Genomic DNA, 144179 nt, shown 5'->3' with positions numbered 1-144179 from the left:
AATGTCTTGGGTATTTTGTTGTAGTGACAGAAAGCTGGTTAACACAGGAGGAAGGTCCTGGCTTTCCACACTTGCACATTTTTATGGCCCTAACAATCCTAACAATGGATCCTGTCCATCTATTCCCATGATATCCCTTAGGTAGGCTTCAGAAAGAGATATATACAGTTGGTTATCACAAGCTGATTCTGACCTGGATGCTTATAAACACTTATGAACCAATTACACCCACCACTATCACTTAAGCAATGTGTTCAGGGTACCATGGAGATAAGGATTTAGGAAGTTAGGCTGGAGCCCTCAGTTCCAGGTGTTTGCACGCTTAAGCCAAGGAGATGATTTTTCTGTGTCCATGACTGCTCAGTGTCCTTGAGAGCCCTGTATCCACAATCTACAGAGGTACATAGGATAGGACGAGAACACGTGGACAAAACTCAAAACTCTCGGTGTTTTAAAATTGAAACCAATCTCCTTGCTAAGGCCCATGAGATCAGACACTTCTTTCTTCCCAAGCATATGCTCTACCTGGTCAAAAATGTAAACTCCCAAAGAGTTTAAACTGGCTTTCTGACTGTAGGATTTGCAAGTTTGAGAAATTAAAGACACAAGAGCTAGCTATAGGCAAGGCCTGGATGCTCTCTGAGATGAAGCACCTCTGACCCCAACTGGCTGTTGAAGTACACTGCATCTCTAGATGGCCAAGTCTCAGTGTGTAACCTGAAGGGCTGGATCTCGCCTGTGCACACCTTGACTTGGTTTTGTTATTGTTGATGATGATGATGTTATTGCTGCTGTTACTGTTGTTGTTGTTGTTGTTATTGTTGCTGTTGTTTTGTTGCGCTGCTGCTGCTGCTGTTATTGTTGCTGCTATTGTTGTACTTCTTAGGGTGGCAGACAATTCTACTGCACAATACAGAATTGATCCAAGAGAAAGTTTGAAGGTTCTACATGTGTGCTTGGTTTTCCATTTCTCACTCTCTGGTCCTTTTGCTGCCAAAACACTAGATTCTCCTTCTCTGTTTAAGTCCTTCCTGAAGATTTCAGTGCTGGACATGAAATTTTGCCCACCCAGTTATTGGTCAGAAGGGCCCTGGAGGGATCCAGAACTATATAGGCTGTTGTTGGATCTTGGTTGCCAACATAACTAAATGGGGTTCAGGGGGAAGCTCTTTTGTTGAACACACCACACACTTTAGTTGCAAGAATTCAATCTCAAACTTATCAGGAAATTCTCTTCCTGCTGGCTAGTTTTCATGGTGCTGGAGGCTGTTGGGAAGTAGGCTCAGGAAGAGAAAACAGTGGTCTTACCCACACGCTATGTGGTGTTACCCATATAACAACCTGCCAGTGCGTTGTGCCCACTGAGACGTAGCAGTTGTAGTGGTAACCAATCACGTTCTGATTGGATTTGAGACCTATTTCACTGGAGGGACTTCATATCTGGCACTGTAAACTGAGTTAAAAACTACGACTAGAGAGATCTAGCTAGTCCCAGTTCTAGACGAGGGACTTAATGGTGTTTCCGGAAATGGTAATGTGTCAGGCTGCCTTCTCACTATTTATATTCACACTCATAGATTGTGCTGCTCTCAAGCTAGGTCAGAGAAGTTTCTTTTTGCCCAGATGCAAAGACTCAGATCTTGTAGAAGTGCTGTCAACAAGTGAGTGTGAGAATTCAGCAGCAGATGGTCCTTCTATATCACCTCTGCTCACTCTCATCCAAGGCTCAAGGAAGACATGACAAACGAAGGTACAGGAAGAATGTAAGAGCTGTAGAATAAGGAGGGGCACTACGTTCTGTGAAGTGCTGCGTTCCTAACATAACAGAGTTGTTGCACAGCTATTAACTCACAGCATCTCCGGCTGGCTACACAAGACCTGTACAAGATCAAGCCAGTCAAAGTCCCAGTGTGGATGGAGAGGGGATTACATGATGGATCTAACATTCCATTCCTAACATCGAAGCCACTGATAGATGATGGCTGTTGAGAGACAGAGTCACATTTGTGGGGGAAATGTAGCCAATAATAGATGGCCGGTGTCCTACTTGATGTCCCCATGCTTAGGCACTAATTGATGTTAGAGAGTTAGTCACTAGTAACATTAGTATTTATGATAAAAGACGGCATGACATTGGGAGGAGGGTGGGCTGGTGGCGCTCTGAGGTAGTTTGAGAGATGTATTGAAGAGTGGATATGGTTACAGGACATTGAATACATGTATACGTTTTTCAAAGATTTAATACTATATCTCCTTCCACCACCTATTCTGTGACACCGTCACCCAAGATACATACTTTCTTCTGATGTCCATGGCGAAACTAAACCACTAAACAGCAACCAAGGAGGCCTGGGTCAGGCACTGCCTCTCCACAGGGAGCTGAAGCTTTCAGTGAAGTCTGAGGCCACAGCGTGCTGTATGGAGTTAGGATGCTCCATCTATGGGTGTGCTCAGCATCCGACCCATTCATCCAGTCTGGTGTTTCTATGACATCTCTCACCCTGGTGTTTATGGTGCTGGTTCATCTCAGTTCTCCTGCCTCTGCCTCTCCTAAGTGCTGGGATCCCAGTCCGTGCCGCGCCAACCTCACATTTCCCATTAAGGCCTGACTGACTCCTCTTGGCTTCTTTAGGTGTCAGTTTTCAGCCACAAAACCCAGTCTCTCTTCTTAAGAACTTCTTAAGAACTCTTCACTCTTAAGCTTTCTGCTCCTGTTTCTCTGCTCAAACAAAGTGTGGGATTAGGCTCTTCCACGTGGTGAAAGATGCACTGCTTTCTTAGAGGAGTGACATTTAACCCCCAGGAGCCCCAGTGCACACACAAAAGGCCCCTGAAACTCTCCTAGTCTCCAGGGAGCACAGGTGCCCTCATCTGCATTTGAAGTAGAGAATAACATTACAAACACAGCCACCTTTGGCAGAAAAATAGAAAGCAGTTGTGAATCCCTTTGAGAGTAGAGAAAACTAAAGGAAAAAAAAAAGAGGAAGAAACAGAATTCTGACTCTGCTGGCATCTGGGGTGGTTATTTTTATGTTTAACTTGATTGGATCAAGAGAATCCTAGGTGGGTAGAGAAGCACACCCCAGTGTGTGTCTGTGATGGTGTTGCTAGACAGACATAAGGGTTCTGCTCTAGCCAGTAGATGAATCCCTTGAAGGGCTTGATTATCCAGCAGCAATACAGAGAGAGTATGAAAGGTAGGCAGGAAGTAGGGCTTACTCAAAGGAGCTAAGTCACTGAGGCTATGTCCTCTAGAGCTGTACCTGCCCTGGTCTCCTCCCTCTTCCTTTCTCCTTTCTTGTCCACAGTGAAGAAGATCTTCCGCCACCATGATATTTATCCCAAGTGCACAAGGCGAAGCAGCCACAGCCCCTGGAAACCAGGCGCTTACTTCTTTTTCATTATGTAATTAAAACTTCCTCCCTTTAAGTTGTTTAGACCACATAAAAACTCACACATATGACAGTGCTCCAAGGCTGGGTGCTGGGTGAGATGGAGAAACGCAGGACCATCCCGTGTTCACTATAATCTCTCGGCGAAAAATGCTACAAATGTCCTAGGTCTTTAAATCAATATTATTTTATCTTTCAAGTATTCCTCTGCTTGTCTTGTGGCTCCCCAACCTGGTTATATCCAAGGTATAGAAAATAAACTCTTTGTCTCAATAACTATCTATTAGCGCCAGCACACTACTTTATTTTGAGCAAAATGCTATCTAATGAGTAGCACTGAGTCAACAGCTTTATTGTTTCTTGGCACATGGCTGTGAGGTCCTCAGCCAGCGTCTAGTTAGATTTGCTATATAAAAAAATCTAAATCCTGAAGGTGAACTTTATTCCATAATGCTAGCAAGGAATGGTTAACAGGTTTCTTAAAAGCATGTTAGTGTGCCTATCATATTTAGACTATACAAGGGAGTGCAAAGATTAACAATTGTTGGGGCTGGAGAGATGGCTCAGCGGTTAAGAGCACTGACTGCTCTTCCAGAGGTCCTGAGTTCAATTCCTAGCAACCACATGGAGGCTCACAACCATCTGTAATGGGATTGGATGCCCTTTTCTGGTGCGTCTGAAGACAGCTACAGTGTACTCAAATACATTAAAAAAATATACCAAATGTCATTAAGTGTGGGCTCTGAATACAAGAAGCTGACTAGCTACTCAGGAAGAGGGGGCACAATCAAAAGCAATAAAACATCATATAATCTGTTGAATGCGAACATTAGCTGCTGAGTGCTGGGAGCTTATTTGGTTCCATCCTCTGTATCAAACGTTTTCTAAACTTTATCTGTTTAAATCCCTAGAGCATCCTTATGAGGTTGAAACTATTATTATTCTCATCGAAGGAATATGAAAATTTCAAACGACTTGTCAAAACTCTATTCTAAAGCAAAACCAGATCCTGCCCTTAAACATCAGGGGATCTGCCTTGCCAGGAAGCTCACAGCATGGGTTAGCAGACCATGCATAGAACAGGAGAATAGACCTGGCTCCTGGCTGGAGAAAAGAGAAGTCTTTGGGGGGAAAGAGAGAGTGAGAACATGTGTAGCTGACAAATGAGAACCGTAGGTCACCTGGGTTCCAAAAGTGAACCTGCTGCCTGCAAGACCCTTCCTGCAGAGGACAAGCTGGCAGATAACAGTGGTCATTAATAAAGGTGGGTTGAAGTCAGGTCACATGGTAGCTTCCCTGAAAAAGAAAGCACCCTAGGGATTGCTATCACATCATGTAAAACATAAGCTGGTTCTTTCAATAATTCCTTGTAAGAGGTTACATAGCATGAAGTTAAACTGTGGGCAAGAAGTCCCAATAATAGTAGCCAAGAAAGATTCCTGGGATCCAGCTAAACTCCAGCCCTGGGCATCTTGTGTCATAGCCTCTATTAGTAATTATCAAACACTAACATATTTTCAACTTTGGCCCTGTCATCTAAAAGCCATCTTGGGCAAATCCTGCACCCAGTCCTCTCATATGGCCTTCCTTCTCTCAAGTGAGCCCAGGAGCCAACACCACCATCACCATCATCATGCATGGCTGGGTTGCAGATGAGGACATGGAGGCTCAGGGACAGTAGGGATTGGTGCTAGGGCGTCACACAAACTAGGCATGTACTCTATCTCTGAGTCATGCTCCCAGAACCCCCCCCCCCAGAAGGTTCTCGAATATAATCAAGTCAAAGTTCAACTTGGTTGAGTTTTGGGTTTGAGATTTTGTTTTTGCTTTTTTGTTTTGTTTTTTGTTTATTTTGGTTTTTCGAGACAGGGTTTCTCTGCATAGCCCTGGCTGTCTTGACACACTCTCTGCAGACCAGGCCGGCCTTGAACTCAGAGATTCACCTGCCTCTGCCTCCTGAGTGCTGAGATTAACAGTGTGCGCCACCACTGCTGGGTAAACCCGTATCATCTTCTTCTGGTATTCAGTATTGTACTCTGCAAAAATCAGCTGGGCAGTCACATATACCAAGGTGCCAAGTGATAGCAACTCAAAAATACATGACACATGCCCAATGCTGGGGGATTCATGGCAACTGCATGGATAAACTCAGTCGAGGTGATAACCGTAACCATTTGCTGTCTCAACATTCGTAATGTGGTGAATGTGTATAAATTATCCAGGAACAGTTTTCAAGAGTAAAAAGTCAGTTCCAATGCAGTTTATATTTCACTTGCCACTATTTGAATGACAGTAACTGAACAAGGCCAGCTGCCAGCCCTTCAAAACGGACCCAACAGTGATGAGCAGTGATTTCTTTTTACCTTTTTACTGATTCTTTGTGAGTGTCACAGCATGCACTCCAGTTCTGCTCATTTCCCCATCTCCTCATATCTGCCCTTTGCCCCTGCAATCTCCCCCCCCAAAGAAACACACATATGTAACACACATGCATCCACACACACATGCAACACATATGCAACACACACGCATGCACACACACATGCACACACGCATGCACAAAATGAAAACAAAGTCTAGAATGATGATTTCTATAGTTTGCCCTGAAAATCGTCCCTTGGTCTTTGTAGGCATGGAGTGCAGAGTGATACAAGCCTGCCACCTGCTGGAGCCAAACAGAACTAACACTAGGTTCTCTGGGAATGTGTAGCACTGTGAGCAGAAAAGGGTATCTAACATTCTCCTTAAACTATAGATGTACAAACTTTAGATGTAACTGCTCACAGCCAGACCCATTCTTAATAAGTGAAGGCTGATGAAGTCAACACAGAGGAAGACTGTAGGAAAATAAGTTACGAAAGATTTGCAATCGGTAAAGCCAACGAGACTTAAGCTCAAGTCATAACTGGGACACATGTCACATTGACAGTATTACTAAGGCTCTCCAAACCTTAGATTCCTTGTTTGTGGTATGAGCCTGCATGTATGTCTAGTGACTGAAGGATTGGGATACATGGATGCATTTTTGTGGATAGGTGTGTGTGCTGGTGGTGGTGCACACCTTTAATGCCAGCACTCAAGAGGCAGAGGCAGCCGGGTGTGGTGGCGCACGCCTTTAATCCCAGCACTCGGGAGGCAGAGGCAGGTGGATTTCTGAGTTTGAGGCCAGCCTGGTCTACAAAGTGAGTTCCAGGACAGCCAGGGCTACACAGAGAAACCCTGTCTTGAAAAAACAAAAAACAAAAAAAACAAAACAAAAAAAAAGAGGCAGAGGCAGGGCAATCTCCTGAATTAAGAGGCCAGCCTGGTCTATAATACAGAATGAGTTCCAGGACTACACAGACAAACCTTGTCTCAAAAAACCAAAACCAACCATCCAACCAAAACCAAGCCAAAACCGTGCAAAGTGTTTACTGTGCTGCACAACATGAAATCACATTTAATCAAGTGTGACAGCAGTGAGCATTGTGTATGCTGGATACCTTTCAGGGACTGCTGCATTTCCTCTTCCTGACAGCCACGTGGGTCAGACATTACTACCACTGTGCTGTGGATAAGGAAATTGAGGCTCAGTACTTGAGTGTAGCAGAAACCTGGTGATTGTATGCTCGATGCTCTCCCTTCTTGTTGACTAAGCTCAACACCTAATCACCTGTCCATCCTATCACAAGTGCTGATGGCTTGCATATGTATCCTTGGCTTGGATAGAAGCAAGTGGCCTTGTGTCCAATTGTTCTTAAGGGGGTAGCCTTCTGGAGGTGGGGCAAGTTGCACACTCTCTGGAAAAGGGCCATCAGCTGATGAAAGGAGAGGCAAGGGAAGAATTTTTCTCCCTCTCATCAGATCTTCTATCTGGATGTGACTCAGGGAGCCGAGAAGCTCTAAGTCTCTGCACACACCATCAGAGACACATCCAACAGTGTATGCTTCATTAGCCTAGGCATGTCTCACTCCACCTTCACAATCAAGATTAAATACCATAAGTGTGGTACTTTCCCAGCCAAAATAATTAAGGATTATATATTCTTTAAAATCGTAACAGAAAGTGTGTGTGTGTGTGTGTGTGTGTGTGTGTGTGTGTGTGTGTGTGTGATGTACATGAACTAAAAAATCTAATTCAGACCATTGCACATTGTAGATGTTAGGTCCAAAGGAAACTCAGAATAAATATCTAACTGTAGCACTAGCAGGCCTCCAGGCTCACTCAGTACGTGTGGACCCTCTCAGCTTTTCTCATCCTGCTCCCTACCCTAAACTTCCCCAGACAGTCCATGGGGGCTTCACTTCCCTTCTCCAGCCTCTCTCTCTCTCTCTCTCTCTCTCTCTCTCTCTCTCTCTCTCTCTCTCTCTCTCTCTCTCTCTCTCTCTCTCCCTCCTTCCCTCCCTCCCTCCCTCCCTCCCTCCCTCTCCCCTCCCCCTTCTTGCCCTCCCCTTCCCCCTCTCCTCCTACCTCCTGTGAATGCAATGTGAACCAGCCAAAATTTGGTTAAGTTTTCAAGGCTAATATTTTTTTAGTTGGTTAATTTATTTTTTGAAACAGGGCTTCACTGTTTGTCCTGGAATTCCCTCTGTAGACCAGACTGGTCTTGAACTCAGAAGCCAGCCTGCCTCTGCCTCTGCCTCTGCCTCTGCCTCTGCCTCTGCCTCTGCCTCTGCCTCTGCCTCTGCCTCTGCCTCTGCCTCTGCCTCTGCCTCTGCCTCTGCCTCTGCCTCTGCCTCTGCCTCTGCCTCTGCCTCTGCCTCTGCCTCTGCCTCTGCCTCTGCCTCTGCCTCTGCCTCTGCCTCTGCCTCTGCCTCTGCCTCTGCCTCTGCCTCTGCCTCTGCCTCTGCCTCTGCCTCTGCCTCTGCCTCTGCCTCTGCCTCTGCCTCTGCCTCTGCCTCTGCCTCTGCCTCTGCCTCTGCCTCTGCCTCTGCCTCTGCCTCTGCCTCTGCCTCTGCCTCTGCCTCTGCCTCTGCCTCTGCCTCTGCCTCTGCCTCTGCCTCTGCCTCTGCCTCTGCCTCTGCCTCTGCCTCTGCCTCTGCCTCTGCCTCTGCCTCTGCCTCTGCCTCTGCCTCTGCCTCTGCCTCTGCCTCTGCCTCTGCCTCTGCCTCTGCCTCTGCCTCTGCCTCTGCCTCTCTGCCTCTGCCTCTGCCTCTGCCTCTGCCTCTGCCTCTGCCTCTTCTGCCTCTGCCTTCCCAGTGCTAGGTGTGAAGGTGTGTGCCACCACTGCCTGGCTAAGGTTAATATTTTAAATGTAATTTTTTACCCTGCTTTCATTGGTTAGAAATGCAGCCAGGCACTGCCAACCCTTCATCTCCAGTAGAGTTTACTCTGAAAGAATAGTAGCTGGCCTCTTCTTGTTTCCATTATTAAGCTGAGGCACCCCATCCCAGATGTGGGCTGAATCAACCTTAAAAGGGCATTCAGGAAAAGTTAGATTTCCTGCTCCTGCCCCCTCAAAAAAACGTTCAAGGCTACATTTGCATTAGCTGAGGCAGACTGCAGGTACCACAGCAGAACAAGATTGGAGTATTAAAAATAAATTACTCTGTACTCACAGAGTAGAACACTACAGGAACTTTTTAAAGAGGATGGAGCCCATTGTGAATTGATTGATAAGAATCCGAACACAGAGCTTGGGGAACAGTGTTCCTATCAGTCAGGGTGAGTCAGAGGCGACTTAACCACTGAACCATAATGGCTTAATGCAGCACTGAGTCTACTGTCTAGCTCATTCTTTATACGCAATATTCAATGGCAGAGGATCCCCCGCCCCTAAGCATTCAAGACCGAAGGAGGCTCTAAATTAGGACACTGCCGTGGGGACAGTTGCTTCCAGAATTGCTTGCTGGAACCATCTCAGACTACTCACCGCCATTGCCCAGAATTCTTACGAGATCTCTCTGAATAAAGGGAACCATGACATTCTGCAAGACCACAGAGGAGAAAAGCGCCTTTTATCTAATGGATGTGTCCTAAGTGAAGTAAGGGGAGGGGCTAAGTACGAGCATCCTAATTGGATACCTCACCTTCCCATCATGCCAGCGGCCCACAGTGTGCTGCATCTCCCCTTAAACCATGACCCCAATAAGACTTTCCTTCCTTGGGTTTCTTCTGTTGGATACTTTTGCACAGCAATAAAAGAAATAATTAACGCACCGAGCTTCCATGGTTAAACTTTACGTGCACACACTGGGGAACCCATGCTTCTTGATCCTCCCTAACATCAAACCTCATTAGAATTTGGTTCACTTAAGCCAGTCTCTAGCCTGGAGAAGCTATAGTTCTGCATCTACTTCCATTCCCTTTCCACATAAGCATAAGGCTAGTTTTCTATGCTGGCCTCTCAAAGACCCCATTCTCTTCACCCATTCCCTAGATCCAGCCATTGATTAGAATACAGGCTAAAGAGAGAACAGAGTAATATTTTCATAGGAACACACACACACACACACACACACACACACGCAGGATTTTGGCATTAGCATATGACAACATACTCTAAAAGACACATGATTCAGTATTCTAGAGCCTTCCATATCAGTTTCCCAAAAGACCTGCAGTTTCCCAAAAGACCTGCTCAAGCCCTACACTGGGGACAGGCTCCTTTTGTGCATTGTTACCTGAAACTCTAGTAGCAAGACACCAAGCCTACCAATACCAACTAGCACTCCCAGAGTCGGAGTCGTAGGTGTGTAACCTGCAGTTTCATTGATTCAGAAAGAGGACCCATAGGTGACACCTTCCAACAACGGTTACAAAGGATCTAGAGTAGGCAGATATGGTCACAACTCCCCTCTGCAGGAGGGACCAATGTTAATTTCCACCCAGTGTGGGAGATAGTGATGCCCCCAAATGGGAGAATTTAGACAGACATGTTATACATTCCCCAAGCCTTGTATAAGAGAAATGGGTGGATAATTCTCTGAAAGGTTGTTTCCGTTGGGATATCCATCCGTGCTTAATGGAAGATGGGTCAGTGTTTCAATGACTTCTCACACTCCCTTCTGCCTCGGACAGGAAGAGGAAGAAGAGGGAAAGAGAAGGTTTTGGGGGGGGGAACCTCTTTAAGATAAAGAAAGAAGATTCGGATCTTTCATAGTTATAAGATTCTATAATTTTGTTGTTTTACTCTTTGTGCTTCAGGAATCTGGTGTTCGAATTCCCATGAGATCAGCCATGGACTCTTCCTCTGACCCAAGGATAGATTCAAAAGCATCCATCTTCTAAGCTAACTGATCCAAGGAGTGCTGAATGAATGTGGCCTGACTCCAAATGTCGCCACAGTTGTCTCCCTGTGAGCTGGAGGCTGCCATTGCTAGATTCATTCTTTTTTTTTTTTTTTTTTTTTTTGGCACAATAATTGCATCTTATTGTGATCAGAAAACCAAACCTACAAATGACCCATATTACCCAGGACGATATTATCAACAAGTCATGTCATATCAAGTGTAAAATGGTGGTGCACTCCTTACCTGCCGCACACTAACCCCTTTTTTGGGTCTCTGGTTGCAGGTGGGTGAAGGAGTCAGCGAATGACAAATAGACAACAATATGAGAGAATGTGTTGAATCTGAGTGTCTCATACAAACGAACACCAGACTTTTTTATACAGAAGAAAAACAAGAAAAGCCAGGCGAACACAGTGACACAAAACAAAAGGAATGTATACCGCTGTTTACCACTAAGAAGGGAGCCAGGTGTAATGCTAGTCCATTGTTAAGCCCACCATCAGGGGTTCTAAGTAAATGCCTGATTACGCTGTTCCTTTGGGCCTAGTGAAGAAACCTGTCTCAGGGGGATTCCCTAACTCTTTCATGGTTAACCCACCTATCACTAGGCCATTGTGTATTCCCTTGTTTGGGTGAGACTCCGCTACTGTCCTAAGTAATCGCTCTCCAGACTAGCCCTGAGCTATTCTAGCTCCGTTCTTTGTAGTGCCTAATTAGTTTCTGTACTGGAAGTAAATTTGAATGTTACTGAATAGGTAACCTTCTCACTGAATTCCTACTGAATTCCAAGCTATTCAGCTTCAAGGATTTTCTAGGACGCTGGAACACTGGTGGAGGCTCACCTATGTTAAAATTCAATCTTTAAAGGCACTTATAATAAAACAATACTGAAAGAGAGCACACACGGTAATAACTTGGGGATAGGGTTTGGGTATACAGGCTATGAGAATGCCAAGGTTCCAGGAGGATGAGTTTCCTTGAAAGTCTTTGCCTCGCGACTGCCTCCAGGCCTTTTGACCTCAATAGGCAGACTTCACTGGAGTGGGCATAGCACTTACCTGACAATCATCTTGCATTTTTAAAAAATGACTCTCTCAAACCTTTCTTCACTGAATTAGTCCTTCACCTTTGTGCAAAATGTTCCACACTGAGACATGGTAGCTGCCCCCTGAGTACCTGAGGAAGGGCCAGGTGACATTACCCCAAAACATAAGGACTTCACTTTTCTGGACTTAAACCTAACTAATGTGAAACAGGAGATGAGAAAGAACAGAACGCCGAATCCCTCCTTTCTTCCATCCATATTTCTCCTCAAAACCCTCCGGAGAAGTCCCGTGATTCAAAGGCAGATGTACAGCACCACTTCTTTCCCTGGGGATGCTAAGGTCAGAAATGTCTCCCACAGACTCATGCATTCAAACACTTCATCTCAACCCAGCTTTGGGAAACTGTGGAACCTTTGGGATAAAAGGCATTGCTGACAGAGATAGGTTATAGGTTACACCCCAGCCCCACCAACTGTTGGTTCTATTCTCTGCTTTCTGGTCAACCAAGATGTGAAGACATGCTCCAAACACCAAGCCACCCCAGCCTGTGCACTTTCCCCGCTGAAGACTGTCCTCTGATACTGCAAGCACAATGAACTCCTCCTCCCTTAGCTGTTCTTCTGCTAGGCATTTGTCACAGTAACAGGGAAAAAGGTAAGACAGGGAGTTAGAGCCAGCATGGCACATCGTACTCTACGGGGTCACATGTTCCCAAATCCACCTCTACTTCTGTCATCCACACCATGCTGAGCGTGTCTCAAAAACCATGTCCACAGTTTACTCTGTGCTCTTCCAGAAGAGCAATGCTATGGTTGCCCCTCTGACAGCCTTTCAAAATGCCCCAATAAATAGTACTCTTCTTTCTGTGTACGACCCTAGGCTCATACTTGTTGGAGAAAAGAGAAACACTATGCACACATATGGCCAATAGCAACCTTTTAAAAAGCAAAGTTCTAAGAAATTGCCTATGATAAGAAACAATTATAGATATGGTTATTACAGCCAAGATTTGCACCTTTGTTTGTCCTGGTAGGCTTTGCCATGTGGTAGGCACCTGCTCAGATAAGACTAACAACAGTAGAGGAGGAGGAAGAATCCGTGTTCTCCTACTGGCAGTGTAAAGTCAGTTGATTCAAATATACACCAATAGCCTCCCCAAGTTCCATAGCTTGATAAGTCATCCTACTATGAGTGATAGGACCAAGAGAGGCCTGGAGTTATGGTAGCAATCTCCTTCCATGCAATATAGAGGTAGGAGAGAATTCCCATTGCATAGCTGATTTGCTCTTAGGAAACTTAATGCTAACACAAAAGTCTATGCTTCTCGGTGAATGAGAGCTGTCAAGGGCAAAATAAGCAACCCTTGAATCTAGTGAAGGGACTGTGTGTCGTCCACAAGGAAGACAACAGTGTTATAGAGCCTTCAGAATGGTTCCTGAAGTTTCTCTGTTAAATGGATGAAAGCTGGACATTTAAAACTGACCACTGCAAGGCATATGGACATCTGGGCCTTTGGATGGAACGCAGCTTCCAGAAGCCAGGTGGATTGTACCACCCTAGCAGCAAAGCGGCTTCCATCAAGAGCAACTAGAGCAGGGGCTCTCAACCTTCCTAAGGCTGCAACCCCTTAATACAGTACCTCATGTTGTGGTGAGCCCCAAACAAAATCATTTTTGTGACGACTTCATAACTTTACCTTTGCCAGTGTTATGTATCATAGTGTAAATATCTGTGTTTTTCAAAGGTCTCTGGCCACATCTGTAAAAGGGGCATTTGACCCCCAAAAGGGGATTTTGACCCAGAGGTTGAAGACCATTGATCTAGAGCCTTCCCACACACAAAATGATCCGTACAGACCTCAACAGAACCTTAAAAAGCCCAGCTGACCCCCACAGAGAAGACTCAGTGCAGCGGCCTGAAGAATTCATGGGGGAACTGGGTATCATGCGGGATGTGAACTCGTATGCCAAGACCGCACACCCAAGGCAGACCTCATCAGGGCAGAAACTGCAAAACTGGGGGCACAGAGAGTGGCAGTGGCCAGGCCACACGGGCAGCCAAGATAGGTGGGAAGGGGGCTACAGGGAAGGGGGTGCGGGCAAGTCTGCAGAGAGTAAGAAAGCAAAGAAGGCTGTGGATGTAAGGAAACGGAAGGTGCTTTTGCCGGGAAGCCGAGAACGGAAAAGAAACCATTAAAACTATGTTTTCTTTCGTAAAGATCAAATAATTTGGGGCAGCTTATTTGAATAAAGACCAAACAAAGATCCAATAAGAGGGGAAAGTGAAAGAAAAGCCTAATTCTTGGGTTTTGAACATGGATGTTCACAACTCCTGAAATCTCTCAGGATTCTGTTCTTTTCAAACATAAACTCTTTTCTCAACTGTGCATGCGGCCTTAGGTCTGCAATCTCAGTAATGAACAGAATATCCCGCTAGGGGGAGCCATGCCTTTGTTGGCTTATTTAGAGTTAATCCCTCTGGGCAGGTCAGGGACCGGCCTAAGGAACCACTCCTAGAAAGGCGGGTTCTTTTCCGTACAAGATATTCACCCCTCTAGAGCAGCCCCCCACCAGCCGCCCCCAGGTTATCCAGGGAAGGCCGGCAAAATTTTCTGAGTTCTGTAATGACTCCCTTTGTCTTTTCTGTCATTTTCTCTCAGAGGCTGGCCACAGCTACATACACTTTCAGACTCCCTAAGGTTTGGGTCTTCCCCACTCTTTCTAGTGGATGTGTGTAGGTGTTGAAAGGTATAATTGATGGTGCCCAACCTCTGCCATCTCATGACTCTCTAACATCCTCGGCTGAGACATCCTCACCAGAGGTCCCTATGATAATAATCCAGTAGTAGGTTTCAAACACCCAGCAAGGTGCAGCCTGGAGCAGAGACAGACTCTGTGTGCCTTGGTTTCTCCTTTGTATAGCCAAGGTCGCTGACTCTGCGCTTCTGAGATTTTCTGACAGACTCAGCTTATACGGTAGAGGCTTTCCATGTGATCACTGCAAATTATTTATCATTTTTGTTTCTTTGGTAGTTACCAACCTTACTTAGAATAGCATAGGTCTTTATTGGTATATTCTTTATATAACAGTAACTGACAGTATCGATGATCAGTTTATAACCTTTATCCTTGGATGTTCTGTGACAATAGACAAAATTCTTGTAAGCATTTCTCTTTTAAAATAGCCAGTACACTGGGCTTCAGAGATGGCTCAGCAGTTAAAAGCATTGCACTAGCTGCTCTGCCTGAGGACCCAGGTTCAATTCCCAGCACCTACATGGTAGCTTATAACCATCTGTAAACCCACGGTACACAGACATGCATGTTGGCAAAACACCTGCACACACAAAATAAAAATAAATGTACTACAGGGACATTGCAGAGTGACAATGGCTCTCCCAAGACTCTCCTAGCTGTGACCTGGGAGTCGGCTTTGGCATTGAAGCATGTGTGGTGCTCTCGGCCTCAACCTTGGACCCGGAAAACTGGAAAAGCCCAGGAATTTTTATGACCTCAGCCTGTAAATTTCTCAGGTCCTCTGAATATGGAACCCAACACTGTAGAACCCCTGGATGCTGACCCAGTCAGGCCCCTGTGCTTCATATCTGGAGCCTAAGGGCTCTCCCAGCCCCAGGTTCACACCATTGTGGCTGACATCACCTGCCTCTACCATGCTCTGCCTGTTGTCTCCTGCTTGTCTAGTAACTGCTGACTAGAACTGGATCAGACAAGCAAACTACTCTGTTGTACAGTGTGAAAGGCTTTCTCGGCTGGGTGTGTGCCTTTAGCACTAGGAAAACCATCAAGATTTTTCTATACAGCTTACAGATTCTTATATATACTCTTTTCCATTTAACTTCTCTATTAAATCTATCATTTATTTTCTATCTCTTCTAGACTGACATATTAGCTTGGCTGGGGAAAATACTATCTTCATTAAAAATGTAACTTCTATCATTAATTCTCAATTAATTAATCCCTTAATTTATTTGATAAACATTTATTAAATAATTACTTAAGGATAGACTAAAGTAAATAAGGAAATGTGAGTTTTATATTTTAATAATTGGTATTTTTTTCCTTTCTTTATAATGTCTTATTTGTACCTGTTTTTTCTGCTAGAATTGATACTGTTCTAATTGAAATGAATTGCCTTTAAGTATTAAAAATGCTAACTTTGTCATACTTGTGGGAATACAGTTCCAAGAACAGAGTTAATATCTTGATTTTGTGTGTTACTTTAAAATAACACACTGATGAAGCGTCACTGGCCGTGTCAGTTGAGTACTGGATTGTGTGACATGAGAATCGGCCGTAGTCAGCTGTTTCTGACCAGGGAAGGAGGGGTTTCAGTCAACTGGTGCTTTGTGCCAGAAGGTTTGGGTGCTGTTTGGGGAATGATGAGTGAACTAGACCTGGAAGAAGGCATAAATAACCAGTTACTAAGCACCCTGAGCATTTGACATCTGGTGGGTGTCCCACAAGCAGCCAGCATCTACCTTTGACCAACAGCTCAGTGGGTGATGAGCTGCAGTGCACAGTCCTAAGGCAGCATTGGATTTCCCAAGAGGAAACACGGCTTCTGGTTTGGATTTCTAGTTGTGTCTGAGCAAGTCATGTGAAGTGAGCCAGCAAGCAGCACCCTCCATGGCCTCTGCATAATATTGAATAACGTGACATTTTTTTTCTTTCAAGCTGATTTGCCATGTAGGCTCTCTCCCTGTCAAAGAGAACACGTCATAATGTTCCCCAAACATTATTACTAGCTTGATATTGAAAATCAGATCTCAGCTTATCAACCAAGTATATCCTTTATACCCCAAATACCAGATTATATTTTATGTGTTATAAGAATGTTATAGTCAATGAAGTATCCTCCCAGGCTATAGAATGTCGTTTTGTTTTCTTGCTTGCCTAATTAGGTAAAGGAAACTTTGAATCTGACATTTGAAGACGCTGAGATTCATTCAGATTCAGCTACTGAAAATCATGTCTTTGTCTCACTAAGCCTGACTGTGCTGAAATTGTCATCCTGTCTATTGAGATCTCATTTTCCCCTGTGCTGGCTGGTTTTGAATGTCAACTTGACACAGCTTGAGTCATCAGAGAGAAAGGAGCCTCAATGTCACCCTGAGAGCCAGCTGTAAGACATTTTCTCACTTAGCAATCAATGGCGGAAGTCCCAGTCCATTGTGAGTAGGCCACCCCTGGGCTGGGAGTTCTATCAGAAAGCAGGCTGAGCCAGCCATGTGAAGCAAGCCAGTTAGCAGCACCCTCCATGGCCTCTGCATCAGCTCCTGCCTCAAAGGTTCCAGCTCTTTTTGAGCTCCTGCCCTGACTTCCAGTGATGGACCGTGATCTGGAAGTGTAAGCTGAATAAACCCTTTCCTCCCCAACTTGCTTTTTGGTCATGGCGTTTTCATCACAGCAATAGAAACCCTAACTAAGACACGCCTCAATTTCTCAACTTGAAATCAGTGGTGGAATTTCCTTCCCTGAGGAAAAAAAGAAAACATGTCAGAATATGAATTCCTGAGCGCTGAGTGGCTGTACCTACATGACATGTCCCATCACTAACTTGTCTAAGTTCACCACCAGATGTAGACATCAAACCTTTCATAAACAAATAGGATCTAGTGGGCTATGGCAGTCATTAGTGTGGCTGCCATCTTGAGCAGTCAATCAAACCAGCCACTGTGCATGATGTCGACCGATCTGCACTGTGGTTTGGCTGATTTTTTTTTTTTTTTTTTTTTTTTTTTGCTGTGCTGTAAACTCCATGGGAATCTGTTAGCTGTGTTTCCAGGGAGAAGAAAATAGAGTTTTTAAAAATCTGTCTTTAAAAAAGAACTTGTGAAAATAAATAGAAAGAGTTCTCTCAGCAGGTTGAAACTGTATCCCCGGCAGCACCACCTGTGAAAGCAATCTTCTTTGTCACTCTGAAGGGGACTCTGAGTCCCCTGACATTATTACATTGTTGCTGCCACACTGATACGTGGGAGAATCTCTTCAAAGGGCTCCACAATATTCTTGGTTTTCATCCTACAGATGACATTGGGTTTTTTTTTTTTTTTTTGGTGGTTATGGCTTTAATTATTCACTCTGCGCTGGATCTGCTTGTAAAGTGAAGGGTGAGCAAGATGTCTCTTTCTTTTTTTTTTTTTTTTTTTTTTTTGTGGTTTTTCGAGACAGGGTTTCTCTGTGTAGCTCTGGCTGTCCTGGAACTCACTTTGTAGACCAAGCTGGCCTCGAACTCAGAAATCCGCCTGCCTCTGCCTCCCGAGTGCTGGGATTAAAGGCGTGCGCCACCACGCCCGGCTAAGATGTCTCTTTCTTGGCATAACTTAGAGTTCTGTGAATGTTGGGGAACTTTTTCAAGACATGCGCCTACAGAAATTCAGCAGTTAAGCGTCTCCAGGGAGGAAAGGGAGCCTGGGGCAGAGCTGGAGGGGGACGGGATAAATTGGTAACACTGAGAATAGAAGACTAGCTGACTATTCAAGACAGCTAAGGTTTATACGGTCCATACAGAACCTCCCTCTTCCAACTTTTCCACCTTCCAAGGGTCAGGTGTGGGTTCAGAAGCATTTCATTAACTCTTTATTCCCCACTGTCTTAGTTAGGGTTTTACTGCTGTGAACAGACACCATGACCAAGACAAGTCTTATAAAAATACAACATTTAATGGGGGCTGGCTTACAGGTTCAGAGGTTCAGTCCATTATCATCAAGGTGAGAGCATGGCAGTATCCAGACAGGCATGGCGCAGGAGGAGCTGAGAGTTCTATGTCTTCATCCAAAGGCTGCCAGTGGAAGACTGACTTCCAGGCAACTAGGGTGAGGATTTTATACCCACATCCTCAGTGACACACCCATTCCAACCAGGTCACACCTATTCCAACAAGGCCACACCTTCAGATGGTGCCACTCCCTGGTCCAAGGATATACAAACCATCACATTCCACTCCCTGGTCCCCATAGACTTGTTCAAAACATGAGTCTATGGGTGCCATACTTAAACATAGCATAATGCAAAATGCATTTAGTCCAACTTTCAAAGTCCTCATAGTCTATAGCAGTTGCAACAATGTTAAAAGTCCAAAGTTCAAGGTCTCTTCTGAGATTCATTCAACTTAATTAACTGTAATCCCCAAAGCAAGCCAGTAAAGAACATCTCTCCATGGCCTCTGCATCAGCTCCTGCTTTCTGACCTGCTTGAGTTCCAGTCCTGACTTCCTTTGGTGATGAACAGCAGTATGGAAGTGTAAGCCGAATAAACCCTTTTCTCCCCAACTTGCTTCTTGGTCATGATGTTTGTGCAGGAATAGAAACCCTGACTAAGACACCCACCTTCGTCTTTCTGCAGACAGAAATCCTTCCCAGACTTTTCTCCATAAGACATGTTGGTAAAGATTCAGATACCTAACCTGTTCAGGCTCTGTCAGCATCGGACTCGACTGAGAGCTTCTGTAGTCCCATAAATAGGGGACGATGGGAGTCCTGAGTGAGTTTAGGAGCAAATTAACTCATCTAGATCGAGCATTTACCATATGCAGAGCAGTATGGAGACTTGAAGACTTGAAGTCAGCTTTACAAGGCTGAATTCACTCTTATTTACATCACACTATGCTGCGTAGTAGACTATCCTGCCCCAGGTCCACTGCCCCAAGCCACTGAAACCACAAATAAGGAAAGCCTTGGGCTTTGTAGAAAATACTATCTCCCTGCCTGATTTTCATAGCCCGCACTATTACAATTAAACACCTGTGAAATAGGTCCATCAGATTGGTTGTCTGGCAGTGTCTGGCAGTAGAGCCTCCTTCCAGCAGTCAGGGAAACAAGACGAGGCTGCAATAAATCAAGAAGAGACTGGGTATTGCCAGAAGACTGCGGCTTACTTGCTTTTCTGGAGGTATGTCGAGAAAGGAGAGATGGACGGGCACAAACAGTTTTGGTTTTTATCTTGGTGTTTTTAAGGCTGAAAGATGTGAGCACAAGTTTAAGCTAAAGGGAAGTTTCTCAAGGTAGAAATGTAAATAGAATAAGTGGTAGAAATCTCAGTAGTAAGTGCATGTCAAAAATTATTATAGAAAACATCTCTCTGAGAACTTGACATACTTAATCAATTTACTTCACTCAAGAATTTTATGTATTGGGCATGGTGGTATGTGGCTGCCATTCCAGCACTCGGGGGTGGGGGGGTGGAAGCAGGAAGATCACAAGTTTGAGGCCAGTTTGCTCTACATAGGAGACCGTGTTGGGTAATGGGGTAATGGTCTCATGTCCCATCATGAGGAATTGAGTCAGGCTATACTGAGCAATAGTCCCTAGCCGTAAAGAATTGCTTGACCCCAACCACCATTACACTCAGCCTGCATAAACAATACCCAGGTATTAAAATCAACTCACCCTGCTTCCAGTCAACCACAAAAGAATAACTGCCACTTCCTATGTGCGTGTGTATATATCCATGTTCTCAGCCCCACTAAGTGGATTCAGTTTTTACCCCATGGAAAGGCTGAGGCTCCTCTCTGCTCGATAAAGCAGTTTTATCTTGTTGAGATCAAATCTGCCTGCCTCTCTGCCTCTGTTTCTTTATAGACTCCCTCCCATTCAAAACAATATATATATATTTTGTTTCATGAGAAGGCTCTATTACTATTCTGATTAAACAGATTAGGAAAGGAAGGACGAAATCACACAATGTCAAGTCCTAACATTGAAAATGGGACTCAGATAGTTCAGAACCCAGACCCTCCACAGTGGTACAAACTAGCCTCTCTGGGGAAGTATGAGTACTCTTGGGTAGAATGAGGTACACAAATAATCTGAGAGCATTGTGAGGAACAAAAGACCAACATTTCTCTTTAGCAGAAGGCAATGAAAAGAGTCCAAGGGAAATAACAGAAAAGTGCAGAGGAACAAGGGAGAGGAGCTGAGGTCACACACCTTGGATAAGGAGGCTTGAGGAGCTGAGGTCACACACCTTGGATAAGGAGGCTTGTATAGACTGGTAGCGTGACTAGTGAGGCTTGTATAAACTTATGTCCTGACCACTCCATGTTATGGTTAGGGGGTAAGGTTTTTATTGTCGATAAGAAAGGGAGAATTGCCTGAGGCATCTGCAAGAGTGCAGAGCAGAGACAATGTAGATGACTGAAAGGGCAGACTGGACCTGGCCAGGACAGAAGCAAGGGCAGAGCAAGTAAGTGAAGGAAGGGGTGGGAAGAGAAAGGATGGATGCAGAAGCAGAGGAGAGGAGGAAGGGGAGACAGAGAACTGGGGAGGGGGAAATGGAGACATCAAGAGAGGATGACAAAAACGGTGAGCTTAGCAGGGTTAAACGGAGAATAGGTAGGTGGGGAAGAGATGCCTAGGAACTGAAGAAGTTTAGGGTAAGGGAGGAAATGAGAAGACCTGGGAGAACCCTGGACTCTGAAATGTGTAACTTGTGATAGTGAGGGAGCCAGGAGGCCAGCATTTGCTCTGGTATGCTAATAGGTACCTCAGGTGGCCATCTGTCCCTTCTGACAGTGATGAAGAAAAATGTTTCCTTTCAGTAGAAACGAACCAGCTTCGTGAGTTCATAAGGAATGCTTGGCTTTAGCTTAACTGCCAGAATGTAGGGAAATGGAGTTCTCCTTGGATCTGACAAGACCATCTTAAGGTCCCTTAAGAGCAGGAGAGGAAAGCCTGTTGTTGTCAGTACAGACACTCAGAAGGGAACCTACCTCTCTACTTCCTAGAGCAGCTGGTGTCTTCCAATTACTGTACCAGCTACAATTACGTAGGCAGAGGTGTGAAGGGCCCAGAACAATTTAGCAGTAAGTGTGAGCATTTAGTTCCGCTACTTGCAGCCTGTTATGGTGTGAACTTGTGAAGAAATGGCCCCAGCTTTGTTTTGATATGTCTCTTTGATATGTGTAAACATATGTTTAAGCTAAGGAGAAGCGGGCTCTCTCTGGAGACTGGGCAGCTTTGAATCTGATGCGTAGGGAGGTTGGTAATGGCGGGGGTTGAGGGAGCACAGTTCAAAGTCAATTTTGCAATGAACTCCCAAGGTACACAGCCGTGTTTAGTGTTTTCCTAGGAGAAGTGAAAGAGCAAATCTCTGACTGGTCCTAGACTGGGTGTATTAGCCAGAGCTCTGGGCCAGCATGGACAAAAAGTAGGACTCTACTGTGGGGGTGGGGTGCTGGATCCATTTTATACACAGACCTATTAACTCAAAGTGTTCATTTAAGTTGACCCGAGGTGATGCGTGCTCATTAAATGTTTAGAAGCACTGCTTTAGCGCACAATGATCAACTTGGGGCTTTCTTATACCAAGAAGAGGCTGTGCTTTAAGTTGTTGGTGAGTAGGCAGGGACTGACACATAACCAACAACACCTTCGATGTTTCTTTGTGGCAGCTACAGTCTGTAACTACAAGACATAACACTCTACAGGATAGAGTCTAACTCTACAGAGGAAGGCTTTTGCCTCATTAGCAGCTACTTTAATCAGCAAACTTTCTTCCATTAACCTTGGCAACCTCAGAATTTACTTCCATAACTGTACAAGTATCTCTGGAGAGCTAAATTCAATTACATTCCTCTCAAGGGCTTCCTCTCAAAACTAAACAGACAAACAAACAAACAAACAAACAAACAAACAAACAATAAATAAATAAATAAATAAATAAATAAATAAATAAAGGCAAACAAAAAATATTGTTCTGGATACTGGATAGTTCAGAGCTGCAAAGAAGAGACCAAATAGGAAGTGATATTGCTGGACACAGACCTCTACAAAGTACTAACTTAATTCATGCCACAAGACTTCATTTGAATGTGACCAATCAATACTAAGCTTAAGGTAGAAGTAGGGAACCTTTGGTTCAAGTTGGAACATTTCAAAAGGCTTTTGGGGATGTTTGATAAATTCACCATCCACACAAGTATCTGAACTGCTATGGGTTGGGTTTTTATTATATTTGTTATCTGTGTCCCCACAAATCTATTAGCTTGATGAAGGAGTGGCTACAATCCAGACATAACTAAATGCAGATCCCCAAGGCTCCCGTAGGCATTCAATGATGAGACAACTGCAGTTCAGAGAGGAAGAAAAAAACAACAACAACAACAGCATCTATTTGAGATTTGAAAATAAAGCCCATAATTTTCCTGAGAAGTGGGTACTATGGGAACAGGAGTATCCACCAGCCAGTGTGGCCTCCCTTCCCCCACCTGCTTGAACCTGCTTGCTCAAGGGTGGAGTTTCCCCGCTCATTCGTTCTGCCACGCCCACTGCTGGACCCTGTTGGCTTAGCTGCTTGGAGGCACACACGTGTTCGTCCTGCTACTGGATCCCGAGTTACTTGGCGGGAAATTGGGTTCCCTCCCCCTTCCTTTATAACTGAATGTTGGAATTAAAAAGGCGGGCTTTGAACATGAAATCGTCTTAGCCCCATTCTTTCTTCCGCGTCTAGATTCCTCTCTTTTCAGCTCGAACTGCCATTCTCAGTTGAACCGTTCGTGTTGTGGACTGCGGGCAGGCCGCAACAAGCCAGTATGAGCCTAATTACATCAACATAACCTCTGCTCCACATTTCATCCAAGCATCGTAGGCTAACAAACAAACAAACAAACAAAGTCACACACTGAAGAGTTACTCACCAGCTTGGTGTGCTCCTGGAAGGAAGTGAAATCGTGGAGTCCTTAGGATATGGGGCCTGATGTAGGTCCTGAAGGGGACATTGGGATTCTGGCTCCTTCCTTTCTCTTTGTTTCCTGATCTCCATGAGATGAAATGTGTTTGTTCTGTCCCACTCTTCCCTGTCACCATAGGCCCCAAACCAAGGCACCAACTGAGCGTGGACTGAAGCCTGTGAGACAAAATAAACATGTCCTCTTGACTGTTGCTGACTTACGGCATTTTGTTTTTGTTTTTGTTTTTGTTTTTTGTTTCAGAAAGCTGACTAAGACAGTCAACATTCATTAGAAATAAACAGAAATTTCATTTCATGAACCTTAATGATGAGTTTTAAATAAAAAAAATATATTAACCAAAATATTGACCAAATGTTTGCCAAAGTGCTCGGTAGCCATTACCTTTTGTTTACATAGAGTTTAAAATTGAAAATTTTATAGTAACAATATGTACTTGTTACCATAAAATTAAATTTTAATTTATTCTTATCTGTGCCTTATAAAGTAACGTTTACCTATTAAGGAAAAACATAGTGACATATTATAAAACATATTCAAGATATCATACCGAAATATTTGCATTACTAATAGGTCCAAAGTCTTTTCATTCATTCTCAGAATTTATAGATTTTGAGATGTTTACAGAGGACAATGTTATCTGCTCATTTAAGTTGCAGCTGTATTTGTTAGAAGAGATAGATCTTTCTGGATAGTTTTATGAATAATTAACCTGACCACTGAGTTCACTTGCGTCTACTTTTAATTAACTCAACAAAGAGATGATCGACATATCCTCCTAAAACCAGAAACAAATCCACAGGGGTTTTAAATCAAATAAGTAGATTCACAAAGTTTCTTCAAAACAATGTAAGCTCTGCTTTTGTTGATTTCACCTTATAGGTGTTCTAATGGCCCCATGGAATGCCTATTTTATTTCTCACTTATAACCAAAGCACAGCTCCCAGTTGCACGTCCTCCAAGTTCAGGCACTGTCTACAATCACCCAGCACAGCTCACGTGTCCTCCACTTGAGCACACTGCTTAGAAACTCTGGTTTCATTGGAGTAAATATATAGGATTTCCTAAAACCTGTGTCAGTTTGTCTGTGGGGGTCAACCAGTCAGAATACAGTTCAAACTCACCAGAACATCTGAACCCCTCCATGTTCATCCTCTTGTTCCCATTGGAAGACTGCAAGGACATCAGAAAGTCCTCTTTGTGGATTATCCCAGTGGCCAAATGGATAATGTCACTTTGTCAATGAACAAGACCTCAATGTTGGTGTGTGTGCTGGCTGGTTTTGTGTGTCAACTTGACACAGACTGGAGTTATCACAGAGAAAGGAGCTTCAGTTGGGGAAGTGCCTCCATGAGATCCAACTGTAAGGCAATTTTTCAATTAGTGATTAAGGGGGGAGGGCCCATTGTGGGTGGTGCCAATGCTGGGCTGGTAGTCTTGGGTTCTATAAGAGAGCAAGCTGAGCAAGCCAGGGGAAGCAAGCCAGTAAGGAACATCCCTCCATGGCCTCTGCATCAGCTCCTGCTTCCTGACCTGCTTGAGTTCCAGTCCTGACTTCCTTTGGTGATGAACAGCAGTGTGGAAAGTGTAAGCTGAATAAACCCTTTCCTCCCCAACTTACTTCTCTGTCGTAATGTTTGTGCAGGAATAGAAACCCTGAGTAAGACAGTGGGAAAGGTCCTTCAGAAACATTTCATTCTTCACTAAATCCCTTCGGGTTCCCTCCTCTGTGCTGTACTAGAGAGACATGGAATAGACACAGATGACAAAGCCTGTGTGGAGGTTATTCTCTAATGGAGAAGCCATATTTGAGTTTTTGTTTGTTGTATTTTTATAGAATCTGAGGTAGCCCAGACTGATCTTGAATTTGTTATATATCCAAGAACAACCCTGAATCCCTGATTCTTCTGCTTCTATCTCCTGAGTGATAGGGTTATATGCAGAGTGTCAGCTGCTCATCCTCAGAAGCAGGTCCTAAAACAAGAACACAGATTAGACACAGCTACAGCAGTAAAACATGTGGCAACACCTAAACCTGCAACTACAGGCTTGTCTCAATACACATGGCATTGATCAGCTCAAGCAAGGTCAAACCGGTGTGAAAAGCCATAGACCAGGACAGCCGTAACTATTGTAAAGTTAGTTTGCCAACTGTAAACATATCCTATAAATTATAAACATCTGACTAAAATCTTTTGTTCATTTAAGAAAGAAAACCTGTTGATTTTAATTATCTGCTTTCAACAAACTCGTTTTGAAAGTTGGGTTGACATCATGAGTTAAGCTACAGAAGATTATACTGTTTATTTTTTCAGGTCTATTAAAGTGTAATTTGTACATTCACCCTTTGAAGTGCTGGGTTCTGTGAGCTTGACAAGGAAATGCAAGGTGTGTTCTCCTCACCACAGTCACGATGACTATTATCTACTTCTAGCACCACAAGCCCTCAGCATGCCCTGTGTAGCTCATTCCTCTCTCTGGAAGGCACTCATGAAATCTCCGGGGTTTTCTTGTTTGTTTGTTTGTTTGTTTGTTTGTTTGTTTTTGTTGTTGTTGTTGTTGTTGTTGTTGTTGTTGTCAAGAGTGCCTTAAAGAAGTGAAGTGGGAATTCCTGGTTTCTTTGGAGACTCAGTTGTGTCATGTGATGTTTTTCTGGAAAGTGTCTTCTGAGAGGATGCTTTTGCTGAAGCAGACATGTGGTGTTTTCCTGGAAGCTGCTTGGTAAAAAGGCATATGATGTTTTATACTTGAGAGGACACATGATATTTGGAAAGAGTGTAAGTACAACCCAACAGACAATGGATGACACTCTTGCACTGGTTCGCCTTGCTTTCTTCACTCCCTTGCACTGGTTCGCCTTGCTTTCTTCACTCCCTTGCATTGGTTCGCCTTGCTTTCTTCACTCCCTTGCACTGGTTCGCCTTGCTTTCTCCACTCCCTTGCACTGGTTCGCCTTGCTTTCTTTGCTGATCATTACTTATAATGACTGAATAGAGAGAAAACGACCAGATAATTTTTTGTGGTATCCTGGCTGTTTCCTGCCACTTCCAAAGACTTGTGCTGATCGGTGGAGCCTCACAGTTTCTTCTGGATGGGCCTGCTGCTACTAATTCATGTTTGGTGTTTGCTAGTGCACTGGTCTGCTGACAACAACGACTGGAATCACTCCAAAGAACTATTTCTAAACAGGTCTACAACCCCCATTTCCTGTTAACCTTTCTTTTCCCCTACCTCTGCTGGGTGGTGGGCAAGAAGGAAGTTGAAGCATTAAAGAATCACACCTAAAGTAGGTTTTGAAAAATCTAAGCCAACAAAGAAGAGATCTCAATATGTGGTGTTTTCTCTCTGGCTTCTTTAACTCAGCATCATGTACTAAAATCCATCTACTACATAAGTTGCTTGGGATCAATGAAATACGACACAGAAAGACAAATACCACCTTTCTTCCTCTCATTTGCAGGGTGTGTCTATGTATGTATGTATGTATGTATGTGGACATGTATGTATAATGTATGTGTAATTTATACACATAAATATATGTATGTGTATAAATCTGTGCATGCATGCATGTGTGTGTATGCTTGTGTGTGTATGTGAATGTTATATATGTGCCTGTGCATGCATGTGTGTGTGTGTGTGTGTGTGTGTGTGTGTGTGAGAGAGAGAGAGAGAGAGAGAGAGAGAGAGAGAGAGAGAGAGAGAAAGAGAAAGAGAAAGGAGAAAGAACCCTATCTCTGGAAAGAGGAAAGAAATCAAGAGAGAAGAGGAGGAGCAAGAGAAAGAATAAGAGTGAATATAATCAAAGTATATGATATTCATGAATTAAAGTGTTAATACAAAATATACTATATGTTATAATAAAGATACACTACAAAAAGTACAAAGCAAAATGTACCAAAACTTTAAATGCCCTTTAGAGCATATGCTGTTTTCCTACCATTAAGTGCTAAGTTGCTTACCTGTCCACTGGTTTTATCTCTCCCTCTCCCATTAGGTTGTGAATATACGCTTACCAGGAGAGGGGCTAGCCTACAAGGAGCACCAGAGAACTTTAAAAGTGATAGAAATATTCTGTATCTTGATTGCAGAAGGACATTACACCCTCACTCAAAATGAACTGGAAAATACATTTAAAAAAAAATCTAACCTTTCTAGAAGCCCAGAAAAGTGACTGAAGGATAACCATGAGTTCTCATAAGAAGTTGGTTCCCACGCAACAGATTAAAAGGCAGAGCTCCAAAAAATCCTGACGTTTGCCCAAGCCACACCTATATAACACACTCAAGCCCTCGTCTTCGGTCTGCCTGCCTGCCTCTCTTCAGAATGAGTCCCCTAAAAACAAACAGCCATACTTTAGTTTGGGTCATGATAAATGCTTTCACAGAAATCTACTAACTGGGGAAATAATATTTTGAGAGTCCTCTGCATTAATTTCTTGAAGCTGCTGTAAGAAAATTATCACAAACTTGGTGGCTTCCAACAACCAACCAAAACTTACTATTTCACAGTCTGGAAACCCAAAGTTGAAAATCAAGGTGTTGCCAGAACCCAGCTCCTCCTCTAGGTTTTCAGAGACAATGGGTTCCTAAGTTCTTCCTGCTTTGGTGGTATAAGTGACGAATGACTGGAGGTTGTGTTGTTCCATGTTCTCTCCCACCCCCTTACCTCCGCATGTTCCTCTGAACAATAGAAACCACTGAGACACATTTCCAATAGAGCTCCTTTACGTCGTTATAGCTTAACAGACTCAGTTTGCCAACAAGGTCATGTTCATGGGTTCTGGGGATTAAGGCGTGTATATCTTTTCAGGAGTCATTCTACAAACCACTGAGCCCACCCTGGTTCCATATAGCAGTGGGTCTGGAAACACTCCAGGCAACAGGCTAGAGTATCAGAAGGCTGACTTCAGCAGTTGTTCTTCTCCCAGTCCTGCTGTCCTACACCACCTAGCTCATCTGTCAACAATGTGTTGTATTTCTCCTCTGTATGCACATATGTGTGTGTTTGCTTGTGGGGTATATGTATGTGTGGGTGACCATTTCAGCATACGCATGTAGGGACCAGAGTTGACATGAGTGTCTTTCTTGATTGCTCACACTTAATATATTAAGGCACATTCTCTCCATCAGATCCAGAGCTCACTGCTAGTCTAGCCATCCAGCTTGCTCCTGAAATCCTGTCTCCACCTCCCTAGCACTGAGATGACAGTCAAACTGCCACATCCTGGACTCTAAAAATGCTAAAGCAACAACTTGATCCACTGAGTTATCTCTCCAACCTTTGCTTGTATTTTTAAATCAAATAATGCAGAGTATTTTGAAAGGAAAGAGCCCAAGTGGAAAAGGATAGTGATGAATGACATTGTTGGATAAATAGTACTGCTGAGTCATAGTAACAGTCCTGCTGAGTCATAGTAACAGTCCTGCTGAGTCATAGTAACAGTCCTGCTGAGTCATAGTAACAGTCCTGCTGAGTCATAGTAACAGTCCTGCTGAGTCATAGTAACAGTCCTGCTGAGTCATAGTAACAGTCCTGCTGAGTCATGGTTCTGTGAGGTGAATAACAGCGCTTGTGAGTGAGTGATATTACTAGTGAGTGGTAGCATTGTCATAGAGATGTGAGGCCTTTTTTTTTTAATGAAAAATAAATGACAGGCAAGTAGAAAATATATGTCAAAAAATAAAAGAGAACTGCCTACAAAAGAACACAGAACATAGACTAGATCATTCTATATCAAAACAAATGTAAAGGCTAAGAGTGTAGCTCAGTAGTTGACCACTTATCTAGTATATAATGTTTGGGTTTAATCTCTGTACCACAAAAAAAAAAGTATTAATATAGCCATACACAGAGGAAAAAAGAAAACATTTCCAGCACTTATGTCTAAAATCAAATATCTGTTAGTTAAAAAGAAAAGGGAGTTGCCATGATCAGTGATAGCCAGGTGCTATCACCCACCATCCAGGCACTTGGAGGACAGATAGGAGAATCCTGGCTTCCTGCCAGCCAACCTCGGCACCTGGACAAGGCCTGGGTGTCAGGGAGAGACTCTCTCTAGAAAAAAACAAGGAAGGTGCTCCTGAAAAGAGATTCCTGATGGTGACCTGTGACCTATACACGCTCAGGTGCACACACACATGTGCACACACATAGATATATAGCCAAAACCACAAAGAAAATGTCTTCATTTTGTCAAAACACAAACGAACTATACAGATGTCTTCCCCTAGCAATAGACAGTACCACCCACCGTATGCAAATAAGAGCAAGATTTCTCCCTCAGGTTTTTAACCGTAGAGGATGAATTTATTTGGCTGCTTCTCGAAGCAGTATGTCCGGTGACTTGTCAGGCTTCATGCAGAATGCAGTAAGGCACAGCCTTGTGAGTGCAGGCTGTTTTGATTTAGTCTGCACAGATATTTGAACCTTGACCTTCAACCTTTCACTGCCCACCCTCAAAGTCTCTCTAACAGGAGGAGATCACTGCAGGGAGTCTGAAAAAAAAAAAAAAACCCGCAGCAGCAGCAGCAGCAGTGCATAACTGCTCAGCAGGGCACGTGGACTGCAGCCTCCTGCTACAATATTTACATCCCATTCCACTGAGATAGCCCGTCTCTGCTCACATGACCCAAATGCAGTTCTCACTCCACCAAGAACAAACAGCCGGCACGCAGTCTGCGCTGGCGGCTTTGCACATGCTCCGTCTGGCCCTGTGAATCTCACTCACTCATTGAGGTTTCTATTGGTTTAAAGCGACCTTCCAGCCGCCTCAGCCGAAGCTCTGAGATCTGCAGCATTTTCCTGGCCCAGATCCAAGGCAGGCATCCCAGTGAAGGCTGTCTTATTTTAGGGTTTGGGATGTTTTGTCTGTCTGCTTGGGGGAAGGGTATATAATACTCACACGTAAGTGTTGATGGTGAATGGGATTCTGAGAGTAACACTTCCTCCCCTGCAGAAAGAGTTAGGCTTGAAGGCGACCGGCAGATCTAACACACAGTTAATTCTACAACGGGAGCTGACGCCAACGATGCTGAAGCTGACTGACGTTGGCTGCAGTGTGTGAAATGGTGTTTTCTCCTCTCCAGAGCCCTGACTGGGTTTTTTTGCCGTTCTGATGGTAAACGATGAGACAGGCTACCATGGATTTCAGCACCTCTTCTGTGTTTGATCTGCACAAAGGTAACACCATGTTTTACCACTCCAATGGCGAAGGGATTTCCAGTTTGTAAGGAGAAGAGGAAAGGTGTGTGTGTGTGTGTGTGTGTGTGTGTGTGTGAAAACAAACCTGGTAAGGACTTGATAAGCTTTTAGGAGAAGAAAAAAAAAAAAGCTCACAGGTTTTCTGTCTTGCGGATGTATTCCTAGTCCTACTCTTCGGTTTGAGACATATCAGCTACTTTAGATAGTATCATCTTTATGTCGTGTCATAAAGTATGTTAGAGAAAGCGATATCAGAATGCATACTGGGCCTCTTTCAGCCCATCAATCTCATATTTCGTCACTTCAGCCATCACGAGGCACTGTGGATTCCCCTCCAAGAGAGACCTGACCCACAGGCAGGTCCTGCTGATGCCACACCTCGTTCAAGACTGTGCAGTGATTTAATACTGTATTATTTAATTGCAATGGCAGAGTGGGTTTTTCCCCCTACCCTTCATTTGCATACAGAAAGTCATCCTTCCACGGGCCAAGTAGGCTGTGAGATTCATTCATCCTTGCCATCATCAGACTCACAGCCTGTCAGTCTGTGTGAGTGTGGCTTTGCATGTGCTGTGTACCTCCACACATGTATTTGTCATCTGTGTAATTATACCATTTTTTTTCTATGTACGATGGAGGGGAATTCCCACACTTTAAATATAGCAGACCTTTCTAGAGTCTTTTAATGAAACGTACGGCATCTGACCCACTCGCCGTGCTAGGATTCCGCAGCTTCTCAAGAGCTTGGTTAGTCTCTTTCTTTCAGCTACAGTATGAAATGGTGGCTTGCGGAAACCTCATTAGCAATAGCCATTTCTTCTTTCTTTTTCCCAATTATCGATGCTTCAAGGCAAGGTCACCTCCTCTAGATCTGGCGTCATGGCATGGGTAAATGATGTTTGCTCAATGGATTTCTCAAATAATAACATAGATTTAGATTCCTGAGGCAGATAGTGTCTTCTCCAAGTCTTGTTCAGAGAGGGGGTAAAGAGGGAGGGAGGGAGGGAGGGAGAGAGGGAGGGAGAGAGAGAGAGAGAGAGAGAGAGAGAGAGAGAGAGAGAGACCTTGAGAACATCTTGATTCACACTGAGTCTGTAGACAGGCACCACAGGAACGGGGCTTACTGTAGTTCCCCCACCACCACCGCCTCTCCTCCCTGTACGTTTTGTTCCACTGATGGCAATCAGCAGAAATAAGAGCTCTGCTTAGACTCACGCTGCCTGTGCTGGTTGGAGAGCAGTGTTGCCAAGCCGCAGAGTCACAGAGAGACACAGTGATTATTTGGGAGACTAATCTGAGGGAGCAGGGACTGACTACAGAAGAACAAGTCCTTCCAAACAAACGCGTCTGTGCCAGCCTGGCACTTCCTATCTGGAGTGGGCTTGGGAAATAACTGAAGTGCTGGTTTAGAATATTTTCTTGCAGCATCTTTTGTGGGAGCAATTCAGGGCAATTCTTCTACCTGATTCTTCCCATAATATTCTCTCTCTCTCTCTCTCTCTCTCTCTCTCTCTCTCTCTCTCTCTCTCTCTCTCTCTCTCTCTGCATCTCTCGCTCCTTTCTCTCTGATGGCAGCAGAATTCGTAGCTCTGAAAAGCAAATCAGTTCAGCTTTTCAGCCTCCACATTTTATCTGATCTCTCTGGACCTTCGTTTCCTTTGCAGTAAAATGATGGAAAAGCTGTTCACTGCAAAGATACATAATGACATTTAAGCAGTTGCCCCCTTGTTGAGGCCCGGTGTTCCAAATCATGGCTGTGGCTGTTGCTGGTGATTTTAGTACCACTTGATCATCCCCTTGACCTCTAACTTAAATGTAACCATCTCACTGAGGAGGTTCACTTGCTGTTGGTGGACGAGATTGCATACCTTCTTCAGTCAAAACCCCAGGGGGGCCTCTCAGAGTAAGTTCTGAGAGAGAGTTAACAGAAAGGATGCCCACATAGTTCTATTACCACCCCCCAAGCCTTCCCCCACTGTAAAAGCATGTCATAACTTGTAAGGCATGAGTAGACTTCAATATTATCTCATTTAGCAAACTATGGTTAAATGACTAAAAAGGTTGAGAAATTGAGCATGATTGCTTTCCAGCCTTTGACCTAAGATGAAGTGAGAGTGGCTGTTCTTACCAGTTTAATATCTGATATGACAGGGAGGTAAAATGAGAGCTTGCCTCATTCACTTGGTGCATGGGCCTGGTATTACGGTATCTCCAGGAATGGTACAGTCCGGGGGGGGGGGGAAACAGAGAGAGACAGAGACAGAGAGAGACAGAGACAGAGAGACAGACAGAGAATGAGAGAGACAGAGACAGAGACAGAGACAGAGAGAGAAATGGGCTGAGTGTGGAACTTGAGGGAAGGGATCTACTATGAATTGAAGCCAACAGCACCAGATTCGCATGTATATGTCGACAAGACACATCTTCTGGAAGCAGCTTAAATATATTTTGGAAACTTTCTCTAGGAATAAGTAGACAAATGTCTACCTCCTCCTAATAGTCTACCAAGCCTGGGAGAACCAATGACCTTACTGGGCTTGTTTACTGAATAGAGATGAGAAGTTACTCACAAGATCATCAATGACCCCCAAGCTGCCATACTACCCTAAAATCTCACCCCAGTAGAGATAACTTTTCTATCACTGTGTAGATGGAGTCCCCCTCTCGGTGAAACATCCACAGTCTGTATGTCCTAGAACCGCCCTCCCCCAACATCCCAAGGTCACATGCAGTTAAGGCAGAATTGCATACAAATGTCTAGGAGGTATGGAAGGGAGTAGACAGGATCTGAAGTGAGACTCCAGTGATCCTCTTCATGCCTTCTTTGAGAGGCAAATGAATGAATGTCCACTGTCAACAGGCTCCATTTTGAGGGTCTCCTGCAAGTAACCACAGCTGCTCTGATGGAAATGGCAGCTGTGGTGCTCAGAGGATATCGTTCTACAGCAGATACTACACGGTCCACTGGGTCCTGAACTTAGATGCAAAAGATATAAGCTGGGGGTGGGAAGTTAGCGAGCATTGAAAATAGTGATACTTGGCTTTCACCTGTGGGGTATCCAATAAAATGGGTGTGACTATGGCTCGATCCTCACCCCCCAGGATGTTTCACTATGAAGCAAGGGTTGTGAACTGCTCAGTTCATCCCCCTAACATTTCAGGTGGCATGACTTATAATATATAATATAAAATATATAATAATCTTATAATAATCACAATCCACTGGTAACTAATAGGGAGGACCCAGACCTGAGTGCTCTCTGTGCAGACAACAAAGTAAGCTTTCAATTCATCAAGTGTCTAAACATAGACCAGAACTCAGCTAGCTCATGGCTGAGAAAATGGGGGAGGGAGCGCACGCAGGACTCTAAGGAGGTAAATCTCTATGACTGTGATTTTCTACAAAGTCTTGTCTCAAGCCTCCAGAGCTGCCTGAGCCGATGGCTCTCTCTTGGCTTTGGTTTCTTCTCCCATGTGCTGGGCATGATTTTGCATATCCACAAGGTCTCTGTGGGTTTCAAGACCAGGTTATCTGACTGACCCAGACTCTAGCTTGCTTTGTAAACTCCAGAAGGAGAAAACCTGAGACTGCAGGGCTTCCCCGTTCCTGTTCCTGTGTCTTGTGCTTTCTGCTCTCACCATAGCAACAACTCTGATCCCACGTGCTCCCCCTGGCTGTCTTCCCTCTCAAAGCCCACATGCAAGAAAGCACTGTAGTAAAACTTACTACAGAACACAGAGGTTCCTGCTCAAGTCAGCGTGCTCCGTAACTGTAGATAATCTACGTTATCTACATTTTCAGCTCTGCCACAACTTGAGCAAAGTAAAGCTTTGTTCAGAGAGAAAACCAGAGACAGGGCTCTACAGCCTCCTCTGTCACAGGCACTCCCTGGGTGGGTCAGAGTGAGGAGGGTCAGGTCTACTGGAGCACTGTTAGGAAATGGAGCTAATGAGGTTGGCTGTAGCCAGTGCAGCATCCTCAGGACTGCAGGCTCCTCACAGCCCGTCTCTTGCAGAACCATTGCTGCGAGGATGAGAGGAAGGGCTGGTCTTCTGCTTGGGTTAGTACAGTTGACTAGTATCTGAGAACTACTGTCATGAAGAACCACCATGAAGTGGTGCTTAAAACAACAGAAATCTCTCTGTATGTGTTCTGAAAGATGGAAGTCTGAAATCAAGATGTTAGCGGGAGCGCACTCCTTCTAGAACTTTCAGAGAAGACTCTTTGCTTGCTTCTTCCAGTTTCAGGCTCTCGTGACCTCACTGTTTCCATGTCTGCTCCCATCTCTGTCTACCAGGCTGTATGTGCACATCTCCTCTGTGTGTGCAGTACATGGTGCAAGTCAAAAACTCCTCCTGCTCCAGACAATGCAAGAGAAACACCTTATAATCTATGACTTAATTTAGCTTTTCTTTTTTTTTAAAACAATTTTTTATTAGATATTTTCTTTATTTACATTTCAAATGCTATCCCGAAAGTCCCCTATACCCTCCCTCTGCCCTGCTCCCCAACCCACCCATTCCTGCTTCCTGGCCCTGGCATTCCCCTGTACTGGGGCAAGACCCAATCTTTGCAAAGACCAAGGGCCTCTCCTCCCAATGATGGCCGACTAGGCCATCTTCTGCTACATATGCAGCTAAAGACATGAGCTCAGGGGATACTGATTAGTTCATATTGTTGTTCCTCCTATGGGGTTTTAACCCCAGTTTTTCAAATCTAAGGCAATTGTGTGTATCTGTCTGTGTGTCTGTGTGTCTGTGTGTCATATAATGCAGTTATCATAGGTTAGATGATAGAAGTCAACTCTCAGGAATCAAATATGCTGGTTAGTTTTTTTGTTTTGCTCTTTTGTTTTTGGTTAGCCTGATACAAGCTGAGGTCATCAGGTAAGAGGAAACCTCAACTGAGAAAGTGAACTCTATCAGGTTGGCTTATAGCTGGTCTGTGGAGGAATTTTCTTATTTAGTGATGATGTGGATGGTCACCACAGGAGGCCCAGTCTACTGTGAGCAATGCCATCACTGGGCATGCAGTCTTGTATGGGAAAGTGATACACGCCTTTAATCCCAGCACTCGGGAGGCAGAGACAGGAGGATCTCTATGAGTTCAAGGCTAGCCTTGCTACAGAATGAATTCCAGGACAGCCAGGGCTACACAGAAAAATCCTGTCCTGAAAAGTGGAGGGGGAGAAAGCAGGCTGAGCAAGCCACAGAGAACAAGCCAGTAAGCACACTCCTCCATGGCCTCTGGTTCAGTTCCGACCTCAAGGTTCCCACCTGGAGCTCCTGAGCTGCCTTTCCCTTGTGGTGGAATATGGCTGTCAGATGATACAAACCTTCCTGCCTCAAGTTGCTTCTGATTATGGTGTTCAGTAGAACACTGAAAAACCCAACTAGGACATAAGGCAAAATTATTTATATATATATATATATATATATATATATATATATATATATATATGAAATGCATTCTTACTCAAGTTATATGGAAAGTTGGCGTGCAAGAGATGAGCGAGAACACCTCTTTGATGCCAACTCTGAACAGACACTATGTGTAGATAACACAGTGGTAGAACTGATGTCCCCCAAGCACTGTAGAACCAGTCTCCTGTGCTAAAGACTACACACAGACCAACTCACAAGGGATCTACTACCGGCCTCTTTCTGTTTATTCCTGTGTATCAGCGTAATTCAGAAAGCTCATGACCTAACCCAACATTACCACAAAGTTGGACAGCAAAGCTGGAATCCCAAGTCTGTTTTCCTTTAAACCCTATGTTTGTTTTTGCCGCAGTGTGTTGTTTTATTGGGCAGCTATAAAAATTTAACAAGAAAATTAAAACATCAATGAAAAAGATAAAATCAACGAGCTACTTTTCACAATCAAGTTACCCCGTGATATTTTAGATCAACACACAAACGTGCTGATTTTGACACTCAGCTTCTGGTCGAAAACGGGAACGCCACGGAGACTTAGTTGCATTATGCTGAAAAAAAAAAAAAAAACAAAAGTTCAAACTGCTGGGCCAAATCCAGGTGCCCGCAAAGGAATAAGCAAATTTGAAAGGGTCCAAGGAAGAGGGCAAGGGAAAGCAGGCAAAGGAGGGGGTGAAGAGGGGGCCTTACCTGGGTTTACCTGATGCTTTCAGGCTGAAAGACTGAATTTGAGGTTGGTTTTCTGATTGACAGCATAGGCAGAAGGAGAGCACACTGAGCCAACAATCCATGGGTTAGAATCGATTCCCTAAGGTGATACTCAGCCTTATTCATCCCTGGGTAAAGGAAGGAGAAGAGAGAAAAAGAAGGATGGAAGAATCTTTTTGCCAACGTTTTGGGCCATTTCAGACCAACCCTGGCTCCACTTCCTTCTCTGTTCAGCCCCTTTCTTCCCATCAGACAGCTCTTGGGCCAGGCTATGAGACACTGGTCCATTCCAGAAACAGTGGAGACTCACATCAATCAGTACCTCAGAAGCCTCTACCTCCAGTAACCTGAGCATTCCTCCCCGTCTACCCTTCTCAGTACCTTTTATGGAGATGAACAGAAGGGAGCACCTGACTGGCATTAGCCAAACAGCTCCCAGTCACACCTTAGAGAGGCTGGGCACACGGGGAGTGATGTAATTCTCCACTACAGGGCAGCTCTGCTGTTAGGGGCGGACTATGAGGATTGAGGAATCCCTGCTTGGGTAGCCAAGTCTCCGTGGTTTCCCACGATGTCACCAGATCCATTTCAGAAGTCTAACCCTCTACTCAAGCAGAACTGAACTGGTTCACCACACAGTTCTCCATCTTCTCTGTTTTCAAGGCCCACTACATTGAAGGACTGCATCTCTGTAGATTTCCCCCTTCCCGATGGATTTCCCTCTTTGAGGGCCACCATTTTGGCACCTTAACAAAAGAGCACATCATGGCTCAGGGTCCATGAGAAAAGTGTGGCATGTGGTTGATGTGGTTGGGCTAGACACCATCTCACAGAAAGACTGCTTCCAGAGGTTGTCACATGCCCAGTGTGCTCAGAAAGCCTTGGGGGGGGGAGGCAGGGGGGTGTTAGTGTCTGTGTACTCTGTTATGTCATGAAGGATCTGCATCTCCGATTTTCTGATCTACCTACTAAAGTCCTGAGAGTTTCACCCACAATGAACTCTCTGCTAATAGATGTGTATGTTTTCTTTATTTTTATTTTATTTTATTTTTTATTGGGTATTTATTTCATTTACATTTCCAATGCTATCCCAAAAGTCCCCCACATGCTCCCCCACCCACCCACTCCCACTTCTTGACCCTGGCATTCCCCTGTACTGAGACATATAAAGTTTGCAAGTCCAATGGGCCTCTCTTTCCACTGATGGCTAACTAGGCCATCTTCTGATACATATGCAGCTAGAGACACGAGGTCGGGAGGGGGGGTACTGGTTAGTTCATAATGTTGTTCCACCTATAGGATTGCAGATCCCTTTAGCTCCTTGGGTACTTTCTCTAGCTCCTCCATTGGGGGCCCTGTGATCCATCCAATAGCTGACTGTGAGCATCCACTTCTGTGTTTGCTAGGCCATGGCATAGTCTCATAAGAGACAGCTATATCTGGGTCCTTTCAGCAAAATCTTGCTAGTGTATGCAATGGTGTCAGCGTTTGGAAGCTGATTATGGGATAGATCCCCGGATATGGTAGTCTCTAGATGGTCCATCCTTTCGTCTCAGCACCAAACTTTGTTTCTGTAACTCCTTCCATGGGTGTTTTGTTCCCAATTCTAAGAAGGGGCAAAGTGTCCACACTTTGGTCTTCGTTCTTCTTGAGTTTCATGTGTTTAGCAAATCGTATCTTATATCTTGGGTATTCTAAGTTTCTGGGCTAATATTCACTTATCAGTGAGTACATATTGTGCGAGTTCTTTTGTGATTGTGTTACCTCACTCAAGATGATGCCCTCCAGGTCCATCCATTTGGCTATCATTCTTTTTAATAGCTGAGTAGTACTCCATTGTGTAAATGTACCACATTTTCTGTATCCATTCCTCTGTTGAGGGGCATCTGGGTTCTTTCCAGCTTCTGGCTATTATAAATAAGGCTGCTATGAACATAGTGGAGCATGTGTCCTTCTTACCGGTTGGAACATCTTCTGGATATATGCCCAGGAGAGGTATTGCGGGATGTTCCGGTAGTACTATGTCCAATTTTCTGAGGAAACGCCAGACTGATTTCCAGAGTGGTTGTACAAGCTTGCAATCCTACCAACAATGGAGGAGTGTTCCTCTTTCTCCACATCCTCGCCAGCATCTGCTGTCATCTGAATTTTTGATCTTAGCCATTCTGACTAGTGTGAGGTGGAATCTCAGGGTTGTTTTGATTTGCATTTCCCTGATGATCAAGGATGTTGAACATTTTTTCAGGTGCTTCTCATCCATTCAGTATTCCTCAGGTAAGAATTCTTTGTTTAGCTCTGGGCCCCATTTTTTAATGGGGTTATTTGACTTTCTGGAGTCCACCTTCTTGAGTTCTTTATATATATTGTATATTAGTCTCCTACGTGATTTAGGGTAGGTAAAGATCCTTTCCCAATCAGTTGGTGGCCTTTTTGTCTTATTGACTGTGTCTTTTGCCTTGCAGAAGCTTTGCAATTTTATGAGGTCCCATTTGTCCATTCTTGATCTTACAGCACAAGCCATTGCTGTTCTATTCAGGAATTTTTCCCCTGTACCCAAATTTTTCCCCTGTACCCATATCTTCGAGGCTTTTCCCTACTTTCTCCTCTATAAGTTTCAGTGTCTCTGGTTTTATGTGGAGTTCCTTAATCCACTTAGATTTGACCTTAGTACAAGGAAATAGGAATGGATCAATTCGCATTCTTCTACATGTTAACTGCCAGTTGTGCCAGCACCATTTGTTGAAAATGCTGTCTTTTTTTTCTACTGGATGGTTTTTGCTCCCTTGTCAAAGATCAAGTGACCATAGGTGTGTGGGTTCATTTCTGGGTCTTCAATTCTATTCCATTGGTCTACTTGTCTGTCACTATACCAGTACCATGCAGTTTTTATCACAATTGCTCTGTAGTACAGCTTTAGGTCAGGCATGGTGATTCCACCAGAGGTTCTTTTATCCTTGAGAAGAGTTTTTGCTATCCTAGGTTTTTTGTTATTCCAGATGAATTTGCAGATTGCTCTTTCTAATTCGTTGAAGAATTGAGTTGGAATTTTGATGGGGATTGCAATGAATCTGTAGATTGCTTTTGGCAAGATAGCCATTTTTACTATATTGATCCTGCCAATCCATGAGCATGGGAGATCTTTCCATCTTCTGAGATCTTCTTCAATTTCTTTTTTCAGAGACTTGAAGTTCTTATCATACAGATCTTTCACTTCCTTAGTTAGAGTCACGCCAAGGTATTTTATATTATTTGTGACTATTGAGAAGGGTGTTGTTTCCCTAATTTCTTTCTCAGCCTGTTTATCCTTTGTGGAGAGAAAGGCCATTGACTTGTTTGGTTTAATTTTATATCAGCTACTTCATTGAAGCTGTTTATCAGGCTTAGGAGTTCTCTGGTGGAATTTTTAGGATCACTTATATATACTGTCATATCATCTGCAAAAAGTGATATTTTGACTTCTTCCTTTCCAATTTGTATCCCCTTGATCTCCTTTTGTTGTCGAATTGCTCTGGCTAGGACTTCAAGTACAATGTTGAATAGGTAGGGAGAGAGTGGACAGCCTTGTCTAGTCCCTGATTTTAGTGGGATTGCTTCCAGCTTCTCACCATTTACTTTGATGTTGGCTACTGGTTTGCTGTAGATTGCTTTTATCATGTTTAGGTATGGACCTTGAATTCCTGATCTTTCCAAGACTTTTATCATGAATGGGTGTTGGATTTTGTCAAATGCTTTCTCCGCATCTAACGAGATGATCATGTGGTTTTTGTCTTTGAGTTTGTTTATATACTGGATTACGTTGATGGATTTTCGTATATTGAACCATCTCTGCATCCCTGGGATGAAACCTACTTGGTCAGGATGGATGATTGTTTTGATGTGTTCTTGGATTCGGTTAGCGAGAACTTTATTGAGTATTTTTGCATCGATATTCATAAGGGAAATTGGTCTGAAGTTCTCTATTTTTGTTGGGTCTTTTTGTGGTTTAGGTATCAGAGTAATTGTGGCATCATAGAATGAGTTGGGTAGAGTACCTTCTGTTTCTATTTTGTGGAATAGTTTGTGAAGAACTGGGATTAGATCTTCTTTGAAGGTCTGGTAGAACTCTGCACTAAACCCATCTGGTCCTGGGCTTTTTTTTTGGTTGGGAGATTATTAATGACTGCTTCTATTTCTTTAGGGGATATAGGACTGTTTAGATCATTAACCTGATCTTGATTTAACTCTGGTACCTGATATCTGTCTAGAAACTTGTCCATTTCATCCAGGTTCTCCAGTTTTGTTGAGTATACCTTTTGTAGAAGGATCTGATGGTGTTTTGGATGTCTTCAGGATCTGTTGTTATGTATCCTTTTTCATTTCTGATTTTGTTAATTAGGATGCTTTCCCTGTGCCCTCTAGTGAGTCTGGCTAAGGGTTTATCTATCTTGTTGATTTTCTCAAAGAACCAGCTCCTTGATTGGTTGATTCTTTAAATAGTTCTTCTTGTTTCCACTTGGTTGATTTCGCCCCTGAGTTTGATTATTTCCTGCCATCTACTCCTCTTGGGTGAATTTGCTTCCTTTCGTTCTAGAGCTTTTAGGTGTGTTGTCAAGCTGCTAATGTGTGCTCTCTCTAGTTTCTTTTTGGAGGCACTCAGAGCTATGAGTTTTCCTCTTAGAAATGCTTTCATTGTGTCCCATAAGTTTGGGTATGTTGTGGCTTCATTTTCATTAAACTCCAAAAGTCCTTAATTTCTTTCTTTATTCCTTCCTTGACCAAGGTATCATTGCGAAGAGTGTTGTTCAGTTTCCACGTAAATGTTGGCTTTCTATTATTTATTTTGTTATTGAAGATTAGCCTTAGTCCATAGTGATATGATAGGATGCATGGGACAATTTCAATATTTTTGTATCTGTTGAGGCCTGTTTTGTGACCAATTATATGGTCAATTTTGGAGAAGGTACCACCAGGTGCTGAGAAAAAAGGTATATCCTTTTGTTTTAGGATAAAATGTTCTGTAGATATCTGTTAGATGCATTTGTTTCATAACTTCTGTTAGTTTCACTGTGTTCCTGTTTAGTTTCTGTTTCTATAATCTGTCCATTGGTGAAAATGGTGTGTGGAAGTCTCCCACTATTATTGTGTGAGGTACAATGTGTACTTTGAGCTTTACTAAAGTTTCTTTAATGAATGTGGCTGCCCTTGTGTTTGGAGCATAGATATTCAGTATTGAGAGTTCCTCTTGGAATATTTTACCTTTGATGAGTATGAAGTGCCCCTCCCTGTCTTTTTTGATGACTTTGGGTTGGAAGTCAATCTTATCTGATATTAGAATGGCTACTCGAGCTTGTTTCTTCAGACCATTTGCTTGGAAAATTGTTTTCCAGCCTTTCATTCTGAGGTAGTGTCTATCTTTTCCCCTGAGATGAGTTTCCTGTAAGCAGCAAAATGTTGGGTCCTTTTTGTGTAGCCAGTCTGTTAGTCTATGTCTTTTTATTGGGGAGTTGAGTCCATTGATATTAAGAGATACTAAGAAAAAGTAATTGTTGCTTCCTATTATTTTTGTTGTTAAAGTTGGCATTCTATTCTTGTGGCTGTCTTCTTTTAGGTTTGTTGAGGTATTACCTTGCTTTTTCTAGGACGTGGTTTCCGTCCTTGTATTGGTTTTTGTTTTTTTTTTTTTTTTTTTTCTGTTATTATCCTTTGAAGGTCTGGATTTGTGGAAAGATAATGTGTGAATTTGTTTTTGTCATGGAATACTTTCGTTTCTCCATCTAAGGTAATTGAAAGTTTGGCTGGGTATAGTAGCCTGGGCTGGAATTTGTGTTCTTTTAGTGTCTGTATAACATCTGTCCAGGATCTTCTGGCTTTCATAGTCTCTGGTGAAAAATCTGGTGTAATTCTGATAGGCTTGCCTTTATATGTTACTTGACTTTTTTCCCTTACTGCTTTTAATATTCTATCTTTATTTAGTGCATTTGTTGTTCTGATTATTATGTGTCGGGAGGAATTTCTTTTCTGGTCCAGTCTATTTGGAGTTCTGTAGGCTTCTTGTATGTTCATGGGCATCTCTTTCTTTAGGTTTGGGAAGTTTTCTTCTATAATTTTGTTGAAGATATTTCCTGGCCCTTTGAGTTGAAAATCTTCATTCTCATCTACTCCTATTATCCGTAGGTTTGGTCTTCTCATTGTGTCCTGGAATTCCTGGATGTTTTGAGTTAGGATCTTTGTGCATTTTCCATTTTCTTTGATTGTTGTGCCGATGTTTTATATGGAATCTTCTGCACCTGAGAGTCTCTCTTCCATCTCTTGTATTCTGTTGGTGATGCTCACATCTATGGTTCCAGATTTCTTTCTTAGGGTTTCTATCTCCAGTGTTTCCTCACTTTGGGTTTTCTTTATTGTGTCTACTTCCCTTTTTAGGTCTTGGATGGTTTTATTCAATTCTATCACCTGTTTGGTCGTGTTTTCCTGCAATTCTTTAAGGGATTTTTGTGCTTCCTCTTTAAGGTCTTTTACTTGTTTAGCAGTGTTCTCCTGTATTTCTTTAAGTGAGTTATTAAAGTACTTCTTGATGTCCTCTACCATCATCATGAGATATGCTTTTAAATCTGGTTCTAGCTTTTTGGGTGTGTTGAGGTGCCCTGGACTGGGCAAGGTGGGAGTGCTGGGTTCTAATGATGGTGAGTGGTCTTGGTTTCTGTTAGTAAGATTCTTAAGTTTACCTTTCGCCATATGGTAATCTCTGGAGTTAGTTGTTATAGTTGTCTCTGGTTAGAGATTGTTCCTCTCCTGATTCTGTTAGCTTCTATCAGCAGACCTAGGAGACTAGCTCTCTCCTCTGAGTTTCAGTGGTCAGAGCACTCTCTGCAGGCAAGCTCTCCTCTTACAGGGAAGGTGCACAGATATCTGGCATTCGGACCTCCCTCCTGGCCGAAGATGAAGTCCCAAAACAGGACCTGTCCCAGAACCTGTGTTGCTTCGGCCTGTCACAGAAGCTGTTGGCTTCTGTAGTCCACACTCTCACCAGCACAGACTAGTCTCAGAGGGATCTGGGAACCAAGATGGCTCCCCCAGGTGCTCCTGCAAAGCCCTCCCAGGCAGGGCGGACACCTATCCTAGGGCCGGGAAGGTGCCCGGATGTCTGAAGCCCGAAAAGGGGGCTGCCTCAGAAGCTCTGTGACTCCCGCCTGTCCCAGAAGCTGTTAGCTTCTGTAGTCCACTCTCTCACCTGTGCAGACTACTTTCAGCCGAGTCCTGGAACCAAGATGTCTCCTGCCAATGCTCCGATAATTGTGTTTTATAAGTGTCCTTCATTTATCTCTGTTTGTAAAAACTGAGCCTAGCACTGGGACATTAAAGAGCTTGTCCTGGGTCATTGGTTATACTGGGGAAGGAGAAGGTGTTGTGCTCTGTGCAGGAAACATTCTATTTCTAAGTGTGCCCTCAAACATAAAATATAGGCACATAGTAAGCAAGTGCTCTGATCGTTTTTTTTTTAGCTTATTTGAAAATAACTTCGAGTGTGTGTGTGTGTGTGTGTGTGAGAGAGAGAGAGAGAGAGAGAGAGAGAGAGAGAGAGAGAGAGAGAGAGAGAATGAGACTGAGAGAGTGGCCAGTGAGCGAATGGGGAGAGAATGTTTATACCTGTGGGATGAGCATCGGGAGGCCAGAGGCCATTTTGCCTGGACTGACTTGCCATCAATCCACAGCAGTGCTCCTGTATCTTCCCCACATGGCAGATGCACACATTTCCCTATTTGACTTTTTACAGGGTTGCTGTGACTCAAACTCTGGCCCTCAACACTCACACGACAAGACGTCCTGCCCACTCTACGGTCTCCCCAGCTCCTGAACAGAGATTTTTAATTTACAGAAATATAAGACTGAAAGTCTCCACCCAAATTACATTCATATAATGTAATATTTTAGCCTGTTTTATTATTTGCTCTCTTCCTTCCATCCATGTTCCCTCCCTGCCATCCCCCACCCCGTGTGTGTGTGTGTGTGTGTGTGTGTGTGTATTCATTCAATCTATGTACCCCAGTGCTATCTATTGACCCAATTATGTCTTTTATTCTACTACCTACAACGCCAGTTAAAGAATCCAGGCTAAGTTAAAGACATTCTGTTTAAGTCTTCTGGCACGTTTTTTTGTTTTGTTTTGTTTTGTTTTGTTTTGTTTTGTTTTGTTTTGTTTTGTTTTGTTTTTTTGTATGTATGTATGTATCTGTAGACTTGTTTGGTCTATTAGGACATTGAGATCTTTGAAATTAGAGTCTTCTTCATTTGTTAAAAATTGAGTTTCTCCTTTTGTAGTTAGTCTGAATCTCCCTCATAGCTCAAATGAGAGTCTGCTTTGTTCTTGTGTGTCGGATATTTCTCTCCTTATCACAGTATTGTCCAAATCCTTTATGGTGATCATCTGGGGGGGGAGGGGTTGCAGTAGCCAATGTCAATTAATACTAACAGGGCCATTTTTTTTCCTATTTATGAAATTGGTGGCTACGTTCTTCAAAAACAAACAAACAAAAAAAACCCCAAAGCAATACAAGAATAAGTGAAGGGCAAAAGATGTAGTTTTCCCTTATCTAGTGGAAAAAAAATGTGTGTGTTGTTCATAGCTTTACCACAGCTGGTTTCCGAAGCTCCTTGGTAGCAAGATGACGCCACGGCACCCGTGAATATCAGCTGCCAAAGAGAAACAACACAGACAAGATTGCTAACCCAGATTAACTGTTACTAGAAGAGGTAGTTCCTCAGCTCAGGTAGCAGGCATGGTGACAAACTCTGCATTTTAATCATCTCATGTCTCTGAGACGAGACTCCATTTTTGGTCTGCCCAAGGTTGCAGGGCTGCCAAAGGCAACAAGATAAGAGCAAGGCAGTCATGTTAAGTCAGGAGGCTTGCTCCCAGTCTCATCTCTCCTCATGCTACCCTTTGCCCCCAGACATACCTCTTCTGTCCATCAGTGCATCCCACCAGCCCTTTCTTGACATGCAGCACTCACTAGCGGGGAGACAGCTGGAGTTCTTGACAGAGCACAGTCTTTCCTCTTGTCCGCTGCCCTTGGGCTGGGCTATAGCGAGATGAGCCAAGAAACCTGAGCTCATATTGGCAGCCCAAGTTCTTCCAGGGTGGGGTGGAACAGTCTCCATAGAAGCTGGCCTAGGGAGCAAAGAATAGCATCAGCATCTGAACAAGAGAAAGAAGGAGGGGTTCAGAGCGTGAGGCCGTACTGGCATGTGACCTGGGGAAGCCCTGTGATGGCCAGAGGCTTTGCACCCACAGACAGGGGCTTGGCTTCTATCTCAGATGCTTCTGAGCCTTCTTCTCAGTCCCTTTGTTCTGTGAGGCAACAAGTCGACACTTCTCCAAAAGATGGTTTAGAGGGCCTGGGGCAGCTGTAAACAAAGGCGCATGAAACAACTTTTCAACCTGGGTCCCTGGCAGGTTGGTTGTGGTGCCTTCAGTTTCACCACTGAGACCATGTCTTTGATCTGAGGTGTCACCACAGTGAATCAGAATGGGCAGCTACTTATTTTTAACACCTTGGCTTTTTACATCAGTGAGAGGGCCATCCAAATCCACCTGACTTGATGTTCTTATTCTGTGCTTATTTAATATTATATGAAAAAGTATCCCTAGGCTTTGGGCCATCAGCAGGTTGACCTGTTAGGGAACCACTGGGCATGAGATGGTACACAGGGATCTGATAATCATAGGAGAACTGACTTAAGGATGCTGTTTGACCTTGGGTACCATCCAAGTTTCCCAGCTTTATATTGCCCTGGCAATCAGTCCAGTTTTGACGTGGATCCTTATTATTCTAGTAATTATAGTTTTATAAGTTTGGGTATTCCATAGAAGAAATTTCCTTCAATATTGATCTGTTTTCGTTAAGTCATCCTTACCCACTCTATTGTTTCCTCTTCGTGTTTGTTTCTGTTTGGGGGGGGGGATGGTAGCACAGTCATGCCCTTTCTTCAAAAAATAATGACACTTTCAGAACTGAGAATTAACTTCCATTCTAAATAAATAACACCACACCCTTCCTCTTTACATGTGAGATTGAAGGACAGAGAGATTTCCCGTGATAGAGTGCTGGGGACTCTGTGGTCATTGAGACCACAGAAAATGCTCGTGTCCCAAGGGTACCAGATACTGTTTAATGTCTTGGCTCCCAGCTCTTCCCACTTTGCAAGCCGTGCTTGCTGAGATGAGGCTACAAAGGTGTGATACAAGGGTTGAATTAATTAATACACGCAAAGTACCGGGAACTGTGCCTGGCCCACAGTAATTGCCTAGTGAGCGCTACTGTGGGTTCTACGAGGCTTATAAAGATAGTTACGATGATCCCCTTAAGATTTTTATCAAGATTTAATGAAGTAATACATGCAAAGCCCTTGATCCCAGCCTATAGTGTTGACTTGGAAAGTGCTGGTTGACTTAGAAAGACTCTTACAAATGACTCATCTAAATTCCTTTGGGCAAGCTCTCTCCCGAGGTTCAAGCTGCCCTCTCCTCTGTAGTGGATTCATGACAGAGCACCTCTTTTCAACTGAGGCAGGGGTGCAAAAACCACAGTAGAATAAAAACTAATGTCCCTGGGCAGCTGGTAGATCTTAGATGATGCTACATACAGTTTTTCCCCCCTCATTCTAGTCCCTTTAGCCTATAATGTTGGGGGAGATTTTACTAACGCATATCCACAAATCCAAGTGTCTTCATGTCCTGCTGTTGTATTCTTTTAGTAGCAATGGAATTTATTACTGGTTTTTGTCCAGTAGAATTTAATTTGCAGTTTTGTGTTTACAAGTTTAAATGGCCAATAAATGCCTCTCTCTCCCCCTCCCCCTTCCCCCCTCTCCCTCCCCTGTGTCTCTCTCTCTCTCTCTCTCTCTTTCTCTCTCTCTTTCACACACACACACACACACACACATGAGAGAGAGAGAGAGAGAGAGAGAGAAAGAGAGAGAGAGAGACTGTGTGTATGTGTTCGGTTTAGAATAAGCTTAGAAAATTCAATTTTTGGAGAAAAAGAACATCACTCTTTTTCTATATGAATTCCTCGTCTCTTGATTATTTTAGCATCTATCTTCGCATTTTAGGGAAATCCTCTCGCACACTTTGAGGAGCTTTGTGCCCCTGCCGCTTGCTTTGCCACCTTCCCTGGTTGTGTGATCAATATCGCAGCTGTGCTTCCAACCTTGGCTTGGCTGTGAGATGTATTTTTGCTAATGTGAGTAGAGACTCTAACAGGATGATGTTCCTGAGCCACAAAGCTTGTACAATGGTGGAGGGTTGGGGATAGGCTGCCACAGGACAGAATGGAATGTGGGAATGTGGGAATGTGGTGTGTCCATCCTGAACCAAAGAAAGGTCAGCGTCCAATGGATCATATGGGGTCTTTGCATGCTGGTAAAAGGGCAATTACAGACCACAGTGGCTGGGCGGTTACAGGTCATGGGGTCTATGGGTCAGAGGGCAGAACTGGGTCTAAGAACCTTATTCAGCATTAGTTGGGTTCCTCCATTTACTACCCATGCAACTCTGGATAAACCACTTATTCTTAACCTGGGTTCCTTCGCCCACAAAATGAAAGCAATCACAGTCCCTACTTCTTAAAGTAAGAATTAAATAATCAGATGAGTAGAGTGCTTATCACAGGGCCTGGCCTATTCTGAGCATTATGCAAGGGTTTCTCATAATTGCAAATGTTACTGAGACAGCAGCTTAGCCCCTGGGTGCCCTTGCTGTGACTCAGAGGTGTCCCGTGGAAGTACTTGTGAGGGAGTTTTCACTAACACTAGCTTTGTGTTCAGATTTCTTCAGAAGTTCCCAGAAAAGTTTTAGACTCTGAAACTGTGCAAGAAACAACAACAACAAAGATTCAAGAACTCTTACTGTGAACCTTCCACGAGAGTCTGTGGAGTGTGAGCGTGGCAGCCACCGGCTGCATCTCCAAACTTGTGCATGAATCACTGCAGAGACAACAGTTCTGGGAGGTTCCTGCTTTCCACATCATGGTGCCATAGCCAGGGACATACAAGGCTCCTCCTCGAAAGTGTTGATGAGGTAGTATCCAACCAGGTAGCCATTATAAATTACTGGGGGGAAAGGAATTACCCAATAATTGACTTGTTGGGTAAAGTTGATTGCACAAAAGTAAATTTAAAAAAAATCATGTTACTCAAAATTAAATGTTTACAAATAATTTAGTGATCAAGTCCAACAAGGAAGACTTGTCTAACCATAAATGCAATATTATAAATTTTAATATAGTATGCATAGGTTTTCGAGTATATAAATACTCAAAAACCTATTCTTAAAACCAAGTGAAACCAATAGAGCCAAGTGAGAACAGAAGTGACAGAGAGGAGCCCAGAGCTGGAGCATCGCTAACTGATGAAGGGTTAGCATCCTTACTGCACAGGAAGTTCGTCTAGACCTGGCCAACTGATGCCTTGAAGTACTACGATGTGACGTCATCCTGTTAGAGTTTATACTCACGGTAGCAAAAATACATAGTTAATTCATAAATGCCCACAAAAATGAAAAACTTTTAGGAACAATAAAAGAAGTGACCATCGAAAATTATATAGTAGTGTCCTTTTGCAGCATCAGTAGTAGTTATGGAGAGTGTTGATATACGGAACCCTTGAGGCTGAGGCAACGTGAGCATCTAAATGACTAATAGTGAGTAAATGATCAAATTAGCCGTGCTAAGTTCAGCAAGTCACATTTTAGGCATACTTTAAAAGGGATGTCACGAAACCTCTTGACATAGTAACTTGCTTATAATCAGATATTATATGGGAAAGGGCAAAACCCCAAACTATTTGTATTAACATAGTTATACCTTTATAAAAAACATATTATTTCCACATTATGCTCAAAGCTGTTAGCTACTGTTTATTTCAGCATTAAAATAATTCCAGGGTCAGTGAGATGGCTCAGTGGGCAAAACCCTTCCCGCAAAAGCCAGACCATCTGAGTCTGGTCCAAGGAATCAGAATGAAGGGACAGAACCCAATCCCAAAAGTCATTCTCTGACCACCACGCCTACGCTCCCTTACTCTCCTATGCACATATCACACACACACACACACACACACACACACACACACACACACACAGAGGAGCTCAGAGAATTTCATTCTGTTTCTCAAATCCTGTCACAATCTCATCAATCCATAGAAGTAACACCATTTGAGAGAAATTTGGGATCTCTGGTACCAATCTAGTCAATGACCCTGCCCCAGTGGGTGACAGTAGTCCAGACTTCAGCCACAGACAGCAAGTCACTGCTCTAACCTCTGAAAGCCACACCAACTTCAGCAAGTAGCACCTTCCAGAACTTTCCTTCTCCTATTCCTTGCTGCATCTGTTTCAGAGCTATTGGGACCTGTTAACCCCCTGCTTACTCCTCAGGAATGTCCCTTATCTTTTGTGTTGCCACTCAGAATACCTGGAAATAGGACTTCAGTCTTTTTTATTTGGAGTTCAAGATGGAGAACAAGAAAAGAGTTCATGGTCTCAGTGGCAGGGGAAGACCGACCTAACAGATGCTTGTAACTATACACTCTGATACAGATAGATCTCCACCTCCAAGCTCATCTCCCATGAATACTCCTTCACCATCCTAGGACTTCATGCAGTGGGTAGAAATAAGTCATCTAGGAAGGGGTTGGAATGCATACAACCCCTCCACACCTATAGGTAAATAAGTAGCATTAAGACACCAACTTTTAAAATTCTGTTTATGTATTTTTACATGTGTGAGTATTTTAGCTGCATATATGTCCATGTACCACACATGTATAGGGGGCCCCTGGAGGCTGGAAAGGGCATCAAATCTCCCAGACTGAATAACAGACACTTGTGAGCTGCCATGTAGACACTGGGAATCAAGCTTGGGTCCTTTGTAAGAGCAGCCAGTACTCTGAACTACTGCATCATCTTACCATCCTCTTATGCTGTTCATCTTTTCATATGTATTTTCTTCTTACCTGGATGTCGATATTTTTAAATGAAAAAGCAAAATAATGTAAAATGACAGTTCAATTAAATCAAAATGTCCAAGAATAGGAGTCAGACATCACTTTTTTCTTTTCTTTCTTTCTCTGTTGTTTGGTTTTTGTTGCAAATTCCCAGCAGCATCCTAACGTGCAGCCAAGGTTGGAACCTAGGATGTCTTGTTTTACCAAATAGACTTCCTGAGTCACGATGGTGCATAAGCAATAATGTGCTGGATACTCAGAGGGAGAGTCAGGTTAAGAAGTGGTTTCCAATGTCAGCTTTCCAGTGTCTTGTAACTGTATGCTGAGAGCTCTGGTGTGAAGTTTGAACCAGCTTTGCTTAAGCTACGTGTCCACAGTGTGGGCTGAGGGCAGCTTACGATGCCAAGGTCATGCCTTCCAAATCTGCTTAAAGGAGGAACTACCTTCTTCCACCACTTCACTTTTTACATCTTCCCTGTAGTTGGGCTTTCCTACTTTATGAGTTCTTTTTCTCACCCTTTATCTCCACCCCCCTTTTCACCCTGATCACTAGATAGGAGACCAAGAAGGGTGCGGGGGGGGGGGGGGAGAGAGAGAGAGAGAGATCCTTGAATCTAATTTCCCTCTTCTTGTTTTTTCTTTGAGCATAACTAACAGCCAACGGCCACACCTATTGGGGCTCTAGCATTTATATACCCTCTGAAAAGTTCCCAGAATTCCAAATGTCACATAATCAGAAAACTATCTGCAGCAGACAGAACCTCTGCTGGAGCGCAAGGCAAATTGAAGTCAGATGCTGCTGGGCTTAAAATGAAAACATATTTTTATAGTATTTCTGTGTTTTGTTTTTTTAAAGAAACCAAAATTCCAGAATTGTCACTACATTTTGCCTCTTCATTTTTAAGCCATTGATTATGCTGGGGGTAGTAGGTAATTATAAACAGAGACATTTTCAATGAACTAAGTGCTTTTGGGGTCACTAGCCAGGTAGTAGGAGACCTCTCCTGCTCAGATATAATCGTAAGTTTTGATGGTAGCCACAGCTTTTCATTTCCTGTGGAAATATAAACAAATCTGCATCCCCCATTATGAAACTTTCAGTGGCTTCCATTCTTATGTTAACATATCCTTATAGTATATGCTGATTTAATTCCACAGTATTTTCTATAACCCAGTGTCTCTCAGCTTCTATTTCAATCCCGTTTATTTGCAATTTTAATTTTGGCCTCAGATCATTAACAACTGTTTGCCTGAACACATATTTTCCAGTACATCCCGACCCTCCTGTTCTTTCTATTGGAGTGGCTTTGCCTGTGATGTAGGGAAACAGCCGCTTGGCAACCCTATCACCTGTGTTAAATTGTATCTCTCTTTTTGCATAAGCCAATATTTTCATTTCTCCTTGGAGAACTTCATCTATAATTCTTGGATGCACAATGGATCCCTGGGAAGTCAGTCCACTCCTTCCCAAGATCATCCCTACTTTCCTGGAGGGTGAAGGACCATAAACTCCAGTCATTATTTTATAACACTGAGGTTGGGGAGGGGGTAGAGTAAGATGTTTATCTGTGGCCAAGTCTAGAGCGAAGCTGCCTGCAGTATCGTGCATCAATCTCCAATGCTGAATGGAGGATTTTTGGTCTGCATGTCACTCTGGCTGTAATGGCTCATATTTTTTGCTGTGGGGCCTGGAGCTAGGCCCCCAAGGCTGTTTCTGACTAGTAAGAAATTACCTCGAATATCTCTTTTGGACCTACACTCATTGGTCCAGTGGCGACCCTTGCTATATTGCCTCACATCCCTGGAAGCCTAGGCCTTGTTTCTAGTTTATATTTAGAAAATCATTGCCCTTAGAGATGCCTTATTCAGAATTTTGTTGCAAATATTTCCCACAATTAAAGCACCAGTTATTTTGAGATCCGAGACCTTTGGCAGCTTGGTCACAGTATCTTTGCAAATGATTGTATTTCCTGCAGTTGAAACCCTGGGCATTTTGATATCTGAAACCTCTGACTATAGCTTGATTAGTATGATACACATTAGAACCAACACCAGGTGTATCCCTTATACACTTGTCTATAGGCACTGCTCTCAGCTTTAATGGTCTAAAAGCTTTTTCATATTCGGTATTTGAATTTTCATATGCCAAGGACTCTATCAACATCTGTCTTGCATCAAGGTCTGATACAGTTTTGTTCATTGCTGAGACCAATGTTCGTAAAAACTTAGTGACAGCTCCTCCAGAGCCCTGTATAATCTTTGTAAACCAGGTGGACTTTTTCCCCAGGGCTCCTCAGCTTTGTCCCAAGCTCTTAAAGCCATTAAGAAACCTTGTTCTATAGCAACATCATCAAGGTGAACCTGTGCTTTTACATCCGAGTGCCCCCTTCACCCAACATCTGATCTTATTCTATATCCATTCACTTCACTCTATTTCAATGTTCAATAGTCACGGCTTCCCTACCCCCACCACATTAACCATTAAAACTGTGGACCAGTCTCTAGGACAGCTGTTACAAATACCTTCCAAGCTTGAAAAATGACTTTATTTTGAGTAGCCCAGTTATTTAGAATTTGTCTCACAGAAGGTGAATGCATCCCATGTGAAATCATGGCCTCTTTAAATGCCTTAGAGCTATCATTTCTATAGGATGTCATCCTATCTCGTCGTCACCTCATTACACCTTTAGCAAGCATATGAGGAAGTTGATGGTGATGATCTTGTAACCCCAGGTTCCTCTCACTCTAGTGACTCCGTTGCTTCTAGATTAACCCCTTCTCTCAAAATGGGCTGCATCATCAGCACATCCTCCCACTTTTTCAGCTTCTCTCTGACCCGACCAACTCCAGCACAGTTTCTTTAACCCTTTCCTTCGACAGGAAACCCCCGTTCTCTTGCCTTTCTTGCCAGGACTGAGCCTTTTTTGTTTTCTCTTCTCCTGTGAGCCTCGATCCCCAGGTACTTCCACCTCCACCGGCAACCTTTCCAGTTGCACAGACAGCCTCCAAGAGCACCCCCTTCTGTTTCCATTTCAGCCATTTTTTGTTTCTCATGCCCCTCCATTTCCACCTGCAATATTTCCACCCGCTCATCCAATCTTTCAAACATTTTTTTTTTTTTTGGAAACAAAATATATGAATAAAAAAGAAAAAAAATAACAGAAAATTTTCCTCTGGGAGCAATGTGGAGGATGTCTGGTTGCAGCTCCAATAAACTTTTTGCTTGCCTCTTGAAAAAAAGATATTGATTCCTTTGTTCCCTGTCATTTCATTCATGGCATTTGAAATGAAATCCTCTACTTTATTCTTTAACTTCAAGCCACATGTTGATGTGCTGCTTGTAACTGGTCTTTGCTACTTTGTGGATTCTTCTTTTTTCCCACACTTTATCCCCCCAGTTTCACCTTCTATCACTAGATATAAGAGAAAGGATAGAGGGGGGAGAGAGCCCTGAACCTAATTTCTTTCTTTTAGTTTCTTCTTTGAGTTTGAGTACTAACAAACCGCTACTCCCCTGAATGACCACCAACCAACAATCCCACACACACACTCCTTTATCGGGGCCCTAGCACTTAGATTCTCTCTGAAAAGTTCCCAGAATTCCAAATATCACACAATCACAGAAACTATCTGCTGCTGACAAAACCTCGCCTCTGCTAGGGCAGGAGGCAAGCACAGTCAGCTGCCAAGAGGCAGCCCCACATTGCCACATCTGATGAAGACAAAAACTGTCCTTATATTATTTCTACGGTTCTTTTTTAAAGAAACCAAAACCCCAAAATTTCACTATACTACCCCTCTTCAGTTTGCCAATTTGGAGACAATATGCTAATAAAATCAGCAAACACCTAATCAATTTATTAAACACTGCTCTTACTCATAGTCTCTGAAGTTTAGAATTATTCTTTCTTCAATAAAAACAAAAGCCATTTATCCCAAACAACTGTGCATTGATGCATAGAACCTTCTAAAGAGGTCCTATGGGGGACAATTATATACCAGGTTAGGTTCTACTCATTGCTTTTATGAAGCAAGTAAGTAGACTAAGACAAGTAGTGTAACAATTATCTCAAAGATGAAAAGCTGCTGTATTTCAATTCTTTGTGGGCAGCTTTGGTGGCTGATCATCATTGTCAATTTGATTTGGTTTTAAATTATCTAAGGGATACAATTCTGTCTATCATATGATGATAGGTGACTCAATATTTGGCTCCCCACAGATGTTAGGTAGACATGTTGAGTAGCAATCAGAAAAGGAAACGTAGAGGTCAGCAATCTACTCAACACCAATGTCTCCTGCAAAGGTATCACCAAGCTATGCTCAGTCAGAACCTACTGAGGTACAGGCTCTGGCTAGGAAGCACTAGTTCACAATGTAGCTCCATCCCTGTCTCTGGTTCTCTGAAAATCTCTTCTCTGCTTTGTGCTCACCAGAATTCAGTCTGGGCCTGCAGGAAACAATTATTAACTTGTTACCAGTATTTGAAAGCAGCTGTATGTTTACCACAGTCTGCTCCTTTTTAATTGAACCAAATCTACTTCTTTATATACTTCTTATCTTCCCAGAGTTCCACAGGATGGTAGAAGCCTGACTCTAGCACCTGCCACTTTGAGAAAATGAATCAGGTAAAGATAGTCAGATCGTTGTCCAGAAAAATGAAAGGGGAGTTGACATAATGTTTATTTATATTTAGTTTTCAGAGCTAGGCAGGCTAACGCAATCCTTTTTAAAAATTCATGTAAAATTTACACTTGCCTAATTAATGAAGGACTAATGCAATATATTAACATCAAGAGTTCAATAAGAATTGAGTGGATAAGAGAACCCATTTGCATTTGAAGATACACCCTAAACTGATCAGTAAATTCAGTTACCCCATTTTAAAGGTTCTATACATTAAAGCAAGCAAGCAAACAACAACAACAAAGCCCACATCTTTTAAAGGATCACTGACAGGGCATTCTGTGAATGCTCCTTGAGTGCATGTAGTCTCAGCACAAGGGAGACTGAGGCAGGAGGCTCACTAACAGTGCAAAGCCAGTGACTTCCTGGAAAGCCTGGACTATTTACCAAGATCTTGTGTCAAACAGAAACAAAACCATCGAAACCTTAGGCATGATGGAGTATGCCTGCAATCCAGGCATTCAGAAAAGAGGCAGAAGGATAGCTATACATTTGAGGCCTGTCTTCATAGTGAGTCTCAGGCCAGCCAGGGCTACATAACAAGCAAGCCTCTCTATTTAAAATTAAGCATTCATTTAATAAATCAACAAATAAATACCAATTTTAAAAAAAGAAAAGAAAAAAGTATTTTCTAGAGAGGCATCTTTGCTTGTTCCTGTGTGTTTAGAAAGCTCCAAACTGGCTCTAAGTTATATTTTAAAAGATTGACATTCCCCTGGCTCAGAACCCAGAGACCGTAAAGACTCATCACCAGCGGGTGGCAATGTTGTGCCATGGAGCCGTGAAGGTGCTGTGAAGGCTGGTTCCTCCTGAAAGGTGCAAAGGTCTTATCTCCTTACAAATAGTTAGAGCTTTCTAGGTAGGTTGCCCCAAGACATAATTTCGCTGCTGTCCCACAATACCTAAAATAACTGTGTGGAAAGAGAAAGGAATCTAAATTAGGAGAAGGCCCTGGAAAGTATCTCTTTAAATGATTTTACTGTCCAGTCATAATAGCCCAAGGATGTCTCAATCATCACTTCAACATCTGTCTTCCTACTGGATTATGTTCTTTTAAAAGACAGAGACTCTACACCCTTTGTGGCCAGGAGTTTGCTATCTCTAACAGATGCAGAGTCTATGGATGGCTTAGTATATTTAAATTCTCCAGAGGCAATATGTTCTAGTTAAAAGAATAATCTAAGATCTACAGATCTCTCTATAAATGCTTATAATTAATTCTAATGTCATGGGTGAGTTCTATTACCCAAGGATACTCATAATAGAATATACTAAGGGAACTCTCTCAAATCCTCTGGTTTAGATTCTAAAGGCTAAAATGCCCTTTACACTGACACAGCGGCTCCATGAAAGGGCCATGGCTTAAGCAGTGCAGGTGTTGATCTGGCCCCAAAGCAGTTGCAACAAAATGGGCTCAGTAATGAATGCAACCAGTGACTTTCCAAAGAACACCACAGCTCTAAAACTGGAACCCAGGACGACACAAAAATCTGAGGAGCTCAGGCACCCCAAACATTCGTAGTAGCCAGCTGTACATCTGAAGCCCTAATGTCCCCAGGATTAAATAGACAGTCTCTAATACAACTGGAAGCAAATTAGATTTTGGCTATGCAGAATAAGTAAAGAGATGTCAAAATTAACTACCGATCCTTGCGTTTTTTAAGTAAAGTTAATTATCTAAAATAGTTATCCAGGGTTGGTTTTTTGGTTGATTGGTTGGTTGGTTGATTTGGGGGTTTGTTAAAGATCCGATTTTCGATGAACTCAGATTTTACTAGAGTCCACACTCAGAAGTTACTGTGAGGAGGTGCTGTACAGTTTCTAAGAACACAGCATCCGTTCTGTTCCTCTCACTGCAGACTGGATACGGTTCATAGACAACACCAAAAGGTACCACTTCAGTACGGGTTTTTTTTTTCCTTCATCATTAAAATGTTCACCTTTATTTGTCTTTTTACAATAACAATATTGCCAAGAGTCACTTGCTGAGTAAACCCAAAGTTCCCTTTGAATAAACCCCAGATTTCAGCCGTGGCCTCAGGAGTAATCAATCTATCAGATGGCTTTACCAGTTGCCAACCTTTTCAGTCTGTTTATAACTCATGAAATGTTCTCTTTGTGTTAATTTTCCCACAGCAGTTTTTAGAATTTCCAAGTGTCAACTTTGGACTGTTTCTTTACTTGTATTATTGAAGTATTTATACAGCCATGACCAAGTCGTCAAAAGAGCAACTTAAAGGTGGGAAGATTTACTTTGGCTCATATAACAGAGGGTTTGGTCCATCCTGTAGGCAAGGCATGGCAGAGTGATTCACATCCCAGCAGTAAGGAAGCATCATAAAGAATCCGGGAGGGGCTGGGAACAAGAGACCCCCCCCCAAGGACCCACCCCCACCCCCACCCCAGCACGATGTCCCTAGCTAGACCCTACCTCCTAATGAAGCTCTCAAAGCAACACCTCTTACTGGATGCCGGTCCCCTAGCACATGAACCTTCTAGAGAAGCACATTATATCTAAACCAGAACAGTGATCACTGTACAAAGCTCTATCTACTTTTTGGGTAATGAAATACTAGTGTAAAGCTACTAAGCCACATCTCCCTCAACATTTATGACAAGAAAAGCTTGGCTAACTTCGATGACCATAAGCAATGTCAATTCCTTATAGAGTCTGAAAACTACAGGAGGCACAGAACATGACCAAGACATTTCATTTTTAGCCTGCTCTTCTGGTTCTTTCTGTATTCCCTACATAGAGACATATGAAATGTTTTAGAATATACAACGAATATTTCCTCCCATGGTTCTTCCTATTCCTTCATGTCCTCTCTGGCTGCAGACTGGCCTCAACATGGGGCCCTCAATCCGCAGGAGAATCAGAGTTCCGGTTCGGGTGGACAGGGAGTGACAAACAAATACAGACACAAGGGAGTGTTGTATCTGAATGTAATGTGTCAAAGTGAGCATCAGTCTTATATATTACAAAAGAAAACAAAGAAGTTAGGTGATACAACAGTCAAGGTACATTGAAGTTTTCTGACACAAAACAGAGAAAGGCATTCAAAAGACTGGCAGGAACCAGGCAATGTTTACAGTTGAGATAAGAATAACCCTGCCTAGAGTCAGCTAATGACAGGGGCCAGGTGAGGATTTCACACCCTAGTCACAATTTATGCTATTCCTCTGAGCCTTGTGAAAGCTTGCACCAGGGGGTTCTGCTCTAGCAGACCTTTTCATGAATAATGCAATACTGTAGCTCTTCCTTAAACCACAACCCACCTTCTTCCTAGGCCATGGTAAATTCTTGCATATGGGAGTAACTTGGTTGCTCTTTTAAGTGTTTGTAGGGAATCTCCATTTGTCAGAAGAACTCACCAACTTTCTTCTAATATGCAATGTAGTCTGCCACACCTGACTGTAATGAGAATTCTAAGTTTACTATTTTGAACTAGCCCTGAGAATACTAGCTCCTATCCAGCAAACTGAGATGCCTGATTACTAAATGTCAACACTGGGGCATTTCGTCTGGATGAATGACATTCTTACAAAATTCCAAGCCCAGGGTCAGCTCAAGGACTGCCTAGGACATTGGTGAAGGCCAGACAGTAGAATTCAACCTGATTTAGGTTTAGTAAAATCATTTCTTAGAGGCACCTATAATAAAACAATACTGAAAGAAAGCACACAGATCCATACACTGACTAACTCAGGGACAGGTTTGGAACATTCGTGCCAAGGTTCCAGGAGACTGAGTTTCCATGAAACTCTGCCTCTGGACTGCCTTCAAGCCTTTAGGCCTGTCACGCAGACTTCACTGGAGTGGGTGTGGCGTTCTCTCTCTCTCTCTCTCTCTCTCTCTCTCTCTCTCTCTCTCTCTCTCTCTGTGTGTGTGTGTGTGTGTGTGTGTGTGTGTGTGTGTGTGTGCGTGTGTATATTCTACTACCTTTCTGCATGCAGCTGTGCATAGGTCTTTCTGTTTAGACTTCATACACAGAGGTGAGAAGCATTTAAAACCTGCTCCCTGGAAAGAACAATAGAGATATGATGAATTCATGGTGCTAAATAGGTAGATGATAGAAGACAGACAGATACATACAGAAAGATACGTGGAGGATAAAGGGGGCATGTGTTGTTCACTTATATAGAGCTATTTGGTGATGTTAAGTGGATTTGTGACCTTTTGTTGAAAGAAACTCTTCTGCCCTCATTTTAGATCCCAAAGGATGATCAACCATTCTTTTCTCTGTAGCAGCTCCAAGGTAAGACTAGGGGTCCACACTCACCATGGTTTAGACTGAGCATTTCTACGGGGCCTCTAAGAGTCTTCTCGTTCTTCATTGCTAGTTTCCTAGCAGATCTTAAGCTAAATGAACTCGGAAGCTCATTTTGATCAGCCTTGTAGGACACCTCCTTTCCTTCTCCCTTCTTCATGTCTCACTTTGAGTTCCTTCTTAGCAAACTTCCTGGATGGTCTGCTAGCCAAGACTATCCATCTTTAACAGGATGTTTGTTTCCTTGTGGCATGACCTGGAACCTGGCTGTCAAGCTCTAGTAACTCCAATGTCTTTCTCTGTCACTCCGTCACTGTTACTTCTGACTGCGTAGGAGTCCGGGATAATTTTATTGTAGCACTGTTTACACGAGGGCCCTTTGAAACCAAGACCATTCACGATAGAAAAAGAAGAATAACGTACACAGAGATAAACTTAACCTAGAAGGCAAGGGACTTGCACACCCAAACTACAATGCGGTGCTCAAGTAAATTAAAGACGATGCCAACAAACGAGAAGACATCCAGGGTTTCCTGAACTACAAAGGCATATTTAGATGTCACTGGTTCTCAGAGAAGTACAATCTCTGACAAAAACTCAATGACATTTTTATAGACATGGGATATTTCATTCAAAAATGTCATTTGGAATCCTAATGATCTCCCAGACGTTTCAGACAGTTTTACAAAAGAAAAACAAAATTAGAGAGAGGCCTCACCTTTCCTGGTTTTATAAATTATAAAGTTACAGTAACCAAAAAGTGTGATACTGGCATGAAGGTCGTAGTCATGCAGATTAATGGAGTAGAACTGAAAGTCCAAAGATGATTCCATATATCTATGGCTAGCTAGTTTTTAAGAAGGGTGCTAGCCATGTGTGGTGGTGCACACCTTCAATCCCAGCACTCAGGAGGCAGAGGCAGGTGGATCTCTGTGAGTTTGAAGCCAGCCTGGTCTACAAAAAAAGTTCCAGAACAGCCAGTGCTACACAGAGAAACCATGTGTTGAAAAAAATAAATACAAATAAAATAAAATTAAGAAGAGTGCTAAGATCACTCAACAATGATCTTCAAAATACAGTGCTTAAGACAGTAGATAATAACAGGAAAGATTTTAAATTCTCACCTTACAGCAAGCATATCAAAGACCCAATCATAATGTGTAGAACCATAAAACTTTTAGAAAAGGGCTCAAAGAAAGAGCATTTAGCAATGGGTTTGGCAGGGACTTCCTGGACATGATGCCAAAAGCACAAGCAACAAAAGAGAAATATAGACAAATGTCTGAGAGACTCTACTAACTGCAAACAGGAAAGCCATAGAGGAGTAGCAGTTTGTGCATCCAACATCTGATATAGGCATTAATATCAATAGCGAAGTTCTTCATATGTCCCTAAAGGCCAAGATCACAAAACAATGACCTTATTACAAAGTGAAAAAAAGAATCTTAATAATCATTCTTCCAAAAATAAAGGGACAGCCAATGACATATGCAAAAGATGTTCAACATTGGCAATCATTAGGGAACTGTAATTTAAAACTATGACTAAATGCTCAGCCACTTTAACCATTCAAAGGTTGAATGGTTCAAAGGGATGGTTGTTATGAAAGATAACATCCTTTCACACACAATATGTAAGCAAGATGAGGATGTGGAAAATTAGAACCTGTGTACAGATGTGGTATAAAATGGTATAGCTGCCTTGAAAAACAGTTTCTTAGTAGGGGTTTGTAATGTTGTGATAGAAAATACCATGACCAAAATCAATGTGAAGAAATGGTTATTTTATTTTACAACTCTCAAGTTATAACCCATCACTGACAGAACTCAAGACTGAAAGAAAGACCGTAGCGGAAAACTTCTTACTATACCTTCCCCATGGTTTACTCAGCCTGCTTTCTTATTCAACATAAGACCACTCGCACAGGGATGACACCACCCACCGTGGGCTGGGACATCCGACATCAATCATAAATTAAGAAAATGCCCTATAGATTTGAGTGTAAACAAATCTTATGGAGGCATTTTTTTCAACTGAGATTCCAACTTTCCAAATGATTCTAGTTTGGGTCAAGTTGACAAAAAAAAAATCAACACAAGCAGTATAGCTGATTGTTAAAACTAAGCATAAAAACAATATAATCACATTAACCAGCAATCCTGCTTTTGAGGGTATAGCCAAAAGAGTTGAGAGCAGGCTACCAAAGCAATTTGTGTACACATATTCACTGGGGCGTTACTCATAATAGCCAAAAGGAAGAAAAGAAAAAGAAAAACCAAGTGGACACCAAGAGATGAATAGAGAAATAGATATGATTGGTTTGTATGTAGAAAAGATCACTCAACATTCAAAAGGAAAAGTGGACACATGATCCTCCATGAATGAGCCGACACTATGCTGTGTGAAATAATCTAGTCACAAAGAGACAAACAGTGTTGATTCCACACATATGGAAAACCTAGACTCAGATTCACAGACACAGAAAGTATGGTCGAGCTTTCCAGAGGCTGGGCAGGGAAAATGGGGGTTCTGATGTAATGGGTACAGAGTTCTGGACGATGAAAAGGGCTTGGAGATGGGTGGTGGTGGTTGTGCAATACTGTGAAAGCCTTAAGGCCAGAGAACTGTAAAGTTAGAATGGTTAAATGTTGTGTATGCACACTCAACTAACTAGACCACCTTCGTGACCTCATGGAATTATCTCCAGAACTAACCATCCTCCTCTCTTAAACCACTCAGGATACACAAATGAAGTTTACGACACCTCATTGTAGCCTCTCTCCTCTTACTCTTCCCAGCCTCCTCCAGCCACATTTATTTAACACACAGGGTAAATATCCCAGTGTAACCCTGACCTGTGCAGAATGGACGGGCCCTATCACTCCCTCGACGTGGTAATAATCAGTTATCAGTTAGCGTTTCCTCCTCGTGCATTAGTTCACTAATTCCTGTGGAGCCAGTATCCATCTAATACCTTATGTTCCTTGCCAATGTGCCACTGCTAAAAATTGTCCTTGCTTAGGACTCTCTGGCAAACTCACAAGAAAACTAAAGCATGTCCACAAGGTAATACAAAGCGACAAGCCATTAAATAAATAAGGGAATGAATAAGAAGGATGTCTTGGCATATGCAAATGTTCCAGGGATATTGCTGGCCTAAGGTGCTGTGATTGGGGGTTCAAGTGGTGTCAGCGTTGCCAGCTCTTCCGTTCCCCTGGCTCAGCTCTGCTTTACTCCATCTTCATTCTTCCCACCAGGCAGATGCTGACTGCAAGCTTCCCAATTCATGGGCAGTGGAACAGAGAGAGAATGTGTGTGAGAGGGAGGTGGGGAGAGGAGGGAGGAGAGCAGTGCTCTCCACAATCCCAGCTGGAGTCTATTTGCTTTTCACAGACTCTAATCGGTCCACAGCCCTGAATATGTCACCTCGGCCACAGTGATGCAAATTCTTAATAGCTCTGTTCCAGGTCACATATTCTGAATCTGGGTCAGGATAGAATAGTCCACTGAAACTGCAGTTTGCCTGGAAGTGGAGTACTGATGACCACCCCAGAGTGTTCAAAGTAAAGCTAGCATCAGGGCGAGGGGAGGTTGAGCAACAGAAAGGACAGATTCAGGCATCTTTCAATGAGTCTCATGGGTACTTGACAGGCTCAGATATATTGCATGTAATATTCAAATCCTTCTGGCAAAATATTTTTGGGATCCTAATTCTAGGAGACAGTACAGCACCACATCGTGATGAAGGTGCTGTGTGTATCAGTCACGAACGGAACATGAAAATGTTATCAAGTAGCATGCAGTTTATAAAACCCCACAGTTGAATCTGGTCTGATGGCATACACTTGTGGTCTTAGCACAGGGGGGGAAAGAGGCAGGTAGATCACTCATGAATTTGAGACCAGTCTGATCTACAACTCATGAGTTCTAGGCCATCAAGGGCTACACAGTGATGCCCTGCCTCAGATCAATAAGAAACAAACAGCTCCGTAGTCCACCTGTCACCGTTGGCAGCTTCCTGACCCAGGGCTTCTTTCCAGGGGTCACTACCAGCATCTTTGAATGTGCACGTATTACTAGAAAGTAGGTCCCTCTTTTAAGTTGGGGCCCTAGTTCCCACACCCGGAGACCCTGGGAATCATCTTAACAAAATGCCCTGAATTATGTGAAGATCTGTAACAAAATCTAAGTGATATATGGCTTCATTAGTAGCCTTCATCAACAAGAGCCCCATTTTAAATATATCCTCCAGACATGTAATACTGTCTAAATAAGCTAACATTTTTTAAGTGGAGCAGAATAAGTAGCAAGTACTAAAAAATGCTTACTAAATGCCAGGTTGCTGTTAAGCACACAGGTTTAATTTTAACACAGAGTCACTCTACCCAAGGGAGGTAGTTTCTAAGGGAGGCACTTGTCAGTGTTGTCAAGATCTCCACTTTACAGATAAGGAAACTAAGCCAGGTGAGGGTGACTGGCCCACGATACCACGCAGCTGGTTAGCACAAGCCTGGCATATACCCAAGGTATCTGACTCCAAAGTCATCAAGCCAACCGCACCCTGCCATGCAAATGAGTAGGGGAGCCTGCTTCAAAACATGGATGAGTTAGAAAGCAGTCACTCACTGTACAAAACAATGTTATTGTAAATACGCCATCTCCAGTTACAAGCTTGCGTTGGACTGGCTAGCTGGGTAAAAATCATTAATGGTTTCTCAGAAATACTGGGACAGAGGAACCAAACCCAAACTTTAGGACTCGTGCCAGCTAAAGTTCAAAGAACCAAAAGGCCAATGGTCTTAGTGTCCACCCGAGAAGAAAAACACAACTTTAAAACTGTTGAGATATTCTCTCTCTAATAGAGGGGCTTGGCACAGCCTCCCCTGAGGTGTCCCCACAAGACAGCTCGATTCTTAGCCATCTCTGTGCATTCCTGCAGTCACCTGACCACAGTCTGTTGTCATCCTTGGCAGTAAAATCTCTTGGATCAATTCTTCACAAAGGCACAGTAAACAGTTGGCTCCCTCATTCAAAGCAGTTTCATACAACCTTAGTTCTTCTAGAAATAGCATCTTTACAAACCCAGGTGTTTGAAACTGAACAGGTTTTAATGGGGGGGTGGGGGTGGAATACGCAAAATGAGGCATGAGAAGCCAATATAAATGCAGTAGATGAACACCAATGAAAAGCTATGGCTCTCCTTTCAATTGCAGAACAACAGTGATGGGCAGGTTATGAGGGGACCACATGAGAGCTAGTTCTGCCTAGGAAAAGCTCCTGGTGGGAAGGAGGCAGCTACTGCTAGATGCCAAGCAAGGGAAGGAGAGCCCCATCTTCTCCCTTCCCAGTCTTCAGTGCCTCCCTCCCATGTACAACAGCAGGATAAAGGCATCTGGAGATACAGTCAGCAAAGATCAAGGTGCAGAACATCTCTGGAGGAAAGAGAGGGAGGAGCATAATGCTTTTCCCAAAGATGGATGAACTGAGGTACTAAGAAGACAGGTCATGAGTCCATGGATGTAGTTCAGTTGGTAGAGGGCTTACCTAGAAAGCACATGCTTTCAATGCCCAACAATTGCATAAAATCAGGCATAGCAGCCAACATCTGCAAATACAAGGGATGGATGTAAGAGAATCAGCAATCCAAGATCAGCCTCAGCTATATAGAATATTCAAGGCTAACCTGGGCTACACGAGAACTTGACTCTAAACAGGAAACAAGCAAAAGAGAAGACTATAGCATGCGTTGGGTCTTGAAGAATAGATTGAAGCCCAGACACTGGCCTTCTTCCCTTGCTGGTCTCTCTAATTATGGGAAACCAGAACGCTCAAAGAGTCATAACATGTCAAAGAGTGCCTAATCCCAAGGCTCCTTGCCAACACGTGGTGGTGTTGCAAATGACCTAGAGTGGCCCACTTTTCTTCAGAAGTGTCCCTTCCAGAAAGGAGTATGTGACTAAGCTGACTCAGCCTCTGCCTGGAGTCACTGAGGAGGGAGGTTTAGTGACTCACTTGTGTGGGTGACAATCTGGTCTTGTGGTATTCTTTGAGTGAACGTACTCTACATACTAACAGAGTGTCTGGTTCACGCAGGTGATTCATCTGAAGAAGTCGACCTGGCAATGGTGTATCAGGCAGCATCGAATGGAGATGTCAACTCTCTGACTGCCGTCATTCGGGAGGATCCGTCCATCCTGGAATGTTGTGACAGTGAAGGTGAGCTGTTTGTGAGGTTTTTTGGTTTTGTTTTTGTTTTTTTTTAAACCTGGGATGAAGTGCTTTATCCTTTCAGAGATGGTCTTTTGAGATGAGCAACACTAGTGAAATTCTTTTTGACTGACCACAAGATACTACAGGCATCTTGCCTGTGGCTCTGTAGAATCCTTTGGCATTTTTCAGCATGACATTGGACACAGAACTTCAGCACCTTTTACTCATTATTCACTTATTATACTTCATATATTATTATGAAGTGGGTTGTTTCCAGTATTTTTGTAAGACTGACCAAGTATGTGTGTGTGTGTGTGTGTGTGTGTGTGTGTGTGTGTGTGTGTGTGTGTGTGTGTGTGTGTGTGTGTGAAAGCCAGAAGTCAACCTCAGGTGTCATTTCTAAGATATTATACATTTTATTTTTTGAGACAAGGTTTTTCACTGGAATTTTGAACTCACCCAGTACGTTAAGCTGCCTGAGCCCCAAGTATCTGCCTGTCTCCATTCCCTCTGGGCCAATATTACAAGTACAAAACATTATGTCTGACTTTCCTATGCGTATTCTGGGAAACCTACTCAGGGCCTCAGGATTGCACAGCAAGCACTTTGGGGACTGAGCCCTCTCTTTGACCACCAGTAGTTATAACAAGTATCTAGGAAGAGCAGAAATGGATGTTGGAGAAATGTAAGAATTTGGCCCTTGAGACCACATCATGGTTGTATTTCCACCTCTCTTCTTTCTAAATACAACTAAGAACTCTGGAGATGATGACTAAAATAACTCTGGGGACCAAGAGAAGGACCAAGTCCTTAGATCCAAGGACGGGCATGGTGGTGAGTTCTCTGGAGTGTCCTTTTGCCTTGTATATCCCAGGGTTGGGGCTGAAGGAGCTGGCAACACAGAAAAGACACGGACAGAAGAAAAGCCTCTGAAAACCTGCTTTCTATAGGCAAAATGCCAAGACTGATCACAGCTAGGAAGAGACTCTACACCTCTACATGGCTTCATAAGAGGGAGCACCTCCGTCATCTGTATGAATTCTTGCTTCAGAAGCTTAGAGGAAGAAGAGCGAAATAATCTCAAAACACACGGAGTGGGAGAGAGGAAACAAGAAAAGATGAAATTAACCGGGCGTGGTGGCACACGCCTTTAATCCCAGCACTCTGGGAGGCAGAGGCAGGCGGATTTCTGAGTTCGAGGCCAGCCTGGTCTACAAAGTGAGTTCCAGGACAGCCAGGGCTATACAGAGAAACCCTGTCTCGAAACAAAACAAAACACACACACAAAAAAAATAAAATCAAAAACAAAAGAAATAGGGGGAAAAAATCTAAAAAAAAACAAGGAACAACCTGTAGCACTGTCAAGAAAAGCTAACTGAAGGAGATGCAAATTCCTGCTCTTGGGAATACAAGGACATCACTACAGTCCCAACAGAAATGCTGCAAACAACTTCACACACGTAAATTTGACAATTTAGATGAATGGATTAATTGCTCAAAATAAAATAAACTGGGAGGAGGAGAAGAGGTTAGCTTCCCTTAGAAACTACTGTTCATCTATGCATGAAAATACCACAGTGGACACCAGCAATAAACTTAATTAATGGTTGTTAACAGTCCTGGTACAAAGCAAGTTGAATATTCCTATAAGTATTTAGAAAATTAAATTTATAATTTAAAAATTTTTAAAGAGGACTACCTTCAGGCATTGATGGTCCTGTAGAGTTCTACTATTAATTAATTAATTTATTTATTTATTTATTTATTGTTTAGGATTATTTTATGTGTTTGGATGCTTTGCCTGAATTTTGTCTGTATACCATGTGCATGCTTGGTGGCCCAGGTCAGAAGAGGGTGTCAGATCTTCTGTAACTAGAGGTCCAGATGGTTGTGAGCCAACCTCTGAGTGCTGGGAACTAAACCCAGGTCCTTTGGAAGAGCAACAAATGTTCTTAATCAGTGAGCCATCTCTCTGATCCATTTACAAAATTTTTCCAGAATAATCAGCATTATTTTCATATGATTTCTTTCAAAAAGAGAAAAGAGGAAAATACTTCTTAGCTATATTTATGAGCTAAAATTGCATTAATATCAATACTTGATAAAATCATAAACCAACTAGTTAAAGAAGAAAAATCACATCAGTTGGCACAGACACATTTCAAAGAATTCAATAAACATCTGTAATTTTAAATCTCAGAACATAGAAATGGAAAGGAGCTTTTTCTCAATGTGACAGAGAACAAAGCCAGGCGCAGTAGCATGAGCCTATAGTTCTAGCCTCTCGGGAGAATAAAGCACAAGAGGCATGAGTTCAAGTCTATGCCAGGCAATTTGGCAAGACCCCTTCTCTGATTTTCTTTTCTAAGATTATCTGCAGCATCCCTCAGTTGTTAAAGACTGAATGTCTGGGCTCTGAGATCAGGAACAGAGGAGGAGGGCCCACTCTCTGCACCTAATTTCAATGCGCTATAAACTCAGAAGGCTAGAACAGAGGCAAGAAAAGGAAGTGCACATATCCAAGAGAGCAGCAGCAATGTGTGCTTTTCCCACAACTTAGCTGTCGCTATAGACAGTCCTAAGGCATGAATTCAGAGATCACAGGTACAAGAGGAGGGCATAAACCTGATCCAAATAGAGTAGAGACAAAATGGACAGGCAATCTGGAAGAAAACATGGAAGCCTGTCCCTATGTACAGCCAGCTTGTCGGTACATACTTATTAACTATCTTGGCCCTCCCCACCAATGTCCAATGTCACCTGAACTATGCAGGGATGCTCCATGCAGATCTGAGTATTTCCTGAACTCTCCTCTCTAAACTGTTGAGCTATTTCTTGTTTTGGCTGTCATAACTTTATAATAAATATTGTCTGTTAATAAGGTAAATTTCTGTTCTTTGTTCTCTGAAGAAATTTGCATAGAAAGTACAACCTCAAGATTGATGTAAACTGCTCAGAGAGCATGGAATCTTATAAAAATAGTATGTAAAATTAATTTATTCTATTTACCAAATATCTCAGATTTACTAATTGCTTCGTTTTCTTATTTATTATGTCCATTCTTTCCCCTCTAATGGTTGTACTTTTCTTTTTTTTCAACTTTTTTTTTAAAGATTTATTTATTATTACATGTAAGTACACTGTAGCTGTCTTCAGACACACCAGAAGGGGGCATCAGATCTCATGGGTGGTTGTGAGCCACCATGTGGTTGCTGGGATTTGAACTCAGGACCTTCAGAAGAGCAGTCAGTGCTCTTAACCACTGAGCCATCTCTCCAGCTCTTTTTTCAACTTTTAATATTTATTTACTTACTTACTTTTGGTTTTTCAAGACAGGGTTTCTCTGTGTAGCCCTGACTATCCTGGAACTCACTCTGTAGACCAGCCTGGCCTTTAACTTAGGGATCTGCCTGCCTCTATTTCCCTCCGAGTGCATGCATCACCACAAGGCTTGTAAGTACTTAATAGGAAGGGCGATAGGGGTGGGGAGAAAGGAGGGAAGTGGGGAAGAATGGAAGAAGGAAGAGATGAGGGAAGATAAGGAGAAAAGGAGAAAGAAGGGAAGGGGAAGGAAGAATCTATTCTTCTAAGAATTACTTCATTGCTGCTTCAATATTAAAAAGGAGGGATGCTGGCTTGCCAGCTGCCATATTCAAGGAGAACGGCAGCCCAGAGATCCATCCATTCTCAGGATCTCTGTGGACCACAGCTGGGTTCATCCAGAGGAGAAACACAAGCTCAAGGTGGGTCTCCAGCTCAACAGAATCTAAGCACATGTCAATTCAGCAAGAGGTCGGATCCAAGCTTGGCCTCTTGGTCTGAAGGAATGTGACACTCCATGCTTGCTCCAACAGCCCCTCAAAGTTAAACAAAATGTGCCCAATCATCTTTGTTTCTGGTTTTTGTTTTTGTTTTTGTTTTTTTGGTTTCTTCAAGACAGGGTTTCTCTGTGTAGCCCTGGCTGTCCTGGAACTCACTTTGTAGACCAGGCTGGCCTTGCACTCAGAAATCTGCTTGCCTCTGCTTCCCAAGTGCTGGGATTAAAGGCGTGCACCACCACCGCTCAGCTTCTCTATTTCTATTCAGCAAGAAAGCACACTGAAAAACTAAATTACTTTGGTGGTGTTGATTCAGAAAGAGTTCAGTGAAGGGAATTCTACTGAGAATTTGTATAGCCCAACGATAGGCAATCATTGTCCAGCTTTATCACCAGTTACCTCCAAAAGTGTGCTGAACCTGGCTACCTGGGTGGACTGAGAGCTGGTTCAGGTTCCGCACCTACTTCAGCTTAGTCAGGGTGAACTTACCTGGTAGATCTGAGAGTTATTCACATCCCTGAGGCAACAATAGCCAGTTTTGCTCACCTGCCCAAAGTGCTTTCATCTACCAACTACTACAGACAACTGAGCATGCGGAGAGGGGAAAATCACAGACAACTGACGGGAGGGAGCCGATGACCGGAGGGAGCCGAAAGAATCTCTATGTAAACAGAAACCATCACCCTTGGCTCTCCTCAGCCCCCACAAAATCCAGCAGATGGATTTGTGCTACAGGAAATCAGAATGAATGAACAAACCAACGGTTTGCTCATAAATCTCGAAAGCTAAACATTTGTAAAGGCTGTTGAAATGTCTCCTTCCAGGATGCACGCCCTTGATGCACGCGGTTTCGGGACGTCAAGTGGACACAGTGAAATTGCTGCTAAAGATGGGTGCCAACATTAACACACAGGATGCATATGGCCGCACCAGTTTATGCCTGGCAACCTACCTGGTATGAATCTCTATTTGTTAATGGGGCTACAGAACAAGAGAACTGAGATGTCATGTGAATTGCACACACAGAATGGTGCCTATGGACTGATACAGTAGGTCAACAAGAATAGGATTTTAGGCTTTACTTATTATCCTTAAGGCTTGTATGGGTCGTAAGTACCTTTATTTATTTATTTCCCTGGCTGCCCTGGAACTCACGAGTTAACATACAGGTGATGTGAGATAGAAAATGTTATTTTCTATCTCAACACCAGACTTTCACTTGGGACATTTCTGGCCCTTGTTGGCATTTCTAACAAGACTGCCTTAAATAACACCCAGAGGGTGGTAACAATTTGAAGATTCAGTTAACATCTGCGGGGTGCAGTTAGGTGGAAATTAGCTGAGCGGAAGCTCCAGGCTGCAGAATGTGAGAAGTAATGAGAATTGGGAAGGGCGAGGGGATGTGGGCGTCGGAGATGTAGGCGTTGGGGACAAGGGCATCAGGGACTAGGGCACCGGGGATGTACCAGGACCACAGGGGCAATGCCAAGTGAAGAACTCACTCAGTTCATAGTGCTCACATTAGAAACTGTAATGTCATCCTTCATACTAGGGATTTCAGTTCAGCATTGCCCAACATTAAAGCAAAGCGTGGTTAAGACTCACTGAAAATCCTCTAGCCCTCTCCTCTCAGATGCACTCCATGGTCCTTCTGCAAGCTCCTCGGGCTGGCTTAAATCCATGTGAAACAAGCCCTGCTGGCCATGCGGGACAGTTTATTGCTTTTCTTCTTTTCATGGCTGCTACCCTCTCACATCTGTTGCCTCTTGGGTTCACTGCTGCTGACAGTTGATAGTCAGGGATTTCTCCCAACCAGCCCCCACAACAGATTCACCCCTTCAGCCCCACTAAAATAAAACACTTCCCTTCCCCAAACTCGACACCCCTTCCTGCCACACAGTTCAGAGTTTGCAATATGCATTGCTCAATTCCCACAGAGATTTTCTTCAGAGACCACTTTAATTTTTTTTCTCTTTGCAAACTCTGTTTCTAGGACCCAGAAACGATTTTTTTTAAATGTGGTCCACAGGCCTCTTGGATCAATACCACTTAGAGGTCTTGTTTGAAAGGCTGGCTCTGAGGTATGCTAAGACTTCCTTAGTTAGAAACTCCTCAGATAGCTTGGGAGTAGAGGATGGGAGGCTGCAGGTTAAACTAACCTCCCTGGCAAATTTGGTGTCTAGTTGAGTTTGAAGACCACTGCTCTGTATGTGTTAGCTGAGTGAGTCTCCGTATTCAGACAGATGTAGGTCTTGGTCACCTCCCTTGTAACACGTGCAACTGCTCTTGATACAAGCCTTTTGTGTCTGAGAAAAACAGGCAACATTTTGAATTAACGGTCAAAGGAAAAGGGTGGGATGGCTTCTAAAGTTGACTGCCGTTGGACTCTATAATATGGTAGAAACAAATTATATGTCTTTAAAAGACTCCAAACTCTAAAATTCAAATTTTGAAAGGACTGGAAAGAAGTGCCCCACTAAACATCAATTATGAGGGGCAACTTGGAATGTAGAAAGGCGGCATCTTTGCAGGCAGCCCTTGCCATTCTAAAATGATGCTGGGGGGGGGGGGGAAATGGTAACAATTGGTAACAAATGGCTGCCTGCTTCCCTGTGCCTGGCCTCTGTGTGAGTCCCCAAGGCTCACTGGGAAGAGATGCATTCTGGGAGCTGCCATGAAATCCAGCAATGTCTAGATTTGACAATTAAGAGAAACTTGACAAAAGAGACACTTAGAAACTGAGTCTCAACTCAGGGTACAAATAAATTTGTAGAAGCGGGACCTTGGGCAAATCGCTTCATCTTTTTTGGCCTCAATCCATATTTTTGAGGTGTAGTAAAAACAATAACCTAAGCTTATCACCCCTGAAGGAAAAGGTGGAGCCAGCTAGCAGGTAGAAGGTAGATTGGACACTCATTTGTTGCTTCAGAATGGTAGCAAGTGTTTCAAATATCTTCATTGGTTTTTAAATTTCCTTTCTGGAAAAAAAAAAAAAGACTGAAGGAAACCACATATACACATTGAGTTCCAAGAAACATTGCAAAATGTTTTAGATATTTCAAAGCTTACTCCACCAAAAGATCTGCTTTTTCAAAAACTGTATGAGTCTAGTGCTTGGGCAATTCTGAAGTTTGCCCAAAGTGCCTTGCTGTTGGATCGCCCTGATTCATTTTTTTTTTTTTTAAGCAGAGAACTTGATGATTTGGATATTAGCAACTAGAAACAGATGTAGTACGTTAGTAAACTTTGAATCAATCCTGACAATGTCTCCAAATATTTGCTTCTACTTAAGACAGCTATCGATGGTCAATTCTACAGAGCTGACTTTACTTGATAGTATAGCCCATGATATTTATTTAGCTTCGATTTTTGTGACAGGGTCTCATGTAGCCTAGGCTGGCCCCCAAGTCACTCTGTAGCAAAGGATGACCCTTAACAACTCCTGACCCTGAACTCCTAACCCTTTTTGTTGTTAACCTCCCCAAATCTGGGGTTCTAGGTCTGCACATCCATGCCTGCTTTGGTCCAGAAACTTTGATATGCTCTTGTTTAGACACGTATTGTCTAGACTCTTCAAAACCACAAGGTTCTCTTCCTGCTCTCATTTTCTTACTTGAATAAGATTATTAACCCTTGGGGATTGGGTGCTTCCAATTGTCATACTAAGGAAGAGAGTCTTCAGCCATCTCATCCTACAGGGGCATCTCTAGGCTTGACTATATACAAATAGAGGAAAAGAGATACTGCTTTTGGATAAAAGGTTGTCACATCACTCCTCTCAATGAGAAGTTCAGCTATTTAGTTGTCTGCTTATAAGCAGGCAAGAAGCACAAGGGTTGTAGATAAATGTAGGAGACCTTCAGTTTAGGAATGAGAATAAAACTTGGTTATCAACAGTGTTGGATCAGTTAAAGAAGTATAAACTAAGCAAGCAGTATAAATCTGGGCAGGGCTAGCCTCAGGTTACTCCTGTCCTTTAACATAAGATAGCAAGAAAAAACGGCCCAGTCAGAAATGCTAGCCAGCAAGGTGATAATATAAGTTTCAGTTGGTACAATTAGAATTCAGGGAATTCACCCTGCTTCCCAGGAAATAGGTAGGCCCGTAAAACCTTGCAATGGGTTTCCATCCTTTGGAGAACACTAGTTATGCCTTCATGTCAGAAACTCAGGATGTTAGCCTTAGAGTCTCAGCTACTGGCAGGGTGTGTGGGTTACATATGTAAACACAATGAGGCTGACTCATTAGAAAAAGAACATAAAATAATAAAGAATGAAAGTCTACACGTTCAACACAGGAATGTTTCTGGGACACACAGAGGTGGCATTAAAGTCTAGTTTGTTGAAGCAGGTGTTTTTATCCAACTCAGACAGTTGATATGTATGAGTTGGAGATTAAGCCACATGCTGGGAGGCTGGAGCAGGTGACCACAGCCTGTCCCATGCTGTCCTTGGCCCATGAGAACCAGAGCAGTACATGTGAGGCAGTTGAATCCCAATGAGTGGTTCTGGACATGATGGGAGAGTCAGGAGAACAGCGCCTGCGTCTGTCTGCATAGGGAAGGGCAACAACCATACTGAAACCCTGGGAATGTGAAGCCCAGACTTTCTCTGCTCAGCTGCCAGAGTTGAAACTGTAGTCCTTAATAGTTTCAACTTAAACATGCTGCTAGCCAAACCAAAGAAGTGGAAGAGAGAGAGAGAGAAAAAGAAAGAGAGAGAGGAAGGGAAGGAGGGAGGGAGGGAGGGAGGGAGGGAGGGAGGGAGGGAGGGAGGGAGGAAGGAAGGAAGGAAGGAAGGAAGGAAGAAAGGAAGAAAGAAAGAAAGAAAGAAAGAAAGAAAGAAAGAAAGAAAGAAAGAAAGAAAGAAAGAAAGAAAGAAAGAAAGAAAGAAAGAAAGAAAGGCAAAAACAACCAAAGCAAAACGAAATGAAAAAGACCTATAGAAAGCATGTTGGCCTGTGTTCTGTGTGGCTGTGATATATAACAATGCTGTTGCTATTTCAGGGCTGGCTTGAAGGCTGTGTGAGTCTGCTCAGAAACGGTGCCAAGCACAACATCCCAGATAAAAATGGCCGCCTACCTCTGCACGCTGCCACTGCAGAGCCTGATGTGAGGTGAGCAATTCATAGCACGCCAGGTGGAAAAGGCTTTGCAGGAGAAGGGTATGGGACCCACCCCTCTGTGGCTGATAAAAAGAAGACTTACTCATGGTTTGTAGATAGGACCACACTAAATGTTCTAGAGTAACCTTAAACTCCAGCCTTACTTCCCTCCTGCTTCAATCTCCATCATTTTGAAAGCTCCTATGGCAGCTGGTGACAACATTTCCTACTACAAACCGCAATGATGCTGCTTGGCTCTTCCTTCATACTCTGTCGCGTACCACATGCCTTTAGTAGTAGTTCAGCATCTCCCAGTTCCAGGCCCTGACCAGCAGCACAGGGGGGTAGGTTGCTTGCCTCATTCTTAAGCACCCAGGGCCAGAATGAAGACCTGAAGCTCTGTGGAGCTGAAGGGGTTAAACCATCCTCTAGGTGGGGTGTCTGGGTGTGGCGGGGAAATAACAGGATTTCTTCAGTCATTTTTATAGAAAGTAAAAGGCTTGGGAAATTCCATGTCTATCCCTGAGGCTCGCTGCTTGTTATCTTGGACCACGTCCAGAAATAACAGAATTTACTCAAAGCCTTGAGCAAGCCCAGACCATTAACTATCAGGAAATATCATAGGTAAGCAAATGGCCTGTTTTCAGAAAAGGTAAGGGAAAAGGAAGGGGAAAAGGAAAGGGAAAAGGAAGGGGAAGGAGAGAGAGAGGAAAGGAAGGGAGGAAAAGGCTTCATTTCGTCAGCTTGTACAAATGTTTAGTCATAAAAGTATACTGTTTCTGCAGGAGTGAGCTTGAGAAAATAAGTTTAAAAACATTCCCTGCAAGAATTATTCTGCCCTGATTACTGAACTTATGTGACTTTATCTGCCTCTTGAGTAATTTTAAATGCTATGTATTCTGAAAGGTAAATGCCCACTTAAGTTGTGGTAATTATAGTTATTGCACTAAATAAAACCCAAAGCTTGAGCCCTTCAAGCACTTCACACTCAAGTTTTACTTCACAGCCCAAAGGTCAGTGTTGCTAGGTGGTGGCTGGCTCTCCTCTACTGGTGATTCAGGGACCCAATCACTTCTCCTCTTGTAATGCTAGCATCCTCAAAGGTCACAGAATGTCCCTCACTTAACCTGGTGATGGGCAAAGAGATACCTTGCTCATTCTTGTAAAACCTCAGGCAAGTGTCACCGGTCACATCTGTTCTTCTTCCATGAAGAAGGACTAGTCGTTTGCACACACTTCAATAGAATGAACCTCAGGAAATACAATCCTGGGAGGGCAATCTCTCTGCCTCTGGTGATTCCGAGCCAGAAATGATGAACTCAGATTTAGATGAAAAGTTCTCTCTGTCATCTACACCTCAAGTGTCAATTAAGTCTTCTCAAGCAAAATTACATTCAAGATCAGTTGAGTCAGCTAGGTTCAACCATTGAAATAATTAGTTGAAACCCCATTCAAGCACATGTCCTTTTCCATAGACTTGGTTGGTTGGTTGGTTGGTTGGTTGGTTGGTTGTTGGTTGGTTGGTTTTTGGCTTTTTTGAAGACAGCTTTTTTCTGTGTAGCTCTGGCTGTCCAAAAACTCACTCTATAGACCAGGCTGGCCTCCAACTCAGAGATTCACCTGATTAACACACATACACACACACACACACACACACACACACACACACACACACACACACGAGTGCTAGGATGAAAGGTATGCACCAGTGCCCCCTAGCTCCATGGACATAGTAGACCGCAATATCTCTAAACACTGTAGGTTCTATCCTACATAGGTAGAACTTTGAAAGCAAAGAGTTGAGACTTTTTCTTCTCTGAACACCTGATGACCAAGCCAGCATCCACTGATGAGTTTAATCCAGAACAATAAATCCCCTTCTATGTGCTAAAGATACAGTTTCTTTTTGTAAAGGGATAGTTGATTCTGAATGGTTAAATCCTGCTTGACGATGCTGCTCATCTATTGAAATCCAAAAGCTGTCGTTAAGTATTTTGAAAGCAGTGTTTTTGTGTTAGTCTTCTTCAAAATGGATTGGGTCAAACCCTTACCAACCCATAGACAGCAAATAAAGTAGCTGAGTTACCTGCAGACACTCTGGGAAGCAGTTTATCCTAAAAGCTTCCTTCTGAGTGTAAATTGATAAAAATGAGATACTTAGTGGTTCTTTTACTGAGAAATTTCATGGCAGAGTTGCATCTGCTTTAGGTGTTTGAAGCAGTAACTAACCAAGTCACAGAGTTGGGCTGCAGCCACCTGTTTGAGCATTCGCATCCACTTAGCATTGCTTTCTGAGGAAAGAGACCTTGTCTGGCTTTGTAGGCATCTTCCAACATTGCAGCTGCACTGGAGAAGCCGCGTCTCTTCCATTAAGGCACGTGAGCCGAGTTTCTTAAATGGACATGACCTTTAAAATAAAATCACTCATTTATTTATTGTGTGTGTGTGTGTATGTGTGTCTACAATGCAGCTCACATGGCGAGCCAGAGGATAACTTTCAGAAGTTCTCTCCTTCATCCCTGTGAGTTCTCAGGGTCAAGTTTAGGTCGTCTGACTTGGAAGGAAACATCTTTACCCATCGAGCCATCTCACCAGGCTGTACATAGGTATAACCTTAGACAGGCATAGCGAGTGCTTAGGTATGACTTAAATTAACAGCAGATAATAGTGGTGATGAAGATGAAGATCATGGTGATGTGGAGGTTGATATTGTTATGAGCATGCTCTGAGCAAAATTCATAGAGCGTTCTCAATTCTGACCCATTTAATACACCACATACAAAGTCATACTTGTATCCTCACTTCACGGATGAGGGACTGTGACAAATGCACAGGAACAAACTGACACGCATGAGGAAAACCTGCCTGATGGATCTGCTGTCCCCCTGAGAGCCGCCACTCTGGGCCTTGCAGAGTTTATTGTAATGATCATATTTTATCGGCAAGCCCTTGGCCTGTGTTGCCAGGCCTTATGAGAAACAGCCTTACAAAATTTACTGGCTCACAATCAGATCATATTTTATTCATTACAGCATCTTCAAAAGTCCTATATAAGAAACCACAGGAAAAAGGTTTCTCTAAGGGCAGCTTGGCTCCGCTTCTCCAGAGGAAACAGATGGGATTTGTGTTATAGGAACGCTGTGGTTTATGATCCGGTGTCTCACTTTCTGGACTTAGAAAGTTCAAACCTCAGTTTGAAACCTGCCTATAACACACACAGGTCTGTAGGTCATCTTTTCTTCCCATCATCCGCCCCGGTTTTCTCTGGCTAATTTCTTCACTCACCTTGTTTTTATTTATGTAACCAAATGTCACCTAAGATCCTTGTTAGGTTGAAGTCAAGAGTGGCGGGGAGTCAGGCTAAACTTGACTCTGGCCTCATCTGACCAACCCCTTTGTCTTGGACAAGTTACTATGTCAAGGCAGATAAGTTTCTTTTCTAGAAAGTAAGGAGAGGCAGAATTAGAGGAAAATTTATTAGCCGTAGTACTGATCATGGTACCTAATTCCTTGTGCTCAGAAAGCATTAAGGCTGAGTGTGTGTGATTGTAGACAGACATGAATATCAGTCTAATGCTAGCGCTTAAGACTAGGATCCCTTATTGCCACCCCACCAGTTCCCACCTTGACACAGGTCTGCAGAGGGTACATGCAAACACACAGTTATTTGTGCACACAGCCCTGTAGCAGCATGCAATACCTGTTCACTGCAAAGGATGCTGGGATAAGAACATCCACTCCCCGTTGTGTAAACTCAAGGAAACAGACTGCTTTGGGACTGCATAATTGAACTCAGGCTATTCAGTTCCACCAGAAACTCCCTTTGCAACTTGTGAGTGCAGGTCCATCTGTATTTTCTTCATATTAGTAAGCAGTATGAACAGCCACCCTCCCAGAGACCTTGAGAAAAGCTGTTTACACTGGCTTAAAAAATCTGCTGACCCTTAAGTTTTCAAACAGCATGCTCCTCCCATGTGACACTCACTGGAGGCTATTAACAGGAAAGCCTCAGACTGAAGCTGCTTTTAAACAGTCCAGAGGGACGCTTACATTCTGCCTGTAGCCTACAGAGAGATTCAGGTTCTCTGATTGGCTTGCATTCACATCCTCAGCTAAGGGCCAGGGCAGTGGGGATTGGAGCAGACACAGGGATGTGTGATTTATACATTAGCCCGACAGGAGCCTGCTCTGAGCTCTCAGCTTCTCAACAAGCCCAAGATTTCTCCCTTTCAGGTCCCTTGAGCTTTTTCCCTTGTGCCCTTGGCTGGGTAAAAGTGGGGACAGGATCCTTTGGACAAAGCCTCAAAGAGACAGAGTTGTGTTTGTACAGCCCTGTAGGTGCTAGCACTGAAAGGCAAGAAACAATTTTCTCTGGAAGAATCCACCAGGTTCTGAAGGACTGCTTCATGGTCTCTATGGTAACTAGCAGATTTTTTTTTCTTTTCTTTTTCATCCCTCTCTCCCCCACTGCCACATTGCCAGCAGTTCTGGATCTTTTCATCACTCTTGACTACAGCCAAAGGGTTTCCTGGCTCTACCTTGGGATCCTATAACTTACTAATGCTGTAGCCTGATGAGGATATTTCAGTATAGCACACTCTTGCATCCAGGTGGCATTAGGGACAGGAAGGGGAGGTGGCTGGTTTGGGGGGAGCATCTCCATTCATTGCCATCACTGAGCTGCAGGGCTGGGAGCCTGCAGGGTCCGGAAACTGCTCCTATGATGTCTTTAGCTGATTCCTGCTGCCCCCTGAATCACCTGAGGGTGATCAAAGAAGACCCAGAAAAGACAAGACTCGGCAAGGTTTTTGTTTGTTTGTTTGTTTGTTTGTTTGTTTTTAAATAAACCAATATAGAAAAGTTAGGGGTGGGCACATGAGAGTGACTTCATCATAAGCATTGACTCACTTAAAATTATAGCGAATCTCGAGGAATTAGAAGGTATGTTCTTCATTGTACATATGGAGATGCAAACCAGAGAACCTGAATCTCTCTATAGGCTAAGGGCAGGATGCAGCGTACATATGAGGCCCGGAGAATGTTATAACTTGTCCAAGGCCCCTGGATTGTTGGTAGGAAGTATGGATTCTAATGGCAGTCCTCTATCTTTTGTTATTCAGTCATGGCCATGGATGAGGGAAGACAGGTGCTGTGGGGATCCTTGTTTGCTGTCCTGATACCTGGTGTGTAGTGGCCCGGAGCTGCTGCTCTGAGATCTCAGGGCAATTTGAACAGGTTCCAGTGGGGATGGCAGAAGAAATGTTTCTGGCCACCATAGCATCATGCTGGAACTCTAGGAGAACAAGGTTGAGGCCAGCAAGTGTTCCAGAGCTGAGGTTGATGGTGACCAAGTCAGATGACCTCCACACCACAGGACAGCAAGGGGTCAGCAGACTTCACAGAGAATATCTAGTCTCTAGGTCAGGCTGAATCGCAGGAGTGCTTTGTGGTGGCTTTAGCCAGCAGTGTGGTGAGTTTCAGGGAAGAGAGAAAGAGATAGCAACCTCTAGTAGTCAGCAGAGTTCAAAGCCAGACAGAGGTACATGGCAAGATGCTAAAAGCCAATCAATCAACCAAATAAACAACAAACCCCCAAAACAAACAAAAAAATAAACATTCTCCCAAAAAAGCAGAAAAAAATTACCACCTTTTAATCTAAAGGGGACAAGGAATCAATGCCAGAGAGGGGGAGGGGGAGGGGGAGAGGGAGAGGGGAAGAGAGGGAGGGAAAGAAGAGGGAGGGGGAGGGGGAGAGAGGGAGGGGAGGGAGAGGGGAAAAGAGGGAGGGGGAGAGGGAGAGGGGAAGAGAGGGAGGGGGAGAGGGAGAGGGGAAGAGAGGGAGGGGGAACGGGAGAGGAAGAGAGGGAGGGGAGGGAGAGAGGGGGAGGGGAAGAGAGGGAGGAGGAGGGAGAGAGAGCTCTTCATCTGGATATTTATGTCCAACTTTGAAGACCAATGAGTCTTGAAGACTTCAAAATCCAATAGTTAAAGAGCATAGGTTGTCCCTTCAGACAGAGAAGTCAGGAGGTTCTAAAAGGTAGCAACCAAGGAAAGTCCAGTGAAACTAGCAGCACCTAGCACAGTGACACACACCTATTGTCCTAAGCTGAGGCAGCAGAACCACAACTTTGATGCCAGCCTATGCTTCCTAGGAGTTCAAACCCAGATGGGGCTGCACGGTAAGATACTACAACTAACAAACAAAACAAAACAAAACAAAACAAAACTTACATTCTAAAAAAAAAAAAAAAAATTCCCACCCCTTTATCTAAAGGGGTCAAGGAATCATTCATTGCCAGAAGCTAATCTGATTTGTTCCGCCTCCTGAGACACTCTCACTGACAACCAAATCCTAGGTGTGGACACTTGGTTAATGTCATCCTCGAAGGTCAACCCCAGAGCCAGGGATTGCAGAGAGAAAGAATGTGAGAAGCCCATGGTGACAGGGATTCATCTCACAATCTTGGGGCCACCCAGGTTGTGACATGGGCTCTTTCTCTGTTTACCCTTATTCTAGTCTTCCCTGCGCCTAACTTTCCTGGGAGCCATTCCACTGGATCCACAAGGGAAAACCTGTCTGAGTACAGAGGAGACATTTACCTTGGGGCTAGCTGAGAGAGCAACACTGGCTCCAGCTAAGCAGCTCTCAACCTGTGGGCCGTGACCCCTTTGGGATCACATATCAGATATCCTCTATATCCAATATTTACATTACCATTCATAACAGTAGCAGATTTACAGTTATGAAGTGGCAACAAAAATAAGTTTACGGTTGGGGGTCAGCACAACATGAGAGTCGCAGCATGAGGAAGGTTGAGAACCACTGCCTTAGCTCATCTCTTGACTCCCACTTCTACACCCACTGAAAACCAAATGGACGCTAGAGATTACAAGCGACCACTAGAGAGAGACACAGAGAGGCAACAGTCATCAGTTCAGTCTCACTCCCATCCATAAAGCAACCAGAACGGAAAATATACCCAGAGGCGAGACAATTACAGAAACGGAAAGCGTCACCCCAATTCAATTATTTTTATAATGACTACCTATCAGATAAAGGAATGAATCTGGAATTCAGAAAGTGTAAAAGAGAGGCTCTGCTCACAGTCTTAGCCCATTCCTTCAAACCTCTGTGCAAGGAATTCTCAGCCTGCTACAGCCATTGAACCCTTCGCTCCACTGCTGTTATGCATAGGGAGGTCACTGAGCAGTGAGGTGGGAATTAAGCTCCAGCAGCAGCTTAGCTCCCCCAAAGACAGTGGGAAAGCTAGACTCAAACCCAGGCTTCGCAAGCCATTCCACATCGATAGGACGATCTCATCCCTATTCAAACCTTCCTTGCACCGCGTCTACTCCGAAGGCAGTATGAATGGTCCAGCATCCTTTTCCTCTCTTGTTGGTGGTGATTGAATGCTTAGGGTTTGAGATGTTATCTTAGCTGAGATGAGTGAAAACCGAGTAGAAGGACTGGAAAGATGACTTCCATCAAGCACAGAGACCCAAGTGTGGATCCTAGGATGCACAGAAAATCATGGCAACTCAAATCTAAACCCAGTGTTGGGGACGAGGAGTCAGGGACAAGAGAAACTCTGGGCATCACTGACAAGGGCAGCCTGGACAATCAGTGAGCTCTGGGCTCAGTGAGAGACCCTGTCAAAATAAGAAAAAAGATGAATAGCAATTAAGGGAGACATCTGATATCCACCCCTGTCCTCTACACACACACACACACACACACACACACACACACACACACACATGCACACAAGTACATACACACTCCACACATACATACACACACCCAAATGCATGGGCACACATATTCACACATGTATACGCGCACATGTACACATGCACACACATACGAATATGTGCATGCATGCACGCACAGGCATGAACATAAATATGTACATACATAGGACACATGAACACAGAACATACACAGAGAGAGAAGAAAAGTTGGATTGGAGAATAAAACTAAACAGCTTTCTTTTTCAAATAATCCTTATAAAAATCACTTGAGCCTCTCTGCCTGCATGTTCTCAGCTCTCATCATCAAGTTCACTGAGCAATTGCCAGTGCCTTCTCAAAGGTTTCCAAACAGGGCTGTTTACTGGACTGGCCTGGGAAGGTGCTTTTCTACTGTGCCGACGAGGCTTCTCCAAGACCCACTGAGTCCAATCCAACTGTTTGTGATTTTTAAAATCCCCCTGGTGGTTCAGAGATGGGGCCCAAGGCTCGAAAATCTGAGATTAATGTTTCTGGAAATAGTATGTTAGTCTTTCGGACATATTCTACATGCTCTAGCATATTATCTCAATTAGTCTCCTCCATGAGCTATGAGACCAGCACTTATTGCCCCCCAAAGACAGGAAGCTTAGGCACAAAGACGGTAAGCAACTTGGCTCAGAGCACAGAGTTTGGCAGGACAGACATGTGAACCCAGACAGTCTGGCTCCAGAGCCTGGCCCTTGAACCAGTGCCACCAACCGCCTCTATCTCATGGAGGGAGTGTTGACCTCAGACAACCAAGTTCAGGGCAGTGAGACTGAACTTGAGAATCACTGGCTGTTGTTGCTTGCTGAATCCTGTCATTGCCTGCTCAGATGTCCCTGTATTACTGGTGTGTGGAGGTGAAAATGCAAGCACCCCACATGTGCTTATGCAAAGGAATAAAAGCCAGGCAGCACATGATGTTGGCTACTGAAGTACTATGTAGGTGACAGAGAGTGAGGCTAAAGGCTCGATGTCTTGCCTCGCCTCAGTCCCCAGGACTAGAATGGCAAGAAGCTGGAGTAGACACGTGTGCTCCTGTTTTTCCTGCTAACAGCTTCCCATGCTCCTTTTCTTGGATAGATGGGAAGGACTCTTGCTGGTCAAGTCAGACGCGCGCAAGAAGTGCAGGCATCCCACAAAGGACCTTGTTTCATTCAGAGGCCTCCAGCTCCACCCCTGGTATTGGGCTTTAATATCCATTCAGAGCACCCATGGCTGTCCAGGCTGTTGATCCACTCTGTCCTTCCCAACAGGCTCCTCATAGTCCTGCTGCAGCAGTCCAGCCTCAGTGAGATCAACCATCAAGACACAGAGGTGAGTTGACTGTCCCCAGCCACATTCTGCATGTGGGGATGGAAGACATTCTTTGCACACCCCTCTAGTGGGCAAGCCTCTCTGCCCCTACCTTCAGACAGAGCTCCAGCATGTCGGGTGTGAGCAGGTTCTACCACGAAGAGGTTCTTCTTGCATTGATTTCTTGGGTATTAATTATATAACTGAAATTTTGTTACTTCCCTCTAGGCATTCCCTCTCCTGTCTTCTAGAGTGCCCCCCCCCTCAAATGTAAATAACAAGCAATGGCTTCAGATGTGTTTTTTTCTGAGTTAGAAGGACAGACAAAATAGTTCCAGGTCAGCATTGCTAGTCCCTGTTAATCACGACTGTTGCTTTCCTTCACATTGCTAAGGCAGCCTTGCAGAAGGCTTCCGAGTCATCAGTCCTAATCTTTGAACAGAGTTCCAGGTCAGATTCTTCAGTGTTGTCCCAGAGCAGCTAAGGGGTTTCTTATAGTTATTTACTATACCTATGTCAAGTTGTTCAAGGACCAGGGCTGATTTTCATCAACTAATAGATTTCTATTACAAGCATCCCAAATCCAACTGAAAGACTCGGGGCTCTTAGTGGGCTTTCTATATAAACATACATTTGACTAGGTTACCCTTCAGTAAGAAGGGTTGGTAATATTGAGAAAAGTCTAGAGTAAAGTCCTGCATACACAAGATTCACACTAGACTGGTTTTGATAGACCCAGCTAGTCATAGACATTGAGTTAGGAGTCAGGCCCTCATAGCTTCCTCCTGGTTTACATCTCTGCCCTCAGATGTCTTGAGCCTATCATCAAAGGCCTCTCACTGATCATCCTGATGACCACACCCAAAAGCCCCTGTTTGCAGCTTGGGTTTGAGGTTGAACCTCTCCCTGATTTGTGGGGTCACACACTGTGTACACTCCACAGATCTTCAATGACCCAAAGGCAAACCTCAGAGGACAGGAGTGCACTTTTTTGGACTTCTGCTTTAAAAAGGAGAATCAGGGTCGAGATGGGTGCACTGATCAGTCTGTGCCCATGTGTGAAGCAGAGTGCTGCGTCTGCACGCTGGGGATGTCTAGACCCTAAGTTAGCTACCAACCACTTCCCCTACCTCAGCCCCAGCCTCACATTCAAAGTGGGTCTTATTTAGGCAGCTGGTGACTCAGCCATTCATACTCTAAAGCCAGACTCCAACTCTGGCTTCTTCGAAGCTGAACTAGTAGTGTCCCAAGCAAATCATAGTTCTCCATCCCCCTACTCCACCCACCGAAGCCAAGATGAACACAGATCTTTAAAAGACCTCTGGTTCTTCTTCAGGCAAAGTGATCTCTGTTTAAACAAACAAACAAACAACTGAGTGGTGCATGCCTTTAATCCCAGGACAACTCAGGAGTCAGAGGCAGGAGGATCTCTGTGAGTTCAAGACCAGCCTGGTGTATATATCAAACTCCAGAACTACATAGAGAGATCCTCTCAAAACAACAATAACAAAAATTTCCCTTGCTATTGCAGCAGCGTTTTGACCAACCAAATTCTAAGCTGAGAAAACAGCAGTCTTAAAGGTGCTATGTTCTATCCAATGTCACACTTTCCTCTTAAACCAGAGTCTCGGCAGGTCTGCATCCAACTGAAACGACCCTCTAATTAGCTTTCTATTGTAGAAACAGGAGTGTGGCCTGTGGGCAGTGAGGTACCTGGCAGTTAGGATGTCCACACAACATTTGTCTTTCAAATTTAGCTTGGTTTTTCCACACCCTTATAATACTGCGCTATAGATGTCTCCCCAAGCAAAGAACCTTTGGTTGGGCAGGAACTATTGCTGAAGGATGCGACTGGGGATTTTTCTAAGGTGAGGACACTTCAGGAGCTTTGCCAGCTCAACCCACCTCCGCAGTAGAGTCCTTCATTGTGGGTGGCCAGCAGCACAGCACTGGTGCAGGTTTTAGGTCTTGGCCAATGGCTAATGCTAGCAGTTGAGTAGACATATGTGAGTTCAGCAACCGTGCCAGAAGTTCAAAGGTCACTAGAGCCAGGACCACACACAGAGGCCAGTCTCAGGTCCTCTGCCGATGAGTAGCATCAACACAGAGGCTATGGAAGCCCTGTCTTGGGTGCTTGGCAGTAAGATCTTAGAGATCATTTCCCAAGTTCCAAGTTGTGTATCATTTCACTGGGAGTTATCAGGGTTCACAGCTTGGGGCTAGTTCACGAACACACCAATTTGTCACTTTGTGATGCTACATGGCTGCTCCATTAACGCATTAGAACTTGCTTCTATTTCTTACTGGAGCTTCTTGGTGGCAGGCTTACAAGCTTATTCTAAGTCCCACAAAATGGTTTTTAAGTTACACATAATGGTTCCTCTAATGTTTCCAACGCTGTGTTTTCCATACTGTGTGCATCTATATGAACCCATGTAAATTTAATATAGAGTCAGATCTCTGTATTTATGGGGAACTAGCCCTGAGCTCTACCAACAATCAGAAGTTCGAGTCTATAAAACAGTAGTTTTGCCAATAACTTATGCTCATCTTTTCTCAGACCTCAGATCTCAACAGTGATGACAATAAATTTCTAAGGCACTGAAAGCAACATGTAACAGTTGTTAGACAGCATCGTTTAATGACAAGAAAGAAGTCTGTGCATGATTAGGACTTCCGATCTTCACAGATATTCTCAACGCTCATTTGGTTGAATTCATGGATATGAAGCCCACAGATGGGCAGAGTCATGAAAAGAATAAATGGGGAAACAATTTCTGAAAAAATTCTAGAACTAGAATGTGATGCCCTTATGTCAAGAAAATGGGTATCATTTTAGGGATTGTCCTATGTGAGTTCATGACATGAAACAATTCTTCTGGGGTCCAGTTTTTATATACTCATATTTTCCTTCTATTCAGTAATTTCAATGCTACACGTAATATTAGAAAGCCCCTCCCTCACTAACTCCAGCCTACTACACGGGTCTCCAAGTATTCATGTTAGCTACCCCATCGTCCCATGTAGTCATAGAAACCAGACTAGGACACAGAAGGTATGGCACTCTGTGTGTTGTTCCTTGAGTTTACTCTTTCAGCTCTCCATGTTCATGGCTAGCAATCTGGCCCACACTAGGAAAACACTTTGGTCTATTTCTCTGTTCCCCTGTGAATGAATACTCAGGTTGCCTCCTGTTTTTCAACCATCCTAACACTAATGTAAAAATGGAGTCTTATGCAAGTCTCCTTGAGTCCCTTATGGAAGACTTTCTCTGGAAAAATAATTTCTGGGTAATAGCATGTTCACTTTTAGTTTAATACATACTGCCTACTTGTTTCCCAAAACACCAATTTATATAGCTTGGTCAATAGACTAAGTAGCGTCTTCTCCAAGCATTGTTGAGTTATACATATTTGCATTCCTCACTTGAGACTGCGTCTTCCATGCATTTCATGGTCTACCTCTTTGCATCCCCTTTCCATTAATCTACAGGGATGCTTGTCATTTTCTTGTTGTTTTATATATTCCTAATGCTGTTACTTTGTCTTGGCTGAGTTTAAAATATATTTCCAGCTTGCTGAACTATTCACAGTGGCGGCATAGTCACAAACTTGTGAATACAATTTATTGAGATGATTGGTTTTTCCTGTGTCTGATTTTGATTTGGGTACTTTTTTTTTTTTTTAAAGAATGCCTATCTACCCTGGGAAACCTAATTACAGAGGACTAAATTTTTTCTTAGTTTGTCTGTGGTTTCATTTCTCAACTCTTTATTCTATCCCAGTGATCAGCTTTTTTTTTTTTCATGTTTCATTCTTACTAGGCTGTTTGATTGCAAGTTGACTTCTTTAGACGCTATCCACACTGAAGAGGCTCATGGTGGGAAAGGCCGGATGGGTCCGGTGTCCTTTGCATAGGTAGTCTAGAAGGCTCTCAGAAGGATCAATGAGGTGTGTTTAGTTCAGAGAGGGAGCTATCAAGTGTCTGGCTGGCTGGAATCTAGCCTCTCCTGCTCTCATCTTAGCTTTTACAGGAGGAGCACCCCATCAGGAGGGGCTGTGGGCTGTTGGCATCCATGTTAGAACTCTGCGTGCATCCAGGCAGAGAAGCACCGGCATGCCTGGTATTTAGGATGCAGTGTTGATCTTATGCATGATTCAACATTAGTACATTTTTTAGGAGCAGTCTCATAATCCAAATACCAGTTATAACAGCACTCTGAGAAAATAAATTCAACTTGCAAAAGCAGATGTGAAGTTCTGGATGTGATCCACGGCACCAGTCCCGTCTTCCAAATTCCTAGTACGTAACTCTAGCCAGTGTGCGCCCAAAAGTGAAATCAGAAGAAATAGTCCCTGATTCTAGACATCTGGCTTGATGGTTAACAGAAGGCTAATGTAGAGCAATTAAATACTCCAAAACTTTACACTAAAACAGACCATAGTTTAAAGCGGAGTAAAGTCACTCCTGCTTAAGAGCCCTTAAGTCCCTCTATCCCCCATCCCCAAACTCCATAAGTTTCTGAAGATAATGTCTCTTTCATCTTTGTACTCCTTGACTCTATCTCAGTAACTCACACATAGTGGATATCAAAGTGAGTGTGTGTGTGTGTGTGTTTACACGTGTGTGGATGTGTGTGTACACGTGTGGATGTGTGTGTACACGTGTGTGGATATGTGTGTGTGTTTACACGTGTGTGGATGTGTGTTTACACGTGTGTGGATGTGTGTGTACACATGTGTGGATATGTGTGTACACGTGTGGATGTGTGTGTACACGTGTGGATGTGTGTGTACACGTGTGGATGTGTGTGTTTTACTGGAGAGATGACTCAGTGATTAAGAATATGTACTATTCTTGCAGGAGTCTCAAGTTAAGTTCCCAGAACACGTGTCAGGGTGACTCACAATCACCTAAATCCAGCGTCAGGGGACTGAATTTCCTGGCTGCTACAGACACCGAATGCAGGTCTCTCTCTTACGCAAACACACAAACACACACACATACATACTTTAAAATAATCATATAAATATTTTTAAAAACTGGTGCATATATATAATAATTTATCTTAATTGATATGATATACATCATATATACACACATTACATATAAATACACATTATCAAAAGAAACAGAAATGTTTAATTCAAGAAAAAGTCATGCAATTCATGTTACTTTTACACTAAAGTCCCTTTCCTCTTTGTTTTGTTACCTAACTCAGTTACATAGTTCACAAAAGACAGTTCTAGGTACCGTTAGTTATTTCCATCATCTATTCCCCCAAAATAATATTTTCTATCAGTTAACATCTTTCAAACTGTCCTATAGCCTCGAGAGCAGGAAATTCTTACTCGTGTTTTGCTGCATGGACGGTTTTGCCTGATGCCGAGGTCTGTGGATCTCTGGTCAGAAGAACATCAGAAGTTATACAAAAAAATATATAGGATTACAAAATTAATTGTTTTGAAATATAGTTATCAGAATGTTTTAAAGAGCAAATTGATAATAACGGTATACACGCTGTACTTTTTTAGTGGTCTACTTTATTTGAGGTGTTGGGTACTGAACCTATATTCATACATAGGACCTACAGTCTAGCATATTTAAGCTATATCCCCAGCTTCCTCCCCACCCCTCTTTTTTTTGAAGTAAAACCTCATTAGATTGACAAAGCCAGTCTTGAATTTACTTTGATAGCCCAAGCTGTCCTTGAATTTACTAGTCCCCTAAATGCCTGGGATTGCCGGGCCTCAATACTAGGTCTGACTTACACAACCCTTCTACTGGTGCATTAAATAAGATTTGATGTAGGGACCAACATCTACAATTCTGAAGTAGTGGTGTATGCAAATGACATTGTGAGGTGTCTGTGGTCACTGAGGTGAGACGGAAGTATCTGTGTGACAAGCTATCTAGCTCTGTTAACACTGTTGACAACCGTTAAGTCGTTGCCAATGTTCATAGTTGAAAAGATGTTCAGTGAGGATGAGGCTTAGTTCTCTGATGCCACCCTGCATTTCTACCCCTGGGTGTAACTGCTACTCTAGTGAGCTGTCATTCAAAGAAGAAAATCTTCCAAAGACATTTGGGGCATTGAATGAACTACTTAGCCTCCCCTGCCTGTATAGTATTTGCTAAGTCCCTGCTGTGTGTTGTTCGAGTTTTCTTTCTGCTCTTGTGATTCACGGAGTCTTGAAGAGTGAGACTGTTTGATTCTGTTGAAAAAAATAAACACAGCTTTAGTCTCACTCCTTTTGTTTTGTTTTGCTTGTCTGTTTTGTTGTTTGTTTGTTTCTTTGTTTGTTTTCCAGTGTCTCCACGTAGCCCAGATTGTCTTGGAACTCACTGTGTAGGCTCTGCTGACTTCAAACTCAGAGATCTGCCTGCCTCTGGCTCCCAAATTCTGCGACTAAAGGCGTGCCCCACCATGCCCAGCCTCTGCTTATTTTGTGTGTTTGTTCTTGTTAGAGTTTGCCTCTACTTTATGATCTTTAATTTTTCCCCTTACAGTCGTGTCTGACCTACATTATAGAAATCTCCATTCTAAGGACATTTTTAGTGGCTGCATCGCGTTGGCAACTCTACAGAGAGAGGGTACTTGAAACACAACGTTATTGTCACTGTCTCCAGTACTAAGACCCAACCTCAGTTACTAATCTCCAGTTGTAACCTTTGGCTATCGTGACCTTAGCTGGTTTTCTAGACTAGGAAACTCCAAGGCAGAGATAGGGAATCAATTTACCAATCTTTCTTATCTGTAGGAGTTTGGTTTTTATGTTTTTGTTTGGTTTGGTTTTTTTCTTTTTTTTTTCTCTCTCTCTCTCTCTTTCTTTCTTTCTTTCTTTTCTTTTTTCTTTCTTTCTTTTTTTTTTTTTTTTGGTTTGTCTGTTTGTTTTTGTTTGTTTCTTTCAAGTAGAAGTGAAATAAAATAGAGAAAAACATACATTTCTAACCCCTTTTCCCGCCCTGAGGGATGCTCTATAACTTTGTGGGGAATGCCCACATGTGGCTGGGGAGTTAATATTATGTGAATTTTTTTTAGACCTCAAAGAAACCAGGGACAAAAGGCTGAGGTGCCTATTGATGTATCAAAGTAGGTGCTGGTTAGCTCTCACACAGTACCTGTGGCTCCTCCCAGCACCTCTCACCCCGCCCCCTACCCTAAAGCTCTGCCTACCAGGGGCGGGGGTTTCCCCTTCCCTGTCCCCAACTTCTCTTTCCTATATAACCGCAACCATTTTGGAAACCCGGCCCCCTGGCCTGTTGGTTGGTCTCCTGGCATGCTCCTGCCTCTTACCCACCTTCTCTCTTCTCTTGCTCTCTCTCTCCCCATCCCCTATTCTCTCATGGCCCAATTCGTATACAGTAAAACTTTTCAGTTCATGTCTAGGAAACAGTCATGTCTTTTTTTTTTTTTCATTCAGTTTTTAAATAGCAAGGAGGGAGAGGCTGAGTTTCCATGCAGTTCTAGATCCTTTGAGGTGTGGAGATGTTTTGTTTATCTCTCAGCTCCCTGCTATTGTCCTGTCCTCTGCAACACCTAGGACAAGCCAGATGCTTTGCTCGGTCGCATCATCATTACTCTCTGTGTCCTTCAGTGTTAAGGAGAGGTGATAGTAAAATTGCTTCACATGAATCAGATTTCTGGTTCAGAAAAAAAAATTAAAAGTTAGCAGTGGTTGTCAGAGAGGAAGGTCTGAGATTCTTTCAGTACCTGTCAGCTAAGCAGATGTTGAAATGGAACGTCCTGGCTCAGGACACAGAGCTACTCATCGGCATTTCACAACGGCCATCCTGTGCACCACCAGCTACAACCGGCACTGAGCTCTAGGGTGACCTCAAGACATACCCTGTCAAAGAACGTGTGTTCTTATATTCCTAAGTTAGTGTGAATTATTCTTCCGGTCTTTGAACTGTGGTTTATTTTTCATAAAAATGGAATTCCGTGTCACCAAGGCCATCTGGGGACTTCTGTGCACCATGTTTCTGATTCTTCAGCTTTCACCTCTGGAATGTTTCCTTGGTCCAACTAAACCCTCCAGGGAGCCGAGAAGACAGACAGACGGTGGGAAAAGCAGATGAAGGTAGCCATCTCACATCCAACGGGTTCCATACTTCCTGTGTCCCAGAGATCCTTGATAAACTGGAACTCACTACGTCTAGAAAACATCTTGAACGCCTGCTATGCGCCTGGTGCCATGCGCAGCTTCCACATTTACGTGTTTCACATTTCCATTGTGATGTCTACCGCGGCTTAGCACAGACCAGCTTCCCAAGCCTGAATGAAGCCTGCCTGGATATGGACCCCAAAGCCTTCACCAGCACAGCCTTGACTGCCTGCAGGCTCCATGGAAACTGACGCAAGGAGGAAGCAGTTGTAGAAAAATGTTCCTAGGGATGGCTTGCACAATACCTGTGACTGCCCAGCTGTGACTTAGCCTGCTTCCCCATGAGCTTTTGAAAGCTTTGAATGCCTCGAGGGGGGTTTATTTTTATTTCTCATTAGCTCAGCTTGGGGGTGGGGCGGGAAGCAACAGGAAATTTCTCTTGACTGAAAGTTTACAAATGTTTACAATGTAATAGTATTCAGGGAAGTTAAGGCAAGTCATAGTTGGTGGCCAAAAAAGAGTTATTTCTAGCCATAGCTAATTGTAAGGCCTTTAACCCCAACACTCAGTTTAAAAGGGGAAAGGGGAAGAGGCTAGTTACTATTTCTTCAGAGTGAACTCTGCTGGACATGCAGGTTTGGCAATGCCTAACTGCTTTTCTAACCAACGAAAGCAGGGTAAAAATTACATTTAAAATATTAAACTTAGTCAGTCAATAGGGGCAAACACCCTTAATCCCAGCATTTGGGAGACAGAGGCAGGTTGGAGGTCAGCCTGGTCTATAGAGTGAGTTCTAGTAGAGCCAGGGCTACACAGAGAAACCCTGTCTCAAAAACAACAACAAAGGAGTCATTTCTGAAGTGTTGCTAGCTATACTTTTAGAAGAAGCCTAGAGACAAATAGCACAGCTATTGGAGACAGCCTGTTCCCTAGTGAGAACCACCATTGCATAAAGTGAGTCAGCTAAGATCATACGCACACCACCACCACCACCACCACCACCCACCACAATTTCCCAGCAACTGAGTTCCCTTCCAAGCATAGAAATCTACCAATATGATGAAGATCATTTTCTCCAGAACCACGGGCATACAGATTTGAATTCCAGCCTTACCAAGTGTCACAGCCAGTGTCACAGGCAAATTGCTTAACCTGTCTACTTCGGCTTCCTTACTTTAAAAAGGATTCTAAAACTCCTGTCCTTGGGGTCACTGTCAAAATTCGTTGAGATGACACATATAGACTTCTTGGTGCCAAATAGGTGTCCAGAGGTAACATTTGGGTTGACCAGATAGCTAAGCAGGAAAAGGTGCTTGCCAGCAAGCCAGGCAGCCTGAGTTCTATCCCGGAAAGCGAGAACCCAAAGCTACAAGCTGTCCTCTGACTTCAACATGTGCTCTGGCACAAACACACATACAAAATAAACTAATAAATGCTTTTAAAACAAAGTAACATTCTTACTGCCTTACTCCTTTATCAAAAAATTCAGGAGTTACCCTTGGATATTTTATTGTTTTAAAAGAAAAACGTTTACAATGTAGCAAGTCCAAGTGGGACACAATTGCTAGCCTTGCATAACTGCAGTTTAGTTTACAACCACATTTTCACAATGAATTCCCACGTGCTTAAATCATAGTTCTATATAGTCCTTGCTATCTATTACACATTTCCTTTCCGGTGTGTGTGTGTGTGTGTGTGTGTGTGTGTGTGTGTGTGTGTGTACAGATTCATGCTTTTGTGCATGTGTGTGCATATGTGAGTCAAAAATGGGGTCCTGAAGTGGGGAGTTTGACTGCATGCACCCCCACCGCACCACCAGGTGGGCATCTGGCTATGAGAAGCCATAGAACCCCACTCCAGGGGTGGGAAACGCACAGTCTGAGGTTCCCTGCTGGGTGCCTAAGAAGAGCCAGTTCTGGCACAGAGGCCAGAGATGTCAGGTTCTCAGTCTTGGACACCTCAGATGTCACTGGACATCATGGAAGAGCTGAGAACAGAGTAAGGCCTGAGGATGGACTCTGGCCCAGGCTGAGGGCAGAAGGGCAGGGAGGAGAGAGCTCCAGCTGGTTACCACAGGGATGAAACTCCTTGTCTTGCCTGGCAGCTTGTTCTGCAAATGGCTTGGATGGTGGCTGGAGTGCAGAGAGGCCTCCTGGCCAGAGGTTAGCGCTCGTTAGGGGAAGACCTGCTCCATTGCTCTAGCGTGGCCGATCCCAATGAGCAGAGGCAGTCCATGGTTTTAAGGCATTTATTGTAGAAAGGCAGGGAGAGAGAGAGGGGAGGAGGGAGGGAGAAAGAGAGAGAGAAGAGAAGTAGAGGCCAGCCATGGGGAAGGAGGAGAAAGGGAGAGCAAGGAAACAAGAATAAGAGAAAGAGAATAAGAGAAAGTGGAGGGGCAAATAGCCCCTTTTATAGTGGGCCCAGCCTACCTGTCTGTTGCCAGGTAACTGTGGGGGTGGAGTTTGGACAGAATACTAGGAACTTGGGGCATTGCCTATGTGACTGATGACCACACACTTCTCTGCTGGGAGCAGGGGGTAGGGATGAGGGCAGCCGTGGGAGGCTGTAGCTGTGACCGGAGCCAGGGCCCCAGGAGGTGTGGCGGTTCCTTAGGGTCACCGGGGGTTCAAGGCTTGTGCTCAACTGGGGACCAGGCTCTCTGTGCACAGCTCACTGCCCCACAGAAACTCATGGAGTAACTCTGCATTCCAAGAGAAAATGCAGCAGTTGTATCAAGTAGGCAAGCCCCAACGCCTTTGGGTAAATGTTCCTTTCCATATGGAATCAATTTGCTAAACAGCCCCAAGACCGGCTCTAGAGGCTCAGTGCTAGAGGACAGTTGTAACTTGAAACCTGCAAACGCACCATAAATTACAGATTTAAAATATGAAACTGGCTGAGGTGATTTAGCGTCCTAAGCTCAGTGCTGCACCATCCTCAGAGCCTGGCCTCACTCAACATGAGCGCTTCACTGGGGATGTTTCTTCTTCTAGAGGACAATGGCAGAGATCGGGGTTTGCTAGCTGCTCTGGTGACACAAAATATGGATATCTTGGTCCAAGAAAAAAAAAAATACACTTCGGTTCCCATCATGGTGATGCTGATTGGTGAGGTGTATCTGCTCTCTGACGATCTCTCTTCAGTTAGGGTCTCGGGCTTTGCCCTTGTGAGAAACAGCCCTGTCATCCTCCACACTCAGTGAGATGAGAAGGGGAAACTGGTGTGGAGAGAAAGGTATGCTTTCTGGACCAGGCTTCAAGGGAGTCTTCGTGCCCTCTGTCCATTTTCCAATGGTTACAACTCAGTTCCATGGTTGACCCAGGTGTAGAACACTTAGAACGTGGTCTGATTGTATGGCCTGGGAGAACAGGAAATATCTTAGGAACATGGGGAGAGAGTCCCTGTAGCCTTTACACCAGAGGGTGGTTTGGGAGATGGAGTAAGATAATAGCTGTAAGAACTCTTATGAGTTTCTGGATCAATAAATATTCTGGGGTGACCAGATCAAGGATTGTCACCTGTACTCAGCTCATCCGATACAGCAGAGCAGGCCTATTGCCTGTCTTCACGCTGTCTGCAGGAATAACAATAAAAGAGAAACTCCATAGCTTTTCCGTGCCTTGGCCTTTTCTCGGAAATCCTAAACTCAGTTCACTTTGAATGTTTCCATGCAGGTGAGAGGTGTGATCAGGGAGAAGCCACCCCTCCTGTCGTACTCCCAAATACCACTGTTTCTTGAGGGCAGGCACCCTTGCCCAGCATAAAATCACCTGCCGTTAGGCCATCCCTTATTTGTACGACCTTCATTTCTCAGAGAGGCTGAGCTGCATCAGACAGACTCAGCTAGCCCCATTCTCCAAGGAGTCCCTCCCAACACTGTAAATCAGATCATTCCAACATCCACTTGAAACCACCACTGTGTTTCCGCTGATGTGAAATAAAATCCGGATGGTTTATGCAGGACTAGCATTCCCACTGGCCTTCTGGGATTTCATCTCTTCTCTTCTCTAGTTCATTCATTCACTCACTCATTCATTCATTCATTCATTCATTCATCCCACAGCTATGCATACAGTCTCTGTTCTAGGCACTGGGACCTCAGCAGTCACACAGTGTGCAGGACATGTCGGGGCTTGTGTTCTTCCATTATTGCTATCTTTGTGCGTATCTTCAGCTACATGGCTTGGTGCTGCTGTCCCTCTTCCTTCAATCCGTCTCACGAAAGCCTGTTTTAGAATAGACCTTGCTCCCTTGGTTATACTCTGTGTGACCACTGCCAATCAGGGAAATCCCCTGACTCCTCCATGTGTATGTATTGTCTGTCTTCCTTTATTTTCCCACAGCTCAACCCCATGAGGGCAGGCATCTTGATTCTTATACTCACTTTCCTATCCGCAGCACCTATTAACTTGGCAGAAGGTTAATCATCAATTATCCCTTGACCAAACCATTTAATTAGTGAACGGTAACAAACTAACAGCATCCGCAGCACCTATTAACTTGGCAGAAGGTTAATCATCAATTATCCCTTGACCAAACCATTTAATTAGTGAACGGTAACAAACTAACAGCAGTGGGTGTGTTCTCCGAAGAATGTATTTTGTTTCCTCTTGGGAGCCCTGTTCATTTCTGTCCCCTCTGATCATTATATTTCAGGGGATGACGCCACTCCATTGGGCAGCTTTCCACAACCGGCCTCAACACACCCAAATGCTGTTGAAGAAGGGGGCAGACCCCACCCTTGTGGACAAGGACTTTAAAACAGCCCTCCACTGGGCAGTCCAGGTAAGAAAGCAGGCTGTGAGCTTGTCTCAGCTTTAAATGATGTAAAGCCATGTTAACTAATTTCTGCACGGGTCATCCACGAAAGTGGAAACTATCCCACATGTTCATCCTGGTATTTATCTGAAATTAATATGATAGATCAAGGAGGACTGTCTCTGCTCCTTTTCCCTCCTCCTACATCCAGAAAGGCAACAGCAAGTCACACACACACACACACACACACACACATACACACACACTCACAAACCTGCAATGTTGTCCCCTACATTCAATGCTTACAACTGACTTCCAGAGTACCAGGTACCTGAGTACCTCAGGGTACTCAGAGGATTGCCAGGCAAATTCCTTCAGTCTTTGGACCAGAGATCACCGACTTTCTTCCATCCGACCCCTATACAGCCAAGCCACTGCAGATGACCCTGACTTTTGTACAGAACAGCAGAAGACAATGAGTCACACTCCTGCATCACTATCACGGGAGTTGAGCCACCCAAGTCCACATGGCCACAAATAACAACCTGGCCTGTGGACTCTACAGTCCAAAGAAAGTCAAACAGATGAGACGAGAGAGTAAAGACAGCTAATAGTTCTGAAGTCTATCCTGCTGAGCAGAGTTAGACCTATTCAAACGCTCAAGGAGAGCTGTTGGGTGCTTCCTTCAGCAACCTTGGCTTCCCAACCCCTGCTCTTCCCTGCCATTGGCCAGTCAGGGTAGCCTTGTAAGTCATCTCTGCTACCCAGCTATAGTTTCACTTGGTGTTTTCATGGTGGCAGGGTAGCACCTGCGAGTTTCAGGACTCACACGTGTGCCTGAGGTAAGGGAAAAACAAGCGATTTGGAAACTGCTCTGGTTTTGTGCCTCTAAACTTGGCTTCAGTCACAGGGCACTGGACCCCAGCCCTGGGCAACGTTACAAAGTCAGCAGGGCTTGTTTTTGTCATGCCCACCTGCGCTGGGGTGCACCTACATACTTTCATTATCTAATCATACGCTCTGCCCCGTCCCTGCCAGCTCTGTTTGGGGCACTTAGAAATTGTCTCTGGCTAGTTAGAGGTCACCACTGTAGCTGTGCTCCCAAGGAATCTGGTTCAGCACCCAAGCAATTCCCTGTGCACTTTGGTTCTGAGCTTAGGTGAAGATGCTATCTGAGAATTAAGTGTTTTCTACATATTTACCCTCGATACACTTGCACTCTGATTCCTGTCTTTGGACTGTGTGCCCTTTGGGAAATCTCCCCCTGAGTATTTCTGACAAGCATGCATTATGTGCCCCCCTTCCTCCATCCCAGCCTGTAAAGGAACTTTAATCCAGCAATATGGCTGCTCTGGCAAGGGATCACATCCAAAGACAGGATCCAGCTGGAGTGCAGACACACCACACACCTTTAATCCCAAACAGTGATGTCTTCTTTGAAGGGCAGACAAAGTGACAAATCAGAGAAAGATTTGACAGAATGAGTCAGAGTTAGGATACGCCCAACTCTCATGAGAGCGGGAAAGAGAAGCTACTTAAAGGGGGGGGGGGGGGATAGAGTTCAGTCATCTCAGTTGAGTTCATTGCAGAGCAGCTCAGTTCGTGGAGTTCACGGGCAGTCTTTCCAACAGAGTAGTTCAGTCAGAAGCCAGAGAAGCCAATTTGAATCTGTCGTCCTGGAGAGGAGTGTGAGCCAGAACAGCTGAATTGAACCAGCCAGCCAGAGTTCAGAAGGAACTAGAAAGAGTGGTTTCTTCAGCAGCAAGTCTCAGAGGCTGAAACACTCTAGGTCTGGGGGAGCAGATGGAGGCTGGAAGCTGAAGCCTTCAAGGTCTGGGCTTGCAGAATGCTAGACTGTACGGCTAGCAGCTTCCAGGCCTAGGCCTAGGATAGCTAGAAAGGCTCTGGGCTCAGCCAGGTAGCCATAAAGCCTGGGTGTGGCTCTCATCTCTCTAATGTATCTGAGGAAATAAAAGTAACATTTACATTTACACCAAGCACGGGTGAGCACCTAAATTAGCCCTTGCAATGGAATGAGGCCAATGGCGGAGTCCTGGACTCCGTCCCAGACCATTTGAGTCTGGCCCTCTGGAGATGAAGCCTCTGCTCCCGTCCTCTAGGAGACAAGAACACTGATCTGCATTATAACAGCCTGCTCTCAAAGTAATCAGGGCGCACTTCTCAGAACTACAGGAATTACCTCCTAAGAATGAACATCCCTGCCCCACCACCCCGATCGACTTGCCTCTTCAACGGTCCACTGCTCAATACTATTACACTGGGGGATAGAGGACCAAGGAGATGGCTCAGATGGCAAAATGGTTGCTGTGCTGTGCAAGCCTGAGGAGCAGAGGTGGAACCCTCAACACCCACTTGAAATGGCAGGCATCCCCTGTGTGCCTCTGTAATCCTAGTGTCATGATTATTCCTGGAGCTCACTGATTCGTGCCCAGTGAGAGGCCCTGTCCCTGAAAACAAGGTAGAGAGTGACAGGGAAAGACTGTCAACATCAACCTCTGACCCTCACATACGTACACCTAGGAGTGTGTAAAAGTACACATAGACAGCATAGCCAGGCATACACTACTCATTCTCTCTCTCTCTCTCTCTCTCTCTCTCTCTCTCTCTCTCTCTCTCTCTCTCTCTCTCTCTCTCTCTCTCTCTCTCTCTCCCTCTCTCTCTCTCTCTCTCTGCTTTCTTCTCCCTATGCCCAAACACACACACACACACACACACACACACCATTATATTGGAAGTTGAATTTCAGAATGGGTTTTATAAAAGACAAACCACATACAAAGCAGTAGTTTCTAATTTCAAATTCTATTTGTTCATTGCCAATATATAGATAAAAGTATTTTGTCTTTTGCATAAAATATGTCTTACATCCTGAAAACTTGTTATAATTGTTGATTAATTGTCAGGCTTTGGGTGGCGTCTGTCTTTTCCAATATGCTACCTAGACAGTCTCACACCATGCACATGTCAGTTACAGCTCTCCCTTCCCAGGCATCTTACTTTCTCTTCATCCTCCTGTCTTACTACAGTAGTTAGGACTCTGGCTCCCAAAAGAGCTGAGAACAGTTCAGCTTCTAATGGTTCAGAGGTATTGGGCTCTTTTCTCTCTAGTTAGCCTGGAGCCTGTTCTCAACCGCTTACTCTGCAGACTCACTCTCTCCATTCCAGTCTAACTTGTCTGGCTACAGCTTTAGCACGTCATAAGCACGCAGGCCTTTTAAGGAGACTAAGGAAACATTAGCATGGGCACTAAAACGTTGACCTCCACTTGTACACTCACTAGCACATGAGGAGTGGTGTTTATATCCGCCCATTTAAGGCAGGAAGAGGATCAGAATTCCCTGTAAAAGGGTGGCACCATACAACTTATCCTGCATCTAATTATTATCCTTGTTGCTGTGACAAAGGCAACTGAAGGATGAAAGGGTTGCTCAGACTTGAAGTTTGCGGGGAGGCAGTGCATCATGGGAGGAAGCATGGTGACAGGAGCTGGAGGCAGCTGATCACACTTCATCCACAGTCAGGAAGCAGTTGAACTTCAGGGGCTCAGCTCTCCTTCTCCTTGTTATGCAGTCTGGGACTCTAGCGCATGGCACCGTGCTCCTCACATTCAGGACAAGTCTACCGTCTGTTTCCACATCTACAGCAGCACCTTCACAGACACACCCGGAGATGTGTTTTCATGATGATTTGATGACTCTAATACAGTCGGGTGATAATGAAGAGATTAACCGTTACAGGTCCCTACACATATGCTGACAGCCAACTGGTCTTACAGTCTCCTAGGGAACCTCCTTCAAAGGACACTGCCTTAGTTACTCTTCTATTACTGTGATGGAACACCATGGTCAAGGCAATTCTTATAAAAAGAAATATTTAAAGGAGGGGCCTTGCTTGCCATTTCACAGGGTTAGCCCATGATCACCATAGAGGCGAGCATGACAGCAGGCAGACAGGCAGACAGGCAGACAGGCAGACAGGCAGACAGGCAGACAGGCAGACAGGCAGACAGGCAGACAGGCAGACAGGCAGACAGGCAGACAGGCAGACAGACAGGCAGGCAGGCAGGCAGGCAGGCAGGCAGGCAGGCTTGGTGCAGGAGCAGTAGCTAAGAGCTTACATCCTGATTCATAGGCAGAGAGAGAGATGTAGAGAGACAGAGACTTGAGACACTGGACTAGGCTTGGGTTTCTGAAACCTCAGAACCCACTCCCCAGTGACACGCCTCCTCCAACAAGGCCACACCTTCTTATCCTTCCAAAACATTTCCACCAACTAGGGACCAAGCATTCAAATATAAAAACCTATAGGGGCCATTCTCCTCCAAACCATGGCAGACACTGAGAATAAAATGGGTCTTCAGTCAGGATACTGCAATTATGGTTTTGTTTTTTCACATATATCATCATTACCTATTACTTCAGCTTTCTCCTTGGCAAGCCTTTTTCTGACTCAGGCTCTTCTCCAGTGTTCTCTCCTCACAAGGGGTAAATAGAAAACAAGTGGACCACAACAGTTTTCAGAGGGCGTGAAGGCAACTCAGGGGTCATTACCCACTAGCAAAAGCAAAGCAAATCAATACAACAGAACCATCCACAACCCCAGCGTCGCTTACCGATGCAGAATCCAAGAACTTAGGAACAGGCTCTAAGTGCTATCGTTACTCTCTGGCTTAACCACCTCCCCACTGGGTGTAGACACCTTCTCTGTTGCTCGTATGGCCCCAGCTGGGCATTCTTCTCTCTTAGTGTGTCTCGGTCTCTGTGACTCCTTCATCCCATCCCCACTGTCTGTGAGCTTCCCTTTGGCTGATACCATCCAAAGTACTAGCTGGAAATGCTGTGTGTCACCAAGAGATTATCATCCCTGGTCTTGGCATATACATAAGTGCCTCTGGGGTTCCTTAAATTCTCAGGAGGGTCGCCATAGTAACATCACTAGGAGAGACTTCTAGAATGCCTACTGATTAATTCAGTCCTCAGTTGTCAAGACTCATCGTGATTACTTACTTATATGATAGATCTGGTCAGCCGTTTTCACTTCAGCCTCCTCAGCTTGAACCTCCAGGATCTTTTCCTCAAAGATCCAAGCATACAGACTCTACAGCGTCCACCCTGGCTCGGCTAATCCTTAGCCATGAGCCAGAGCAGATTCTTTAGGCCCCTCTTGCCTCTGTTCTCTGACCTCTCCAATGTGCCAGTGATAATAGCAGCTACCTCCTGGGATCCGTGTCAGGAGCGGTATAGAAAAGGACTCAGCAGTAAACAATCTCCCCCATGCACACAGCTATTGCCATTATGTCTGAGAAAACTCATACAAATGCAAAGCGAAATACAAATAATAATGGTTTTTGTGAGATCAAGGAGCAGGCAAAGGAATTATCTGGAAAATCCCCCAACAAAAGGCATGGAGAAAGAAGTGCAAAGCTAGGTGAGCTGTCTGGTCTCACCTTATTCAGAGGGATGGTCTACAGTATCCCAGCCCCCGAGACACACGGGGCAAGTCGGTCAGACTTTTACAAGAGGCACACACAGGTGCCCTTGGCTGCAGCCACTGCCAAGTGATTGCTTCCAAGGGTCAGACAAGGAGAAGGAACAGAGGTGAGGGGCCTCCTTTTGTTTCTTTCCTCTGTCCTTAATGCTCCCTCCAATACAAAGAGGGGAAGCTGAAGAGGGGGGTGGGGTGTTTGCCCTTTGAATCACCTTGGCAACCCGAATTCCTTTTCTCTTCCAGGAAACTGGAAACAAAACAAATTCCCCCTGCTGGCACTTTTGCCTGTTTTCCTTTTCTAGGAGCTAGCACTTTCCAAGAAAAAAGTCTTTCAACTGGTTCAACTGTGTCCCAGACTCCTCAAAATGCATGCCATGTGACAGACTCTAGAAAAATTGATTAAAAAAAAAAAAAAAACCCTGTGTGATCAGAGGCAGGCTTCTTGTGCCAGGCAGGCACACACCAAGTTACAGCCAAGTCCTGTGGAAGGAAGGCGACATGGAGAGAGGGAAAGGACGTGGGAAGGGCACTGTGAGAGGAAGAGAGTCATGCGCTTTGTAGGCAGGGTCTACTTCCCAGCTATGTGACCAAGATCCAGGAGGGTACCGGAGATAAGATGTTCTGTTCACCACCATGAAATTTGCAAGTTTTGTAAGAGAACTCGGGTTAGGCAATGAAGCCTGCACACACTCAGTTCTAACCGCAAAACTCCTGTGTCAGGAGTCCAGTCCTGCCCAGCCTGTGCTGGTGCCCTCTGCTCTGGCAGGGGCTTTTCCCTGTCCTACCCGAAGGAAAAGCTCCACAGGTGCCCCGTTGCAGGATGGATGCTGGGCACCTGAGAGGATCTGGATCTGGAGGTGTGGTAGGAGTCTCCTATGCAAGGTGCGACTAAAACTCACCATGCCAGGCTGAGGAACAAGAGGGTTTTGTTTTTTTTTTTTTTCTGCATCCCTGTATCATTGCTCTCATTGTTGTGTTACTATTGAATTTAACTGTACAGATGTCCTCACAGCCACGGTGGTGTCTGCTGAAATGAGGAAGTCAAGCGAGCAGATCTAACTGAGCAGTTTGTTGTCTAGGTGACCCACCTGTCAGGCTAGCGCTGACGTCTGCTGATATTTGTGGTCAAGTCTATCATCAGTTCACTAGACTCAGAAGACATTAGCCCCAGCTGAAGACAAAACTCCTGGCAGAGAGTTGAGATAAATGGAAATTTGTCAAGGAAATGAAGTACAAATCGTAGGAGGCCCCATAGCTTGTGATTAGATTTCTGTACGGGCCCCAAGAGAGCACACGAAAAATAAAAATCAAATCACCACATTTGCGCTCCATCTCACTAAAGCCAAGCTAAATTGTTACCTGAAGCCAGGAGAGAAGAGAAGAGGAGAGGAGAAGGGAGGGGAGGGGAGGGGAGGGGAGGGGAGGGGAGGGAGGGAGGGGAGGGGAGGGGAGGGGAGGGGAGGGGAGGGGAGGGGAGGGGAGGGGAGGGGAGGGGAGGGGAGGGGAGGGGAGGGGAGGGGAGGGGAGGGGAGGGGAGGGGAGGGGAGGGGAGGGGAGGGGAGGGGAGGGGAGGGGAGGGGAGGGGAGGGGAGGGGAGGGGAGGGGAGGGGAGGGGAGGGGAGGGGAGGGGAGGGGAGGGGAGGGGAGGGGAGGGGAGGGGAGGGGAGGGGAGGGGAGGGGAGGGGAGGGGAGGGGAGGGGAGGGGAGGGGAGGGGAGGGGAGGGGAGGGGAGGGGAGGGGAGGGGAGGGGAGGGGAGGGGAGGGGAGATCATAGTCAAATTCTCCACAGATCAGACCACATGGTCATGAAGCGCATTCCTTTATCCTCCCAAGTCTGTATCCGCCATCACAAAACTGTAAACTTAAAACATTAAAACACTAGTGTGAACTTTAGACACAGTTGTCATGTTGAATAGTCAAAGAGTGGGCCATGCCAGCAAGTTCTTGCCAAGCTGGGTCTGTTAGTCCTCATTCTCTGAGAAGTTTTTGAAGTGATCAATCTGGGTTTTTTTTTCTTCTTTGTTTCCAGGTTTTCTTTCCTTCATCCGTCCTCCGTCTCTGTCTCTGTTTCTCCCCCCCACCCCCGCCCCCACCACCACCACCATGTAGACAGGAGCATGCACAGGGTTGTTCATGATGGGTTTTCTCTGACTCTTTCTGTAGAGTGGAAATAGAATTCTGTGCTCCATCATTCTGAGCCATCGGCAGGGCCCGTCCATTATCAACTACGACGATGAGAGTGGGAAGACGTGTGTCCATATCGCTGCAGCTTCCGGTTTCGGAGACATCATCAACGATTTGGCAAAGGTCCCTGAGTGTAACCTGCAGGCTCTGGATGTGGATGACAGGTATCCATGGCAACTCAGGAAGTGCTAGGAATTGCCAGTCATCTTCTCCTAATGTTAACCTTAAAATAAAGATGTTGAAGGCCATCCTTTCCGATTATATCCCTAATTGCTGGTAATATGGTGCCTGAGACAACAAGCCCTGCTCTATTTTAGTAAGAGGAGGAAAAATCATTGTTGTGGAGAGGGGTGACTACAGCGCTGTCAGATTTTCCACTTTCCACTGAACACAGGCAGTGTTCTCAGAAGGAGAGCTGTTGAGCTATGTGGGCCCTGGTTCTTAATGAAGTTTGTATTTTCTTCTCGCCTGAGTTATATTGTAATGGCCATAATTTCTTATCCAGAGTATAAGAGGTATTTTAATTTAAAGCCATGGACCTTAGTAATGAGGATTTTCTTTTCAGTCGTTGATGGCGCTGGCAAAGGAATCTGGGACGGGAAAGGTAAAATGATTTGGGGCATGTTTGGAACCCAGTGGCGGATTGCACTAGCATCTTGTAAACATAGCGCTCATCACTTATAATGACGTGCTTACTCGCTTTTGTCTAGATTAGGCACTGAGCCCACAGAAATGTAAGAAAAAAGTACAACAATAAGTAGAACTATTGGAAATACATGTAAGGATTACAAACTATCTGAGGGTGTATTTAACATTTTCTATTAAAGTACTAAGTACATAATCTTCGACATCCCAAGAACACCTCCCCCTGATATCTTGAATTCTGTTTGTGTGTGTGTGTGTGTGTGTGTGTGTGTGTGTGTGTGTGTGTGTGTGTGTTGGGGAGAAAAGAGTCATGTTTCATGGAGATCTCAGAGGCTGTAATTGGCTAACCTGATGATCTTTTTTATTGAAGTTGAAGTCTACTTTTTCCCTAAGAGCAGGTGTTGATCCTGAGGAGGTAAGAAAGGAGGGTGTCAGTGAGATGAGGCGAGACATAAGAGATCCATAAAGAGAAAAGAACACGTTTTAACATCAGGAGAGGAAAAGAAGTTTGCCTACTTTAAAAGTTTCTAGAACCAGCTCAGAGCAGACTCCTCCCAGTTTTGCAGAACTGCAACCATTATCCTGGGCCTCAGAGAAGAAAGCAAGCCTGGAGAGGGAAATCAATACAGTCGATTGGATGGGGTGAGAAGGGAAGTCCAGTTTCCTGGAGGCTCCATGCCACTGGCTAAAACATTTGTGTATTCTCCATCTTGTATTCTCATGTTGACCACGACACTCTGTCTGTCCCATTGAAACCATGAGATTCTGTTAATAGTTGAACTGTTCAAAAGTCAACACAAGCTTAAGTCATCTCTCCACCTCTTTTCATCTTTTCCTCTTCTAGCGAAAAGGTTTTCCTAAAGAAAGACTTTGTGGGGAGAGGAGAAAAATAAAATTGCAGTAAGAGATGGGTAGGGGGAGGAAGAAAAGAGAGAGAATTTAGAGCACTCATCTGCTGTACATTAAGGCACATCGGAAAGCAGGCAATGGTGGTATACCCTGAAACCATAGCCCTCAGGAGGCTGAAGTAGGAGGATCACAAACTGGAGGCCAGCATGGGCTATAGCATCAGACTGTCTCAAAAACACCCCATTCAAAAAATGGCCAGCAGGACGGCTCAGAAGATAAAGGCTCTTGTCACCAAGTCGCATAAACTTAGCTCTATCCTACATAACAGAAGAAGGGAACAGAGTCCCACAATTATTCTCAGATCTCCATCCAAGTGTCATGATACACAAGCATGCACGAATGTACCCACACAAAATAAATAAATGTAGGGGGAAAGCTAAGTCACAAAATATGTTTAAAATGTTTAAGTATGATAATACTCACCGAAGATTAATGCCTTCTCACAAATACGGCAGAAGCAGCCCGTGTGTTTCAAATGCCCCAAATATCATCAGTCTATGAAGTCATAACTAACTTCAATAAACAACTTGTTTCTCTTCAGGGAGGACAGCCTTTTATCAGATTCTCCTCTGTACATACTTCTGGGAATTCTCCATGGATGTTTACAGACGTCACAAATCAACCCTTAGCTAATGAGAGCTGGAGCAACCTTGCACCCTTCCACCCATCATCCCTCACCACCCAGAGACCACCACATCACCCAGTGCTGGTCTCTGCTCAATTGCCTTAAATCACAGGTCCTGACTTTTCCCTCCTCATTGCAATGGCTGAGGCCAGCCTGCTGTCCCTGCAGGGTGATCCTGCAGCCTCAAGATAGGAAAGGAACTGTAGCTCAGAACCGGTGTCACAGATTTGCCACGGAGGCTCTCAGTGTGTGAGTCGGAGGTGTTGTCAGTGTGTTCCTCTCAGTTCTCCATACCCCTTCCGTGATGGAATCACGGAATTAAAACAGTTGGTCTTAACAAATGTAAGGCAGGATTTAGTTTGCAAACCTTTGAAATGAATTGTTGCATGCTAGTAGCCTGACTAGACCAGTGTTCAACCCTCTATCGACTGAATTTATTGACAATTTTTTTCTCTAAATGGAGGGAGTAATCTGCATAGTCTCATCTTTAAAATATTGTCTAGAGAACTCTCTTAAGTAGAATGGAACAAATTCTACCTATTTCATATTGAGATCATATTCAGATGCAGCGTGATGTATCACTGAATTGATGAGACATTGCCCTCTAAGTTCTCAACCTGTGGGTTACAACCCCTTTGAGGTTACATATCAGATATCCTATATATCAGATATTTATATCACAATCCATAATAGTTATGAAGTAATACTGAAAATAATTTTATGGTTGGGGGGGTCACCTCAACATGAAGAACTATATTAAAGGTTCACAGCATTAGGAAGGTTGAGAACCACTGTTCCAGTTGAGAACCACTACAGTCATAAAGAGCAGAAGGATAGTTAACAGACAGAGAACATGATCAAAGGATGTGGTACCAGGGCCAACACTATGTACTGAGATACTCAGGTCCCAGGCTCTTCTCGGACCTCTTCCACCTGGTGCTCCCATACCTGGGGCTTGCTTGACCCTCTCCGGCATGCTCAGGACCCTGGCCCCAGAACCAGGAGAGCCTGCTATGACCAGGCCCTTCCACGCTGCCCCAAGACTGCCTCCTTTCCTGATTGAGAAAGAGGAAGCTTGGTCATTCTCTGCAAGGGAGACCTCATTCACAGTAATGATATCTCTTTGCCGTCCTAATCCCAGTCCCCAGAAAGAAAAAATAATAATGTCATGTGACATTATATCATCAAAATAGGGCCTATCAAATCTTGACTAAAACTATAGTAGATTCGAGTGCCTCGTCTCTTCCCACAGTGTTTTCCAAACGCCTAATGGCTGAGGCTTCTCATCACCTCTGATCTGATAGAAATTTCCCAGATAGCAACTGCAAAACTACAAGTTCAAAAACTTCTGAGCACAGAGCAACCTACAGCTACAGCTAAGGAAGAAGCATACAGTTAACACACTCTGAAGAGATAAAACACTCTCTCTGCACCCCAACCCCACTCAGAGGTTAACTCTTTATATATGTTAGCTTAGCCACAGAGCCCCAAAACTTCTGCTTTAAATGAAAGGTTCTAACGCACACTAGAATGCTTAAAGAACACCCCCTCCCAAACAGGATATCAAATGAACTGTCCAAATTCTCACTCCTCGTAGAGCTTTGAGAAGCCACAGTACAGTGTTACCCAGAGTTGACTTGTCCATAGGATAATAAAGAGGGTAAGATCATCAAAGGATCCTTTTAGCACCCTTTTGGCTGAGACCCTATGGAGCTTGGGTGCTGGGGTGTGTGCTGTAGATACAAACAACACAGTGAGAGTTCTTATTTCCTTCTTCCATGCAGTGTAAAGTACATCCAAGGAAAAGAGTGGAATATTCACTATATACAGTATGAGTGCTTTGTTAAGACCAAGATTCTTAAAAAATAATAACAATTATATTACCTATAATTTAATCCTTTTTTTCCAGCATGGAATTAAACCTGGGCCCTCAGTATGCTAAGCAAGCACACTGCCACTGAGATATCAAACCAGCCCTATAATTTCTCATGTTTACCATCTAAGTACACTAGTGGGAAATTTAACCTCCATCCCTTTTAGGCTGACTATAGAATTTTCACAACACTAAAACATCTAAGAATAGAGGTGAGAGATGATCCTCTTGATACATGTCTTTGTCCTTTCCATCTGATGAGGCTTCACTCTCTGGGCTGTTCATTGGAGCATGGTGATCGAGAGCTGCAGGGATTCCATAGGCTAGACACATCACTCCGACAGGCCCCTCCCTCCCACTAGCTCCACTGAAGAAGCTAAGTCCTAGGATCTATTGTTTAGCCCCGTAGGCCTTTATGCTCTCATCAACCTTGGTTTTTAATGGTACTGGGGTTCAAATCCATTCATGGTATGGAATGCTCTACTATAGAGCTATATTCTCAGCGCTCTATCACCCTTATGTCATATCTAAGGGGGGACTCTTTGTTTAGGATTGGGGAACCCAACTCCATTTATATGTGCAGTTAGATAACTTGCCTTTGCCTCAGATCTGCTCGCAGTTTTGAGCCTGACTTTTGGAAGCAGGAAAACATTACTTGCCATATTTACCCTGACACACCTCTCCCCTAAGATTAAGGACAAAGCCAACCATGCCTGTAAATAGAGGACAGGAGAAAAGTGTAAAATATGCAGTTACGTTAACCAGGCAGTGGTGGTGCACGAGTTTAATCTCAGTACCTGGGGAGGGAGAGACAGACTAATCAAGGCCAGCTTAGTCCACAGCGTGAGCTCGAGGATGGCCAGTGATACACGCAGAGAAACTGTATCTCAAAAAAAAAACAAAAAGCCAGGAAGAATATACAATCACACTAATAAATAGTATTGAGAAAAATGGGCCACAAATTAAAAAGGCATATATCACACATACCCAGAGATAGGAATTTACTAACCTTGGCTAGCCTCAAACTTCTAATCATGGTGCCTGGGCTTACTGGATGCTGAAATTATAAAGGTGAGCACCGTGTCAAAGCACATTTCTTATTTTTAATCTAAATAAATCTAGAAAAAAAATTGCTAATTTTTCTTTTTAATCTATATCCACAAAAAATAATCCCATTGTTTGGGTTTAACTTCTAGCTTGTATAGATTATGTGCAAACACAACCAAAGTCAGAAGAGCCCCATTAACCCCAGTGCTGCCTTGTTATAGTGGCATATCCCCCATCCTAAGCCCTGGGAACCATAGATTAGTTCTCTCTATAGTTTCTTCCTTCTGAAATGTCATTTACATGTGACTGTAGGTTGACTGCCCCTTAGCCGCCATGTTGTGATGGGAAGTATTTCAGATTTCTGAATTGTTGCGATTTCGGAAGACTTTCCTAAATATCATGAGACATCTTAAAATGAAACCAATTGTAAACACAAAATGTGTTTAAGCACATAGCCTGAAGGTAATTCTATACAGCGTCTTGAGTGCACTTAAACTTCAGCTCTGACTGGTCATACAGGGTCAGATATTGAATTTTTCCCTTGTGACATCCAACACGTCAATGCTCAGAGCACTTCAGATTTCAGGTCTTTAAAAGAGGGAAGGTCCCTTTTGAGATTGGCTCATGTCACTTAGTAGAATGCACCTGACTGTCGCACATTGGTAGTCTGTTGGGTCATATTCCACAGTATAGAGGAGCCGGTTTGTTTATCCACTAGCCCATGGAAGGTTGGTGGCTTGCTTCCAGTTTGGGGAAGTTGTGGTGCCGTTGCTATAAACATTTGAGAGCCAAATTTTCATTTCTCTACCTAGGTAACTAGAAGTGGGGATTTCTGGGTCACATATTCGGGATATATTAAGCCTGTAAAACTTCTGCAAAGGTTGTCTGCAGGTTCCAGATCTTCTGCGTTTGTACCACCATCCGTTATTACGAAGTTCTGTTGGGGTTTTGCCTGATTTTAGACATTTAAACAGGCAGGTGGTATCTCTTTGCCATTTAAATTTGCATTTCCCTAGTGATAATTTTGGTGTTGTCGAGGCAGGGTCTCTGTAGGGCAGATTGGCCTGGAACTCACTATGTAGCCCGGACTGGCCTCAAATTCAAACAGAAATCCTCCTTCTTCCCCTCCTGGATGCTAGGACTCCAGGTGTGTGCCACCATGCTGCCTTGACAAAGTGTCTTTGAGCCTGTGGCATTTCATCTTGAATATCTTGCCTCCCATACATCTTTTCTGGTGGAATGTCTATTCTAATCTTCTGCCATTCTTCGAGTTTCTTTTCTTGTCATTCAGCTCTGAAAGCTGATATACATTCTAATTATAAGCCTTCTGTTACAAATCATGTGTGATTTGTAAATATTTCCTCCTGTTGTCTGAGTCGTCTTTAGTTTGTTAAGAAAACACTGGTTTTACAATTTAAAAAAAAAATAGTTAAGTGTTGGTGACTATTTGTCTTCTGCTTAAAAAAGTTCTAAATATGAAGGAGATAAAGTGAAATGTAATTAGATGTGGATGGTTTTCATTTTTATAAAAAAAATCACTAAAAACAAGATTGAATAACAAAACTTTTGAAGTTTGTATAGATGATCGATAAATGATCAGTCAGTATCTTTAATATGTAAATACCCCCACTTAAATTACTAAGAAAAACATTAATACTCTAAAAGAAAAATAGAAACTGTCTATAGTATGACACATGCCTATAATACCAGCATTAGGAAGGCTGAGGCAGGAGGATGTTATATTCAGGGCTAGTCCATGCTATACACTATGTATCTACCCTTTTTATAAATAAAAAATAAATAAATAAAGGCAAAAATAAACAAAAAGCATTAAGAATGACTTCAGTGAGGAAATTTAAATGGCAAATTCAGCCTTTCTATAAGGAAACGCATAGGAAAACAACATCCAAGAATCATTTTGCCAACGAAATTAACAAAGATCTTAAAGACTGAGACATACTTAGGCGTTCAAAAAGTAAGGATTCGGCTGTAAGAGGGTAAACTGTGTCAGCATTCCTAGAAGGCAGTTGGCATTGTGTATAAAGAGCCTTAAAGCCACTCGTACTTCCTCTTCTAGGGCATTCTTAGGAAAAGCAGAGATGGGAAAGGGAGAGAGGCTGCACAGAGGTGGAGGGAAGTGTCGTGCACACACATGCATGCACACACCCATTCCTCCCCATGCTGGGTCCATGTGCCCTGCTTCACACTGTGGATCTAAGGCTGTTGTCCTCTTTCTGCCTGACTCTGGCTGGAAGCCAGCCATGGCTAAGCAGCCTGCAAGCTCTGACTCAGCCCCTCGTGGTTCCTCTCTGTCATCCCTCCAGGACACCCCTGCACTGGGCCGCAGCTTCTGGCAAGGCAGAATGTGTCCAGTCACTGCTGGACCTGGGCATGGACAGCAACCTAAGGGACATTAACGAGAGCACGCCCCTGGCCTACGCCTTGTACTGCGGTCACACGGCCTGTGTCCGGCTCCTTTCCCGAGAAGGCCGGTGAGTGTATCCAGTGTCTTCCTCTCAAAGATTTACAACATTAAAGTTTTTATAAACCACCAATATGTAAACCCAGCAATAATAATAATAGTGTGTGTGTGTGTGTGTGTGTATGAGAGAGAGAGAGAGAGCATGGTTGGGGGAAGGAGATAAACGTTAGAAAATAGCTTTCAGTGTGAGTTCCAAAGCTGAAACTTATGTCATCAGACTTGATGACAGACATTTTTATCCACTGAGCCATCTAGCTGGCTGCGGTAATTTAATAGTATGAGAGTTACATAAGTAGCATTATTAATTATCCAATTAATTATGTACACTTGCTGTCATCTAGCATACAGTGAAATGGTCTCCATTGTGTGGCACTCAATGATAGTAACAACAAGCTTGAATCCATCAGCTATGGTTCAAAGAACTTACCCCCTCCCCCACTTTCTTCCCGCTTTTGCCTTAAGTCACTTCTTCCAGAGTTATTTTACACTCTCAAGACTTCCTGAAGACGCCAAAGGCCTTGCAAAGTCTAAGTCACACCTTCCACCATGATGGTGTCAAAATATTTAACTGAGAAAATTTCCATGAAGAATTTGTTTTGTTATTTGTTTAAGTACTAATAAATATGTGATTGCTACGTGTTAGAACAAAAACCACATTTTAATTAAAACAATATTGCAGTTGTAATCCTGGGATTCTGGAATCCCAAGCAGGAGAATCATTTGGGGCCAGTTTGAGCTATCTGTGTAAGGAGACACCAGCAGTAAATGAATGAATGAACAAATAACGTTTCATTTCATTTAATTTGCTATTTTCCAAAACAAAGAAAATTAGTAAGAGCAGCCCAGTTTTACGTTCTTGGCATATTAATTACATTCTTGACAATTAAACCAACCTTGCTTGAAGCTTGCACTGTGGTACAAAAATTTCATCTGGTCAAAGCCCAACATCAATAAGGAGAGAAATTTTCTCTTTTTTTTTTTTTTTTTTTTTTTTTTTTTTTTTTTTGTGTGTGTGTGTGTGTGTGACAGGGTTTCTCTGTATAGCCCTGGCTGTCCTGGAACTCACTCTGTAGACCAGGCTGGCCTCGAACTCAGAAATCTGCCTGCCTCTGCCTCCCAAGTGCTGGGATTAAAGGTGTGTGCCACCACCTATGGGCAATAAAGAGAGAAATTAATGCCACCAAAATTTTCACTCCTCTTGTCACACTAGTACCAATTACTATTCAGTCTACAGGTCTGTGTCCCTCTGGGCTTTTTTTCATGCAAATCTGTACAAGCTTTCAACATTAGAATTTCAAATCCTACAGTGTGGGGGTAGGGTGGGAGGGGGGGTGGGGCTGGCTGGGATCAGATCTCAAGGCAAGATAATGTCATCACAGCTACCTGGTTACTGACCAAGAACAAAATTCAGTTTAAGCACTGCTCCTGCGAACAGCGCGCCCGTCAGTTGTTAGGTGCTGCGCTCAATGCAGAATGAGACTGAGAAAACAGAGGCACGGCCGTCTCAACAAAATGGCGTGCTCAAATGAACAAAAAAGTAATAACAAATAGAATATAAAATGAAAATAAGTGAAAAGTCAAGAAACTTTCCCAATCCTTTGATTTCAAACCAAGTAGAGTGTGCGTCTATACGCACTAAAAAAGTGTTTCATTTATAAATTCAGAAGCAGCAGCATATCGCTGCACTAGTCCAGAAACTATTATGAAAAAAACAAATGAAGACAATAGATTAAAAATTTTAGTCAGCTCTTTCCTTTTCTCAGCTTCTTATATGATATGGTAAGATGAACACTCTGGAAAACCTTGTGTCCGAGCCACACCCACTAAGTTTTTCTAGAATTCCATGTGTTGTTTCATCGTTCATATATTCTGCTACATGGCCAACTGAGTGACTTGGGGAGTATCCATTCCGGGCAGTCATTCATTTGGCCATGTGACTTCCACAGTGAAAGGAAGATTTAAAAAATGTATTAACAATTTAAAACTAGAAATGGCTCTGTGTGTGTGTGTGTGTGTGTATACATTCATAGTGAGAAAATATCCATTGTCTGCATCCAGATTTAATGCTGGTGTGTTTCAAACAGACTAGAGCATCTTGCTCTGAAGGGTAATATTGTAGTCTCCCTCTTGGCAGCTGCATGCGGGTCCAACACTCAGGTCCAACTTCATGGTTGATCCCTACTGCAGAAGGCATTGGTTTGACTAGGCCTCAAAAGAGAATAGCCCAGACTTTCCAAAGTGCTAAACCAGAGCAGTGCCTCAGGGAAACTCAGCTCGAGCCAGCTGCCAGGCAGCTGCTGCTACCCCTTTCCCATCTGAGTTTGCTTGTGAGTTGAGCATTGCTCACATCTGCCACACCCAGCCTCTGGCACACACAACTTCCTCTACCCTGGGGCTCAAACTCTAGGTCCTCTCTGCCTGTTTCCTCTAGCAGAGAAATTTTCAGAACCATATTTAGGGTTGTTTTGTTTTGTTTTGTTTTTTTGTTTTGTTTTGTTTTTAAGATGTGAAAAACAAACAAGTAAGATTCTAAGGTGTGCCATACCTGTACTGCTGGAATCCTGGGAGCACTCACTCAAAAGATAGAAAACCACAGTCACAACAGCTTCCCGCCTCTTTCTGCCATATGAGGCCTGAACTTACACCTTACGTTAATCCTGAGATCTGCCAGAGAAAAACCAACACCACCATTTTGGGCCAAATTTGAAGCAAGCTTTATTAAATATTAAATACCAACCAAAAGATGGACTTTGGTCAGGACCACTCCCTGGAATTTCCAGCTGAGTGGCCGAGAAACAAATCTTGCAGGGGTTTATATAAAGAGAAACCTATAGTCCACTACAGGAGACTTTTGTTATATAGCAAGAACTACAACTCCCAGCATTCCAGGAGGTTACCTGGTCCTTGGGCAAGTGGAGCCTACAGGTGACATTTCAAGCTTCACCTGCAGTGAGAGGCTCTGTCTCTAATTAATTAATTAAAGTTGGACAGGAGACATGGTTCAGCAGGTCAAAGGGGCTTGCTGTGCAAGCTTGCGATAAAGTTCTGCCCTTTGAAGGCCACGCAAAGGTCAAAGGGAGAACCAGATTCACAAAGCTGTCCTCTGACCTCCACAGACATGCGCCCGGGCATGCAAGCACCCACACTTACATACACCGTCCATACACAGATATCAGCCTAAACACACAACTCTCATCTCAAAAGGGATCAGAGATGGGTTATTCTGAAGCTTCGGATAACTGGCCAGGGCCTGGAAACATAGATTTAGCTCACCTCAAAGTCTCTAAGATGAAGTTGTCATAGAAACAGAACACACCAAGTTGCAAATCAAGGCAAATACATTGACAGAAACTTTGGTAGACATGTTAGAAGAGAGCAGGGGAGTTTCTGTTAAGGCCTCAGGTACTTTCTGCCATTCTCTGCCTTTTGGTTGATTGCTCATACATATCACATGATTGATGTAGAGGATCAGAGAAGAGGAACCAATGGCTACTAAAAGGGTTTTAAATGTCCTGAGATAATCTGACTCTGGACTTGTAACATTGCAACCCCCCCAGGGGTTGTGGGGGGAAGAGGATGGGAAGTGCAGCTTCTCCCTGAGAACTCTTATTCATACACACGATTATAAATAAATGTCAAAGATTAAATAAATAGGTAAGGTGACAGACACAGAGAAAGGAAGACACACCACATCAATCTAACCTCCACATGCAGAGAGAGGAGAAAGGAGGGAGAAGCGGGGAGGGAGGGAGGCAGAGGAGGGGGGGTGAGAGCAGAGTTGGGGTGAAGTGACTTCCTTCCATGCATTATAGGGGTACAGTACATATATGTATGCTGCTGCCAAACAGCAACAACAAAATAATGTGAACTCAGCCCCTGAGAGATGTGGGTAGCCCATGACCATGAGCACAGAACTCAAGAGCCTGAAGCTAAGAGATTACAAGTTTGAGGCTACGTTATGTGGAGTCCCCACCTCAGAGAGAGAGGAGAGAGAAGGGAGGGGGAAGGGGGTGTGTGGGCTGAGGTACCACCTATGTAAGGAGTTAATAGAAAATGGGAGTTCTTATGCAAAACCTTGACTTGAAGACAATGGGCAAGTGTGCATGAGCCCAGGCTAGCTCATCAAGCAGATGGAATGGGGTTTGGGGTGTCCTATCTTGTCCTCTCCCCCATTTCCTGGCCTCGCGTGGCATTCTTGTTCTTTCCCATTCCTCTAGAGCAGAGCCTGCTAGGCCTCTTCCCTCCCAGAACAGTCAACCCCAAAAGAAGGAAGGACGATTCAGCGTGCTCAACCAAATCTTCTGCAAAAACAAGAAAGAGGAGCAGAAAGCCCATCAGAAAGACCAGAGCAGGGCCAGACCTAAGGAGGAGGAGACCTCGGAAGTCAATGACATCATCGCCACCTTTGACAGTGTCGTGGATACCAACTGCCAAGGTCAGCCTGGTGACCAGGTCGACATGGTTGTCTTTAAGAAGAGGACCTCAGAGAATTCAAAGTATCTCTTGCCAGAAAAGAAATCCCTGGCCCGCAAGGGGCTCCCACCAATCAGGACCCAGAGTCTCCCACCCATCACCCTGGGCGGTCACTTCCTGACAGCCTCCCAGGGAGCCGTGTCCCATGCTGGCCTGAACGCTGGTCCTCAGCATACTGCCCAGCGTTCTCAGAAAAGTCGAAGCGAACAGGACTTATTAAATAATAGGACTGGCTGCCCGGTGTCACTAGAGAATCCCTGGAAGGGTGACACCAGGCAGGTGTTCTCCTGCAAGGCTTGGACCGTGTCTTCTTCCGATAAGTTACTAGACAGGCTGTTCGCTGGCCAGCCTGGTCACCAGGAGCTCTCTGGGCCACCACATCTTCCTCATCTACATAATCCCTCATCAGGTAATGGCCTTCATTCTCCCCTCAAGGCCTCCCTAACACTTGGAGTGTCTCATGTAGAGTTAAGCTAGTAACTGCCAGGTGAGTAGCCTGCAGGCAAAAGCAATAAAAAAAACGGGAACTACAGCCGCTTTTAATTTTGTCCTAGTTTGAAGATTTCTGGGAAGTGAAAACTTTCAGCTTTTCTACCCTGACTGGGCTGAGGTAAAGAGTATTGCCAGTTCCCCCGGAGTTGTGTAGCACACTCATTCCCAAGACATTAATTTATTTGTATGGTTAGTTAGTCTTGTGTTTTAAATCATCCTTCAGCCCCCACTCACGATCCACCCCAGCAAACCATTGTTGGGATAAAAGGCCTTGCTTGAACCTGTGTAGAAAGGCAACATAGTTGCACATTTATGGTTTGTGTCTTCCCACACACCAAAGGCTTGCATGGCTGCTCTCCCTCTCCCTTCTTACCTCATTCACAGCTACCAGTGTATTCAAGTTTTGCTTACGCTTCCAGACACATGTTATACATTTGTGTCTACGTCTATGTTTATGAGCATAAAAGGGCCCTCTCTCATCCTCTCCCATCCCACTGCTACTGACGGGTTCCAGGAGTCTCAGCTTTTCTGTGTGACTATTTTGCTCTCAAACTCAAGTAACTTTGTCCTGGGCTTTAAAAATAATTTCTTCAAATAAACACGTACTATGTAGGCATGCCCTTGTAAGAGTTATCATCTAAAGAACTTAAGAGTTTGTTGCTCACAACATTGATCCCAGCACTCAGAAGCCAGAGGTGGGTGGATCTCTGTGAGTGTGTGTCAAGGCCAGCCTGATCTACATAGTGAGATCCTGGCCAGCCTGGTCTCCATAGTGAGGCTCTTTCTCAAAAACTTAATTTAAAAAAAACCTACATTTTATATGCACATAAATATTATCCATATACCTTAGTATTCCCCTCATTATACATAATACATGTAGTACATAATTTATTTTGTCACTTACTTTTTGAGAGGGTTAGCATAGAACTTACTACATAGCTGAGGATAACCGTGGCTCCTCTCCGACCTTCACCCTTCAAGTGTTGGATTATAAGGTTATGCCATCTTGCCCAGCTCTTATTTTTACTTTTAAAAATATTGATTTATAAAGGATTCTGAGGCTGTAGAACAATTTCCAAATTCTGCCCACTCACACAGTGCCTTTTGGTGTTTGTTTAGACGAATCAGTTACCAATATTTACAACTTAACATTTTACATTAAACAGATATAAAGATTCTAGTTTCTCTTGAGAAATTGAAGCCAGCATTCTCACATGACAGTAACCAATTAGCCCTGAGTAACCAGTGCACTCTTGGCTGCCACTGTGCCCAGTATTATGCAGAATTGTTTACACCACTCGCTCTTTCTCAATATACTTCAGGTATTTTTCATAGTAGGGTTATAGGGAGAAAATTATATTTTTATTTAACCCATATTTCTGTCTAAGTTTGAAAAAGGAAAAACTGAGTTCTTTTTTAAGTATAGAGGGTCATGTTTCTGTTTGGTTATAGAACTTATTAATTACTTTTTAACTCATGTATGCATACGTAATGCAGATGCCTTGGAGGTCAAGGGGCAGCTTTGAATGCTATCCTCAGGAATGCCACCCAACTGTTTGAGCCAGAGTTGGGGTTAACTAATTAAGTTAGACCAGCTGGCGTGAACACTAGGGATTCTCCTGACTCTACCTCTCTAGTGCTGGGGTCACAGGATTACAACAGCACAGCCAGTACTTTTGCATGGGTTTAGGGAAACACAGATCCTAGCATTTGAAAGATACTTTACCAAGTGAGCCACTCCCTTGTGGTGGTTTGAGTAGGAATGATGCCCACAGGCTCATGTGTTTGAATGCTTGGTCACCAGGGAGGAGCACTATTAGGAGATGCGGCCTTATTGGAGGAAGGTGTGTCACTGGAGTTGGGCTTTGAGGTTTCAGCTGCTCAAGCCAGGTCCAGTGTTTCTCTTTCTCTCTCTCTCTCTCTCTCTCTCTCTCTCTCTCTCTCTCTCTCTCTCTCTCTCTCTCTGTCTCTCTTCTTGCTGCCTTTGGATCCCAATGTAGAACTCTCAGCTCCTGGTATAGCACCATGTCTACCTGCCTGCCGTCCTGCTTCCCTGTCATGACAATAATGGACTAAACCACTGAAACTGTAAGCCAGGCCCAAGTAAATGTTTTCCTTTATAAGAGTTGCCATGGTCCTGGCAATTAAATCCTAAGACATCCCTCTGCCCCCTACCATCCTGTTTTATATACAGCGTGGTAGGTACTCCTTTGTCATTGACACACTTGATGCATGAAGCTTTTAAAGAAGAGTGTGGCTCCTTCTCGTGTACATAAACATGCATGTTAGATCTTTCAACAGAGGATAATTATGGATGTGCACATGAAGGCTATTTGTTGATATCTGAGATAAACCTCTCAAGATTTTGCTTACCCCATAGAGCACTGAAATCTTGGCCTGGATGATGTTTTTATGCTGTTCCTGCCAGAGTAGAGAGGGAGCACGCAGTCCTACCTCCTTTGACAGTCTGGTGGCTGCTGAGGCTTCAATGGAGCCTTCCTTTTGGACTTAGTTCTGGCCTGGCCAAGCTTATAATGCTTCCATTAGAGAACCTTTTGAAAACTTGGAAGTCTTGTTCTTTTCTCGTCTATTTAACATAAGTGAGGTTTGGGTTCAGCTGCCTAGAACAGAAAGCCAAAACAGTTGCATCCTGACTCAAAATATAGGGAAATGGCTACCTTAACTGTTGTCAAAGGGACACTTTGACTTTTACCAAATTGCTGGAATCAAGTGTTTACAAAAAAAAAAAAAAAAAAAAAAAAAAAATGGGCTGGTTGGCAACAGGACCAAGGAACGAGGCAGGAACCCAAATCTCAGACCACCGTCCCCTGGCCAGGGTTTGAGAGAGATATGGGGTATAAATGCTGGAGCCAGAGGAAAGGTGACTGAAGGCCAGGTGACTAGTGCATGCGTCATTCAACCTCACAGTTCTTCAAAGATGTGTCCAGAATGGTGTCGTGAGCATGATCTTCGGGTCAGTCAGATGTTGCCTTCTTCCCTCACAGGGTCCCTCACCAGACTTGGTCAACTCATTAAAATCCCCTCAAGCCTGTGAAAATGCTCGAAGCAAATGTTAGTCGTCATAACCGAGACGTTATCTAAGCCATACCAGTGGAGACTTAACAACATACCACTCAGCTGTGTAACCACCAAAATTGGTGATTTTTGTTTTCATTTGTTTTTGAGACACAGTCTTTTTCTGTATCCCTGGGATTTCCTATGTAGACTGGGTATTCCTTGAACTCATGACAATCCTCCTGCCTCAGCCTCTCGAGTCCTGGGATTTTATGCCTGAGCTGCCATGCCCCAACACAAAACTGATGCTTTTTAAGGTTGATTAGAAGCAAATAAATAGTTGGGTGTCACCACACATGTTCTTACCCCTGGAGGGGGCAGGGTCAAAGCAGGAGAATCAGGAGTTTAGTGCCAGCCTCCTCTACATAGTGAATTTAAGACCAGCTTCAGCCAGTCTCTAAACAGATCGAAAAAGGATGGGGGGCAGGGAGGACTAGAATCATGGAGGCTTAATAAGAAACAAAATTCAAGAGAGCTGGCTAGTGTAACTAGGCCAAGGCCAGCTGCATTCATCGGTGGTGATCAAGGGCGGGTGCTGTTCTCTCACAGAGCATTCGAGACTTCTGTCTTGTTATTTTGAGTGGCTCTTGAGTCCTTAAAAGATGAGACTTGGGGGCTGGTGAGATGGCTCAGTGGGTAAGAGCACCCGACTGCTCTTCCAAAGGTCCGGAGTTCAAATCCCAGCAACCACATGGTGGCTCACAACCATCCGTAATGAAATCTGACTCCCTCTTCTGGAGTGTCTGAAGACAGCTACAGTGTACTTACATATAATAAATAAATAAATCTAAAAAGTAAACAGTTTAAAAAAAAAAAGATGAGACTTGGACTTCAGTAGATACATACTTAGAATTCTAAGGCCTCCTTTCATGAACTCATCTACCAAGCTCTCAGCCTTACTCTCATGTGGAGTAAATCTGAAGTAGGCATTTCCCAGACTTTCGGTGAATGTGAAATCATCAGAGACACAGGTTCCTTCCATATGCATGCCCCTCATCCTGGTCTCTAGCTTCCTCTCTCTCCAGGTCACTTCACAGTCTAAGCCAATGGAACAAGAGGAAGGAAGGGGGTGGGAGGATGTCTCCCATCTCAGTCTCCTCCCTCTTAGACGTTCTCTGCCCCAAGACCCACACTTCTGCTTGCATCTCACTGGCCAGATCTTGGATCACACACTCATACTACCTAGCTACAAAGAGGATTGAGAACTGTCCTGTTCAAAGCTGGGTACCACGTTCTGGCCTCCAGCTAGACTTCTGCTTCTAAGGGAGAAGAAAGAGGGTAGACATTGGGTAGGAAATTAGTCGACTCCGCCTGGCATACCAACCAAAGATGTCTACAACATTTGAATAGCAGGACATTTAATGCAATTGATTTGGGATTCACTTAGTCCCCAGAGAAGTCATGAGTGAGATCTTTGGGCTGCCAGAATGGTGAAAAGGAGACATGAAAATCACCAAGGGATTTGGAAGAAATGAACAGGATTTATAGCAAAAAATTCGTTTTGTTTTGTTTTAACCAATACTTCCTATGCTAGTGAAAGCGAGGAGCCATTCGAGAAAACTGAGGAACGAAAGCACAAATCTCCTAAAACTCCTCAGGCCCAAAATGAGCTTTGAGGGAGGCAGATGATGCAGCTGGATGACCAAGCAACTGAATTAGGGGCCTCCAGAATGTAAGCGAGCACTCTGCCCCCTGGAATCCCACCTCACCTCCTAAGTTTCTATCACATCTTGACAGCTTGTCGGATTAGGAATCTCCCATGGACTAGACACTCCCCAAAAGCCCCATCACTGCACATCGCTTCACGGAGAGCCAAGTCTTCAGCACATGAGATGACCTTTGAAGGTCATTTCAATCCCCGGACCATAACAGGTCTCCTCTGAACTGTTGTGGGTAGCTGTTAGGATTAAATGAGCTGAAGGCTGGGGAGATGGATCAGTGCCTGACAGGAGAGTGTGAGAGCTTGCGTTTGGATCCCTAGAAGCCATGAAAATGCTAGGTAGTGTGGCATCCCCGGGAGACAGAAACAGGAAACCCCAAGAGCAAGCTGCCTAGGCAAACTAGCCGAATCAGCTAGCTCTGGCTTGACTGCAGACCCTGCCTCAAAGACTAAGGTAAAAGAATGATCAAGAATGATTAGTGACACCGACTTTGAATTATCACGTGCACGTGCATACAAGTGCATGCAAAATATGCATAACTAACAGCACACACAAACACATTCACACTACACACTGACACTCATACACACTCACACTACGAACTCACACATACTGTACACATATTCTCACACACTACACACACATACAAACACACTCTCACACAAACTTACACTATACCACACATACACATGCACACAACATCACACACACTCATACAATACCACATACACACACTATACAAACTTCCACATTGTATACACACACACACACTCACATACATGAACTACACATAAAACTCACACAACAACACACACACACATATACACACAAGGGAACAGACTGAGTTGTTATAGACAAAAGTAAACCAGTGAGAAGCAGATGCTACCAGACATATGTTTTGCTGTTGCTGTTGTTTTGTTTGGGTCTGGTTGGTTGGGTTCTGGTTTTGGTTTTGGGGGTTATTCATTTGCTTCTTGTTTTCTGAGACAAAGCCTCACTCTGCAGCTCAGGCCTTAAACTCACAGCTATCCCCCTGCCTTAGCCTACCAAGTGTTGGGAATAAAGGAGTAAGACATCATACCGACCCTTCATTAGTCCCTGTGCTTAGCCCTACAACTTAAAGACAAGTGGCTGCTAATGGCCTTTATTTTAAAAATAATGAGGTTTAAGCCAGGTGTGGTGGCATGCCTGGAGTCTAGTCACTGCTACTCAGAAGGTAAGACTTCATAACATAGCGTAGGTCACATGGTGAGACCTAGGAAGGGAGGAAGGAAGGAAAGAAATAAGGGAGGGAGGAGGGAGGGAGAGAGGGCAGGAGGGAGGAAGAGAGGAAGAGAGGGAAGGAAGGAAGGAAGGAGGGAGGAAGGGAGGGAGGGAGGGAGGAAGGAAGGAAGGAAGGAAGGAAGGAAGGAAGGAAGGAAGGAAGGAAGGAAGGAAGGAAACAGGGTCTGATAGTTCATGCCTATAATCCCACCACTTGGGAGGAGACATGAGGATTGGGAGTTCAAGATCACCCTTGGCTACATAGCAGTCAGAGGTTGGCCTGGGCTGAGAGAGGACCTGTCTCACTATCCCCCTAACCCTCCTCAAGAAAGAGAAGAAAGGACAGAGCAGTGTGTCTGGTGCAAGTCATCCTCTTGCTCCCCTCCGTTGCCCAGGGCTGTGTTTTCAGGCACCTTGCCTGAGGACTTCAAGGTAGACTCACCCAGGCAGCACTGAGAAAAGATGAGGTTGGGAGGAGTAAGAACGTAGTGGGTCTCCACGGCAACTCTCCCTCCTTCAACTCCCTCCATAGACATGGCCCATGCTAGGGCTCTCTATCACCATCTCCTCCCGTTACCCCTTCAGCATGGCTAGAACAAGATCCCCCAATCTAGGGCTGTGTCTGGTTTCCCAGCTTTTCTATCATGAGTTTAACAAACATGTATGAAGTGCCCTCTATCTAAAAGACCTAGAGGCCTCTATCAGATGAACTCAGATTGACAAAGTAAGAAATGTGTTTTCTGTATTACAGTGTCAGGAAACCATCAAGATATGGGAGTTGGAACACGTCTCATAAGGCCCCTTCTGATCATTATTCACATTGCCTAGAAAAAATGTTAAATTGTTTGCTCAGAGATATTCCAGTCCGTTGGTGATGTATTTAGAACTTGACCCAGCACTCCTACACAGGGATGTGCTCTTAAGTATTGACACTGAATTTATTAGCATGCTTATCAATTCTCCAGGTATTTTCTTTATTAATTATGTTGTCCCCAAATGAACAGATTTCCCTAACTTCTGAACCTTACTTTTGTGGATTTTTTTAACAGCATTGGATATATTGTTTTTATTTAGAATTACTGGGTCTTTTGCCTCAAACTCAAATGGAATGGGCCAATGAGATGGCTCAGAAGGTACAGGAGCTTGTCCCCAAGCCTGGTGACCTGAGTTCGGTCCCTGGAACTCACAAGACAAAAGGAGAGAACCCACTCCCACAGGCTGTTCCCTGACCTCCACACACACGCTCTGGCCCAAATACACATACACATATAAATACACACATGCATACATACATACATACATAAATACACACACACACACACACACTCAGATACATTTTGCTTAAAAATTGAAAGGATTCATTAAAGTGGCTGAAGTTGTTATTTTAGGCGGGTTGAAATCTCACGAAACTTCCAGGTTTTTATGGCAAACCTTGGCGTGGTGAAGCAAGCGATTGTACAGCTCTGTACTGCTGGCTTTCACTGAATGGCCCTCTTTACCGCTGGGTCGCTCTTCTCTCAGGCCTGGGTTCAGCAACACTGATAGGAGCTAAGGGTGCAGCTGACTGAGTTCCTGGCAGCTGCTGCTGTCCTGTGCTTGCTCAGCAACCCCAGCATTCATCAGTGTTTATGAGACTTGTCTGTGGGTGGCAGGGAGGAGGAGGAGGAGCACTTAGCCTAATGAGCTGGAATTCGGGTGCCTCAGCTTAAATCCTTGCCAGCAGTGCGCAGAGAAAAAGGAGCAGAACGGGCTGTGGTGTTTTCTGCTACCCTGGTTATTTACAAGTGGTCACAAGAAAAGTAAAAAGAAAAAAAGAATTTTTTAAAGCAGCTCACTTCCTTGTTTCCCCTTAAGAGACAACTTTTTTTCCCCCAGAATTTCCTAGATGATTCCAGCAACAATGCACTCTTAGGGTTAGGTAGGTTAGAACCATTGACACCCCCCCCCCCCCGGTTTAAACACGTTAGCAGCTTTTTCAGAACAAAAGCCAAAGCCCTAACCTGGGTAAGCATAGCCCTCGCTCCATGTGGGGCTAGCCTGTGTCTCACAGGAGCAGTGGAGCCCTGTCTCAAATCCCCGCCAGCCATGCTTCCTCTGCAGTTCCTTGACTAGGTCTCAGTTCCTGGAAAACCTGCTACCTTTCCACTGTGTGATGCCTTTGCCAGTGTTATTTTCACTTCTAACTACTATGTGTGCAGATTCAGTGCCACATACCCCAAAGGCTGAGTTGGAGACCACCCTGAGCTACATAGGAGACCCTTTCTCAAAAAGTAAAGGGGGCAAGGGGGGGGGTCAAAACACATCTTCTATTTGAAGGTCACAGAAACACCTTTAAATAGTGGTTTCTCATTATTGAACACTTCCCATCAGTTACACTGGAAGAGCAGTTTTTTTTTTCTTCCCATTTCCCACTTTATAGATAAACCTCTGAGAAGTTAGCTCAACCGCCCAAGGTCTTGGAAGTGCACAGTAAGCATACAGGCAAGCCCCTAGGACTCAAGAACAGTTCTTCCATAGGGCTTGGGCCTGAAATGTCCTCCAAAACGTAATCAGACACACAAAGGAGATAATTCAAGCCCTCTTTCCCCTGAGGTGACCTTCTATAGAATGTCACAGCACTTCCTGAGGGACATCAGGATCCTGTGTAAACTGTTAGCCTCTGTAAGCACAGACTAGGTCTGAAATAGGTGAGTTCCAAACTCAAATAATTGCTGGCTTCATGATTTTATTGTCCCACAAGGAGTGTGTTTCCTAAAGGTGCCTGAATCAATAAGAGCTTTGGGCTATGCACAGCTCCATTCTGTCCCTCAGAACAGAGCAGAAGGCCAGCACGGGACCTTCCAGATCACTCTCCACTCTCCCATCCAAGCAATCTTTCTTCTATGCTAAGGAGATTGAATGTGAGTTTTAAGGTCAGGTACAGCTAGCCTGAAGCCTAGTTCCTGTCCTTTCCCAGACAGAGACCTTGAACCTGTTTAGAATTCCTCCAAACCACAGGGTCCAATAGTCATAAAAACGTGAGGAGATCATGCCCACCCCAGTTCACCCATCCCTGACAATAGTGAGCGAGCGCCCAGTAAACAGCATGTATAATTAACACTACCTAGTAATGAATTTGACATAATTCTACATAGGGATGTTTCCTCTCTAAGTAAGGGACGCTGGGGTTATTTTACTTTCAAGGTTAAAAGAATGAAATACAACAGTAAAATGTCAACCACAGAAGCAAACCTTTGCTCAGTCATTGTCACAGGGCATTGCTTAGGTGACTGCCATGCACAGGGTTCCTCTGGAGTCACTTAGGTGGGCAGAGTCTTGACTCGTGCCACCTGCCTCCTTATTCTAAGGATTGCTTTGTCCACATAGAAAGCCTAGCCTGAACTCTGAACTTTGCTGTAGATGGGTTCCTTACCAGCCCACTTAGCAAATGATAAAATTGTGTGTGTGTGTGTGTGTTTATAGTAGGGTGGTTTTGTTGTTTTCTTTGTGCTAAGGTTGACTGAGTTGCAGACTTTATCCTGAAAGCTAAACGCTGACCTTATATTCTCCAATTCAGTCTTCAGGACAATTCGAGGAAACAGATATAATAATTTTCACAATTTTACAGATAGGAACTTGGGGCTCAGATTAGTTATGTCACTTTGAGCAAGATCATCCATTTAGCCAGAGCATGGTGAAACAGGAAAAAAAAAAGCCACTCCTGTCTGATGTCAGAGATGGAATTCTTGTTCACCATTCTATTAATGTTTAAGTAACTTTTTAGTGGACACAGTTTTTACTGTTCCTTTCATGTTTTCTGTGTATGGGTGCTTTGCTCTCATGTATGCCTGTGTACCATGTGTGTGCCTGATGTCCGAGAAGGCCAGAAGAAAGGGTATTCAAGTCCCTGGAACTAGAGTTACAGCCAGTTGGGAACCACACCATATGGGTGCCGGGAACTGAGCCTGGGTCCTCTGGAAGAGTAGCCAGTGTTCTTCACTACTGAGCCATCTCTGCAGCGTCTACCTTTTTATCCTGTGTCTGAGTGTTTGTCTGCAAGTATGTGTATCCCATGTGTCCAGTGTCCAAAGAGGCTGGACCTAGAGTGATAAACAGCTGAGAGCAGCTATGCAGATACTTGTAATGGCTAAGCCACCTCTCCAGCCTCCCCACCCCTTTAAGAGTAACTTATATCTCCTGCTTTCATAGATCGGGGAGATCCATCTCTCGTGATTAGTGATGTGCTGGATTTTTAGCAGCTAGCCTTCAGAGATCAGTGACTGTCTATTTCTGTGGCGGGGACAGTGCTAATCAGTGACGACAGACAAAGCACCAGGGTGTCCAGAAAACCTCAGTAAAGCCTTGACAGTGTATCCATTCTCTCCAAAGAGTAGGCCCACATGCACACATTTTCCCGCACACTTAAGCTCACCATTACAGAGGAGCCATTTCTTGGCCAGGTGTGATGGTATAGGCCCTTAATCCTAGCATTTGAGAGGCAGGGGCAGGTGGATCTCTGGGAGGTCAAGCCTGATCTACATATCAAGTTTCAGGACAGCCAGGGCTACAACATCAGACACCCTGTCTCAAAAAAAAACGAAACAAAACAAAACAAAAAGCCAATTCCCGTGTATATCTCTCAGTTCCTTTTCTGATGTTCCACCTGCAAAGATTCTAGTTTAGTCCACTTGGGGTGTGGCCATGACAGTGGTAAACTTCACCTAAACTCACCTCGTTGTCATCTGTGCAACAGGGATTGAGAAACTCTCTCCCAGGAAAAACATGGCCTAGCCATCACTCACACTCAGCAGAAATGTCCAGATGGGAGGTGACAACCGTAATCCACATGACTGGAATCTACCAACTTCAAAGTTTTAGAAGTTTAGCCCTCAGATGTGACTAATTGTGCTTGTTTATGACATTTTATTTAAATTAGTTCAACTTAAAAATGACTTATGGGTATGGCCAGACAGCTCGGTTGAGTAAGGGTGCTGACTGCTCAGTGGGTAAGGGTGCTGTCTGCTCAGTGGGTAAGGGTACTGACTGCTCAGCAGGTAAGGGTGCTGACTACTCAGCGGGTAAGGGTGCTAACTGCTCAGTGGGTGAGGGTGCTGACTGCTCAGTGGGTAAGGGTGCTGACTGCTCAGTGGGTGAGGGTGCTGACTGCTCAGTGGGTGAGGGTGCTGACTGCTCAGTGGGTGAGGGTGCTGACTGCTCAGTGGGTAAGGGGACTGACTGCTCAGTGGGTGAGGGTGCTGAAAGCTCAGTGGGTAAGAGTGCTGTCTGCTCAGTGGGTAAGGATGCTGACTGCTCAGTGGGTGAGGGTGCTGACTGCTCAGTGGGTAAGGGTGCTGACTGCTCAGTGGGTAAGGGTGCTGACTGCTCAGTGGGTGAGGGTGCTGACTGCTCAGTGGGTGAGGGTGCTGACTGCTCAGTGGGTGAGGGTGCTGACTGCTCAGTGGGTGAGGGTGCTGACTGCTCAGTGGGTGAGGGTTCTGACTGCTCAGTGGGTGAGGGTGCTGACTGCTCAGTGGGTGAGGGTGCTGACTGCTCAGTGGGTGAGGGTTCTGACTGCTCAGTGGCTAAGGGGACTGACTGCTCAGTGGGTGAGGGTGCTGAAAGCTCAGTGGGTAAGAGTGCTGTCTGCTCAGTGGGTGAGGGTGCTGACTGCTCAGTGGGTAAGGGTGCTGACTGCTCAGTGGGTAAGGGTGCTTTGTTATCAAGTCTTCTAACCTGAGTGCTAGCCTCAGGATCTACATGATAAAAAGATCACATAGGTAGCGTGTAACACAGCGGGGGCCAAAGCCAGAGGCCAATCAAAGTGAGTAGCTCATGCCTAAGACACTAGTGCTTAAAAGTTAACTGCACACTCACTCATGAGTACACACAACACACACACACACACTAAAATTAAAAAAAAAGATAAAACAAAAACCCCACCTTCCCCCCTGGGGACATCCCCCATGGTCGTGCAAATTTAATAAAAAGTGGGTTTGTAAGCACCTTCTGGTGTCCTTTCACTTAAACAGAGTGTGGCTATCATGACTGCCATCGTGTCTGTTACTTTAAGGGGATCTTCAACAACTTTACGACTCGCTCGTCCATCGGGCTTTATAATTTGCTTTTGGTCAAGTCTTGAGTGATTAACAGGTATGTGTTTGTTCCCAGGACAAGCTCTTCAGCATCTCTCCCCAAACAGACCTAAAATCAGAGATCTCCCCTTCACTCGGAACAGCCTTGCGCCTCTGCCGGACCAAAAATGTAAGGACGGGAGGGAGCCCCTCCCCAGCTCTCTCCACAAGTGGTGTCACGTCTAGACAAGCTCATTGGTGGTTCAGTTTCTAACTATTTTTCAGAAGGCTATCAGGTGCCAATACTTGTGCACAGAGGAAATCCCCTAATAGGACCTTGAAGTTGGTAACGCCTACTTAATAAATAAATAAATAATAAATAAATAAATAAATAATCCCCCCTTCAGGGAATTTCGTTTGAAATACAAACACAATAGCGGGAGCTTATTTGGCCATGTATTATCTAATGTGTTTAAGAATGTACTTTAAGCTGGATGCGTTGGGACATGGCTCTCATTCCAGCACTCAGGAGGACAAGAAGTTCAAGCCCAGTCTTGGATGTCTAATGATGGGATTTGAGGGCTGCCTGTGCTACAGGAAACAAGTCTTCAAAGGGGGGTGGGGCAGGGGCAGGGCTCTGAAGGTGGCCGATTCCCCTACCAAGTGGGATCCAGCCCAAACACTCCTACACTTGATCTTAGCCAAAAGGCCGAGAAGCGATGAGCCCAAACACTCCTAAGCCAAAGGGCAGTGTTTGGTTTGGTTTGGTTTGGTTTGGTTTGGTTTGGGTTTGTTCTGTTTTCTTTGAGACATGGTCTCACTGTCTGCCAGTCCAATCTGACCTGAAATTCTCAATTCTCCTGCTTCAGCCTCCCAAATGCAGGACTACCTGCCTATCCAGCACGCATGGTTCTTCTGCCTTCGTTAGTTAGCTTCATTTATTTATGTCACACTGTTTTATGTAAAATATACTCTCTTAGGCCAGAAACCTTCAAACTGAATGAGCCCAAATATCTCCTGCTATGTTTATTTTAGGGGCCCCAAACACCTAGAACTATGAGTTCATATATCCTTACATCCATATTAGGAGGTAGGTTTTACCACTATTCCCATTACACAGGCAGGAAAACTAAGTTCAGAAAGGACTTTTCCAGTATCACTTAGGTAGCATACAGAACAACCAGGAGCAAAAGCCAGAGGCTAAGCATGGTGGCTCATGCTTGTAGTCAAAAGGCTGAAGCAAGAAGACAGAGAAAGTGAGGCCAGCCTATGCTACATAGCTAGTTCAAGTCCAGCCTGGGCTATAGAGATAATGTCTAACAAAAGAAAATCTCTAATGGATAGAGAATCAGCTGCCTCATGAAACAAGCAGCATTTACTAGATGCCAATTTAGTTTTTTCTTTGTACACAATCCTACCCTGTTTAACACACACACAAACACACACACACACACAGCCTCTGCACTCGACGGTGAATTAGATCATTTTGGAACTGGCCTAACAATTTCAGACAAGCTCCTAACTCTTTGCCCTGTGTGGCTGCACCAGTAACATCAGCATAATGAGACCGTCAAGGGGTTAAGTGAGACGACATACTTACACACCTAAGACACTTGGCATGTTTATTTACATGGAGTCACTAGGCAAGTTGCCCTTTCTACCCCAGGCTAGACTTTGAATGGGGCCAACCAAAGTGTGAGAACTCTATACAGCACAACAGTGAGCTATGGGGACGTGCTGGGTCATTTTTCATGGCAATGAAAACCCAGAGCTGAAGCCAATTATGCAGAGAAGGAGTTAGAAGTGGGAAGCCAGGATTCCTCCTGGACAGACTTGACCCCTTCCCTTACTGTACACAGTGAGGGTTCTGAGCGGTATCAGTTTTCCTCATTGGTGGAAACTCAAGCCAGTACCCTCCTTTAATTGGCCTGGACTTGAAAGTGGCCTGAAGAAGCCAGAGAGGCTTTCACAATTAAATTCCAGGAGACAAGACAAAGATACCTAATCGATTCTGCTGAGTGCAGAAGAAGTAGAGCAAGCCCAGCTCTTTCCCAAAGAAACCTGAGAGCCTTTTGGGGGTTTGCATGAGAGCAAATGTCTCCAGGCTTGTTCAGAGCCATGTGCTAACTTGAGCATTCACAGATGCTCCACCCCAGAGAACTGCTCAGACAGGCACACACAGCTAGAGCATGTTGGATCAAGGCTGCTGCAATCTTGTATTTGTGCATTTCCCAAATCCCTGATGTTGATGTGTTATAAGCTTGATTAGACAAGAGCACATGGCTTTTCTCCTTAGTCTAGTTCCCATCACCACTGGCTTCTTAGAGTGTGCTTGAAGAAATCACAGGGTTCTCCTGAGCCATCCCATGAGAGCCTCTAGCAGAAGCAAATCTCGAAACGTCTCTCACTTTCTCCCTTCCCCCTTCTCCTTTCCAGTTCTATCTGGAGAACCCCTGAGAACAAACCGGGTGCTTCCAGCAATTCCAAGCCAGAGGGGACATGACCCACCACCAGCTGGAGAGAGCCAGAGGGGACATGACCCACCACGAGCTGAAGAGAGCGGGGGTTCCTCCAGTCCCACCCATGATGAAAACTAACTACAAGTCGCTCTCTGTGGAAATAGAGAAGATATATATTTTTCAACTTTCCAAGGGTGAGATTACTCTAGTTTATATGAGCAAAGTCTTAATTTAGTAAGCTGCATTCTACAAGCCATTCACAGTTTTCTAATTCAAGGTTCCTTATTTCAAATAAATACACTCCCTAAATACTCACTTAGAATCGTCAGGCGTGCAAACATCACCAAGTCTATTAGTTTCTGTGACGCCCTACGAACTGTAATTGAGAAACAAAATACACTCCTGGAGGAGGATTTAGGTATGTTTCACTTATGTTTGTGCCATGTTTGCTGTTTGGTCTGGTTATTTTTTTTTTCTTATTTGGTGATTTTATGTATTTTTTTTAAGTGTATGCTTTGCTGAATAAAAAAAAACAACAAGAAGAAAAGGAAATCCTAAGACCTGTTTTTTTTTTATTTATTTCCATCCTACCTCGCCCTGACAACGCTGAATTAAAATTGAGTTCTAAACTCCTCTGTCAGTCACAGTGTATGACTTTGAAATGCTCAAGCTTCAGCAAAAATATTTTCTGACATTGTCAGCTCTTGGCTAAAACCCAAATCACTTGGCAGTGTTTATGTCTCTTACTTGTTATTTAATTCTTTCCACCTTCTGTTGTTTTCAGAAAGTCTGATGGCCCCAGGAGTAAAAAGGGTCATGGGAGCTGGCTGGGTGTACTTCCTGGTCTGATAGAATTTCTTGCTCTTCCCTCAAATATCCTACGTGTTAAGAATTCTCTTCTTTTGTGTTTCAAAATAATGTTTTCTGCCTTCAAGGCCTTCTCAGATTTGAGACTTAGCAAAGTTCTGGAAGATGCCCTCTTTCACTGAGAGGATGGCATGCTATTTAGACTGACGTTGGCTGGCAGCCTTGCCTCCAGTCGCATTCGGTGACGCTCCACGTTACTACCAGGTCTGCAGGTTTTGGAAATGTGTCGAGTGTGACATTTACTGTTTTATACTAGGGCTATTCTTCAGTTGGAGTAGACAAGATACAGAACCTTCTCGCAGCACGTTCCAGGACACAATGAAGACACTCAAGCGCTTACTTAACTTGTTTTCCAGAAGGGAGGAGAAGCAGAGAGAGGGAGGGGTCGAGAGCAGCCTCGGTAAGGAGTGGTCAGAATCCCATCCCGCCTGTGCCAGTTGTACGTGAGGCTGTGAAAGAGAAAACTCAGCCTTCTACACAAGCAGGGCTGAGGACAAGCCGGTCCCACAGGACACAGAGGAGCCCTTAAGGCGTAGCTTCTGGAGGGTCTTCTTTCTGGGTCGGTTTTGTTTGGGGAAGGTGTTTTTGTCTTTAAAGCGTCAGATTGTTAGATTGTTCAGTGTGTCGCCAGTCTACTTTAGAATCCGTTTTCACCCACTAGTAACTGGGTGGTCTAGGCCCTGTACTGCCTAAACCAGCCAGGATAGGCAAGTTTCTGCTCCAGGCGTAAGCATCCCCCAAGCCCTCAGCCACAATACAAGTCCCACGCCAACTGGCAGAATTAGCTGGTATATAGTATACAGTATATGTAGTATACAGTATATAGTATACAGTATATAGTATAGATTCCATCGCAACCTGGTTTCCATGGCGATCGAAGCAGAGGAAATGAGTCATGAGTCATCATCTCCTCTCACGTTTTCTTCACCAAATCAAGTGGTGTAAATGTTACTAATTTTAAGTGGGGATGAGTACAGAAACTCAAGCTCTTTGCATTTTCAGCAAAGAGGGAATTACAATCTTTATAAATGATCATAACAATGACCACACAAACCAAAACAGAGAGGGCCCCTGATTGAGTCAATAGATGAAAACATATTTTTAAACCCAGTGAGCGATGGATAAAGCCACCATCCCCTAACACCTGAGTTGACATAGGTGCACGTACAAAGACTTTTTCAGTGTTGGGCCTTTTGGGTCAATTTGGCACAGGGATTTTTGTTAGCCGTGGAGATGCGCTGTGTTGCTACTGCCTCTTCCAAAAGGGCCAACCGTCCTTCTGCCGTGAGGTAAAGTTGCTAATGGCACAAACTGATCATTGGCAACTATTTAACTGACAAAAGCAGATCTTCAAGCACTATAGTTTACATTTTACATGGTTTTCAAAGGACTGTGTGTTAAAGGCTTCACTCACCTCAGGCTTGATGCTGTTAGAATTGGGTAGAATCTAAAGGGAATGGAGCTTAATAGGAAGTCTTCTGGCCATTGGAGACCTTGAAGGGAACTCTGGGACCCTGGCTGTGCCTTTGTCTTCTTGGTATTTTCCCAGCCCAGACATTCACTCCCTGGCATGCTGTGTTGCCTCCTGTGGACCAGGATCCACAAGTCAAAATACAGCTTTCTTCAAAATAGAGCTGGGTACTCACATATTACATACAGTACAGTCATGGAAAGCTCACCAACACACTAAGGATTTACGAGGGTTGGTGGTAAATGCAGGAGTGCCTACCTTGGGCACGTGAGGCCACATATTCCATCCCCAGCTCTACAGGAGCGAAGATCACCAATCAGTGCTTTTCAAAGTTTCAAAAATCTATTCTTTTAAATTGAGTATGTGTTGTTTTACCACACACACACCTCCCTTCATTACTAGGCCTGAGTCATTTGTATATACGTGTAAACAAATTCTTTCACTTGACCGCACGTAAGGTTTGCTCAGTCACCTCCATCTCTCTCTTACAGACAACTAACTTGAAGCTGAAAAAGAAGCGAAGTAATTTGCCCCAAATCATGTAGCTAAGAAGCGGCAGAGCCAGGCTAGGCAAGTAGGTCTCATTTGCTTCAAGACCCATATACATACTGCCCAAACTATCATTTTTCTGGCCCACAAACCCATTCTCATTTCATAGTGCAGTATGTCCTTCCTGATTTTATGCAGTCTGTCTGTCTAACAAGCAAAGTGGAGCTACTGTCACTATTTCAGGAAGTACACAGCAACCCAGGACTTTGTTTTAAAACCATCAGGGCTAGGGGAAGTCATAATTATTTATTTTCTCCATATTTCTTAGTTCCCCGTGGAAATCACCTGGCTTAACCATGGTGTCACTTCTCCTAGTAAATGCGCAAGTCCATTGTTCTCATCTTCTTGGGATGAAGCCAGTATAAACAGATCTATGTAGCTCCCAATTATTTATTTCAACTCTACCAAAACACAGCTTGACACTCAGTGTGACTTCAGAAAAGCTCACTAAGTAACAGATTAGAAATGCCATGCCTTCCAGGAAGACAAACATAATCATTAATTTTCCTTTGGCCTCTATTCTTTGAAATTAAGCCACGCTTGTCTCCCAGAAAATGCTTCCTGGCCCTCTGAAGGTGGTCATGAAAACAACTCTTTGGACTCCTTGACAACAACTCCTTAGAGACAGAGTTGGAGTGGAGTAACTGAGCATCATACATGACCTTAGCATAAAATATAATCCCCAAGTGGACAGAATTTTTAAAAGAACATAATAACAACCCTTGCAAATAGAGAACTAGTCTCTTAATGTATTCAAGGAAAAATCACATTTAAAATCAAGTAACTAAATTAGAATTGCATATTTCCTAGACATTAACATGGCAATGTTCGTTACTACTGGTAAGTGAGGATTGTCTACAAGCGTTGTAGCTTAGCGGTACAGGGTTGGCCTAATGAATCACAAGAGGACATAACAACTCCAAGGTATGGTTGAGGAGATGGTTTTAATTGTGGAACTGAAAGAAAGAACAACCAGAGGTGTCTGGGAGAGTTGAGAGCGGGGAAAGAAAGGAGTGGACTAATCATGACTAGTAGACTGAACTGGGACTGGGTGAAGGGGTGTCGGGGGTTAGGCTGAGTGAGATAGGACTAAGAGAGGGACAAGAGAGCCAAGAGGAAAGAGAAAGGGGGAGAGAGAAAAAGAGGAGGAGGGAGTGAGAGGGAGGGGGAGAAAGAGAGGGAAGAAGGGAGAGAGAGAGAGAGGGAGGGAGGGAGGGAGGGAGGGAGAGAGAGAGAGAGAGAGAGAGAGAGAGAGAGAGAGAGAGAGAGAGAGAGCAAACAGAAAGGAAACAGAGAAAACCAAGAGGACAAGAGGGCTCATGGCTGAAATAGCAAGGTAATATAGGAATCAGAGGCTGGGGAAGGGAAGGGAAGCCCCTATGGACTGTCTAGGGAGGTTTAGAGTAGGGGGCAGGATGAGAAGAGCTGAGGGGATCCACAGGTACAGAATGAGGCTGGAGGCCTTCTTGCACTACAGTTAGACATTCACTCCAAGTTTCTTTTGGAACTAACACCTAGCATGTGCAAGGCTCTGGGTTAGATTCCTAGTGCACAGGCACGCAATCGTGCACGTGTGTACACAGGCACACACACAACCTATAGTCTCTCAAAGTAGATGTCTTCCATCTTGACTTCTATTCCATCTTCTGTTTTCTTGGGTGATTTACCAGGCTCCAGAACATCTTCAGAAATCAGATCTGGGAACCTAGTTAAGTAAATTGTATGAAAAGCTAGAGAGTTTCCAGTCAGTGGGTCATAACACACACAGCTGTGACTAGGAGGATAAAAGGAGTTTTCACACAGATGTATGAAAAACAGGAAATGAGTTGCTGATCATTTAATCCCTAGTCTGAAATTTTATTAATGGTGAAACACCTTACAGTTGCTAATAGTTTACAGGCTACAAGAAAGCCATCCAGTCAGCTCAGGAGGACGGAGTAGAATCGGTTGAGCTTACCCATAAGATAGGAAGGCAGATACTAGACCCCAGCAGCTGGACCCAAATGTAATTGACCCCACATGGAAGGTGAATGTAGGTATGATGGATAACAAACATCCCTGATGCACTAACACTGGACTACCTGAGTCCAAAGAGGGAATGTATAACCAGAGTTTTCAGGGCAAAAGCCTGGGTTCCAGTGACACCAGCGAGCAAGGGTTGGCCACCCATTCAGATGTACCAGTTAAAGACACCAGTAACAGAGGTGCGCAAAGAAGAGGATAGAGGGCTGGAGAGATGGCTCAGCAGTTAAGAGCACTGACTGCTTTTCCAGAGGTCCTGAGTTCAATTCCCAGCAACCCCATGGTGGCTCACAACCATCTGTAATGGAATCTGATGCCCTCTTCTGGTGTGTCTGAAGACAGCTACAGTGTACTCATATAAATAACATAAATCTTAAAAAAAAAAAAGAAAGAAAGAAAGAAAGAAAGGAAGGAAGGAAGGAAGGAAGGAAGGAAGGAAGGAAGGAAGGAAGAAAGAAAGAAAGAAAGAAAGAAAGAAAGAAAGAAAGAAAGAAAGAAAGAAAGAAAGAAAGAAAGAAAAGAAGGGAATAGAGATAAAAGGGTCCAGAGATCTTCCAGTTCATCTTCAGGATACTCTCATAAGCTCTGGATTCAAATAGAGAAAGAGTTGGAGGAGGGGCAAGAGGAGCAGACAGTTAAGCAGTCTATTCAAGGTGAGCTCTCCTTGGACATTATCTCAGACTAGATCCTGCAAAGTGGCTCACAGAATGACAGCCATATTGCTTGAGAGAGTCAGGTGAAGAAGTCCTTGTTGCCTAAGTAGACAAGAGTTCTTGGGATGATTAATTTTGCCTGGCCCTCATGAATAACTGCCATCATCTTGCAGGTTGTCTCTCCTCCAAAGCTTTAGATTTTTTTTAACACCAACATAACGGGTTTATGACAGTGGGTGAGGTGAGTTAGGCGGGCACTCCTTGAGTGAATCTTTTCTTCTTCCTATATCAGTTCCTCTGTGGGTCTGAGTTAGAACTCAGTGCTTCTTTGGCAAAAAACAGCTTCAATCAATAGAAAGAATAAAGGCAATTATTTCAAATCTTTCTATGTATGTAATGGCAAAGTACTTCCAAAAGACTCTTAAGGTAAGCCAAGTCTACACAGCGAATACGTAGACACTGATAATAGATAGATACATTATAAAGAAGCAATCAAGTCCAGAGACTTGTCCTGTGTGATGAACAAGTCAAGGCCTAGGCTCTGCTCCAGGAAGAGATCCACTTTCCTTGAGTAACATCTTATCCCCCCTCCCCTCACTGCAAAAGAAACACTCGATTCTCCCTTCCCCCAGACCCAGGATGACCCTGGAGATCATTCAGAGAAAGGAAGACCTAAGGCCCATGTTCTCAAATAGTGTGCCCTCCCAACTCCAGCAAGTAAAACCAATCTTTCATGTGTGTGTGTGTGTGTGTGTGTGTGTGTGTGTGTGTGTGTGCGAGAGAGAGAGAGAGAGAGAGAGAGAGAGAGAGAGAGAGAGAGAGAGAGAGAGGTGCAGTGGGGAAGGGAAGAGTAGGCAAATAGTATGATTCTTCCAAGAAGTCACGACTTTGTTTCCAAGTATTCTATTCTGCCTACCCATTCACATGAACACACACTCTCTGACCACTGTTGGCCAATTCTAGGCATTGTCAAGAAATTATAAATTCCCATGGTGCTAGTGGACCAGAAACTAACTATAGAAATGTATTCCAGTGAGATGGAAATGAAGCTAGCTTGCAAGGACTCGAAAAGTGGCTTATAAATTTGTTCAAACCAATCTGATTCTGGAGCGTCAGATACACTGAATATCGATCACACATAGACATTCAGGAAAAGGAGAAACAGTGTTCACCTCAAATGTAGGCTCACAGGACTGGGGAGGTGAGTGGCGTGTGGCATGATATCTATAGAGGACTTGAGGTCAGATCTGCAGAACTCACATAAAAGCCAAGACACAGTAGTGTATGTCTTTAGCCCCAGTGTTCCCACAGCGACTTTGATTATGCAGATGAACAGTGTCTGGAGCTTAAGGCCAGATAGACTCGATTCACAACAGCAAGTAACAAAGCCAGAGGTTTTCAAACCATGTAGAAAGTCAACACCAACAACTGAGGTTGTCCCTTGACCTTGCTTGTACCCCATAGGATATGCCCAGCGGCACTCACACACAAGTACATGCACACATAACTTCCACACAGAAAGGTGGAAAAGCTGTGGGGGTTGGGGGCGGTGTCACGGATCTAGGAAACAGAAACATATCTTCTCTGTACTCCATCAGGGCTCAAGAGGTGGCAGGAATCCAAGGACACCCATAGGCTACGAGCACTGATGCTCCTTCTTTATGTAGCTAAGAAGCCCATGGCCCTACAAGTGGACACAGAAGCTACTGCTAGGACAAACACTGGCTGTTGCTGTGGTTATTTTTAATTCCAATCTGGGGTTTCTACCCCACCTTTGACCATTTAGTTCCCAAATAAAAGACACACACAACCTTTATATTTACAGCAAGCCTTATACAGCCCAAGAGCTAGGCAGATATCTACCCTCTATGCTATCAGAATCTACTTTCTGTTGGGGGCCGGCCAGCAGCCCCCAACGTGAACAGTTCCACTGAGATGGCAGCTCCAAGCTGAAAAGAGAGGAAGCTAGACGGGAAGGAAGGAGAAACGAGGCCAAGACAAGCTCATCCTGTTCAAAGCCCAATTTTACTAGTTCCAACATCCAGTTATAAAGGAAGGGGGAGGGAACCCAATTTCCCGCCAAATAACTCAGGGTCAAGTAACAGGGTGAACACGTGTGTGGCTCCAAGCAGCAAAGCAGCACGGTCCAGCAGTAGGCGTGGCAGGACGAATGAGCAGGAAGCTCCACCCCTGAGCAGACAGGTTCCAGGCTGGGTGAGGGAGAGGCTAAAACTTTCCTTTTGGTAATCCCGAGTTATTACTTACTGTGTTTCATCTGAGTTGCTCTTAACTCTAGTTGGCAGCCCCCAGGGCCATGTTTTCTTGACCTCTAACCCGTGATGTCTTTCTCTTCATTTCTTTCTTCCCCTCTCATGCTTCTCAAACTCCAAGCCTGGGGATCCTAAACCCTGTTTGTGTCTTTTCTACCCAGTGATTGGCTCTTGGCATCTTTATTTACCAATCAGAAATAACTTGGGGGCAAGGTCACATAGCAGTCACTTGGGTCTACCTGTGGACCCCCCTTGTCTCTGGGGCAACCAGGTCTTGGGGGCCTGCACTTAGCATGACAGTACACAGTCGAAGACCAAATCTCAACAGGCTGTATTTCCAAACACTTTCTGTAGCTGCTAAACTAAAGAAGAACCAAGTTTCTGAAAGTCTATCAGAGAGCAAGAGTAAGTAGGAGTCACAGTCAACCAGCACTGGGTCTTAGAGTTAGAAGGAAGCCCCTACATCGAGCATCTGAGACATACATGATAGCAAATTCCAGAAAATCTGAAGACCAACCCTTACCTATCCCAGGGTGCTGAGCAAGGTTTGGGAGAAAGAGAGCTTGCAAATCTAAGAGACGCAAGCACTCTGCCCTCCCTAACAGCTCTAGCCCCTGAGAGCATCTTGCATTTCCAAAGACAGGCTTTGGAGCTCTCGGTTGTAAGCAGAGCTTGTATGCTGTGCTGGGTGCCACAGTTCATATTCAAAAGCAGAGACCTGAATTTCCACAGAGTCTCTTCCATTAGCATAGCAAGACAATGAAGGACGTTAAATTTTTTGTTTTTAACATGGAGTGCTTGCTGTAGCCAGTGCTGGAGCTTGTAAGGGTTAATTTTTAGGTCCTATACTGAAGAACTTTTATGAACTCGCTGTTCATTGGTGGCTTGATATTAGTCATGGTGGAAACATTTGCACTATGAAATTTATGTAGATAGTCCTAGATAAAAAAAATCTCTTGGAAATCTTCCAGATTTATAAGCACTCTAAATTAATTTTTAGAAAATGGCAACAGACTCTCCCTACGCAGCCCTGGATGTCCCCACCCCAGCTCGCTAATCAGACTAGCCACAAACTCAAGAAATCCACCTACCTGCCTCACCTTCCCAAGTGCCGGGATTAAAGTTGTGTACCTATATGCCTGGCTTTTAAATACAAAATATAGGAACTTGCCTCTGGTCTCCCTGATGACAATTGATTTTGAAGGAAATAATGATAACATGCTTAGGTGTGGATGTGTTAAGTCAAAACATTTTGTCAGATGCAATTTAACTCAGGGCTTAGTGGAAACTGTGCAATACTTGGGCATGTGAGTCAGCACTGCCCCCAGAAAGGGGCTCCCCCTGAAGGCTCATTAGGAGCCAAACACACCTTAATGAGTATCCCGGGGGACCACTGTTTCTTCCTGTTACCCCGTGATCCTAGTAACAGCTGTAGCTCAGTTTAGTCTGTTTTTCTGTTCAAGGTAAGTAGCCTGATCTTAATATAGGTGGCACTTCCATGGCTCATGTTAGGTAGTACTACCAGCCCCATACACTAGCATTAGCATTCAGGAAGGGAATCTATGTGCCCCTCCCCAACCCCTCTTGTATCTAAGAAATAAGCAGCGAATCCAGTCAAGAACCCGAGATGGGAAGGAATTATATATTGTGTTTTCCTTGTAATCTGTTTTTCCAGAATAAAGAGAATTGCTATAGTTTGGATATGACTTAAGTGTGTCCCTAGGATGAGATAGGGAGGAAGGATGCTCTCTTTAAAGGTAGGAACTTTGGGACATGGCTGGACTAGATAAGGTCATCAGGGCAGACGTCCCTGTGGATGAGTAGTGTTGGCATTGTAACAAGAGGGGGAGATGGGCACACATGACATACACATATACATACATCCACACACATGCATGCAGGCATGTACGTCCATACCCCCCTTGTCTCCTTATCCTGGACTGACCCAGGACTTCCAGTGAAAGACCACCATGCGATGTGCCTCCTCTACCTTGGACTTGTAGAGCTGAGAACCAAAATGAACTGCTTCCCATGCTCATCTATTCTGTGTCTGTGCTGTTGGTGACAGAGAATGGTCATTCAGAGAAGCAGAAGTTGTACATATATCCAAGCAAGATACAGATTCTTTCTATTCTGTATCCACACACGTGGATATAAACAGGTTTGGATTATTGGTTAGTAACTGGTATAGCCAACACACAGACATCACTGGGCAGGCAGGAAGGCAGCAGAGATCCTAACTCCACGATGTAGAAAGTTTGTTTCTCACTCTGTAGGCTAGGCTAGCACTGAACTTGTTTTCCTCAGTCTACCAAATGCAGGGATTGCAGCAAGTACGACCACACTCAGCAAGGTCCGGAATTTGTCTCCGTTTTTTTGTTTTTTTTTTTAATCACCTGGACTTGGCTGAACTTGTTTCCACTAAAAACACAGATGACTTCAATGCATTTGTACATTTACTCATTCAACAAATATTTACTGAGTGCCCGGCTCTGCTGGAAATAAAAAAGAATGCCAGCCTAGGAGTAGAACAAGTTGATAAGGGTGAGTAATAAACTTACTAGAAAAAAAAGTTACTAAATTATTAATTTTTCTCTGCATTTCCTTTTGTGATTTGAGACCAATAAAATTACTTTGAATAAAACCAAATATTGAGTCTCAAAATTGTTTCTCTGCTTTTATTCTCCAAGTCATAGGCACAGAATCTATTCTTAAGACTATTGCCGGGCATGCTGGCTTGCATCTCTAATTCCAGCACTCTTGAGGCAAGAACGAAAGGCTCAGGGGTTCATGGTAATCCTTGGCTACCTAGATAAATGGAGGCCAGTCTATATTACATGGGACTCTGTCCCAGAAAACAAAACAAAGACCATAATTTAGGATTGATGGCACATGCGGGTTATTCCAGATCTCTGGAAGCTCAAATAGGAGGATTAAGAGTTCGAGGCTAGTCTGGACTACAAAGCAAGGTCTGATCTATCAGTCTGGACTACATAGCAAGTCTAGCATAATCGTCATCAGAGAGGCTTCATCCAGCAACTGATGCAAACAGATACAGAGACCTACAGCCAAACATTAGGTGGAGCTCAGTGAATCCCATCAAAGAAGAGGAGGAAGAGTTGTAGGAGCCAAAGAGGTCAAGGACACCAGAAGAAAACCCAAAGAATCAATAAACCTGGGTTCATAGGGGCTCACAGAGGCTGAACTGACAATCGGGGAGCCTGCATGGGTCTGACCTAGACCCTCTGCTTATATGTTATGGTTGTGTAGTCCGGTGTTCTTGCAGGACTCCTCACAGTGGGAGCAGGGGCTGTCTCTGACTCTTTTGCTTGCTTTTGAGACCCCTTTCTTCCCACTGGGTTGCCTCATCCAGCCTTAATACCAGGGGAGGTACTGCAACTTGATATGCCATGTTTGGTTGATATCCCTAGGAGGCCTGCCCTTTTCTGAAGTGAAGCTAAGGGGAGGTGGATGATAATGGGGACAGAGAAGAGAGGAGGGAAGGGTCGAGATGTAATATATGAGAGAAGAGCTAACTTTAAAAAATGTCAAAGAAAATCCTCTCAATACAAGTGAGTCTCAATACAAACTGAATCAACAGTCCAGGTTGCTGGCACTGTGCCTCTTCAGGATCCTGGAGTTCAGAGACAGAGTCTCTCAGCTGTTGTTACACGATCAGAACGTGAGCGAATCCGGTATGTTCTTACAAGTGTCACCTTGGTGTCAGGGACCAAAGCTTTCCTACTCTCAGCATCACTTTTTGACCCCTTGGGTCAACACACTGTCAGCTCTCCGTCATCCAGTCTACAGAAAAGGAGACCTAAGTCTTGAGGCTGTAAAGCTCTGGAGAGTGTGAGAGGATTCTGAGAACCTGTCTCTTCCCCAGCTGCCCCTATCTGGTCAGGGCCCTTTATTCTCACCCCTGTGGATTAGCTTCTCTAGCAGAGACTATCAAGATGCATGGATTTAACAGTACTTAGCCCAGGAGAAAGGCCCCACGTTCCTCATCCTGATGGATTGTGAGTTATTTTTTCTCTCTCTTCCCTCAAACTTTTTTCTTTTTTTTTTTCTTTTCTTTTCTTTTTTTTTTTTTTTTTTGTTTTTTTTTTTTTGAGACAGGGTCTCTCCCTGTAGCACTGGCTGTTCTGGAGCTCAGCTATGTAGACCAGGCTGGCCTGGAGCACACAGAGATCTAGTTGCCTCTGCCTCCCGAGTGTTGGGGTGAAAGAAGTGTGCCATCACACCCGGTTCTCACATAAACCTTTTAACACACTGTTTTTAAGAAGCAAAACAGCATGTTTTTTCCTAACCACTTTTTTTTTTTTATCCTGGGGTTATCTCATGAACTCTGGACAGAAAAGCCTAGAAGATCTGTCACCTTTGCACATAGTTCCCTGGAAACAAAGAGTCAGGGGTGGCCACCGCACAGCCAAATGTATGCACACATGAAGTCAGGGAGCAAGGGGTACAGACAGTGTCTCCTACTGCGATTTCAACATACAGCTGGTTCTCGTGACACAAACTCAGAACAACACGTCCAAGAGGCCTCTCAGAACAACACGTCCAAGAGGCCTCTCAGATGTGTGTCATCTTCAGGGTTTGAAATCTGACACTGCAGAACACTTAAAATTAAAAACTAACTTTCTAGAATATAACACTTTGTCTTTCTGTGACTTTAAAATCTCACCCACATGAATATATGAGGAAGAGCCTGCCTCCCATTAAGGATTATAAGTGTGTCTTCTTGACAACATTGAAAGAGAAAAATAATATGAGGGAGAAGAGTGTCCATTTAGCTCCGAAAGACATGCATGGCAGTCCTTTCCCCGTTGCTAGGCATCCTCTAAGATGCAAAGAGATGGCTCAGTGGGTAAGAGCACTGACTGCTCTTCTAAAG

The 144179-nt window shown here is 44.0% G+C and overlaps 1 protein-coding gene across 1 annotated transcript; it reads left to right on the top strand.

Moving 5' to 3' along the window:
- The first annotated feature begins 30241 nt into the window (after positions 1–30241).
- On the top strand, positions 30242–131903 carry Ankrd55 (ankyrin repeat domain 55). The gene is made up of 11 exons (XM_021180417.2): positions 30242–30535; positions 65732–65854; positions 70491–70621; positions 74672–74781; positions 83799–83859; positions 96603–96731; positions 104376–104560; positions 111820–111987; positions 116195–116859; positions 129089–129181; positions 131428–131903. Exons 1-11 carry the CDS (start codon positions 30481–30483, stop codon positions 131586–131588), a joined length of 1881 nt encoding a protein of 626 aa, XP_021036076.1. The 5' UTR covers positions 30242–30480; the 3' UTR covers positions 131589–131903.
- Positions 131904–144179: the final 12276 nt, after the last annotated feature.

The sequence above is a fragment of the Mus caroli genome, unplaced genomic scaffold (assembly GCF_978045245.1).
Source record: "Mus caroli unplaced genomic scaffold, Mus_caroli_1 scaffold_15, whole genome shotgun sequence".
In the NCBI taxonomy this organism is placed as follows: Eukaryota; Metazoa; Chordata; class Mammalia; order Rodentia; family Muridae; genus Mus; species Mus caroli.
This window is presented reverse-complemented; position numbering and strand designations above follow the sequence as displayed.

Bases quoted from the DNA above. Each gene is read 5' to 3' on its own strand.
- Ankrd55 (XM_021180417.2), top strand. From the start codon at position 30,481: ATGAGACAGGCTACCATGGATTTCAGCACCTCTTCTGTGTTTGATCTG. The intron at 74,782-83,798 runs GTGAGCAATTCA...CCTTCCCAACAG, and splicing joins ACTGCAGAGCCTGATGTGAG to GCTCCTCATAGTCCTGCTGC. The intron at 129,182-131,427 runs GTAAGGACGGGA...TCTCCTTTCCAG, and splicing joins GCCTCTGCCGGACCAAAAAT to TTCTATCTGGAGAACCCCTG.